Source organism: Pithys albifrons, chromosome Z, assembly GCF_047495875.1.
Source record: "Pithys albifrons albifrons isolate INPA30051 chromosome Z, PitAlb_v1, whole genome shotgun sequence".
Classification (NCBI taxonomy): domain Eukaryota; kingdom Metazoa; phylum Chordata; class Aves; order Passeriformes; family Thamnophilidae; genus Pithys; species Pithys albifrons.
This window is the reverse complement of record NC_092497.1, coordinates 43,817,625-43,961,803: the sequence shown is the minus strand read 5'-3', so window position 1 is coordinate 43,961,803 and position 144,179 is coordinate 43,817,625. Positions and strand designations below refer to the sequence as shown.

General features: G+C 38.5%; 5 protein-coding genes across 13 annotated transcripts in view; 3 read left to right on the top strand and 2 right to left on the bottom strand.

Annotated features, from left to right (window-relative positions):
- Positions 1–39,532, bottom strand: part of TEK (TEK receptor tyrosine kinase) — a 40,902-nt gene extending 1,370 nt beyond the window's left edge. Inside the window, exons 1-23 of one of the 2 annotated variants that reach the window (XM_071580475.1) lie at positions 39,335–39,532; positions 27,491–27,802; positions 21,872–21,982; positions 18,548–18,700; positions 17,586–17,717; positions 15,720–15,860; positions 15,385–15,513; positions 14,204–14,358; positions 13,813–13,954; positions 13,249–13,410; positions 12,317–12,451; positions 11,257–11,550; positions 9,700–9,999; positions 9,039–9,196; positions 7,863–8,073; positions 6,860–6,970; positions 6,350–6,540; positions 6,033–6,146; positions 5,034–5,104; positions 4,417–4,457; positions 3,223–3,319; positions 2,859–2,958; positions 1–2,747 (exon numbers count right to left, since the gene is read on the bottom strand). The exon at positions 1–2,747 is cut by the window's left edge and continues 1,370 nt beyond it. In XM_071580475.1, the coding sequence (XP_071436576.1) occupies positions 2,673–2,747; positions 2,859–2,958; positions 3,223–3,319; positions 4,417–4,457; positions 5,034–5,104; positions 6,033–6,146; positions 6,350–6,540; positions 6,860–6,970; positions 7,863–8,073; positions 9,039–9,196; positions 9,700–9,999; positions 11,257–11,550; positions 12,317–12,451; positions 13,249–13,410; positions 13,813–13,954; positions 14,204–14,358; positions 15,385–15,513; positions 15,720–15,860; positions 17,586–17,717; positions 18,548–18,700; positions 21,872–21,982; positions 27,491–27,802; positions 39,335–39,386 (3,387 nt within the window). In that variant the 5' untranslated portion in view covers positions 39,387–39,532 and the 3' untranslated portion in view covers positions 1–2,672. Of the gene's footprint in view, positions 2,748–2,858; positions 2,959–3,222; positions 3,320–4,416; positions 4,458–5,033; positions 5,105–6,032; positions 6,147–6,349; positions 6,541–6,859; positions 6,971–7,862; positions 8,074–9,038; positions 9,197–9,699; positions 10,000–11,256; positions 11,551–12,316; positions 12,452–13,248; positions 13,411–13,812; positions 13,955–14,203; positions 14,359–15,384; positions 15,514–15,719; positions 15,861–17,585; positions 17,718–18,547; positions 18,701–21,871; positions 21,983–27,490; positions 27,803–39,334 lie in introns of those variants that run through there. The other variant, XR_011699917.1, reaches the window with a different exon arrangement.
- A 10,996-nt stretch (positions 39,533–50,528) lies between these two features.
- On the bottom strand, positions 50,529–93,982 carry IFT74 (intraflagellar transport 74). 7 transcript variants are annotated; one of them, XM_071580847.1, is made up of 20 exons: positions 93,945–93,982; positions 93,026–93,166; positions 92,440–92,575; positions 91,914–91,962; positions 90,674–90,772; positions 90,451–90,511; positions 89,936–89,995; positions 88,919–88,980; positions 70,120–70,258; positions 69,055–69,117; positions 67,310–67,453; positions 66,166–66,206; positions 64,865–64,944; positions 63,217–63,270; positions 60,290–60,387; positions 59,270–59,396; positions 56,231–56,394; positions 55,546–55,671; positions 53,123–53,201; positions 50,529–51,341 (listed from the first exon to the last, which is right to left on the bottom strand). In XM_071580847.1, the coding sequence occupies exons 2-20, from the start codon at positions 93,140–93,142 to the stop codon at positions 51,226–51,228; spliced, it is 1,815 nt and encodes a 604-aa protein (XP_071436948.1). In that variant the 5' UTR covers positions 93,143–93,166; positions 93,945–93,982; the 3' UTR covers positions 50,529–51,225. The 7 variants fall into 7 exon arrangements, with proteins under 7 accessions (XP_071436948.1, XP_071436947.1, XP_071436950.1 ...); XM_071580846.1 differs by having other exon boundaries at positions 93,900–93,979; XM_071580849.1 differs by lacking the exon at positions 93,945–93,982 and adding an exon at positions 93,877–93,902.
- Positions 81,666–87,943, top strand: LRRC19 (leucine rich repeat containing 19). Of its 2 annotated transcripts, XM_071580854.1 has the most exons (6): positions 81,701–81,757; positions 82,624–82,831; positions 84,161–84,253; positions 85,166–85,676; positions 85,886–86,086; positions 87,332–87,943. In XM_071580854.1, exons 2-6 carry the CDS (start codon positions 82,817–82,819, stop codon positions 87,652–87,654), a joined length of 1,143 nt encoding a protein of 380 aa, XP_071436955.1. In that variant the 5' UTR covers positions 81,701–81,757; positions 82,624–82,816; the 3' UTR covers positions 87,655–87,943. The 2 variants fall into 2 exon arrangements, with proteins under 2 accessions (XP_071436954.1, XP_071436955.1); XM_071580853.1 differs by lacking the exon at positions 82,624–82,831 and having other exon boundaries at positions 81,666–81,757.
- A 154-nt stretch (positions 93,983–94,136) lies between the features above and the next one.
- PLAA (phospholipase A2 activating protein) lies at positions 94,137–112,761 on the top strand. Its single transcript, XM_071580771.1, has 14 exons — positions 94,137–94,316; positions 96,684–96,877; positions 98,543–98,643; positions 98,726–98,846; positions 99,156–99,323; positions 100,307–100,442; positions 100,932–101,101; positions 102,617–102,774; positions 104,289–104,508; positions 105,450–105,518; positions 106,963–107,034; positions 107,872–107,973; positions 110,418–110,582; positions 112,042–112,761. The coding sequence occupies exons 1-14, from the start codon at positions 94,168–94,170 to the stop codon at positions 112,602–112,604; spliced, it is 2,388 nt and encodes a 795-aa protein (XP_071436872.1). The 5' UTR covers positions 94,137–94,167; the 3' UTR covers positions 112,605–112,761.
- A 5,337-nt stretch (positions 112,762–118,098) lies between these two features.
- On the top strand, positions 118,099–132,894 carry CAAP1 (caspase activity and apoptosis inhibitor 1). Its single transcript, XM_071581268.1, has 6 exons — positions 118,099–118,274; positions 119,205–119,405; positions 120,904–120,988; positions 121,575–121,650; positions 127,437–127,510; positions 131,948–132,894. The coding sequence occupies exons 1-6, from the start codon at positions 118,143–118,145 to the stop codon at positions 132,289–132,291; spliced, it is 912 nt and encodes a 303-aa protein (XP_071437369.1). The 5' UTR covers positions 118,099–118,142; the 3' UTR covers positions 132,292–132,894.
- The last annotated feature ends 11,285 nt before the right edge of the window (positions 132,895–144,179 follow it).

The following is a 144,179-nucleotide window of genomic DNA, read 5'->3' as shown; positions in this document are numbered from 1 at the left end:
ATAACAGACTGTAGGGTCTAGCTCTTTAACCTAGGGTATGCAGTGCATGCTGCAAGTGTAGAAGCAATTTGTTTATCTGAGACTGACAGAACTGATAGATGTTTCTAATAGCTTCTGTTGCTTCTAATGTACTTCTGTGATGTATAGACTGAATAGAGACATCTCAAGCTGTGTATTTGAGTTACTGATTGTGTGTCTGTGTGTGTATTTTAAAATAACAATTAAAAAAATACTTCAGCAGATTAGAAAGTTAATGCATGCCACAATGTTAAATAAAGATATGAAGAATACTTGTAAGGACACTTCAATGTCCTTCAGGTAAATTTACAGTGAGATTTGAGCACTGAAAATGCAGACCATGAAAACCTATTGAGTTGATGAATGACTCTCTGATTCTTTACTTATGTGACATATTGGTCCATATAAAAATTTTCCACAGAAGAAGTTCACATTAAGCAGCAGAATGGTCAGTTGTGTCTGCTTGTTAGAAATGTGTGAGACAACAAGCTGTTTGGATATGTGAAAAATTCTATACAGAAAGTGGAACAGTTCCAGCAGAGGGCATTAGCCAGATTTGCCTGGAAACCTAGAAAACACCCAGTGGAATTTCGTTCTTAGTCATCTCACTGATCTGTAGGAATCCAGTTGAACTGCAAAACATAATGCCCATGCTTCAAAAAAACCCTGGCCAGGTAGGTATTTATGAAAAATATGTATTTGAATTTGTTTCTCTCTTTTTTTGCAGTTGTCCCTTGGTCCAGTGAATCCATGCACTCTTTTTAAATGTGAAAGAAGGGTTCGGACCCTAGGTTCTAAGGCAGAGTTGTTTATTTCACCTTGGGCTGGGTGCCACTGGAGAGGAACCCTGAAAAAAGAAACCCCTGGGCCTTTATACCCTTACAGTCTGTGCACACGATCTTCCCACACTCTTCATGTGCCCTGCACATGCCTCTTGGTCTAATGGTGATTTATAATCCAGAGTCTCCTCATTGGATGCTTTGTCCATGTCCATGTGCCATCAGCTGCTCTTATCTTCCAGCTTGGGGCAGTCTTGGGGCCCTCCAGGGTCTCAGCCCTTATCTGAAGATAACCAGTCTTTCTCTGTTTCCTCCCCTGCTTAGCAATTCATCCTAACAGAGTTCATTTAAAGTTCACCTATACTAAGTTTTCAGCAGGGCCCACTCATGCTAAGCTGTAAGCAAGTTACAATTAAACCTACACGATTAATATCTAACATTCTATAAGTAAACTTATTTTAATCCCCAACAATATACTCCTAGTTTATACCTAGCACCTGGCTTACAGTGCAAGTTCTGCCTATCTCAAGGCCACACAAGTCGTCTCAGCACCCTTGTTTGTTGAATTATTCACTTTTAATAAGGTCCTTGGTGCTTCTGTTTGAGTCAGCCTGGTGTATGTTGGTAATGTTACTCTGTATTCTGCTGTGGTAACCCTATCTTCTTACCAATCAAATACCCATTTACAAAGTATCAGAAGGGAAAATCTTTTACTCTCTCAAGCAACTTTCTCCAAGTCCTAGGAGATCCACACAGCTGGAAAGTCACTGTGGTTAATGGTCAGTTATGAGCTGGTGAGTCACAAGGGGATGAGAGGAACATATGGGTAAAACATGAGGTTAGCTGATACATGATTTGGATAGGGTAAGTCCATCAAATCCCTCTTGGTTGAGTTGACAGCAGAAGCTCAGGACAATCCTGCCTCTATTTGTCTTACCTAAGGTCTATAGACCTTTCTGGCATGTCAAATATCACTGTTTTGAAGCATTTTCAGTAAGTTATTTTTAAGAGGTCATACCACACTAAAGACTGTATAAGGGGGTAAAATGAACAAAAGTAAGTAAGCCCTGCTTATATATAGTAGGTAGTAATTTATAATTATGCAGTGAAATTATTACAAGAAATACAAATTGAATGTGTCACACATATCCAGGCTAGTTGCAAAAATGTGGTTGACAATATGTAGTATGATCCTCAATCCTATGCTTCATGATAGTTGCTGTATGGCTGCCTTTGAAAGCTTTAAACTCTTCAAAATATATGTATATTTTGCATATGTGCAAAAACTGATTGTCAAAGTGGGCGATGAAAGAGCAATAGCATGCCTTATATCTTACAGATGTGAATGGAATTTTTGAAGTAGATTATTTCTACTAGATGACTTTTGCATTCAAATGGGGGGCCGGTCTTAATTTTCCTTGGCGAGCACGCTGGATTACAACTTCCACTGTTGCACTGAGTTTAGGAATTTTGTTTGAAACACAATGAAATGTGTGTGAAATACTGCAATAAGTTACCACTTCAGTAGGTCTTGGAAAATATAAAAAAATCTAAGATGGCAATACCTAATGCATTACAATATGTATGTAGACATATATCTACATAACTAGGAAAAAAGAAAACCCTGTATACGGAACAACAGATTTCATTACTTCAGTCTATTCCTGCTCTGAACAGTATAGGCATTTTTACAACCCGTGAAGGCAGAGGTTACTGTGTGATATACACATTCATAACTGTAGTAAAACAGCATTGATGTATTATATACAGTTAGAGCTATACACAGTTCTACACAGCACATCACATTTTGGGCTCCAGCAGATCGAATTTTTCTTATCTTCAATACATCACTGATGAGTGAAGATTTCTCCCCTCTTAAGCAGCTTCTTCAGCAGAGCAATCAATGCCTGCATAAGTAAACTTCTCGTATAGAGTAGTATTGACATATGTCTGGAAAGGAAATCAACAGAAAAAGTGTGATATAATGTGCATTACCTCAAGAATCCCGAACAATATTGAAATTTTTCACAGCCTATTTATTTTCTGTCTGTTTACTCTTACCTTCCTTTCTTCTAACATCCTGTTCAGTGACACCAGTATCTGAGCAAATGATGGTCTTTCATATGGTTTCTCTCTCCAGCACTGTCTCATTAGGTCATACCTTTAAAAATGAAACACCAACATTTGATAGTTTAGACACATGGGCTAAAGCTGCAAAATCATGCGTATTTGAAAGATTGTGCACATTCAATTTGTTGGAGGAAAATGGATTTTTACATAGCTGAAGCTGCATTTTCCACAACTGGTTGCTTTCTGAAGAGAATTTTTTTTTCTTGGGAATAATCAAAGAGCTCTCTTCGAGCTGAAGCCCAGTGACACTGTGTAAAGAACATGATACCTAGTAGGAGCTGAGGATGTTACTTACACTTCATCATCACAGTTGAGAGGCTTTTCCAGTCTGTACCCTTGAGGCAGTTTTTCATATAGTTCTGCACATGTCATTCCACAATATGGTGTTCCACCTAAGGCAAAGTTTAACTGTTGTCATGAACAGGAGTTTTTAATAACAGGAAGTTTAATTTCATAGTAGGAATGGAAAAGTATGACTGACATAGAAACAGATATATTAATCCAATTTTAGGGAATATTTTCCTGTTACATTTTTGTTAATGCTTCCACACTGCTTCATGCACAATATTGAGGAGAAAAATAAAATTAAGTATCAGTTTTTATCATCTGTTGGGCTGGTCTAGATTTCTCTGCAAGTCTGAGAGCCTGCATTTGACTGTATTTGAACCTTTTTTCCAATAGCCTTCATGTCAATAGCCAAGTCACTCCTTCATTCTTACCATATTAATAAGATCAGGTATGGACTCATGGAGTTATTACTGTCAAGCTGTTTTTGTCCCTTTCTGCAAGTGTTTGGTAGTTTAGACTCTTGATTTTCCACACTGCAGTGTGTTAGTTCACATTCATATCTAGTGCAAACTCATTTAGTAAGGAAAGCTGGGAACAAATTAGAGAGGCAGAGCTCATGATTAGTCCAGTATGCAATGTGCACCGTCTGTGAGCACCTCTTGGCCAGCGCACATGTTCAGCGCAAATCATAAAGGAGGTGGAACACAGTTATTTTGAATTGTTTGAGGCTGTATCATAATCATGATGGACAGATGTGTGTGCAGAAATGAATCCTAAATTTTATTTGAAGATTAATGTTCACAAATTTTCTTTGATAATATTTGGAGTAGGAGAAGATTGCTCCTGTGCTTTGCAAGATCATTAAAATATAAGTCATGATTTAAAACTCAGGCTGAGGAAAAGCCACCCATAAGACTCAAAACATACTGGATTAAGGCTATATATCATGTGATATGCTGGAGTTTATATTTAGATATGGCCTGGAGTTTATAGTGCAGTGAAAACCTCATCATTATGGCTCTTTCTCATTTAAAATGAAAAATTGCTGTTCCAAGTATACTGAAGCTAAATAAAATTTAGTAGAAGGAAACAGAAAAAAAAATTAAACTTGTTGTGAAGCAATATTTTTTAAAAGACTGAGTGAATGTAGCTGCCTTGGGTCAGATTGTTTATTTGAGCAGGACAAAACTCATATACTTACCTAAACTAACAATTTCCCATAACAGGACACCATATGACCATCTGCAACAGAGGCATATTATGAAGGGCAACAAGAATGCAACAAGGTTTGATGTTTTGAAATGGTAGATAGTTTTGCTACTATTCAGGGAACACAGAGAAGAGTGATATATTTTTCTACATTTTTTATAAAGATTTATATAATGGTAGGGTTTGTAAAATCAGAAGGCAGAAAAATTAGCAAAATTAATCCCCTTTGAGTCAATACTGCTAGATCATGAGCTCTCAGCCAATACTGTAATTACAGAATTGCTTTGCCAAATATCATTTCCAATTTCCTAACTAAAATACCAACTTCCTTTGGGTCTTCCAAAGATTCATCTGGTTTCTGATTTCAAATGAAAGATATACCTCAAGTAGTGATCCAAATTTAGCCAGCTTGTGAACAGACAAATTGATCAGCCACTGATGAAGAATAAAAGAAACTTTTTTGGTTTGAGTTTTGGGGTTTTTTGCTTCCTTTTGCTGACTCAGACTGACAAGACTACTGAGTGGTTTGAGTTAACAGTGGCTGTCAATCTTTCCTTGATATTGAAAAATATTTCTCTATTTAAAATTGCCACTTGAACATATACTTACACATCACTATTTGTGGTGTAAACACTGTAATTCAAAGATTCGATTGCCATCCATCGCACTGGAAGACGTCCCTGGAAATTATTTCATGAAAGTTTATTTGCTGATAGTTGGAACAGCAATATTGCAATGTATATGCCAACAATTTTTCTGTGAAGTGAAAACTGACTTTATGCAAATAAATTTTATCAAATAAATAAACTTATTCAAGCTGTGCATTTTTATGGAAGAAATTCTTTACTGTGAGGGTGGTGGGGCACTGGCACAGGTTGCCTGGAGAAGCTGTGGATGCCCCATTCCGGGACTGTTCAAAGCCAGATTGGATGGGGCTCTGAGTAACTTGGTCTTATGGAAGATGTCCCTGCCTGTGAGAGGGGAGTTGGAACTAGATAATCTTTAAGGTCTCTTCCAAACACAAGCCATTCCATGATTCTATGATTTGCTCCCTGAAGGGACAGTTCACACTAAAGATAACAAAAAATTTATCCAACCAGCATCAAGATGAAACATAAATAATATCTAAGTTATGTCTTATTATGCCTCTGATCAATCCCTGTTGCCTTGACAACACAGTGTTATTTCTGGTTTATAACTGCGTGATACTTATTACATATGTCCTTCAGGTCTTACAAAACATTAGCTCTGGGCAGCTGTTTTTTCAGCTCACAGATCCTGACTTACCTCTAGTTCCTATCTTGCTAACTTTGGACTTGTTCAATAGAATTAGACCAGCTTGCTTCACCTTTTTTACTGTCATCCATATTTATGTAAATAATTTAAAATTACTTTTTATATGATAAACACAGTAGAGAATTTATTTGCAAGTAACACATATACATTAATAAGTATGATACATATACTCTACACGTTAATAAATAAATTTAAATAATCACTTCTGTAATACCTGTAAGTTTGTGGTTTTATTCATATGAAAACGCAAGTTAAAAGACAAGAAAACAAAAGTCAAGAAAACAGCCTGTATGAGTTTGTTTTGATCCTTACCATAGTCTTCTTAACGTAAACTTCTTGACCTCTGGATAAGCCAAAGTCAGCTATTTTTGCAACATAATTTTCTCCAACCAAGATGTTTCTTGCTGCCAAATCTCGATGAATAAACTAAAATAAATTTCAAAAAATAAAGTTACCTCAGTGTCTGTGAGTTTACTTGTATTACTATACTGCTATATTGAAAATGGCAAATCTCATTCAGTGGGTGCTATAGAAATTAAAATTAAAACCTTATTTATATTTCATTAAAAGGCATAGTTTCCAAAAAATTATTTACTTTGCTTTCATTGGGTAGAGAATTGAAGACTGACCTGTTTCTGGCTCAAGTAGTCCATCCCTCTGGCAACGTCTGCTGCAAAATGCAGAAGCTGCTGAGAGGAAAGTGTAGATGCAGTACTGTTGGCAATAGCAAATGCTGGGTCTGTCTCTAGTACTCTGCTTTTCCGAAGAAAGTCCAGTAAATTTCCATGGGGGGCATATTCAATAGCAAGGTAAAGATATCCTAATGAAATATCAGATAGTGAGCATATTGCAAACTAAAAGATGGTCAGTAATCTGGAAATTTACACTGCCTTGAGTGAATAAAGAAATAAAACAGACTGGAGGGGAAATGCCAAACAGCCTAATTTCTAGAAGTAGAGGGGAATTTAGAGCTGTTGCTGAACAAAATTTCTGAAGCATATCTCAAACATCCAAACACAAGTTTATTTGGCTTTTGAACAAATGTTGCAGACAGATCTGCTTAGCAGCTAGGGTTTCTATGTCCTGTATGGACTGTACTATGAGGGGGTTTAAAGTTCATGTATTCAAGAGTATCTTACCCCTATGTTCACATGCTCCCAAAAGATTTATGATATTGGGATGATGACCAAGTTTACAAAGAACTTCAAGTTCTCCAGCAAAGTCTCTGTGATCATCTTTTGAGGCATACTCTGAAAATCAAATAAGCATGCATTTGTATTTTCCTTTGCTCTAAATTTATAACCATATTGTTTTTAAATAAGAGAACTCTGAGCTGCCTGGGCCACTACTGCTTCAGCCCCAATAAAAGCTCTAGGAGAAACTAAGAGAAAAATTCCAAGGTACATTAGTATTTACTGAAAAAAGTAGGATTTCTCAATCAAAGGAAAAATGTCAGAACCTAAAGTCTGTAGCAGCTATCTAGAGAGAAAGGAAGCATCTTCTCTTTTTATTTGAGAATGTAAAATGTTGTAGCAGATCATATGAAAACTACCTGCTTTAAAATCTTTCCATATGTGTGCTGTTGATTATTTCTGCCATCATACAGGAGTATCTCACAATTTGCCTAGATAATGACCTAGTGAATTGCAATAAAATATGCACATTCTTGCAATATTATATGTATTGTAGTTCTGTCTGGAGCATAGCTGTTGTGCTTAATGATAACAAGAAAGTGAATGATCCTCATAGTGTGTGTACATAAAGATGCATAGATATAGTTGTCTCTGAATGGCTACAGTAAAGCAAGATGAGCAAATGCTCTGCACCTCGACAAGCTCTGTGCTTCACTCTATTAAATGCATGCCACTTTACAGATGAACTCACATGAAGTTCATACTGACTTATGAATCGAGAAGTCATGATAGTCAATGATATTAACCATTAAGGAGAAATAGAAACCAACCTGACCTTTCAGATATACAGTCTGACAGCTCTTGGCCTAGTAACTAGCAACTTTGAATATATCTTTTAGCTTTAGAAAAGGGCTACTAAGTATTTACTAAGTATTTCTTATGACAGAGGAACTCTTGAAATAAACAGTCAAGAACACTCTTAAGTCACAGAATCTCTGGTCTTTACTACCTTTCATCCTTTTTATTGCAGCATCCATGCGTAAGCCATCTTTCTTTATGCGTGCTTTCAGGACTTGCCCAAAGTTACCTTCCCCAATCACATCTTGAAATTTTATGTCATTCCACTCAAGAACTGGATAAATAGTGTGATCTGGACTGTTTTTAGCTTTTCTGCTCAGGGTGAGAGTACCTGAGTTAAACTGTACAGCTGGTTCTTCCCTCTGCAACAGAGTTAAGCAAATGACATTAAATGTGATTTCTATTTCACTGAGCAATGCTCTGATTATATTTCCCAAATACCTGTGTGCTCCCTCATGTACACATATATACAGAGCCCAGTCCATATCTTACTTACACGAGTAAGTACATTAGGCATTTACACCTGCTTTAACCTCTAACTGCAGTATTTCTGCCCAGATCCACAAAATTAGTCAGGCTCCTAATTTATGTGTAAGTACCTTTGTTGACACCTGGGTCACCTGAACAATTTTATAATCATCTTGGAGATGAAGGACATGCTTGGATGAGTGCCCCAGCTCCCTGTTTATGGAACAGTCTATTCAGATATGTATGAAGGAGCTCTTTGGCCCAGCTTCATTCTGCTTCACAAGTTCCTCTCTGATGTGAGAGAGAAACACCAGAAAGCAGAATGATAAACAGACTACAGCAGGATACAAATATGTACTTGTGTGTAAAGAGAGAGATATCTCCATGTGATGTTTCAACCTTCAACAATTTCCTCACAGCCAGAACGATGTCACCACTGACTGATCCCTGGTGTGCTGTCTCCAGGCAGAAAATGGGTGAACATTCACCAGCTGTCACTGATGCTCAAAAGTAACTTTAAATATGTGGTAGTTTTCAAAACCAGGCATGACTTGATAGAGGGAAAACAGGCTCCTCCATTCTGTCTGGCTTGGCACTTGCCATACACAGGTGCAACAAAGCAGAAAAGGAAGCTTGGCAAATGATGTGCAACTTTTTTCAAACCAACTCTTCTACCTCATAGCTTGTAGCTGTGATTGCTTTAGCTCTGGGGTCAGTAACAGAATAGCTGTACAACAACAGTACTAATTGCACACATGAAGAGAAAGTATGTGGGAAGGCCAAGGAAAAGAAATGGGAAAAATCCAGGAAAATATGAGTTAAAGTTAACCAAATTTACATGGGATAACTGGAAACCCACCACCACATTTTGGAAAGCCTGAGCCATTCGATGTTGGAAGTTGGCTCTCTTCAACTGCAGCATGATGAGAAAGGCCAGGAGAATTGTTACACAGGTCATCCCTGCAGACCCAAGGATAGCAATAAGCAGCATTTTGCCTCCTTTTGATTCATGGTGAGCTGTTGAGGAAGCACATAAGGAGCTCATCATTATTTCCAATTTATTCTGAATTTAGCTATACATTAGAAATGTATAGCTAAATACTCCTGTCTTGAAAACTATTTAAAGACATAAGAATACATCCCTTTGTTTTCAAAAAATGTCACATACATTCGATGCTCATTGAATTTCAGGTGTATAAGCACCTGCAGATTCTGTTGCATTCAGTCAAAGCCGAGCTGAGGTCACATTCAGTGATCTAATAGTCCTACTATGTGCAGATCCTTTAATTTATGAGCTGTTGGGTCCTTTCTATAGTGGATACACACAAATGATGCATGTTATCACTTCACGAATGCCATGGAGAGAACTAAGAACTGAATTCTGGTGATGCTGTGTTGTAAGTTAAAGTTAAGAGCAAAAGAAAACTAAGATTAAAAAATTAATTAGGACCCTTACTTATCTAATTAGTTTATATCACCAGACCTGGTTTGTGCAAGTCCAGCATGGTGGATGAACCAACCTTTAGCTTCTGGAAGAGTCTTCAGTTCAAACGATGTGTTTGGGTTGCTCAAGCCAATGTTGTTTTGAGCATTAATCTGAACCTGGTACACAGTATTTGGCTCAAGGCCCTTGAGGTGATAATGGGTAATGCTGGTGTTCTTTATGATAATATCAATGTGGTTGTACTCAGCCTTGCCGTAAATTTTGTAGCTGATGATGACGGAGGAGATGGAGTGACCCTCAGCAGCTGTCCAAGAGATGACTGAGGATGTGTCTGTGGTGTTAGAAAATCTGATGTTGTATGGTGCAGGAGGGATTCCTGAGAACAAACAGAAAGACACAGAGAATTGGAGTATACATCCATCTCTTTCTCCTTCCCACAGAGAGCAAAACACTTTCCTTGGTGCTTTTACTGTGCTAAACAGAAGCAGAATTTTGTTGATGAGTTATGGCAACTGAATGCAGAAGTTTTATGTTCTTGATGTGCTGCCACCCTTGTTTCAGTACTCCATACTTCCAGCAGAGGTTGGAGTGGCATTCAGTATACTGTCTTTGGATGAAGATATGCATTCTCTGAGCTGTATGGAAGCACACCACAATTGTTTTCAGACTAATGCAGAAAGGGTTAATTTCCTTCTATACTGAATCATCATACCCTTGTAATTCCCAGATCCCATATTCTCACTGCTGTAAGGAGCAATTACCTGTCAGGATACAGCCTGTTAGAAAGAAGGGAAATCAATACCAACATTTCCAAACATTTAATCAGAAAACCACCAGCAGGGGTGAGTGCTACACTTGTGGACACAGCCATGACTACCAAGCTAAGCGCTTTCTCCTGGTAAACAGTATCCTTATGCTTTTCTTAGTGCAGTTTGACATCAGAGCTCAGGAAACTGGAGTGACCCATGACAGCCCTTGATACTTCTGTTTATACATGTACGACCTCAGTGAGAGCATCCTCACATGACCTGTAAGAAGGAAGAAGCACACCTTTCCAGTGTGTGGTATGGGCAGTGGCACCCATCAGCCATTCAGATGGACAGCTGTTCAGATGGTACTTCATGTAGGTAGGGCATTTGTTGTGGTGCTATGGAAGCAAGCTGCTCACACTCAGGGAATTCAAGAGTGGTCTTCAGTGCAGCACACTTAACTACTCTTTGCTCACAGGGGTTTTACCTTGAATTGCATCTCCTCTTCTTTAATTGCTGACTATTTCTGTATTGTCATAGTTGAAATGAGTAACAAAAGAGCTTGGAGTAGTGAACTCTGATTGTTCATCATTCTGAGGAAAAGATGCTGTGTGTGTCAGAAGCACTGAAATGAAGATGTGGACTCTTAAGCCTTTTTTTTTCCATTTAAAAAAACAAGTCATAATTAGTTCCTGATAATTTCCAACCGACGAACCTCTTTGGACACTGAACTTTCAAAATAATAGCAATAACAAGCACAAGGGATCATCAGGAACTGTTACCAAAACAAGAGATTATATTTAACATAGTCATCAAGTGACTATTAGTCTGATCACTGGAGGAAAGATGAAGAATTAAACAGAAGGATTTGAATCAGCACTTACTGTCACTGAAAGTCCATGCATACAGATAGTTGCTCCATTCTCCTTGGGACCTGGTGTTCACCCGTACCCTGCACATGTATTGCTTTCTAGGTTCAAGATCTTTGATGATCAAGGTGGACATATTTCCTGGCACTTGAGTAATAACACTGCTTTCATCACCGTTGTCATTCACGCTCTTCCTTTCCACTTCAACACGAATGTCATCCTCTGTCCTCAGTGTTAAAGGATGCCATGACAAATTCAGTGATGTCATACTTTTTGGAAAGAGAGTGAGACCTTCTGGTGGAGGAAGACCTTGGAAAAGCCACAGTGAAACAGGGAACAACATTTCACGTCTGGATGTAAGCTAAAGGAGGAGTACCAGTTATTCCCAACTGCTTGCCCTAGCTTAGGGTGACATAGGGTAATTCTGCGACCCCACACAATTTAGTAGAAGTTACATCTAAGTGGTGGTGATAGTCCCATAGTATCTTATCAACAGTTGTGTCAACAAAAGGGTATCTTCAATGAGCTGATGTCACAGATGCACTTTTTAGATGTGAGAAGCCAACAGTGTTGTTGTCTTGTTAGATAGCTCCTGGTACTATCCTCATTTGTTTTGTATGTCTCTATTTAGATTGGGACCTATTCTCAGTGGGCTAAAAACTTTTCTGCATGTTCAAACATCTTCATTTTTAAAGCAAATTGATCCAGTACTAACAGGAAAGACTGCAAAAGAAACGATTTGTACCTCCAACTCTCCTGCCTAGCCAGACAAAATATATAAATTTTCCTTTCCCAGATGCCTCATCTCTAAAATAAGGGAAAATAATAGCTGCCTTTTTGTGGTTTTATTCACCTCAGTATTTTGGATTTGTATTTTTGTTTATTTGTTTGTTGTTTGGGGGTTTTGTTTTGTTTTTTTTCTTTTTATCTTTTTGCCAGAGATTATTTTGAAGGACTCTATTTCAGGTTTAGCCTTCTTTGCTCAAATGAAAGTTCTCTGGCAGAGATCAGGGAACAAACCATAGAGAAAAGGAGCTGGAAAATTCCATTTGTGAAGAGACAAGATGTGACTTACCAAGTGCAGCTGTTGTGAAGCTAGCCTGTGGTCCAGGATGGCCTTCCCCACCTTCCCCTTGTCGACTCAGCTGAACACAGAACTGATACTCGGTTTTTGGTTCCAGATTGTCCAGTCTTTTAGTTGTGCCTTTTACTGACAACAAAAGTAAAAAGAAAGTAAAGCCATAGGCTGTGTCGAAATATGTTAAGGAAGAAAATGTTTGGAAAATATAAAGTAAGATACTCAGGTTCCTCTTTCTGTTGTTTGTTTTTTTCTGATTCACTAAGATAAACTATTTACAAGTATAAAATAATATTTTTTAAGTTGAGTCCCAACCCAAACCAATAGTTTCTTCATTTGCCCTTCTTTCAGGAAAAAATAAGACTGGTTGCTTAGGCAGTGTGCATTGTGTATGCAGATCTCATGTCATACTGAATTGGTAACAGTTGTTTACTTGTTAAAGTTCCTGTAAAGTTTTCTACAGTATTTTAGGCTATGACAAAAATGTTTAAGCATAGTTGGAAAAGGTCATCTAACTCTTAAGCAGACTTCATTTTGCCCATACAAATCCTGATAAATATTTCGGTAAGTTAGTTACCTCACCAGGGGCACAATTGGCATGAAGCAAGATGGCAGACACCTCCATACTGCTCACTACTTTTGAAAACCTGCTGTTTACATTGTAGTTTTCAACAGCTGGGCCCAGCAGAGAGTACACTTAATCTTAAGGTAGGAGGGGAAAAACCCTTTGGTTCCTGTAAACTGAATATACAATTTTGACTACTGTTGGTGTCCCCATCCACGTGAACATTATGTGTAATGATACACAGTCACACAGCCAGTCATAAAAGATTAAACTTCTATGCACTGTAGAGTCTTTTGAGACCAGCACCCTATGGCATTTCAGATTGCAGATTTCTTTTTAAGGGAATTAAAGAACATTCTCTTACCTTCCACAAACATCCAGGACTGATAACGTTTTGCTGGCTTGTACAGAAGTTTAGTTGACACAACAGGTCCATCTCCAAGATGTGATGCAGCATTGATATCAATGATGAGAAAATTATGTCCACTGTCTGTCAGTCTTGGGGGATACTGTGGCACAGGAGGAACTGAACAAGAATGCAAGTATTAAACCAGACTTTTAAGCTCCCTATACCAATAATACTCTGGTATTTCCTAGATCTGCAGGAAAATGGGAGATGTTCTTTAAAACTCTCACAAAATAGATGGGGCTTTACACCCTAAAACCGACAGTTTAGATATATAAAATAAAAAAAAACCACAAACAACCAAATTTGAGTGTTCTTCTAAACCTTACCATCACACTTGTTTTTTTCAATATACATTATTAATGTGTTTCTTATAAAGAGTTTCTGTTCATATTCTGACTGTAGGTATTTATTCAGACATTATCCCACAGTGCAGAGAACAGAAAGCTCTGCCATATTAGACAATAAAGCTGTGCTTAAAATTAGAGAGACAAAGAGACTTGAAGAGATTTATGTTTTCACCTTTGACTGTAACTTGAAATGGTTTCTCTGCCATTCCTGCTACTGTCTGCACAGTGCACACCCAGGTTCCTGTATCACGGGGCTGGATTCTATTAATTGTAAACATAGCTTCAGAGCGATTACTGGTAAAAATTCGGGCAGGCTGAAATGAAAAAACATGTACAGGACCTGAAAAATGTGGGCATTTCAGAATATTCCAATGATAATTTCTCACATTTTAGAAACTCCTCTTAAGTTTAGTGATATCAATAAAAAGCACCCATAGTGTCCTATGTACTCAGGAGTTCATGAGGTAACATCAAAATATCAAAATTTCACATTATACTTGAAAACATTAGTGTACATTAACTACAGACAAAGTCAATATAAAGAGCAGAAATCAGGAGCCTACCCTTAGGACAGTTCCATCTTGCTTCAGAAGTTTGAATTCTTCAGATTTAGGAAGTGGCATCCCAGTTGCTATACAAAATGGCTTGAACTCCACACCAGAATTGAGTTCTATGGGATCTAGTAAGTTTTCTATCTGAGGTGAAAGATCTGCTGAACCTACAGAAGTTACATACTATTATGTCATACTTCAAACAGAGCTTAAAAAAGACAGAACCAAAGCAGGTTTAGGTGTACAATGAGCACAGGCAGTTGTGGGTGCCTAGTTTGCCTTCCCTCATGTGGGCATATGCAAGAATCACACTTACCAAGGTCAGCATTTTCCCATCAATGTAAACCCCATGTGAGAAGGAACAAGCGCTGTGTTCACTTTTCTTTCTTTTCCCCACCCATTTCCTCTCTTTCTCACTGACATTCAAATACAGACAGTCGAACCATGGCAAAATCATGGTACATTTTGTTCTCAATGTACTGTATCTACTTGCTCTCAATTTTGTCTGTTTATAACAGCAGTTAGATCACAATAGTATAGTTTGGCTGGTCAGATCACAGTCTTATTTCTCTATTTTTTTTCTTCTTGAAAGGTTTTACAAATTAGCAGTGGATTTTTTACTTTATTTATCCAGCAGAAAAAATAGATGTGAGTGTGTCTTACAGAATACATGTACAAACCTTGCCTGAATCCAAACAGATGACATATGTTGAGGTTTGTAAGCTAAACTTTCTTTCAGAGAAACAGAACTGTTCTAAACTCTGTGGTTGTATTGGTGTTTCAGTCATCAATTTCAGATCATGAAGCACATAGTATAGGAACGTATGAGGGCAGATACAAGGTAGGTAATGGTAAAATACCATAAGACTATCAAAAGCTGGATGGGATGTGCAACTTTGTCAGTGATTGATGTTAAGGTCAGTGTTTAATCCTATGGAGTAAAGTTTGAAAATCTACCTCTAATGAAAGGAAAATAAGATTAAATGATACCATGTCATCCTGGTAAGTGCAACATAGAGGTCAGAGGCTTAAAAACACTGTATTGCAATGAGGTTGAACAGAAGTGCCTGGGCCCCTGAGACACAATGGGCAGTGCAAGGATATCAGCCTGGAGTGGTAATTCTATACCAGCATTAGGATCTGTTTCAGTTACACTGGGAAAAGCCATTTACTACCGTGTTACCTTGCTTTACCTTCTTTTTCACATTGTAGACCATGCCATCCTAAGGAGCAGATGCAGCCTTTAAATCTGTCGCATGTCCCTCGATTGTGACAGTTACATTTGAGTTTGCAATCCGACCCATAAAAACCAGGCTTGCATTCTGCAAGTACAAATGTTCAGTTAGTACAAACGTACTAGGAAATGTCTTCCATTAATTTTCAGTCTTTTGATTGAAAAAAGCCTTTTCCATGACTGTAAAAAATCATGCCTATTCTTCTCTGTTATTTCCCTTCTGTATTTCCTCTATACAGAACACTAAGGACCCACCACGTTTTTTTTGTTTTTTGTTTTTTTTTTTTACTATACCTTTATCACACTCCAATCCCATCCATCCTGTGGCACAAGAACAACCATATGGATCTGGTAGACAGAACATATAGTTTCTACAGCCATAATTTTCTTTACAGCTCTCTTCACATGTTTTGCCAAATGTATTGGCTCCACAAGCTGTTAAAGGGAGAGAGGGAAATAATAATCCAACAGCACTGTCCATAAAAGAGCTAGTGCTTCTAAAGATACAGCTTTAGACAAGAGAAAACTCAAATTTAAATTAAAAATATCACTTTGACCATTCAGATACCAGATATATTAACAACCATAGCAACTTCAGTAGCATCAACAAACATAACTTTCTGACTGTGCAGATCTGTCAGCCAAGCACCCCTTGCTTTGGATATGTGGGGACAGAGCTTCAGCAATAAATCCTCTTTATAAGCCCTTTTAATATAACATGGACAAAGAATGCTATGAAAACCAAATATTCTTCTTAGAGTTCAGTACATACGAAGCTACTGATCTCAAGGTTTTGCTTTTATGATAAGAGCAGTGCTACACTAGAGTGGTTTGAGTGTCAGCTATTCCCATAGTTTAGCTCTATATTTGCAGCACTTCAGTTAAATATAAGGATACATATTTAGCAACAAACGCAAGAGTTGCTTGGAGAGGTCAAAGCAATGTGATGCCTGCTCTAATTCTTCCAGACTCCAAATAAATTGTCACAGACACAGATTTGCACAGACATATACTGTCGATATTCCCCTACACAGACAAAGCACCTTATGAGCACATTAGTGGCTTCTTCAGAAGCAGCTGGGGAATCTCAAACATATTTCCTGCCAGTGTGTCCTTAAGATCTCCTATTCTGTCATGCATTTAACAGTCAGTCAGCAGCACTGAGCATACTCATTTCAAGAAAAGCATAGGACAGCCGAGGTTGGAACTGACCTTGAAAGATCATCTGCTCCAGCCTTTTGTGAGTAAAGGAGCCTAGAAGATATTGTCTAGTATATTGTCATATTGATCAAGAAGTGTTGGAAACATTAATCTTCCCTAGCAAAATAATCTCTACCAGGAGAAGAAAGGGAGAATTTAAATCACAACTACAAGAACAGCCTTAGTAATTCAGGCTTCATCTCACCCAACACTGTCCTGTCTCCAGGACCAGATGTGAATGCCTTAGTTTTAAAGAGCAAAACAAGGCTACTTCATATGATACTTCCCTCAATAATATGTTGTGATAGTTTTGGCTTTAGTTTTAGCTAGGCCTTAGCAGGCCCAAAGGATGTGACATAGATCAGAAGGGACAGGCACCACCTGACTTAAGCAACTAAAGAGGTATTTCATATCATCTGACATCATCAAGAAGTGTCAAGAAATATAAAAAGCGAGGGAGGTGGAGCTTCTGCCTCTCTTGGTCTTTGTCTTAGTCCCAGAAGGACACACTGTGCTGTCCCAGGAGGGACAGGAGGCCCAGGCCTGGCACTGGCTCACCACCATGTTATCTTAGGGAAGTAAAATGTTTGTTCTTAGTCCTTCTCTCTGCTTAGGTCTGTCTCTGGGGAATTGAGTTCTCCACAGTGATTTGTAGTTTAAGAATAGTGAGATTTGTGTTTGATGGGGAGTGGGGATTTAATTTTTTGTTATTTCTAACTTGTGTAAGTCTGCGTTATATTGTAGTTTTCTCTTTATTTTCTCTTTTCTGTATAAATATATACAGTTAGTTTAAGTGTAAACCTGTTTTGAAGGATTTTTTTTTCTTTCTCCCTTTCCTCAGCAGGGGGAGGGAAGTGTTGACTCTGTATTGGGCAGTTGACATTTTGCCAGCTCAGCCCAAGAGATATGTCAACTTCTGTTACTCAGAATAAACTACCTTTGAAAATATTATTTACTTACCTTTCTCACATGTTTTTCCCATAAAACCTGGAGGACAGATGCATTCCCCAGTATCTTCATGGCAAATGCCATTGTTCATGCAGGAAGGGCAATGGGAGCTACAGGAAGGGCCCCATTTCTGAGCTTCACATCCTTTTTTGGAAAAATATGATATATTTGTTGTCTTCTTAGTCAGTAACCCATCAAGTTGTAAAATTATTTTTCAGACAAACAGTAAAATACATAAAAGTACAATCCATATGGAACCCCTATGCTCCAGCCAACTGGACCACTTTAGTTGGTAAAGAGGCAGTAGTTCCAAAATTCAAATTTGCTACATCACATTAATTCATTTGTAACTCCTGGAAGTATCCTGTGGATGTTCACAAGTGAAAAATATGTTATCATAAACATTTTCTCTGTACTGTGAGATATTTGAACAGCTATTTATTTTTCCATATCAATCTTATTTTTCTATCCAAGTTAATATAATATACTTTTCTTTGATGAAAATGGACACAGCAACATAAGCTACGAGACATGTAGAATACTTAATGGAAAATATCTAAACTCATCCTTTCATCCACTAGGAAGTGAATCTAAGGCTAGGGTATTTTGTGAAGATGATGATAAAATAAATCAGGTTTGGATATAGGCTATCATAGAGAACAGGGAGATAGTCAAGAATGACATCCTTCATTTATGCTTACTTGATTTGGAAAAGCTGAGATGCTGAGAAAAGAGCTAGCTGTCCTGGAAATAGCTAAGATAAATTGAACTTACATCTGATTTTTTTCCCTCTCTCTCATCTGTTTAAATCAATATCAGCTTGTACCAAATACCCTTGGGAAGAAACTTCTTCTGACATAATCTGATGTCAGTGTATGCCAAGAAAGATTTTAGCCCTTATTTGGGTGCAGTATATTTAATTTCAGATTCATTAGGACTTTAAACAATTATCAGCACACATCAATGAAACTTACGTCTTACAATAAGCCTTGTGTAAGCAGAAGTGAAGAGGTTTCCTCCTATATATCTGGCAGAGTAAACCCCTGCATCCTGTGGTTGAACTTGAGGATAGGAGACTTCCAGCTCCCCTGGCACTTCATGTCTGGGCACAGAGTGGATAAAGGAACCTAGGAAAGGAGCACATGGATGCCATAGACAGAAGTCATTCACCCTCTACATACAGACATGGGTTTGCATTGGTTACTGAAGAGAGACAGATGAGATAAGTAGCACAATCAATTTATTAGTTATGAATTTTCTGACAGCTCTTTAGCTGTCTTCATTTTTCATAGCTGAACAGGTGCAAATGAAAAGGAGGAAATTTAGTAAGTGAATGCAACAAGCAACTTTATATTCAGCATTGCAAAGATTCTAGTGGTTAAAAGTGTTCACTTTGTTTCTTGGTCTTTTCCAAAGTCAGGGGTAAGAATCCATAAGGAGTTTGGGGTGGCTGGAGTTGAATAGCAAATCCCAGCCAGGTCCAATTTTATCTGACCAGAACAAAGGCTTACTTGGGAGGCCAATGCAGGAAGAACTGAGCACAACTTTATCTTTTCTTCCCAGACTTAATATGTTTCTGTCTCTTCTGTGTTTTGGGTTTTTGGTTGTTTGGGGTTTGGTTTTTGTTTGTTTTTTTTTTTTTCACCAGTAAGCTTATCTGTGTTATTATAGTTTTGCTGCAGTTGGCCATAAATGTTTGCTAAACAAGGCAATAGCATTTGGTCTTCTCCCATCTCTCTGGATCACCAAGTAACATTTGAACATTGGTGGCGGTCAAAGAAAAGCTGCAGCTATTGAACTTCAGGACTTCTGGAAGTCCTTCCACTCCAGTCTGTTAGAGCAAGGCTGCTGCTGACAGCTAATGCCAGGTCCAGCCAGCTCTCACTGAAATATATGTGCACATGCTTATACACACTGTACAAACTAAACCAACCACCACCAAACTCACACAGCAGTGAGTTTATGGGTACTGCATGTCCACTCACTAAAGTGGCTTGCACTGGAAGGAATCTTGAAGATCATCTAATTGCTAACCCACTGCCATGGGCAGCTATAGCTTTCACTAAATCACTGTATTGAAAGCCTCATCCAGTTTGGCCTTGAACACTTTCATGGATGGGGCAAACAACACTTCTATGGGCAACCTGATCCAGTGACTTACTACACTCACATACAAGAATTTCTTTCTAGTATCTGATCTAAACCCAGCTTCTTTCAGATTAAAGCCATTTCCCCTTGTCCTGTCACTGCACACCCTTGTCAAAAGTCTCTCTCCAGCATTCAGCTACTTGAAGGCCACAATAAATTCTTCCTGGGAACTTTCCAGGCTGCACAACCAGCTTTCTCACAATGACAACCCAGACAGCCTGATCCTGTTCTGACTTGCTGACTGACCACTAAACAGATGTTACTCTCACAAATAAAATGTCCTTACCTTCTATATCCCCTTACAATTACACTGATAATGCAACAATTTCTTTTTTTTACTTTTTTCACTTTTCTGAAATAATTTAGGAGGTAAACAGCATTAGGCAGGATCTTTACTGTCTGTGATCATACTTGTCATATTTGACTATAGTCAAATTTCAGGCATCCAGAAACATAGAACTTTGCTGAGGATCATATCCAAAACAGCAGAAAGACTGTGGGTCATTTCAGTCCATAACAATACATGACAACAGTTCTCAAAGAAAATGGGGCCAAATTAAAAGAACAAATAATGAAAGGGATTTTTCTGGAGCTGTGAGGCATTTCCTACATAGCTTTTGAGTTACAAGCTACATAACAAACTTGACAGCAAAGCATTAAGAAAGCCCTATGCTCACTGTCTGTTAGCAAGGTTTAATTTTTCGTGGCTTGTTTTCCAAGGTGGCACATGTTAGGCTGACGTCTTAAAGAAACCCTGTTTAGCAGAATCATGTAGTTCTCTAGACAGCCTTCGTGAGGTTCTGTAAGGGGGAAATGACACTTTACATTACTTAATTGAAAGACTGCAACACCTAAATATAGCAGGAGAAATACTTTCTCTTCTTTGCCAGATGCTGTATCAGGAATTCTCAGGGATGTTTTTTCTACAGCAACCTCAGGTGAAAAACTTGATCTACTGTCTAAAGTCAGTTCTGGCCAAATTTCTAGATGAAATCTCAGCTAAGGGAGCACCATGATGTAAGCTCTTCTGCTCCAATATCTCATCTGATTCTTGTATGAGAAAATGCTGACAGGAAATTACAAATTTTTCCTAGAGACTCTGAAATGACAAGTGATGGCAAACTTCCTCCATTGTGCCCTGACTTAGCTGAATCTCTTAAGAGTGAAGAAATAGGTATTTAGGCAATTCTACTTTGCATATTACTTTTTTAAAAGATAACCTTTTCTATTTTTCTGTTCCAACCTGTAGAAAATTACTCAGTAACTGGGGTTGAGGCTGAACTACTGCACCATTCTTTTGCAGTGTATTGACACTTCCTTGCTTCATTCTACTGTATTTACACCCTGTTTCCTGGTATCTCACTGTATGCTAGACTATCAGACAAAGATGGATATGTGCTTTCCACAGCTATAATTTGTTGGGGTGTAACATTCTGATTAAATATGAAGGTGCTCTGAGTTTTAGTAACCTATATTTTCTTACATTTCTACAGGAGGGAGATACCAAACTGCACATATTTCCAAGTGTCAAGCAGGAGCAACACACAGCTGAACAGTGACTTAGATCTCATGTTAGATAAAAAGGTTGGTGTTACAAAATTTGCAACCTGACTAACTCTTGCAGTTGAATGAAATAAATGACAAAAATTTGTTTACAGATTTTTCTTTCTAATAGCAAACTACTAGTGATTGATTTCTTAACCTGAAGAGCATCGTGACCTCAAAAATGTCCTCGAACAGCCATTTAAAGAATAAAAGGTATGACTTGAGAAGCAGTAAAAATGCAAAGAAAAATACACCAACTTAAACTTTACAGTGGCACAGAAAAAAAACAAAAACAAAATGAAAATTAAAACTGAAGCTAAAACCAGGCAATGGTTTTATGATGAGATGTAGAAGGAAATAAAAAAGAACAAGACATATAGCAAAGGTATAAACAGAGGATTTGGTATTTTGGTGGAAGAGAAACAAGTCACATCAACAAACTGAGTATGGCAAATTGCTCCCTTAGGGACCATTAAATGAATGAGAAATTATGTCTGATCCAGTTGCACAGAATGGGCATCATCAGCGATAACTTTAAAGAAGTTACTCGGCATTTAGATAAGACAATGATAGCAGGAAGTGAAAAGATGAGAAAGATTGATTACCATTCTTGTAGATCACTGCATCTTCCTCCTTTGATGCCATTCTGATGAAGGAAATATTCACATGCTCTCCTTTATTCGCTGTAACAGTTAAAGCCACCGGGTAGAATGAGGCTGAAAACGGAAGTATGTGATAAATATCAGTTATTGTCTCTGTCTGGTCTCTGGACTGATAGCTAAGAATAGTTTATAGTATGACCCTGACTCAGATTTTGACATCTTAATTCCTTTAGAGCATAAACTGACTCCTTACCACCAGCAGGCTCAATCCTATGTTTGGCAAAGACAAAGGAATTGCCTACAATCTGAAACAACAGATTACCACTAGAACCTGGGGCATGAAAAAAGTAATTGGCTTTTGTCCGAAACACTTCATAACTAGGACATCCAACTGGCTGTAAAACACTTTCATGAATTTCTTTATCCCTTGAGACATATTTACGGCAGAGTGGATAAAGTACTGGAAATTGTATTGCAGGGAACAATACATTGTTTGTATTTGTCATTGGCAAAAAAAAATACCTAGAATGACTCAGTTATTTTCTATTTAAGCTTTATGATGCAACTGTCAAAATAATTCAGAAGACCACAAACATGCAGGGTCTGGAGGAGGTACGGTAAGGTAAGAGCAGATCTGTGCTTGTTCACCATGTTCTCTGAAAATACAGAGTGTTGGCTTCCACTAAGAACCAAAGGAAAAGAAATCATATAGACAGGCAGTGATATTTTCACCAAAATATTCTCACCTGAAAATGTGGCTTAATTTAAATAAAAATTCTATATGAAGGACTGTCTCTATTAGTGATATTTTTCAATTTTCCAATTGGAAAACTGAAATTCATTTTCCTGCTTAAACAGAAATGTACTTCTGTACATCTGTTTACAGTTCTCGGTTTAAAAAAAAAAGAAAACAAAAGATAGAAGAATTTTCACAGTATTTCTGCCTTTTCCTTATAATTACTAGTGGAAAAATCTTATCAGAAGATAATTGCGGAACAGATAGAAAAATCTCAAGAAACAGTCTTTTTGAAACCAGTGAAATGGTAGTTTTAATTACTACATTACTTTGAAACAAGTTAGAAATTAAAAGTTGTGAAGTGTTTTGAGGACAAATTCAGGTTTTCAGGCCATTTTTAGCTCTGAGTTTTTATGCTATACTGCTACTGATATGTCATATGGGGAAAAAGCTCTCCTAGGTGAAGTTAACTTCTAAACTATTCAGCTCTTTACCTGAATGAAAATGTTACACCTTTGTACTTCCCCTTTGAGAGCACTCAGGGGAGTGAGGCACTGATTTTTACCAGTCCCTTTGCTCTTTCTGTTTTTAAGGCTATTTAGCCTTCAGAGTTCCTCCTGCACAAGTTCTTCTTGGATAAGTCAATCTATCCCTGTTTTTCCTTCTGCTGCCACATGTCTCTCCAACAAGGTGAGTGAGACTTTTCCAACAGGAAGACCCACCTGAGCTTTGGCTAGAAGAAGAGCCATTCATGCTCCTAGTCAGCTCTGTGCTCTCACAGATTCCATTTCTATTAAAGTTGTATTTATTTCACAACAAATACTTTAAGGAACACATATACAACTTAATATGAACTGTTACACAACTTCTTAACAAAAATTGCCTTTTAGCTATAACCATGCCTCCTTTTTTTTGGTTCATTTTTACCAAGATGTTGATAAAGTATTCTTTGGCTCACAGAAATGGTTCCAGAACAAAAATTTGGAATCTGTGGCCAAAATTTGGTGGCAAAGACATCCATAGATGTAGGATCAGAAAGCAGAGAAAAAAATTGTGAACTTTCTGTCATAGGTTATATGCAATAGAGCTGTAAAAAATGAGCAGGTAGATGTTACATCAAAGTTTGTACTGTTAGAATTGGAGTTTTGCTGAAGCCAAAGGAACTGTATGGGTAAGGAGAAGAAAAAGACGAGAGGTGGTGTTTAAGTCTTAAACTCTGCTACTTAAAAAGGATTTTCAACCTTTTTTTTTACCTTTGGAGGGAGTAGGGGTCTTGGGCAAGGTAGGCAGAATGCGCTAGAATGTGAGTCTCCTAGTACTAGTCAATAGGACTGGAGACAGGGACCTCCCTGGCCAGAGAAAGGTATAAAAAGACTTGTTTCTTGCTGGCCTGTGTCTGTCTCTTGGGCTGGAGGGACACATAAGAATCAGCTGAATTCATTAAATAAAAGTTTAGCTTTTCTTCACCGACTTTGTCCTCTCTAAATTTTATTTGTAAGTGAGAGCATTTCTCACCATATGAGGCTGAAATTGTGTTAGTACCTCCAGAATATCATTTTGTAACATCTGAGGGCATAAAAAAGGTAATATTCTTGAAATATTTGAGGAAAGAACAATTTATTATTTCCATTATAGAACAGAATTTTAGTTAAAAATCAAAATGTTTGCGTTATGTGATGTAAAATGAAAGAAAGAAAATCTAAGCAAGCATGAGAACAGTTTTTTTCAGTGTAAGCCAGCTTTTCTCCTACAATATTACTTCCTTGAAATTTTTGATATTTTAGGGTTTTATTTATGATTAGAAATAAGATAACTATTGAAAACTCACATTTTTTTGCAGAATTTCCATCCCCTGTGTAGTTCTAGTGTTTATGCTCTGAGTCTCTGTCACATGTTTTCATTCCTTTGTAAATGATACACAATTTATTTCAGCAGGACTCTTTCTGCTTGATATTAAGTACACTCATGGGAATCTACTGAGCATTTGTCATTTTACCTAGACACTGGTATCTGCACTGATAGAAACAGAATTCTAATGAAGCATAATGAAATAAGATCTCTTTAGAAACAGGCAAACAAAATCTGCAAGCAATCTCAACTTACTGTCAGCTCTCATAAGTTATTTATTAATAACAAATGCATAGTGAAAATCATTAGTTACTTAAGAAAAAAATTAAACAGCTTTCTCAAAAATGAATTGTTAGTTGCAAATGATGCTAAGAGGCTTAGTTGCAGTGGTTTTTCGGCTAAATTTAGTGAGGCAATATTAATTGTTTTAACAATATATTACACTTTTGTGTTCCTATTTTCTTTTCTTTGCATTTCATTAGGCTTAACAGGATTTTTCTTCAGGGTATTGCTGTAATGGAAGGGAATGCACAGTGCCTGGTGGGCTGAGTTCCAACATATTTTTAGATTGTGACTTGTATTACATGATTTCACATCTTGAGTGTGCCAAAGCCTCATAGAGACATAACAAACTAAGCTGCAGGACAAGTGCCATAATTCTCTGTTGCTAGAATTTCCATCATTGTCTCATTGCCTACTTTATGACTGAGTTTCTGTAGGGGAAATTCAATCACACACATGACAATATACATTTATTTTGTAGAGAAATTGCATAAATTATATTTGACTAGATGGAGAACAGGCTATTCTCTATAGTGTTCTATTATTGATATGTGTACTGTGTACCTCACTCTCCATAAAAGGATAAAGCATAAACTGTTCCCTCTCATTGCATGTATGAAAATTACATGGATTCAGAAGAATGGACTTGTTACTTTCAGAATAGCAGATGTGTAGAAAAAATCAGGAAAACGAACCTCTTACCTTTACATATTATACAGCAAAAAATCTTTACTCTGTCTTCATAACTTGTAACAGGCATATAATCAGGCAGATGCCAGTTCCCACTAATTCAGTGGCACTACCCAAATGATTAATGCTTAGTGAGCGTTTCACCAACTTCTTGCCCTGAGGATCCAAAACAGTGGCTGGATTTTCAGAAGTGCTGCTGCTTCCCATGACTTGGTATCCCTAATAGTAAACTGCACATTTCAATTCTTGCTCAATTTTTGCTGTTGAAAAACACATTCTGCCTTTAAAAATTATACAGATGACAACAGTAAAGTGGAAAAAGGACTGTTTTCCCATTACCTATGCTTTGCCAAACTTCACAGTACTTCCTTGACTTCCTCTTTCTGTGCACTTTAATAGCTTTGAGGATTTCTGATGCACCTCTTTCTCACCCATCTAATCTGAGTAGATTATATATCTTCACTGAGGATTTGTTAGTTCAAAATGTGTTAGTGAAAGCTTTTGCAGATAAAATCTGAGAAATAGAGTCAAACCCAGAAATTAATCAAAGAAACCTGCCAGCTGCTGGTGTGAATGTTACTTATGGTTAGAACAACTTCTGTCACATAAGAAGCTCTCAAACTTTGATTACTTAAAATTCTCTACTCCTAGGTCCACAAATACCAAGTGCAAAGAACTGATTGATTCAGAAGAAATTTTTCCACCCATACGTGTTGTTCTACAACAGAACAGCCAGAAATGTGCTCTGCTCGCCGGCAGTCTGCCACAGGCAAAGTCACATTGACTTTCCATGCACCATTAACTTATTGTCTCCTCACTGCAGCCTCCTTTGAAACAATAGAGTTGTCAATCTGGATCTGCAGAGCTTTCTTGGTAACCAGCCCAACCCTTGAAAGACCACATTTGGTCAGAGAAAACTTAAGACAAAATAAACTCCATCTTTCTTCCAACATACCCATGTTCAAAGAAATAAAGAGACACTAGCTGCAGCTCTGACAAATGAAAGTACCTCCTTTTATAAATTTGCTACCTAATTTTGTAGGATATCAACAACAAAAAGTGGTTTTACTAAATCCTTACAAAGAAAGATTAGAAGTGTCAAGTCATCTGATGAACCAGCCGGCATGGCACAAAACATTAGCAGTACAATAAAATCAACTAAAAATCAGCCACAGTTTTGAGAATTTGATTTGCTGCAGAAAATTACCCAAAATTTCTTGTACTTTTCTGCAGTTTATGGTGATCTCTGTTTTGGAACTTGTCCCAGAAGTCTTATGAGGTCTACAAACAAGGGAAATTTTACACATTAAAAACATAATTTAATAGGCAGGGTGCTGGACCTTGGAAATCCCACCTTCTCATCCCAGTATCTCCCTTGCCACATTTGCTTTTTCTACTGTGCATAGCAATACAACTGAAACCCAGTTGAATAATGAAATCTGTGGTGGATTTTTCTGGATAATTCTCTTAGATTTTGTAATATTTCCCTGGAGTGTCTTTTCAGTGTTGAGATGGATCCTTTTTTTCGTTCACAGTGACACAGACTGTGCAGATCCAGTGTTGCTGATCTGTAGTTTTACTGAACCTTAGGCAAGGCAGTTATTTTCTAGGTTCAGATTGCCTTTTTATTTAGAAAAATATAATCGTGATGTTTAGTTATCTCCATCTCTCAGACCTGTCAAGATTTTAAAATTGAAGCACATTTAGAAATCAAGGGTCTGATATGAAGAACCCACTGCAAGAGCTGCCATCTGTTTTTCCATGGGGTCATTGAGACCTATACTTACTTTGCTGACTGCCTTCATGTTCCTGGGAGTAGTCAGGTGCAGGCAGAACACCTGTCATGTCTGACTAACCTCCACAAGGCAATGACTAGCTTCTACTATCAACCAGTTATCTCTGCAGTACAGAAAAAAACCCAACTTGAGCCAAATCTGTTTTTATTGAGTCAGGACTGCATTTTGCCTGCACTGGAGCCATGTTTGCGTCCACTCACATCAACCAGGAATAACTTCCAGTCTGCAAGCAGTGCCATGGTAAGGTCAGATCTGACCACCATACAGTACCTTGCAGTGGCATCTTCATGGTATGTATCCTTTTCACCTCATCTTTAAGTTTCCCTTCACAGTAATACGCTCCGATAGTTTCTCTGGCCTGTTCTCTCTTCCACACCACTGTTTTGGCTGCTGCTCTCTTTGAATCCTCATTAACTTCCAGTGGTTCCCAATGCTGGTTTGTCACATCCTCCTGGTCTCGGTCTATTATGATAGACTCACGGGAGCGCCATTTGGAAGTGATACATATCAGTGATGTCTCAGAGTTGCCCACCAGAGGGAATGAATTGATCAGTATGAGGTCCAGTGCTGCCTCCACTTTACCTAAAGAAAAAAGCATCAAACAAACAACCAAAAAAAATTAGTGCAGAATTCGAACATGTGGATGATCAAATCAGCAGATAAACTGTTTCAGCCAATATTGGGGTTTCTCTGGCTGGTATCTTCCACAGCTTTTGAACAAAATAAGAAGAACACAGATTAACTATTCTGCTACACTGATTATAGTATTTACTTTTTATGACACAGATAGATGGACTTTGTTCTTTTCAGAAAAGGTAGTAACTCTTGCAAACACATAGAATTTTTTTCAAGAGCTACTGCAGAAGCCCACAGAAAACCATGGTCTGCAGAAGCAGATCTGTTAGACATGCACATAAGTGCCTAAAGTATGGTGCTTTGCTGGTCAGTAGACGATAAGGTTGTCAGTTTAACTGTGTTTCTTTTATGTCTTTTACATGAATTTAATATGTATACATTGATGTAAAGCGGTAATGTCTTTCAGTTACAGGAGCTGGTATACTTTGAACACTTCAGGTATGTTTTTTTTCAACTGTTTTATGAATTCGGATTAATGATTTCATAGTCAATCATGTAGTAACCATTTGAAGTCCTAACAGATAGTGGCAAGAACCATAATACAAAGTAACTCGAAAACAAGGAGCAAATCAGCATTTAAGTGAGTTGAGGTTTAAATCACTCTAAATTGCTCCCTTTGACAGAACTGCCAGAAATTCATAGAGATGGAAGATGTTTAAAAATTATAGATACATGTATAATCAAAACAGTCTCTGGTAAAGTGCTACAGTTTTAGTTGTTCAAATGCAAATAGCTGGAGGGAAATACTATAATGAACAATTGGCAAATAATAGGTGTTTTCCTTTATTTTTGAAATTCAGGGTAAGGAGAAGGGAAACAGTAACCTTTTTTCCAGTAGGAAGAATAATTGGTTTCTTCTATTCATCACGCCTATTTTCCTGCTTTGGATACAAGTATATTTTGTATTTACACATAGAGACCTAATATTTAATGCTGTCCAGCTTCCAAATGTTCTCCGATGGGAAGGAAGTGGTACAGTCTTAGATAAGGGAAGCCAAAAGGTCTTAGCGCTGACTGCAGTCTTTGCGTGTGTCTCTGCAGTGCTCTGGGCCAAGGGAGGAGGTCCTCCACTGCTTTCAATGCTAGCAACCACTCTGGGGACTGAAGTATCTTGACAGCACATTGACACTCACCTCGCCCAACCAGTCTTTCACAGCCACCACCCTTTCATGTGCCAGCCCAGATAGCTTGCAGTTACATAATAGAGAAATGAAACTTTCTGGAAAGGATCCAATGGCCTCTGAAGTTAATATTGCATAAAAGTGCATGCCAGCAAAGTTAGTTCATCCTGCTGCACATTGCAAACATAAATCCTTTGAACAAAATTAGAGTTATTTTATAGAAATGAGGCCAGACTCATGCATTCATTTTATAGGGCATTTATCTCAAGGCTCTTAGTTTTATATGAGGAACATTTGCATTCTTACTATGGTTTTGATGCATCAGCTGAAGACAGATATAGTTCATTAATCACCAGCACTGAGACCAGCTGCAGTTTATATCATCAAGGATCACATGCCAGGTAGAGAAATTCCCAAAGTACTAAACTGCAAGATCCTGATTTCTGCAAATTTTAGTGAAACTCAAAATCAAATCTGGATCCAAGTAGCATGACTTGACATAGTTATCTGTGTTGACCTCAGGCAGAGAGAGATCAGAGCAGGAATATTTTTATGTTTCTGCCTAGTGTCCACAGGCCAGAGTGCCTTTCTAATTTGCCTTTCCCATGCAAAGGTATCAACTCAAGGGATTGAGGTCCTTCAGAGGACAGTTGCTCAACCAGAGCTCCAGATCCTTTTTTTCTGGCATTTCTCAGTTCCTCTGGCTTCCAACAAAGATTGAAATGTGGAAATAACACCTTTTTACTCCCCTGCATCTCAATCTTTTAATACACTTAGAGAAAGCAACAAGAGAAGCCTGAATTTTGAGGACTAGCTTTCATGTTGCCTTTGATCCATGCGCAAGACATAGCAAAGCAATATCTCATCAGATTCAGGCATGCCTCTTTCCTCATAGTAATACCAATCATGTAATAAAGGTGTAGAATAATCAAAAGTTAAACTCACTGCTTATCTATGCTTGTGAATATTCTGGATGAATCAAAATCTAGCCATTGGTGAATAGATAGTGTTTTGATTCATTGTCTAAATTAGGTGGGTTTTGTCATATTAAACCCTGTAAGGTAACTCAGCCACCTGAGTGAGGTTGGTGGAGCACAGATGGAGTTTCCTGTCTTCCCAGACAAGCACTAGAACGATTCTAAAATGGATTTGTATCTGTGTATAAGTATGGAATCACATGCCATGCATGATTTTGCAGCAAAGGCTTCACAGATGGAATATATTCCAATAAAAACTAAAATATTTGCAAGAGAAAGCTTTGCACTAAAAAATGCTGTACTTTAGGTATAATTTTGAAAAAGGAAACTCAAACTAACAAAACACCAAAAATACCCCAAAACCCCCCAGTATGCTAGCAGACCAAGGCCTTGCAGTTAATAGGCAGGCTTTATGGTAATGCAGCTTAAACTTACTCAACAGTACCTGCTATAAAGGCATTTACCTAGTCTTGCAAAAGTTAGGCAAATTGTGTCCTTGGTGCTAATGAAGACTTTGAGTATGTAAGAACCAAATAAGGACAACAGGATTTAGCTCTCTCAGAAAAGCACGAAAAATACAGACAGGAAACAGCCTGTCTCTGTAGTACAGACAATTTTCTGTGCTGTCTTGAACAAATCCTTTGACTCCTGCCCCGGTTTTTGAAGAACTGACCTTATCAGGAAAGCAATTTGCTGCGCTTGCAAATAGATTTTGAGAAGAGAAAGCACTTGCAGAAGGCTAATGCTGTAAATGGGAGATACCATGCAAGGAAGACTCATTGCTCAGTATTTATGACACACACTCATAGTGGTGCAGTGCTTTGAGCCTTTCCAGCACAGACAAACTGGCATCCTCATCTAAATAAGTTTAAATAACAACACACCTACTATATACCCCAGACAGCAAAATCAGTGAAGAGTTCCTCTCAGGCCATTCTTAATTACAAGATTGTACTCTGTCTTTCACTGTGTAATGCTCAGCTGTATCTTTCACAACTTCTTTAGTACAGATTTCTGTGCTTACACCTCAGAAAGCCAACCCTATCCTGGGCTGCATCAGAAGAAGCATAGCCAGCATATCAAGGGTGGTGATTCTGCCTCTCTGCTTTTGTGTTGACTCCACCTGGAGTGCTGCATCCAGCTCTGGGATTCCCAGCATAAGATGGACAGGGACCTGTAGAAGTGTGTCCAGAGGAGGGCAACGAAGATGATGGAGGGCTGAAGCGTTTCTGTGAGGAAAAGCTGAGAGGGTTGGTATTGTTCACCCAGAAGAAGAGAAGTCTCCAGGGAAATCTTATAGCAGTCTTCCAGTTCCTAAAGGAGGCTAATAGCTGGAGAGGGCCTTTTGTCCAGGGCATGTAGTGATAGGACAAAGGGTAATGGCTTGAAACAATAGAAGCATCAATTTATATTAGATATAAGAAAGAAATCTTTAACAGTGAAGGAGGTAAAACACTGGAACAAGTTATCTTGCCAAAATGCGGATGCCTCATCGCTGGAAATGCTCAAGGCCAGGCTGGCTGGAGCTTTGAGCAGTCTGGTCTAGGGGATGCATTTTGGCATATCCCATGGCAGTGGGATTGGAACTAGATGCTCTTTAAAACGTCTCTTCCAAATCAAATGCTATGATATTCACCTGGAGAAACTGTGCTGAACAGAGAATAAGTGTGTCAGGCTGTGCATGCAGTCCCTGTGTGTTCTCAACCCCTACCAAAATGCCATTCACACAGGCACAGTCATGTTTTTTGTGTTGCATTGCACCAGCAAAACTCAGCCAGGACCTTCTGGAAGAAACAGTTTTCAGAAATTCCCTGGGACACATCCCAAGACATAATTCTACTCAAAGAGCAAGAAAGTCTCTGATAGAGATTAAAATATTGCTCCACTATATCAGAATTGGTGCTAGACACTAGAGTGTGTGAGCAAATGTGGAAATTTCGAGCTGAGATAGTTTAATGACAGAGATGACTGCACACGGCAACTCTTACGAGAAAAGTGTTATGATTTGTTCTTTCATCTCAGAGTCCCTGCCTATACAATTCCAGATTGACAGTCAGCCCTTGTCATGTCCCCAAGAAAACATGAGAATATTCTAGGTGTTTTCTACCTAATGTGATGTCTCTGCAAAGTTCCCTGTTATTTGGAGAAATGTTCAGTACTGGAATGGCTAACACTCCTCTACCACAGGAAGCAGCCAGAGTAGTTAGCTCCATCATGGGATAACCATACTCCACTGCACTTGAAAACACATATAATGTGGACATAGGTCATATTTGCAAAGTATTTGAGAATGCAAAGTTCTGAGTAAAAGTTTTAGGTATTAATACTGAGTAGTAGTGAAAACACAGAAATTGTTTAGGCATTACATCTCTAATGAAGTATTTATTGTCGTCCTTATATTTCTAGAGCTTTATTATTAATTGCTTGAAGTGACTGTAAGATGGAAGTCCTTCTCTTGGCACTTGGAGCATAACAGAGGAAAAAGAAGGTCTGTTGTAAGAAGTAAGCAGAAAGATTAATATGTTAACATACTACTTAAGAGAAGATGAGAGGGCAGAAAATTCTAGTAAATTCTGCTCCCTTTTTCATCAGATGAGGAGACTAAAAGATGATGTAATAAGAAGTGTTTAGGTGGTTGGGTTTTGGCGGGTTTTTTAATGTTATTACTTGGAACACAAATTACTTTTGCTATTAAGTATCTGGGAATATGAATGTAAAATATATAGGCTACTATACTAGCAGAGAAAAAGTAGACTCTATGCTTAGTTTTGGTATTATGCTTAGTTTTGGTATTATGTTGAAAGGGGAACAGTTGTATATGACACTCACTGCAAGACTTAAAACTCATTTAGAGACAGTTGGGAACATATGTCCCAAGGAGTCCTTTTCCTTTAACTGTCTTAAACAACACCAAGCATTCCTTCTGCTTGAAAGAATAAGGTTTTGATTTAGAACAAAATCTAACCTGCTAAATAGTCTACACCTCAATATTTCTTACTATGTCTTGTTTTGTAGCTATAAATTCAACTGTACCCTTCTCAATTGCATTTTTTTGGATGAAACAACATACCAGATTAAAAAAATTTAATTAATCTATTTAAGAATACAAATGGAAATCATGCAAGCAATTTTGCTGAGAAATTATAGCATTTCATTAATTCTCAGTGAAGTACTGAATAAATTATCTTATTTAAAAATTAATTAGTCAATGTGGAAGATAATCAGGATGAAAATATAAAGAAAGTGAAATATAAAGAAATGAATGAAATAGAGACCAAATCTACATGTACCCTCTCTATAATTAAAAAAACCCAAAACAAACAAACAACCCAAAAAATAGAATACTGCTTACTTAATATTTAAGCTAGTCAGAAACTAACCCAAAACATTAGTTGTTTAGGCATATTTTTCATAGGGAGAGTGGAACATATACTGCACTAGAGTTTCGCAATCTTTGTTTCTTCTTTTTCTGTGCACTCAATGCTTCTCTTATCAATCTTTATTATTTTGTGTTTATTCTCTAATGAAGTAAATAAGTTGGGGGGCTTTCAAACCCCATATGGATTTTATGGGCTCAGTGGTCTTTTAGTGTCCTGGGAATTTAATCTGGAATACAAAGATAAATGCAGCTCAGGTAATTTCTGCCAGTGAGTCAGATTCCCCTCTGACAGCTCATTCCTTCACAGGAAAATAAGGGTGTGAAGTTATTATTTCCCAAAAAGAGTAAGATTCTCTGCCACACCACAGGATGAGCAGGAGAAAGAAAAAAAAAAGACAGAAATGCTACTGGAAAACATCTGATAAATGAGCAAACATAGGTTTTCCAATAAAACTTTTATTTTGTCTGTGTAAAGAATCTTACTGTTTGTATCTTATGTGATGCTACTGGGCAGCTGTGGAATGATTCACAGTTCAGATACAAAGACCTCTTGCCTTTAGAAATAGGGCCCTATTTGTGGAGGGAAGGTATTGTGAAACTAATAAGAGATGAAAAATTAGTGACAGAACATCACTTTTCTACTTAGTAGCAGTGTGAAGACCAGAGCACAAGTAAGAAAAATGAAATAGTTTGTCAAAGCTACTAGAGCTGCCTGTCTGGGTATCTGCTTATCTTCCTTACCATACATCTGAAGGAAATGCAACTTATTCTCTCTGCATGTCAGTTGTTCCATAACCCATCAAAGCAATATTTTAAGATGAAAAAGCTAGAAAAGAAACACTGCTGCAACTTAGCTGGGGTTTTTCTAGGGAGGATGCCTAAATGTTTGTGTGTATAAATAAACAAAATGAATGAAGATACTTTCTCATGATTTCTCCTTAGGCAGAGTTGACCACAAGTGAGGAAATTGGGGAAAAAAATCAGCAGAAATGGCTTGTTGAACAGCCAGCCAACAATATGGTAGGTAATGCTTAAGAGTGAGGAATGTGGAAAAGCTTGTGTAAGACAGGTTTGTAGTTCAGGTGCACCTGGTTGCATTTGCAGGCAGCCAAATATGAGTATTATAATCAAGAAAGTATTTGCACACTGAACTATATTTGTCCATAACACAGCTGGTCCTTGTAAGTTGCATTATGAAGCTACTATTTTTACTGGAGATCTGTAGTGTTTGTTGCATGTGGGCATGTGCTAAACTGGAGTATGCAAAATAACAGAGCTAAACAATTAGTCTTCATGGGTTATATCAGTGCATACAACATGCACAAGGTGAAATGTCTGGAAGTGTCTGTGTTGGTTGCTGGAAGGACATACTCTGATGCACTCTTGCCTGTACAGTAGTGTGCCCTCGCTTACTGATTTTTCTGAGTAAAGTAGTGGCAGACGGTTCTGGTGCTAAGCACACTTTGTGACTAAGGAGTCTAAGGTCCCTGACCAGTGACATGTCTTTAGTGCACAGCCAGGAAAGAACACAAGGGCAAACCATCAGCACAATCAAAAGTGCAGTTGGAACTGCATTGTCTAGGGAGATTTGTTGCACTCCAAAGGAGGAATTAACCAAGCCACTTCATTAAACAACCTGACAGTGCAAAAAGTAAATAAATAGCAGACAAGCAAAATACCAGTCTGGAAGCAAAAAGTTTACATTTCTGAAAACAGAAATGCCATTTTAATGTGTCTTTTAAAAGAATCTTAGTAAATGCCTAATATCTTCATAGCCCAAAGGGTATTAGCATTTCCTAGTGATGAATTACAAAATGAATTTTGATAGTTTTTCACTTCTTTATTATATGATTTTGTTTAACAGTTGGAGAATAGTTATCAAATCTGTACCTTAAGAAACAATCAGCATTTTAAAACTCTTGGTAGGAAAGTCTCTAGTTCAGACATGGCAGTTCTTGGCTGTATGCTTCCACTAAAGCTACAGTGGAACAGCATTCTAAATATGATCTACTAGCACAGAGTAGCGACTGTCTTTGGAGGGCAGTTCTTCATTACAATTTCTATAAGGTTTTCATCCCTCCAGTCCCAGATAGATCTTGCATCACAGTGAGATTTGATCATGGAACTCCATCCATCTCATACAAGTAGTAGGCACATCCATTTTTGGTTCATTTCACCTATGCCTACCTAATGCCCTCTGTAACATTATGACTTTTGAGTCTTCCATGGAAGGCTGAACAGGTTTTGTGTGTTAAGAGATGGGTATAGACCAAGCAGGCTCAAGTCTATGTGACTGATATAAATCAGGTTTCCAGCCCAGGCAACTGTGAGCACATGAAGGACCAATTTCATCTCCTCTGCCCTAAAGCCAGCTGATTGGTGGCAATCAGTTGCTCTGACTTCTCCGTTCCCTCTTGTACACTCAAGCCATCCAGATAAAAATCTTGTGGGTATTGGACAATCTCTTCAAAATATTACAAATTCATTTTCCCCCTGAAATGAATTTTCAGCAAAAAAAGTAATCCATCCAACCATCTTAATTATGACTAAACCAAACCAATATATGTATATATATAGATATGAAAATTTTATCTAAAACAATAGCATATGTTAACACTTATGAAAGCAGTGTGATTTCATTTCACCCTTTCAGATTTGATTCCTTCGGGTCTGATGTAATGCCTTTTCACTCCTGACTATTCCCAGCTGTTGAAATGACCTTTGGGAACACCAGCTTTTCGAGAGCTACTCTGCCTCTCACTAGATCTTAACTGGGCACAGTATGGCAGGCAGATGCAGTTGCTGGGTCTTACAAACCAAATACACTTCAGGAACAAAGAATGAGATTGGGTTTAAATTTCTCTTGTAATTTACATTAGTAATTTGATAATTTAGGTGTCAGAAAGGTTGTGCATCAGTGTAATATTTAGTCATATTATGAATACCTGATATTAAAACCTCATAGTTATATTTATGAAATACTTGAGATTAAAAGATGAAAAGCAGTTTGCCTCCATTGCTTTGGCAGTGGGAAGCTCAAAACTCCAGTCCTGCAATTGTAGAACAGAGTGAAGTTCAGGTACAAATTTGATCTGACAACAGCCTATTTGAAGATGCTCACACAAGCCTAATCCTTTTATTATGAGAATAATGACATTTATGTTCACTGTCACAGGCATGCTAGACATTAATACGGATTTTCTTTTGGTCAAGCTTCACAAGAGAAAAACAAATCCTGAAATAGAATTGTTAGAACTTTGCAGTCACACTGAAAATTTTGACTAGTTATTTTGAAAAGCCTGAAGCATTATAAAGGTAGTTGTCTGTCTGGTAATGTATATTAAAAGCTGTTCAACTTTCTAAATGTGAAAATGAGTCATACAATACTGGAAACAATTTAGGATTTTTTTCACAACACCTACTGATCCCAAAGAAAATCCAGTCATCAACAGGGTGATAGAGAGCTACCACTGAATGCCATGCACTGGCTTATTCCACTGTTACCTTTTCTTAAAAGGCTAATATAATCTTTTGAGTCTTTAACCATATATGGTTCCAAAGTTCAATCAGAAAAAAAAAAAACCAAAACAAAAAAACCAAACACAAAACCCCACAACAGTGTTTTTCTAAGCCCACTGGATCTAAGATTATTGGTAGAGCAAAGCAGAAGATTCTGTCTGGGAGAATGGAGACATTTGACAATATATTTGTTTCCTGACAGAAATAGTCAAAGAAATGTTCTTGAAACTGACTGTAGTTATTGCTGGTTTTTACAAATCCTTTATAGATGGTGGGCATCTTGCTAAAATAAGGCTCACACATGAACATTTCTGAGGGTTAGTTCACCGTGAGAAGCTGCAAACAGATTTCCAGATCATCTGAAGATGTCCAAGCCATTTCTGAGGCAAAAGACAAGTTGTTACACACCTTCCTTGGTTGCAGAGGAATAAGTGAGTCTGCAGCTGTTCTCAGGTCAGAACTTAACATAGCCACAACCTTGGCATTTGAACCCATATTTCAGGAGACATGTCAGGATGATTTTGCTACTCCAAAATATTGACTGGAACATAATCAAACAACAGAAGTATGTGTTGATACTCAGCCTAGTCTGAAGAATCCCAACAGGATTAAATTTAACTCCTATTCAGTTTAATTGAACATTGGCTATAGCGTATATATACAGTGCAAAACTGAGCATTTGTGTATATTTTGAATGCCACCTTCCAAATTGGATCATTAGCTCCAGCTGCAAATGGAGTACTGCTATTTAAAATAAAAAGGCATTAAATTGAAGTCCATTTCTCATAATGAGAGCCAAGTCAGTGCTTTTCACCTTGGAAAAGGGTGGAGTGGATTTTGTGCCTACCCAGCAACACACCCAGAGTAGCCCACAATCATCAGAGACAAGGTTAAGCCAGTTCACTATCCGTGCTGAGTGTAAAGCCTCGCCTGCTCAGGGAATGTCACTCCTGCTTTCCTGAACTCCGCCTGCAGTATCTAGAGGAAAACGGGCTCGCATTGTCTTCCATTGATCGCCCCAGGAAACATGATATCATTCTGAAACAAAAGCGGGAAAGCTGACAGATCTATTGAGATGGGTGTGACTACAGCACACACCTCTCTGGTCAGTCCCTGTGGAAAATGCAGTGACTGGCAGCTCTTTGGTGCTGTGCTGTCTGTGCTCTCCACGTTTTTGTAGCTAAACTCTGCAAATGGCTTTTGTTTCTCCTTTACTTGTGACTTCCTTGTTTTTTGTGTCAATTAGCTATGTGTCTCCATGCAGAGAAACAGAAGAGTCAAGGAAAGAGTTGGAATAACTGGACTTTCTTTTATTCTCCATCCATAATGCTTACAGCACCAGATATCTCCTAAAAATATAATGCTGGAAGTGATCTGTGGGCTAAATAGGTTGAATTGATGTGTAGGTAAACAATCAAGAAACCGAAGCCACAAAAGAGGAATTGGCAAACAGTATGTAGCCTATTACAGCAGCTGCCAGATAAGAGTATTTCCAAACATGATTTCAAGAGTTTACAAACACTTTTTTTTGTCTGCATTAATCCCTAGCCTTTTAAAGATGCCAAAAGTAACATCTCAGACTCATAATTTTAGTATTAACAGCTGTTAACATGCTGCTAATCAAGAAGATCTGGGAGGTGTAAAGCGAATGAAAAGAAAGTTATGCGGCAATGAGGACTTTCTTGCTACTTTCTTGTTTTCATTGCAGCACAATTTAAAGTTTTATAGCACCTTACATTTTTACTCTGAGATGGACTGGAACAACCTATGCATATCTCAATTAAATGGTTAGGAGTCTAAGGTTTTCCTAAATAGTATTTTGCTTTTTTACAGAAAGATGTTTACAGAAGAAACTGTCTAGAAAATTGAAATAAACATTGTAAAAGCAATAGTCAAATGCTGAGGAGCTACAAATCTGATGGCAAGAGCGCAGTCTTCCTCAGGACTCTGCATGTGATAGGTTCAGCAAAGTATCTCTAATATTAATGCTAATAATACTATAAACTAATTTTGCATTAATATAATCTTTCTGTATACCTTTCACAGATATCTCTTACAACTCAATTCTGACTTGCTGAACTAATGATGTTTGCTGCTAATATTGAATCAGTATTTAATTGTGTTTGAAGAAGTGTTCTTAATTGATCTTGTATAATACACATTTTGTAACTCTTTTGTCCACTGACTTTCATCTGAATTCCAGTTGTGAAATCTTGTCTAAAATCAGCTACTGAAACACCTAGACACATCAAATGCAAGGCTAGTTCATAAAGGCAGTCACAGAAAAAACCTGACATTTCATCTGCAGTGGGAGCTCTGCACAGTGAGAAGTGGGCTCACTGAAACACACACGAGTACTTAAATTAGTAAAGTTAAGTGCTGCAGTAAATGGCAGAGAATCAAGCATTTCATCTGTGGATTGTGTGAGAAACAAGAAAGGCATCATGACAGGTCCACTACAGCTACTAAAGCCAAGGCTTACCTGAAATCAACAGGCTGAATCCATAGAGAACTAGGTGTGCTAGAGGGTCCATGCTTTCCAAAATATATCCATCCAGTTCTTACAGTCACTCATGGAGTATCCTTTCCTTGGGGCAGCCCTTTACCAGGTACTCCTGTCCTGCATGGTACACTTTTTGCAAGTCACAGGCAAGAAATCAGAGCACTGGCGCAGGCTGGAACAGTGTCATTGCCGTCTGAGTACAGGGAGTTTAAGTTCCTTTTTCCTGTTTCCTTTGTAGATTAGGATGGGAAAGGCAGGATCTTAAAGGCATTTTTGTATCAGCAGGACTGCAGGGCAGTGCAAATCCCATCCATCCAGCAATACATCAAAACAAATATTTGGAGCTGCTAGAGAAGCAAGAGATTGCTGTTGGTCACAGTCAGCAGAATAGGAACAATGATGGCATCCTCCAGTAGGCGGGACAGTGCAAGTAAAAGGTCTTCCACCGAGGCAGAAAGTGTTATTATCCCCTTTTCAAAGTCTAGGCCTGCTAACTTCTCAGCATCTTTTCCCTTATTTATTTAATACACGTGTAAGCTGCTGGCTGCAATGCATTTATGCATAAAATAATGAAAATATGAAGTAAACAGTAACAAAGCAGCCATCTGAATCCAGTACAGACCAAAGCCATCCAATTCAGCAAACTACTCTGTTAGTTCACATGCTTTACTGGAAACAATTTCTCTTTATTGTCTTTACATTTCACAATTGTAAACAGATGAAAACTTGTTGCAATAACAAATCACACACTGAGTTATTATGACTTCAGTGGGATTAAAATGCCCACTTCACTTAGGGAGGTCTTGAAACTCCAAAGCTAAAAAAAACCATAAGGAAATAATACAAGGGAAAACACACACACCTTCCCCCACAAAAAAAAAAAAAAAAAACAAACCAAAAGTAAAGGCAGCACTCAGATATATAAAGTGAATTGCAAATGAAGAGTAACTTTATTTAGCACTTGACTAACCATGACATGTGACAGTATAGCGTTTGAAAGCCCTGTAGTTCTGCCAGGATGCTAACACACAGAATTACTTTCATGGAAGTATAGAAAAGGGGACATTCAGTACAACCTTGGAAATAGGGTACAGGTTGATACTACATTGATTTAACATCTTTCTAGACTTTGACAGTAGTGTAGATTTCACAAAGGAAGTCCTTTACACCCAAGATTTATTGCCATGTGAAGAAAAGGATTACAACCACAGCAAATGTCAAGGCAGTAACCCAGAGTTGTGCCCTACATGTGCCACCCCTGTTCTCCATATAACTGAAAGCCAAAGCAAGGAGGAACTTATACTAAAAATACTCTCTTGTGTGCAAAAAACCCAGTGTGAGATCCAAACACTATTAAAATTCCTTTTTGATGCTTAAAGAAGGCAAAATATAAGATATTCCTCTGGTCTGGTTAAGGATTAAAATACACATATAAATTTTGTCCATCTTAGATTCTGGAGAATACCTATGCTTCTTCTAGTCTTATATGTGAAGCAACAGTGATTACCTGTGCTACAATTGCACCTTAGCCTGTATAAGCCTGCTGGTATTGGCCCTTCCATCATCAGAATACTTGGTGTATTACCAGATACTAAGTATTGTCATATTTCCTATCTAGTGGATAACTCTGCTTTGTTGTTAATTTAACCTACGTATAAGTTGGCATATCCTTGGTTTGGTTTTTTGTGGGGTTTGTTTATTTGTTGTTGTCATTTTTTTTTCTAATGCCTTTGGATTTGCTGAGGAATAGGGAGCAGGAGAGGGGAGGAGAAGTAGTTAAACAACCTCAGTTGGTTCTCCAGCTGTGGTTCTCCAAATCACTTTTGTAAGCCCAGGGGAGGAGTTAAACTTCTCAGTTAAATCTCACATCCCTGGGCATAAAGAGGTCACCGAGGAGAAATGCATCATGTCTCCATTTGAAATGCACCTAGAGACAAAGCAATGCATACAGGCCACTGCTGATCCTGATTTTGTAGTTTGCATAATGGGTTAGTCAGCTGTTCATTCTTTTTTGAAGAACTAACTTGTATCTACTGATAATTTCATCTGCCATGAAAAGGTGGCTATTGATCTCAAGGAGAGAGTGGACACCCTAAATATGCAACACTCCACAAATACAAGAAGGTTGTAAAGAAGCCAGAAGAGAGGAAATATGTACTTACCCAAATCAAATTTGCTTGAGGTACTAGCATCAGCAGGCTTGTATATTTGTTTTGTGTTTCATTACAAAATTTCCTTTTCAAAGAAATAAAGAATAGAATCTATAATTCAGCAAACATTATTTATGTGTAATGTGTGTTAAAGCTTAGATCTGCTTCTACTTGTAAGGCTTTCAAGTGCCACAGGTTGATTCTTGCTCCCACTGATGTCAAAATTAATTGCATGATTAGCTTTTGCTAGACTGTAGAATGTAAAGGATTTCATTGTTCTGGATTATTCTCTCTCAAAATTAGGTGTCTGACCGCCATACCTTTCATATTTTCATTCTTATATTTCATGTGAATATGTTTTTCTTAAAGTAAGTCATACCAATTTTCTGTTCCTTGAGCTAAAAACTGTATGATCTGATCATCCCTCTGATTTGTGAGCAACACAAGTGCAGTAGAATTGTCTGCTCCTTCCACCAAGCAGCAGTGATATCATAGCAGGATCCCATGAAGAAGCCCATCTCTTGCTATCTAGTCCTCAGCCTACATTAGCGGATCTACAAACAAGACGATCCCAATTCCCAGCCTGCATTCATGACCAATGAACTGAAGAATTGCAAATAGCCCTTGGAAAACCAGATTGCTAGTAAAAGAAACTGTGCTGGAAGTGAGGATGGCACAGGGGTAGAATATGGCACTGAGTTACACAAACTTTTGTTGCATGAGGGGCTATTGACTACCAGGCTGGTCGACAAGCATGCTCATGGCACGTCCTCAGGTGGGTATGTAGCTGTATTTCAGCCTGATAGACCACATTCCTGTAATTTCTAAAAGCACTTGCAAAGACTCCAAAAGGTGTCTTGTGGTGGTTAACTGCTGATTCAAACATATCAATGTCTACATCTAACTTAACACTCATCACAAGGTCATACATGAGTTTTTATATTAAATTGCAGCAAGGAACCAAATTGTCTTTCAACATGTAAATATAACTCTAGCATTAAACATGGCTTTTCATAACTCTGTTTGATGAAGGCTAATTTTATGATATGTCAAGTGCCCTGAACTCCTGACACCAGGCTTTCCTCTTTAGATAAGCAGCACACTTGTCTCAAGGACAATCCATTCATACATGCTGTACTGCATGGAAATATGTGAGGAGGAAAAAGAAACAATGCCACTCTGCACTTCTTTAATCAAGTAGCAGAAATCGCATATCCTCTTGCAGTGTCTGGCTGTATTATGTTTCTTGGAACCAAGCCATTGCTTTGGCCTTGATATGATGTTAATATGTGTTAGTAGGAGACAGTAAAGTAACTTTAGGAATTATTACCACAATCAGCTAATGTGAAACCGTGGCTCACAAATGGTGGAGCTTAAGCTTTTTTCTTGAACCAATCCTGTTCTGCTCTGCAACACAGCCTATGTCACTGAGGCAAACCACAGTGCTTAAGCTATCTGTTTTGGATCACCTTGAAGTGAGAAGTAGCAGCCAGGTGATCATGGGAGTACATGTGCAATTGCTGGTCTAAGCAGTCAGGATGAGGACTACTCCTAGAAATTCCATAGCACTGTAGTAAATGCAAAGAGGTAAAGGTTTCTGGGGTACATGTCATGCAAATAGAGAAGGAACAGTGTGAAGTAATGGGTGGTTCTGAGAAACTTCAAGGTCTGCTTTTTGCTGCAGCACATTCTGAGAGAGTGCAGTTTCTTTATGCTTTTTCTACTGCCTCTCTTGCATATGTATAGTCAAAAGTCAACTCAGTATTGCAAATATAGCCATGATCAGCTTTATTTCTTCAGCATTTGTTTTCTTTTTGAAAAATAGATTCTCTCAGAATTCAGAAAAATATAGCCTGGAAAGTGGCTGAGTATTGAGCAGTCTACAGAACAGCCCCAGCCAAAGGGAGCTGTTGCCTTCCTGTCTTCCTTGATAGTGAAATGAAAGGGAATTTATTGTAATGGAATTAAGCACAGGATTTGATGGGAATCTCAGGTTTCTTTCAAGGGGAAAGTTCAGTCAATGAAACAAGAGTACTTTAGGGTCTCTATATCAGTAAAGTCATTGTGAAGGACACCAGGCTTTGTTTGTCTAACATCTATGCCCTGAAAATTTCCACTTTGTGAGTCACTCACCCTTTTTTGTAAAAGGCTTCACATAGATTTTACAGGACATGTAGATTTGTCAGCAGGACAAAAAAATTGTTTCTCTTTTCTACTACTGCTTTTCTATCTATTTTTTTACAATATATTTTGAAGGACCTATGAGTCTGTTTATGTATGTTTAATGGCAACAACTGTAAATCCAAGTATCTTTTAATTTATTAATATTGAATCACCCCAGATGATGCACAGCAATAAAAATATGACTGCCTAAAATAAAAGATCATTAATGAGGCAAATTTTGTATTTGTGCCATTTGGAGAAATAAAGAGTAATTTTGTAAGCTTCTTAATGCATGGGACATTTGAAGTTTGGACTACTGCTTCCAAGGACAGGAAATAGGTCATGCTAATTAACACTCAGGGGTAGTGTTTTCAGTCATTTAGGTTACAAAAATTCATTCTTAGTAGCTGTGGTATTTTTCTCTTTCTAGGACCCACTATCTTCTACTCAATTAATCTCACACTGTTAGTATGATTTAATGGTATTTTTTATTTGATGACTGCATATTTAATTTTGACTTTAAACAGGATTCAACAAATCCAACTTAGTGATAAATTTGCTATCTACCTGCATCTGCTTCCAAATTTGGAAATAGAAACTTTGATGAAATCTTGGAATTCTGAAGGCTTTATTTGGAATTTTGCTCTCACATGTAAATGTTAAGGTGACTGATGGTACTGATAAATTCTACTATAATCATTATTTTCTGTTTTTTCCAATTTTCAGAGGTGCCGAGTCCCCTCAGACCACCTGGAAGAGTATTTGTGTGCAAACTTGTTGGAGACAGAGGTGTTTCACCTTACTCATCCTTTGTTGCACAGCAGAAATTTTGGACCTGACACAAAGGTATCAATGCTCAGTGAATCAAACTTGGTCACTTTATATGAATGTAGCTTTCCAGGAATTAGGTTTACAAGAGGAAATGAGCATATAATTTTACAGTTCTGGCTCTTTTTATTTCTTTTTTTGAATGTTTCCCCCATTTCATGCATTTGGCATGTCATGATATTCCTCCTTCCTGAAAAAAGAAAATGCAAGTGTAGAGAGCAAGTCAGGCCAAGGAATATTTCTTCCTCTGCTCCAAAATTCTGTCAATCCCAACAAATGATTGATCAAACCTGGGATTTGAATTCAGATTATCTCTATAGTTATGAATGTTTAAAGGCTTCCTTCCTCTTTACTGATGAGGAAAAAGATGACTACTCTTTTGGGAACAATCCAGTTCCCCTTCTGAGTGACTGACCTGCATTTCACAGCCTTGCTCTTATCGATGGATGAATGTCTACCACCGATGCGGCGGAGAGAGGACAGCTCCCAGGAGTAGGGCTCGAAAAGCAAAGGCAAGTGCTCTTGAGAAACCAACTCCTTGGAAGCTAAGGGAAGGCTCCTCCCGCTCCCAACCCGGCGACAACCCGAAGGAAGAGGTCCACACGAGTCAGGAGTCAACGCAGAGAAGCACGGTTTATTGGAACGCACCGACTTATATAGCAGAGCATGGAACTTTCCAGAACATGGGTGGAGTTAGGGGTGGAGATAAGGAGGAGCGAGGCACAGGATTGGTGGGTATGCAAATGAAGGGGATGAACAAGGGAAGAACCAATCACACGCCCCAAGGTCAAGCAATTATAGAGAGAGCTCATTTAACACTAAAAAATATGTTGAAGAAACAAAATGATTCGACAGCAGGGCTCTCTCCTCAAGAAAAATTGAATAAGGCATTATATGTTTTGAATTTTTTGAATAGGATACATGATGATTGCTCCCCCATTGAACGACACTTTAGAGTTGAAAAACTAAAAAAGGGTGAAGCGAAAGTATGGTTTAGAGATGTTGCTACCGGGGAGTGGGAAGGCTCTGTCCCATTGCTGACATGGGGCAGAGGCCATGCATGTGTCTCCACAGGTTCCGGCCCCCGGTGGATTCCGTCAAGGTGTATCAGATTTCACCAAAAGGACACCTTGGCGGGATGGGCAACGGCAGAGGAAGAGGACGACTGGGGATTTTCTACACTGTTTGGATGATCATAATGTTGGGTAGTAAGATAGCAAAAGGACAAGTTAAACAGTCCTTGCGTGAGAGAACAACAACAGTATCGCAACAAGCTTTCTCGGTTAAGATATTAACACCTACCGTTAGAAAAATTCAAAATCCCGTAGTGCCTACATGGGCACTAGCGGCATCAGATAATATCTGGATTAAGTTAACTAAGGCCTTGAAGACTGACTCCATTTGTCTGTCGACAACGGACCCATCAAACCTGTTCAAGACTTGTTTGGTGGGGATTCCGGAGTCGCCAGCACAGTGGAGGCAGTTTGAGATTGCCCAAGAGGATAGACAAGAAGAATTGGAAATTTTAGGCACTCTACGATCACCTTGGTGCTTTTATTTCAAACCACAAAAAGTTTACAATAAACCGTATTTAAATGTTACCTCACCAGGAGCTTATTCCAACCTTAGCTTCTGGTGTGAGAGGGAGACTTCTTTCACTATGCCCTCTTTGCCGACTTCTTCCAAGTTAAATAAGGGCCTCTTTCTCCTTTGCGGAAAGAGAGCCTGGAAGGTGGTACCACCTCTGCCAATAGGTGGCCCATGCACCATTGGCAGACTCACTTTATATAATCCGGCAAAGTTCATCACTCAAAACGATACTCAGATTAAAGAAACAGTGGCGATTTCTAATTTACCTACACACGTGCATAAAAGATCGGTAGATGAGCACCCCCTTCAAAAGAAAGGACAATTGCATGAATTTTTAGAGGGCTGCGATTCCAATATGAAATTTTGGTCCCCGGGGAAAAATCTGGCTGGGAGTATTTTCCTCCCAGCCATAGGGACCAAGCACGTCTCACCAAAATGGGTTGCTGGCTGGCAAAAGAAGCCAACGCGACCAGTGAGGCATTGGAAGAGTTACTTGAGGACACTCAAATGAATAAGAAAGCCTTGCTTCAAAATCGAGCGGCGATTGACTTTCTTTTATTAGCTAACGGTCATGGATGTCAAGAATTCGAGGGTTTATGTTGTATGAATTTCTCGGATAATTCTCGTTCCGTTCATTCTCACATATCACAGTTATGGTCAATGGTTCAACAGCTGAAGGAAGAAAAAGGTTTTAGTTTTGATGATCTATTTAGTTGGCTTCCTTTTAAAGGATTGTCGCAAACGATCAAGAGTATAATTATTGGTGCTGTTATAATTTTGACTGTTATATTCAATATTAATAAATTAAAAGATACTTGGATTTATAGTTGTTGTCTCTTTTTTGTTTTGTTGTTGCTGGGCAGTGAAGGCTTGAGGGGATGAAGACGCTCTGCAGGAACGAGAACATTGAAGAAAACAAGGGATATATTGTTATGTGCGTTATCCCTTGTTTTCTTCAGTGTTCTCGTTCCTGCAGAGCTGTCCTCTCTCCGCCACATCGGTGGTAGACATTCATCCATCGATATGCTCTGGCTGGACTTACCACACACAATATGTATGTACTATTTGGTGTTCAGCTGGTGTTCACTATTGTGCATATGTTCAAGTGAACTCCAATTTTATGATTGCCTTCAAAATCTGAAGGTTATTTCAGAACTGCTAAATCCACCCCACCCAGATGACTTACCCCCATGAGACATGTTCCCAAGAATTCACTCAAAGCAGATACTTTAAACAATAAAGTAGGCATTTAACATCTTTCTTCTCAAACCAAGATGTTCTTATGGTTTGTGCCTCCTTGTGAGATCTGCCTTATGCCTCGTATTTTTGTTTTACCCTTGCCACAGAAAAATGGAAGTGTTAGACCTCACCACCACTTCACCTTGGAAATATGTCCCTCTGATAGTGAAACAGCAGGGATCAGCCCTCACATACATACTAAGAGTCATTACTGCCTTCAGGTGGAAGGAACTGAAAAAGAATCTCAGTGTTCTGCCTCCTTGTAATTGCTCACAGGAATATTGCATGTTCTCTTCTAAGCTCACTAAAAGAAAATAAAAAATAAACTCATTTTGAAAGTAAAATAAGCTTTTTTGATCACCATGAAAAGCAGTGAAGGTAAGATGAAGCAGGAAGGCCAACAACAGGATTAACTCTTGTGTGCAGCAAAAATACCTTTTGCCTGGAGATATTATGGGAAAAAGATTGGTGAAGTGTCACCAACTTGTTGCGCTGGCAACAATGGCAGTCATTCCTGTGCTAAAGCTCAAGTAAAACACAACATAGCAATAACAAACCCTTGGATTGAAGACTTTGAAACCGAAATGCTTATTTTCATGCAGTGTGCCAATGAAGTGGGATTTGGAGTGACAGACCCAGTCCAAATGAGTGCCCTAATGCCTCAGTGGCATCTTACTGAAGGTGGATCAGGTCAGGGAATTTTTAAGAAACTGGACACATGTATGTTCATGGGGCTTGTTGAGATCCACCCATGTGTGCAGAGGTAGCTGACTGATGGCATTGCAAGGTCAATCCTATTTACCTTTTTGTCGTGGTGATAGGGAGAGGCTTCTGAATACTGAAAGAAAATGTCCCTCCTACCTTCAGTAAGAGCAAGATTAGTGAGAGAGGAAATAATAGGCTGCTCAGCATGATCTCAATATCTGAGAAAGTGGTGGAGCAACTTATACCATATACCATTTCCAGACACATGAATGATGGGAAGGTGATCATGAGTAGAGAGCATGGATTTATGAAGGAGAAATTATGCTTAACCAATCTGAAAGACTTTCACACTGAGGTAACTAACTCAATGAGCAAGGAGAGAGGTGTGGATGTTGTTTACCTCAACATTAGCAAAGCGCTTGGCGCGGTTTTCCATTAAATCCTTACAGATAAACTGACAAAGTTCAGGCTTGGGCCTCAGTGAGTGATAAGTGGCCTGAAGTCCTGCTGGAGACCAGACAGTAGTGGAGTACCCTCGGCATGGATACTGGGGCCAATACTGTTTAACCTTTTCGCTAATGACCTGGATGGTGGGTCAGAGGGCATGCTAAGGAAGTTTGCAGATGACCCAAAGCTCAGAGGAGAGGCTGATACACCATATAGGTGCCCTGCTGTTCAGAAGGACCTAAAAAGGTGAAGCATTGGGCAGCCAGGAATGTCATGAAGTTCCACAAAACACACACACAATCCTGCCCTTACAGAAGAACAATCCAGACATCCATACACACTGTGGGAGTGACTGGAAAAGGCTTTGCTGAGAAGGACCTTGGGGCCCTTCCTGGTGTACACCAAGAACCAACAATGCATAGCAAAAAAGGCCAGCAATATGCTGTGGTGGGTTAACAAGAGCATTGCCAGGCAGGTTGAGGGAGGTCATCCTTACCTGCCCTTAGCCCTGGTGAGAAAGGTGAGCAGAAAAGGTATTAAGTATCTCCAACCCACAGAGGCTGCCAGTTAATTAATGTCCTCTCAGTCTGAAGTCAGAGTGCAAAATGAATAAAAGATTGCCTGGGTAAGGAGACCTGTGTTACTGAATTAGTGTCTTGATATACACACAGAAGCTTTGGTGAAAAAACACTGCGTGACTTGTCCTTAAATTGTATTTAGAATTTAAAAATTATAAAAAGAGTTAAAAAAAAGGTTATTTTCACTGAGACTTTAGTCTAGGTGACATGGGTACAATTTACTCAGCTTACCAATGGGAATGAGGTATTTAATCTCCCAGAAAGAGATAAATGCTTTCTGTGTAGTTCACCACTTAGAATCCATACAATTATTTTCAGCCATGTGTAATATGACCACAATTGAGGATCATAAGGATGAATAGTTAAAGGAAGTGAGTGATGAGATTCTCAAACAGAAACAGGCAATCTGAAGATCCTTCAACAGAATAAGGAAGAGAACAGCATGCTAGAGAAAGGGTTTTTATGATAGGAAACTCCCAGGGAACAGAACAAAACTCTATAAACTTTACTATGCTGTTATACAGAATGACTACAAGGAATAAAACCTTCTCTTATCCTGAGTGAAAGCAAATTCAAAGCAGTCTGTTTATTCAGTCTGCAGCTTTTTTCCATTGTTCATTACAATATGTTATTCTAGCACAAGTGGAATTCAGGAGGTGATCTCTCTGGCTGATGGCTGGGTTAGTGAGAATATTAGACTTCAACTTTATCTCAGCAAATAATGGGCTCTCTCTGGAATAGCTGAAACTCTGACAGGAAGGAAGAGAGATTAGTGGGAATTTCCCCTAGATAACAGTCCTTGGTTTATAGAAATCCTGTTCTATTATCTCTAGATGTTATACAGACATAAATATATAGAGCAACAGCATTCACTGTGCTGAATTTGCAAACACAGTGCTCTCTGCAAGAATCTTCAATATTTCCATTTTACGTATTTTTTTTATACTCCAAATGACAATGACAGATTTGAAGAAATTTACTGACAAAAATACAGAGCAATTTTAATGGTGCAGCACATCTAATTATTTCTCAGCTCCAGTTTTACGAAGTCAAGCAAACAGTCTACCTCTTTTTCAGAAAACTTCTGAGAGAGCAGAACAATGATAAATCCAGCTCCCACTGCTTTTTAGTACTTTCCTTTTTTTTTTTTTTTTGTAAAAGGCTAGATTACTGTCTAGCTAAGATTCCTATCTGTAGTCAGCTGTGCTTTTTTCTCTTTAACCAGGACTAGCTTACAACATATCAGGTAAAGGAAATTATCAATAGGTAGCTTACAAATACGTTACATGTGAGGGAAATATATAAATGGAAAATTTTGTTTTATGCAAACATTTTCTGAAATTTCTGTAGTATAAAGCACATTGTTATTTTCTTTATCAGTCCTGTTTTTGTTCTACATTGAAACTCTGTGTATTTCTGTCAGAGGTTGCATTTGTCACTGCTTGAAACAAGAGGAAAAAAAATTGCAGAAAATACAAGTAATTTTCCCTTTTATTTACTTTACTGGTGAATACCACAGTACTAAAATGCTCCACAAAATCTGTATTAGCTACATTTCCCTACTTTTTATCACAGTTCTCTCTTTATAATTACATTTTAAAAAATAAGGAAGTTCTCCATTAGGAAATGAAATCTTTTTGCCATTTGTTTCATGTAAGATTTTACACTGTGATGAAGTTCTGATTTTAAAAGATGCTTGTCTCATCCTCAGATGTTTTCCTTCCTTAGTGGATGGTATGCTGATATCACCATTTATCTTATACACTTAATTTAAGAGTGCACATGAGAGCTTGTCAGTCAGTGTTATTCAAGGAAAACTCCAGTTTGGCAGGGGTAGGACTACAAGATAATTAGAAATTTAATGTATAAAACAGACTGAAATTTCACATTTCAGATGCAATTTAGCAATGCGCTTCAGTAACTCATTGAGCAGTATTTCCTTTTTGTTTATTCAAGTTTCTAAAATTCGGAAGTTTATTTCTAAAAATTTGAAATAGTGCAAAAGGAAGGACACTATTAAAACCTTTAGCTTCTAAAAACCTGTAAAAATACTTTTAAGAGTATCTGTCACCATAGTGGTGAGTGAATCAGCTCAGTAGTCCAGCTTTCCATGCCGGCTGTGCACATCTCTCATTGTTGATCCATTGGGGCAGGAAGGAAATGCCTGTGTTCAGTTCTTGGTGTTCTGTAAAACTTCTATGAGAGCTTTGTTATATTCTCTGACCAGCATTCTCACGTTCTTCATTACTGGCTGGTAGTCACTCTCCTGACTTTTTGTTGCTATGACTGATTAAAAGAATTAAGGAAACAAACTGCCAGTATAAATATGAGCATAATTAGAGATCACAAGGGAACTACATTTCCTTCTGTGAAAACTGTCAAGTGTTGCAAGTAATAGAAAACTCAAATTGGGAATAAAGATTTACACTAATTTACTAGGGCTAGCTGCCATTTCATGCCAAGCACGGTAGGAAAAAAAGAGGTTACATGCCTGATTCACTTGTTTTTGAACATATAGGCAATAGGTCCCTTGTGAAAGACTCTGCCCATTGTTATATTGCAAGCAAACCTGTTTCAAAGCACTCACCTAATTACAGCCAAACAGTCTGGCACTTCAGACCTCTGGCTAAAAATGTCCCAGTCTAGGACGGCAGCCCCTCTCTTTCCAGTAGCCCAGGCAGACATTCTGTGAACAGGGGTCCGCACTTGGACAGGTAATACTGCACAGCAACTTACAAGATGCTTTACTATCCTGATGAACTTTTTCTCTTGGTTTGTTTTAGAGTTTTTTTCTGAGGAAAAAAATAGTATTTAAGAGTATTGCCTTAATGAAACATTCCTGTAGAGACTCCTTCATAGGGGAGGTAGCTCCAGTGAGATTACACTGTCCAACACTTTTTTCAGATATTTTTTCTAAGATTTAGAGTACTCAACAGATATAAGAAATGGGTTATTTGGTATATGAAAAAGATAGAACTATTATTACAAGTTATTATATACTTATGCTATTATATGTTATTATTGTCATTATCATCATTATTTCTCTGATGTTTAGGCTATCACATAATTGCCTGAAATATATTCTGAGATACATAACAATGTCCATTGTCCAAGACACTACACTGGATGGTGCAGTCTAGTTTTGATGTTATCTTTACCAAATAAATTTGCATTGTACTCACATAACAGTGATTTTGTGTATCTTAGAGATTTCAGATTTTTTGTTACCTAAATAATTTTAAAGAAGTAAATTTATTGTAGTGAATTCACTGTCCCTAGAATATAAAAGTGCAGCTTAGTCCTACTCAGATCTCTACCATAACTATGGAGAATAAAATAACACAAGATGAGAAATACCATCAAATCTGATTGAAATAAACTTTAGTGCTTTTGCTAATTTCAAAAACTATCTTATGAAAGTCATTTGCAAATAAGCAAATAATGCTTTTGCTGACGTTTTGTAAGGTCTTATATGATTTGAATCACACAATGAGAAAGCTACAAAACAGTTTCCCCAGTCCAGTCCATTTTTGCAGCTCAAGCATGTCCTTGTCATATCTTAACACATTTATCTGTTTTTTACCTCTACTATGCAATTGCTCTTTCATTTGGTCAGAAAAACATTAAACCTATACCATTTATTGTTTACTTTTTAATTATTGGTATTTTCAGAGGTTTGAATTGCAAAATACCATGCTAAGTCATGCTAGGTCACCATACTCTACAGGTTTTCAAACAGTGATACCCTTGTGGATTAATTTCATATAAGACTGGACAGATAAGATGAACTGTGCAGGAAACCTAATGGCAAAACTGAACCAGAAGGATTAACTCGAGACTGCAAGGCAAAGCTTGTGCTTTAGGATCCTATAAAATTATTTCAGACAACACATGCAAGTTGTGCTACGTATATTTATTAGCTAACCAGACTTTTGCAAAGGATTGCCGTTCCCTTCCTCCCGTCTCTTGCTCCCCATTCCGTCCTATCTTATTCTGCTGGAGGAAACAGACTTCTTCCTCAATTAATACAGTGAATGAATTTGACTCTATCTTAAAGAAAAGGATACATTCCTTCATCATAAAGTTATTTTGCTCATGGTACTGCCACTTCCTCTCCAAATTTGTAAGCTGAAAACACAAAAAGAGCTAAAAATGAAAATGGTAATTACTATACACATACTTCATACAAATAATCTCCCAAAAATGTTATATTAGTACCTTGTACTTAATCAGCTGATAAGATCAAAGTTATTTCACAAAAAACCACAGAAATGAGAAACAATGGCAAAATGTTTTTAAAGCTGCCAACAACAAACCCGCATATAATTTAGCACTTCATAATCCATCTGTCCAAAAGCACTGCATGCAACTGCAGTGACAGACAAAAAAATCAGATGAGAATTCAAGACTTGTCATATATGGAAGTATGTAGGCAAGTCAAAGTAAAAAGGAGAACACTGCAGGGAGATACTAATTTTCATTATGCTTCTTATCATTAAATGATCTCTTCTTAGAATCAGCAAGATCTAATATCACCAAAGATACAATATTTCCTGACACTGTCTTGGACTTTGAGCTACGCAGAAGAAACTTCCTTACTTCCATAGTTAAGTTTCCTGTCTGATGCCAGAAGCTGTGATAAGAACAGAGCTGCAGCAAGAAGATTGTAGGAGTGTGGGTTAAGTATTGGCACTTCTTCAATACTTTCAACATCAACAGGAAACTAATGTGGACATTATATTGATGGCTGCTTCCTTACAATACAACTTCATATTTGTTTTTCTGATGCTACTGTTCAAGGTTCTGCATTTCAAGATATGAAGTTGTTATTTTTAAATGCAAAACATGAAAATCATTCTGAGACTAAACTTTTAATGAAAATTAAGGTAATAAATTAGGAAAACACAGCGATATTTTACTGAAAAGCTTATTCTTAAGCTAGAAGATATGAAGAGGTGCTATATGACTCAAATCTTAACAGTGAAGAATCAGTAACCTAGTGTACTGATTCACAGCAAACATGGCAATCATTTATTTCCAAGATCAGATATTTATGACCAGTTAAAATTTTTATTGCTCCCTTTGCAGATGTTGCCAGTAAAGGAGCCTGGATTTGAAATACTTACTGTCTGATATATATAAAAGGAAACATTGCACATATTTTTATAAAAACTCCTTGGAGGCCAGTTGACTGCTTGCAAAATTGCTCAAGCCCTCAAAATACATGAACACTATTTGTACTTGAAAATGCTTGATGCATGTCAACCAATCAGCTGTTATAAGATGTACCTTAATTCACTCTCATGGTATTTACACTCATGATGTAAAAAGAAACAAAGCCTTTTTACAGACATTGAAATAGAATTGCTACAGTTTAATGAACCGAAGAAATGCCGTACAACTATATTTTATATAAAATTTTAAGCTTCATTATGGAAGTTTCTTAACTGACTATCCATTTCTGATTTACCTAAACTCTAGGAATACAAATCTGATCTTGGCATAAAAATATACAGTATCTGAAGTCTTGCAGAATTTGACATGTAGCTTTGTGGATTTATATCCCCATCTTAGAGTGATTATAATATTCCTATGCTACAAATGTATGGATGTACCTCAGTCAGAGCTACACCTTCTCATCTGCTCTGTGAAGTTCACTCCAGAAGAAAGTCAACTTAAACATGTATAAATATGACCTTCACCTTTTAACTGAATTAGAAGAAAAAAACCAGTTCTAAAGGAAAAGTATATCAACAACCTCAAGCAATAAAAACCAGTGAAATGCAAAGAAAATAATCAATTTCCATTTCCACCTTATTTTCTTCTGTGCATTCAAATCTATATGCCAGTAAAGCTCTATTGCCAAAATGACAGCAATATATGGGTGTTTATAATGGAAGAATCAAAACTGCTCAAGAGATCATAAACAACATCTTTCCTGATTCCCTTTTTAAATGTGACTATACACGTATACTAAAGTTCCTTATGTTTAAAGAAGACTAAACAAAGCCTGAAACTTTGGTGGTATGCAAGGAGTAGAACAATAAGCAAAAGGGAATGGAATTAATAGCACAGGTTGCAAGAGAAAACCACAATTTTAAAAGCAAAAGGGGTCTTAGCTAACTAGTAGTGATTTTTTTATTTCCCTGTACTTTCTTCTAAGTTGCTCCTCAAAACTACACAAGCAAAGAAAGAGCAGAAGGTGGAGAATTCTGAGAAAAATTAATATAAACACTTAAACAAAGGAGTCACATAATTTTTAAGCTCAGAAAGAGCTCTGCCTAGTAATCCAAAGCTTACAAGCAATTTATTGGCACAATGTTATGTTTTTTTGGAAAACTGAAAATATGACTACACATTTAAAAACATGACTTAGAAAATGCCCTGAGAAGGAATAAACAGATTGCATCCATACAATGCTTCATGTGTATAAGAAAACCAAAACTGAGAAAGAAACAACTACTGGGATAATATGTAATCTGAGCTGTACCTGAGAATGTGTTTCATTTTCTTGCAGCTCTCGCTTTAGCATCTCATACTTTGTATTCAAGTGTTCCATTACATTCTTGAAAGAATGGCTGCGCTTTGTTAATTTTTCTTTATCATCCTGGAGTCTCTTTTTAGAAAAAAACACAACACAAACTGATTAATGGATTACTTCAATTCACCTTTTGAAGTGCTATTTTTTTTCTTTCAAAACAAAACTATGTGCATAAAGAATTTATAGGCTTTTCTCTAGCAATGCATGCTCTGTCCTAAAAGTGATCCTCAATAATTATCACCAGGTCATGGGGTTAGACCATATTGTACACGCACAAGTGGGAATGATGATGTAAAAAATTTGTAAGAAATTCTCTTCTGTTTGTGTTCTCTGTTAGGTTGCTAAATTCAAAGTTATGGGTTGTCATAAAGGTCATCAGAAGAGTTTAGCTGAATCACTAAAATAAAATAGGGAGATTTTACAGAAGAAAGGCATCAAAAGGCATCCAGCTGATAGCTGGCTACATATACCCATTTAGTAAGTCACACATAAAAGCAGAGAAGCATTTGGATTCACTTGCACTGGTGTGCAAGCTCAGCTCTCAGCTATCAGGGAGGCCTCTCAATCTCAGAACAGGATTATCCCCTAGTAGTTGCTCAAAAGCACAAGTATTCTGTTTCATTCCTTTCGTTACCTTTTCCTTCTCTTCTCCTGATGCTTTCAGAGCTGGCAAATTACTGTAGACCTCCAATTCCGCTTTTGCCTGTTCAATTTTTTCTTTAAGAGAAGTCAGTTCACCAACCATCTTGCCCTCCAACAGTTCCATCTTCTGTAAGTCCATTTGCAGTTTTTGACTCTCTAGATCACCAGATACACAATATCTAATTAACAGTACTTTTTGTTTCATAATACATGGCCTAGTATATAAAGGTTTATATGAACAGTTTCTTTGTATCTTTCTGGTTTTGATATTCATGGGACTATTTATGTCAAGGAAAGAAAATAATTTGATCTTCATAACCACTCCACAAGTTAGACTAGTACAACTACTGTATTATACTCCCTAAGTGAAGAGTAATGAAAATGTGGTGAATTTTGAATCATAGTGTTCTTACCGTTATAGCATCGGATAATTTCAAGTCTTAAAGCAGTGGTGAGAACTTACAAAAGTTGACTGCAATAGCACAGACAATTTTAAAAAATTTCACCTGAACAAAACTTCTCATAGCAAGATTTTGGTAGTCATCTCTCTGCTTGTGTGTTTATGCCATATGCTTATTTTTTATATTTGCTTTAATCGACATTTTTGGCTTATTACAGACTGTTCTGATGATTTCTTTAGGAATCTCAAAATTAAAAAAAAGACAAGCCAAAATTTTTCAATACCATTTGTAATTATCCTGAGGAATGCTGAAGTAAAATTGAAAGGGTCCTAAAGGTGCTAAGTCCATTTATATAAATATGAAAAATTTCTGTGCCAGTAAAAAGAAGGGTTAAAAGTAAAATGCCTGGACTGCATTGAATGTTTGCAATTCAGTGTCTGCCTTCTACTGGAAAGTGCTTAAGTAAACACTTTCTCTGTGTCTACAAAATTTTCTAATTGCCAATAGTTTCACTACAGAGTTCCCAGTATTGGTCAATGACAGATTGCAAACAACAACTGAATACTGAACTGCTTTACTTCTCTGCAGCACTGTGGTTTAAAGACAGACAAATGCTTAGGATCCTCAGTAAATGAGATCAGAAACAATAAAAAAATAGAATTATAAAAGAAATTCAGATTGGAGAGAAATAGCAGAAAATAAATATAGATGTTCTTAAGGATTTATTTAGGCCTAATCACAGCACTTTCATTTTTTATATATTAGTTTAATATCTATATTTTGTTTCAAAATAATACATAGTTGACCAGTTGGAATTTATTTTACCTGTAAGGAACATTAACAACACAAATTCCAAAAAGGCAGAAAGAATTCTTAGGCTGTTCTATCTCTATACTGGCAGAAAGTATGATGAGACAGCAATGGGTATTCCTACCCATTCACACTTTCTGGAGAAAAGGGAAGAAACTGCAAGTGGTGAGTTTTATCCTTAACCAGCAGCAGCTTCAATGAAAAAAACCTCAAATCTGAAAAAACCTCAGAACTCCTCTAGGGGAAGAGACAGGAAGAGGATGCAGCCCAGTTCCTTCTGATACGCCATGAAGTTGCAGCTCTAGCATGCAGTGTGTATACAGCAGCAAATTCTGAGAACAAACTACAGTGACCCAGGGAAATGTTTTTGGGAAATTATGCCATCAGCGCTTTTGTTTACTCTTCATAGTTTCCTTCTCTTTTTTATTTTTTTAAGGGTTCTGCTGGTGGACTTTTTATATTTTTTTACAGCAAGAAAATATGGAAATCCAGATTTTAATCACAACAAAAGAATTATGAAGATTACTGTGCTATAATTTAAGGGTTAGGAAGAACTTCAACTGTGCAAACTAAAAATTCACTGTATTTCTGAAAGAATATGAAGTTGTTTACTACAGTATCTGTGACTTCTTGCAGTCAGACATTTACTTAAGAATCATTTAAATCATCTGCTGAAAATTATGTACTTTACCTTCCTTCTCTCCCCTTTTGGAGAAAGAAATATGTTTTTCAATAACGCCTCTATAGCACTGGGTGCTTCTGAAACATCTTTGTATTGTAAAGCAGTCAGAATTGATGCTTACATGAAAGAACAAAAAGTTACATTTGAAATTGTAATGTATGGCCCAGAATTTTAAACTACACTAGAAATGCAAAATGAGTATTTGTACACAAGTGAACACTAAATGTTCAAACACACAACAGAACAATCAAATTCTGTAACATTTTGTGCATAACGACTTCATATTCGCTTGTCACTACTCTGAAGTGACAATATGGGCTCCTATTTTGAAAATTACTACAAAGTACAGCACGTAATAGCCTTCTAACAAAATGATTTATGGTTCTTAATTCCTGCCCCTTCCTTTCAAACAAACATGGAAAAGTTTGCTGAACCAATAATGATATTGGCAAAGACTAGAATTGTGAGAACAATTCTACTATAAACAGTGCAAATAAAGAACTAAAAAGATACTTGTTACGGGAATGAAAGAAAAATACTGTCTGCTTTTTGAAATTACAGACAGGATCCTGCAGATGCTTACATTTAATTTTCAGTATTGGAGTATTTAGAAAATGAAATTGAAATGAATATTCAATTTGTAGAATCAAAGCCTCAATATTTGAGAGCTGTTCACTGTTGTCAGTTATTCTCCCATACTACATATGCTTTTGTAAAAGCACAAACCATAAGTAAGTGATACTAAGAACTACATTTACAAATAATGCATAGTGGAAGACCACTTCAAATTATTAAACACTATTTAAAAATTATGGAAGATATTTATTTTGAGGTATTAGTAAAAATCAAACCTCTAGCTCCAAAAACCTTGCACCCCTGTATTAAAATACATTTGTTCATCTTGTATCTGTGAAAGAAAAATGATTGTTTAGTGATAATGGTAAATGAAATACTCCTGAGGAATATAAATAACTGATTACTCATAAGAGTTTCAATTTGTCAGTTACCATTGTATTGTGATATTTAGATATCACTTGTTAGCCAATATTTTGAGATCTTTTACTTGTTATTAGTGTAACAATGTGGGTAATCTTAATGCTTTTAAGAAATGAATTTACAAATTCATGGCTGATCTCACCTGTAACCAGATTCTTAGCAGTACTCTGTGATTTCTGCATTTCATTTGATTTGAAAGTGAGGTCTTCCTGCATAATCTTCAGCTCTTGATTGGTAACAGATGTAATGTGTTTCATATGATTCAGATTCTGCGTGTTACCAATAACAATAATGAGAACATGCTGTATTTTTGAAAAAACAGGTGGTAACTGGACAATTAAAAACCACTTGCCCTATGACATTGTCTGTTATTTAGCTTTTCTACTGTGAAGACTTAAAATATTGGAAATATTCTGAGATGATTTAAATGGGAATGACTTTCATTCTGCCAACTTTTGACAAAAGATGTACTGACAGGTCAGCACAGCCGAAATAAAATGCAGCAAATATAAACTGTGCTGCCTTACAGATCTGTTCTAAAGTGACAGTGCCTAAAATATATGGTCTATCACATTGATTTAAAGACAAAGTAATCATAGAATCAAAATACTACTCAGCTGAAAGTTTTCTGTAACATAAAAAAATCAGGAAACCAAAAATATTAGAAGGAAACTTCAATCTGAAAAAAACCCGTCAGACTGCAAATTTGAACAATATCTAAAGTGTTACACTATTCATTTATATTATTTACATTAAATATTCCATAGGGAGGTATTCCAGACATGATTTTAGTAGATCAGAGGGACAACTGTAATATTTTTGTTACGTCACAGTATGACAGGATGCCCATAAACTCAGATTAGCAAACTTTGGGTAAACAACATACTGCAGTAGTTTTATTTGCAAGTATTTGGAAAAGTGTATCATTAATGGAATAATGTTCTTTATAGCAGTGGTGACAACTCTTTCCCAGAAATAAAGAGAAATTATACCAAACCTTTTTTTTAACTCCAACTGTACATGGTTTAATATTTAATCCTCTTAAAAGATTACTATGTAGATAAATTTAAATATACAAAGTCCACCACACCTTTTCATCCAGCCACTCACCTTTCTGTGCTTCTAAATTCCTATCTCGCCACAGGAAGAGGGAAACGCTTACCCTGCTTGAGTGCTCCAGAAGTGCAACAATGTTGGCTTCTATTTGGGTCTTTCTTTCAAATTCCTGATTCTTCACCTCTTCAAAAGTCTCAAGAAAATCTAGAGATCAACACAAAAAAGAAGGCTCTTACTAGCAAGGGTACCCCACATGCCTGTTGTTTCCAGTCAAAACTTTGTACTATGTTGATAAACCGTACAATTAAAGTTTAATTGTTTATTTCAGAGCCATGTGGTAGAGACCTTGAAACTTGTCAACTTATCAGCTGGAATGAAGAAGACAAATATTGGGCATGAGGTCACCACTTTCCTGTTTACTGTTTAGGTGAGGGTTGTTACCTGATAGGAAAGGAGTTTCTTTCTCATTATTTTTAACACCTTTCTAAAGGCTTGTCCCAGCACTCCTACTGAAACATGGCTGAAATACACACAGGAGCGCTCAGCAAACCTAAAAGTTTCTGTGTGGATGGAAAAGGGAACATGTCCTTGTTTGAGCAAGAAGGACTAGACAATGACAGAAACACATTTTCACACATTTATAAATATGAAACAATACAACTAATGTATGCAACATCCACAGTTATATATGTAATTCTATAAAACTGAGCCCCTTAGAATAGTACATGAATGATTTGATGTCTGTTTTTCTCCTTTCTGGACTTTTTAGGTGCTTTCTTTCAAACCTTTGAGTTAGTATCATTAAGCCATATTTACGTCTCATCTTATTGTTTTTCTACAAGCAACTCTCCCTTTCATCACAGTTGTCTGAATGACCTTGTTTAATTTGAGCACTAGGTGTTTCACAAACAACTGAATGGATGAGCTGCAAGAGCTGAGCTGATTAATTCAGTTGCTCCAGGTCAAAACCAACTGTATGTCAGCAATTTAGATGTTTGCCTATACTCTTCTCACACACAGCTCCTGATAGATACTCAGCAATTCTCCTGGACAGCCTATTTCAATGCTTGGTAAATGTTAATGTTAGAATGTTTTCCCTAAAATTCAGACTGAAATCTATTTGCAACTATTGATGAGTTACTCCTTTTCTCCTCTCCACATATATCCAGAGATATTCACTTGTTATTTGAAACAGCCTTTTTAGACATTTGACAACTTTCATAAATCTTCTAAAATAGAAGACTTGTTCTTTCGTATTTCCTTGCAGGTCATGCTTTCTGCATTGTCCATCAATTTCTCTTTAGGACTAGCACCCCTTTCTTTGTGCAGCACTTTGTGCAGACTCCATCTGCATTATTCAATGCACAGGGAAAGAGATTACTTCATCTGTCTGACAAATTACACTTCTATGGATACCTACTGGTGTTGTATTTTCTCTTCCATGTCAGCATGATACTGCTGAGTCATGTTCACTCTGTCTTCACCCTGACTCTGAGACATACCACAGAACTGAGCCCAATGAACTGCTCCCTGTTCTGCATTTTTGCTGTTGATTACTCTGCCCAAGTGTCGAAATTTACACTTAATTCCTTTTGAACATTTTAAAATTAATTTCTAATATGCCAAAAGTATATGAAATTATAACCCTGTCCTTCAACGTGATTTCAGCTTTTCTGATGGAGTATTTTCTGTGAACTGTTCTGTGAAACTTTCTCTTCTGTCATCCAACTGATTGATGTAAGTATTGACTAACCTAAATATCCAACACACTGCAAAATTCTACTCAATACATCCTTTCATTCTGGCATTGAATCCATAATTAATAATTTTTTAATGGAATGCAGGGTATAGGTGAATGACAATATTTGCCTAGCTTGCTTCTAAGAACATCATGAAACAGCAGATGTACTGAAGTTAAAGTACACCTCATCTGCTCTACCTCTTTATTCTACAGTATTTTCCTGTTAAAAAAGAAAACAGATCTTTGTACTTGACTTATCTACACTAGCATTATTCATATTCCTGTTTCTGTAACACTTACTTGGTTAGTTTTTCCACATTCTTTCTGGAAATTGATACTATGCTGACTGGCCTATATTTCCCTATCTCTTCTTCCCCTACACAGGGGACCACATTTGTTCTTTTCGCATCTTTAAGATTCCTGTATGTTCCCTCAGATCTCAAACAGGCCTCAAACTGCATCAATATCCTTGGATGAAGGGTAGAAACTGAGCCAAAATCCAAAAAGTCAGAAATCTTGCAAGGCTCCACTTTCACAGTGTGTATTCATACTGAAAATCCAGATCAAGTGAGCTTTTGCATTTTTGCTTCTCAGGAAATCTGATAATTTAAAACACAGAAACTCTCTAAATACGGTCTTCTATATCTTCCCTTATTGTCAGCTGAGACCTTTCTTTCAGTATCATGCTAACCACAAGTTATACAGAACAATTTTAGAGAATACTTTAAAAAAGGTATTATGCCCTTTTGGTCTTCATGGCATATTTATTCATCATTTTCCTCTTTTGCTGAGTAGCAGACCAACTTTTTTTGTAAGCTGTCTATTATAGTACACTAGCAATAAGGTATATTTTAAACTAGTTGTTTTCATCTTGTGTTAGTTGCTACCAAGGTCTCTACAACATTAGAATCTTTGAATATGTAACAAAATTTTAGTATCATTCGCCTTGAATAAATAGATACGAGCAGCCTTAGTTTTAAAGAATTACTTGATGTCTATACTTGTCCATTTTCTAGTTCTGCATTTAATTGTTTAATCAACTGATTTCAGCCTTGCTTTCATAATATAAAGCTGTGCTCTTAAGACCTTTAATGACTGGTGAAAAGCCTTGAAAGATGCTCCAAAAATCTGTGACTGTAAGTCCTAAGGTAACAATTGTCGTGTTCTGGGGCAGATCGCAGAGACTTGATGCAACAGTTCCTCGGAGCTCTAAATTAACTGTGTGTTGACAATACAAGAAAACCTGTATTTTACTGGAATTACATCTAATTAAATTGTATTAGACAACTTACTGTCTATGCTTTCTTCCTTCTTCTTCAGTTCCTTATATTTCGAATTTTCTTCTCCTGGAAGAGATGTAACATTGATTTAACTTTACATTGTCTCAGTCCTGAATTCCTTTATATAAACAAAATGTCAGTTTTAAATATAAAATTTCTGCCTGCCTAGAAAGTACAGGACTCACTGAATGTAGTCACTTCAACTGACTATGTCATTTGCACTTTTACCTTAAAAAAGAGATAATTAAATAAATCAGCCTCAATGCAATTTTTAGAACCTTTTTGAGGTTACAATTTCTGATAAAAAGGAGTGAGATAAATACTTGTTTTGAACCAAGGAAAATCATAGGGTTTTTCTGAAGTCTCTATTTCAATAATAGAGAACAAATGCTTCTGGGTATTTGGGCATCATGATTAGTTAAAACTTTCTGCAACTCTCTTTAATATATGACCCATTTCAACAGCACTTTCACACACATACAGTCCAGCAATGAATGATAGTGTGTGTAAACTGAACTTTAAAATGCGAGAACCAACTCACCTCTTACCTTCTGCATTTCTCCAAAGTTAAAATAAAAAAGGGTTGCAAGGCAAAGAAAAAATTAAATAACAATAAAGTTGGGAATGATATTACCTCAAAATACTAAAGCTAAAAACCAGTCTTAATAAGTAATTTGCACAAAAATAATGAAATATCTGTAGATATATGAAATATTGTAATGTAAAAGGTGAGAAAGAGATGAATCAAACGTTTGGAGGCAAATTTTGAAATATTTGTTCAGCTTGCAGACATTTAGAGATGGATTTTATGCTGATCATCTAAGAAAAGGCATGAAGTGAAAAGGGCTCATACAATTTCATTAGTCCTCTAGAAGTGAAAGAAGGTGTTACAAACTCTTTCAGAACTGAAGGGACATATTTGTATAATTCCTATCGGAACAAGATTTCTTACAATCAAAAGAAGGTTTTCCATTGCAACAATCTCTAAATTATGGGGAATCTTACACAGCTATAAAAAGCCTATGCTCAAACTAAAGTTAGTTTCTCTAGAACTTTAACTTCCAGTGCTTCAAGGACAAATCTCAACCTAATCTAGCCTAAGCACTACAGCATGTGTTTGTTTGAGGTAACTATAAGCTAAGGCCATTCTTAGGCAGCTCTCAAACTTTTCTTGCAAAGATCAACCCAGGAAGTTTCAAAGACAGATTAAAAGAATACTTAATTAGCATTAAAAGAATACTGTCTGCTTTACATGTTATTACTCAACATTCTCAATTCCACATTCATTGACAGTATAACAGATCATGTAAAAGGTAAAATTAGTGAAAACATTTTTAAATATGAGCTGGTTCTGCAGTAAGATAAACATCTGTTCATCAATTAGGCCTAAAAGTAAAATTGGGACAGAAAACCAGACAGTTGTACTATTATTTTATATGGTAATTTTCAATATGAACTTGATGAGTGTGCCACTAAAGGTGGGTAATCCTCATTTTTGTGTCTGAAAAGTCTGTATCTCTAGACACAAAACTTCTAATGTTGATGAGTTTTGGACATTTGCATAAGCCTAAAAGTTTCAAGCAACTAATGGGTTTAACAGGACCATACATCGTGCAAACAGATGCAGCTTTGCAGTCTGCTATAACTCCAGTCGTATTACCTCGATGATTCTCCACATCCATATCAAGTTGTTGAATGACCTTTTTAAAATGGTTTGTTTTTTCTTTTACTTCTGTCAGTCTGGCAAATACATAATGAAAGTCAAAGTTAAAAATATGTTGTAAAATACTTACATTACTTTAGACAAAAATGCAGAGAGAAATTGAGACTAAAAATACCAAACCTAAATTTATAAAAGCCAGAAGAATATCAAGAAGATTATTGTTGGCATAAAAAGTGTACGTAAATAATCTGCCACTTTAGTCTCAATAGCTATTAAATATAAGTACTGTTGCTCCTTTTTATTAAAAAATATTTTTTATTGAGTCATCAGTAATTCTCTAACTTACTCAACTAGTCCCTCTGCTGGTTGCTATTCAGTTGCAGAGGTCCAACATAATTCATAAACTGAAACAGTAACTGTATTCTTTAAAAAGTACTTATGTGTTCACTGAAATCCATTAAAAAATTGCCATGTAAAATTAAAACAGTCTGCTACATAATCAACTGAAGTGTGAAAGGAATTACCTTAAACACATTTCTATATAAAGTCTCAAATACAGTTTTTGTTATTGTATCTTTCAAAAAAAATCTTTTAAGCAACTTATTATCTAATCAAAGTATCAATGCATCAAAAATTAACCAATAATTATAGTTAGGAATAATGCTTAAAGAACTTAAATTGTTTCTGGGACATTTCATGAACTACCTCAATTTTTCTTCAAACAGAGGGAAATCAAAAGACTCAACATCACAAAAATTGTACTATTTTAACTACCCCCAAAACATAGTATTATTTACTATAAATTTTATTTGACTTTCTGGAAAATCTTCAAAATGGCCCAGCACCCAAGAATAAAGAAACAATGCCCTTTTGCTCCTTAGAAAGGAACTTTCTGTAAGTGCTTTGCAACTCTTAGGTTTTAAGAACACTAACAAACAAACTGCAAATGTGACTGCAGCATAATATAGGCTCAACTTCACAGAGGTCCTAGAGGAGTAGCTTTTATAGATGAACGTCTTCTTCAGCCTTAAACAATTGCCAATTTATACTCTCAAGGTGTATTCTCCATACTCATAAGGGATGGAAGTATCTCATTGTGTAGATCCAAATCTCCTATGACTATAAAAGTTGTTTATCTGAAATAGAAGAATGTATTCTATTCCCTGTGGAAAGCTAACACTAGTACAGGCTTGAAAATGAGGTGATGTTCTAAAATTCAATAGAAATACGTTATGGAACTCAACTGTCTTTAAGGTGCAGATGTAATTTACAGCAACAGTATAATAGGGGTTACTCACTGTCTTTCCATGCTTGCTATTTTTTGACTATCATCTTTAACCTATAAAAAAGTATAACAAATTTAACATAAGAAATAAAATCTACAAATGAAAAAAGAAAAAAAGAATTTCTGAATTCAAAATACAGGGAATAAAAATTCAGCATATGAAATCACACACTTGCTGTCACATTGTCCAAGAAGAAGAGATATAAGTGTTATGTGTTCCAAATGTTTAAAAAGTACGCACTTAAAAATCAGATACACTTACCATTGGTCATTCAGAGCAGTAATACATATAGTATAGATGGATAATTATATAACACAGCATAGGCCATTGCAAACTGATTAAATTGCTTCTGGATTAGTATACCTATTCAGTACCTCACATGAATACTATCTGGAGTTATGTTACAGCACTGTTCCATTGGATCACTTTTCCCAACCACCATGACACATGAATTGGAACAAGTCAAAGCTGAAAAGTTGACTGTGCCAATTTTGTTTTTAAAAAATCATAGTATCATTTGGATTGGAAGAGACTTCAAAGATCACCTATTTCCAACTCACTGTCATCCCACACTCAGCCCCACTATGGGCAGGGATGCCACGCACTAGATCAGGTTGCTCAGTGTCGCATCCGACCTGGTCTTCAACACTTGTGGACATGGGGATCCACATGTTGCAGTGCCTCACCAGCCTCAGAACAAAGAATTTATTCCTAACATTTAATCTAAATTTCTCATCTTCTAGTTTAAAACAGTTTGCCCCTTGTCCTATCACTATCTGCCATGCAAAAAGTCCCTCTCCCTTTTTTTATAAGCCCCCTTTAGGTACTGCTAGGCCACAATTAGGTCTCTGCAGAGCTTTCTCTTCTCCAGGCTGAACAGCCCTATCTCTCTCAGCCTGTCTTCCAAGGAGAGGTGGTCCAGCTCTCTGATCATCTTCATGGCCCTCTTCTGAACTCACTCTAACAGGTCCACAGCTTTTGGATGAACCTGAAATATCCCAACCTTCCAACTCCGTAATTGTTCTTAATCTCAGCTTATTTATGCTGCTTTGAGTGCAAATAATGGCAAGATTCAAACCTAGGGACTTTCAAATATCATCACCCCTAAAATACTGACTCAGAGAATCTTTTACATAGAAACATTTTATGTTCTTGCCTGTTTTAGTAATCTCTCTCTTTCCTTCCGTGGAGATTCCATGTTCTTATCCTCTGCAATCATTTGATCTCGATGCTCCTTGAGTGCATGGAGCTTTTCATACAGCTGCATAGCTTCCTGTTTTACTCCAGACTGGGCTATTTCCTGTTGGGAAAAGCAAACACCTACTAGCTATTTTCAGATGGCAAGAGAGCATTGTAGAACTTATGCTTTAGTTAAGGAACACTTACCTGTGCATTGCAAGTGCAGCTTATTTCTTACAAAAAGCACAGAGATAGTATAAAAATAAAATTTAAAATCCATATTGTCAATATTGCATTTTCTGGAATGGCATACTCCAATCAACTACTTCGTGCTTTATATGTTCACCTTCAGGCCAATTTTCTGAGTATATGTACTACTTCACCATTTCTAGGGCATTGCAAACCATATACAACATTCAAAAGGTCTGAAAATTGACTAGTAGTATTTGAAAATTATACTTTCTGGCTGTATGTTTCAGCTCATAGACCCTTTTACCCATGAAAGACGTAATATGAGAAAATTCTCTTCCATCTAGCAATATGATGGCATATTAGTAGTGAGCATTTATGTATGTATGTGGGATAAAAAATATCTTAGCTGGTACTACTCTGTGCTTCAAATGCCAATTGCTTTTGAACTGATATGAGGAACAAGCAAATCGTTCTCAGACATTCCATAAATTGAAAACATAGAAAAAAATTAGGTCACAGAAATCCTTAAGAAGGATGTGAATGATTGTTGTAGTTTGGAATTATTATGTAAATTCTCTCGCCTGCCACTAACTGCCCATGTCAGCAGTTAACAAAAAGAAGTAGTTAACTGCTGATCATTTGAGTGGGGGCAGGTTTGTCTCTTTTGTTCTTGGAGACCACACACGGTGGGGAGTTGGGTGTGTGTGGGGGGGGTGGGGGGGGGTGGGGGTGTTGAGGAGAAGCCAGCTCGCTGCTGCTGCCTGTCCCCAGGACTGTTTCTGGTTGCTACTGCTGCTGCCTGTCCCCGGGACTGCTTCTGGCTGCTCGTGTTTTCTTGCTTCTTGGACAAGGTACACAGGGGGAAGAGACAGAGTTCATCTGAGAGCTCACAACTCGTCTGTCTCGATGGAGGGGGACTGGAAACTCACTCCGCAGCCAGCCGGGCTGTGACATTGACACTGCCTAAGTATAATTTTCCTCCCGGAGGAAAACCTGCTGGGTTTTGTTGTTGGTTTTTTTTTTCTTTCTCTTGTGGTGTTGGGGAAGCGATTTGCACTAGTCTGTTTATATATAGCAGTTAAGAACAGTTATCCTTCTTGTATTAAAATTCCTTTTCTTAAATTTGACAAAGAGTGGCGTGATTATTGTGGAGAAGGCCCCCTCCCCCCGCTTGTGGGTAAACATTTTGGGTTTTCCCCTCAAACCAAGACAATGATAATTAACGGTTATTCTAAATCCATCAAATGCCACAGAAAACAGCTGAAACTGCATGAGTAGTTAAAGCTAGGAAAGCTCACTATTGCTATCAAAACTTTGTGCTAGGTAACTAGCAAAAAGAATTTTTACCTAAAACTGACTGAAAATTATTAGTGAAAAACAGAGAGGCAGCTTTGCTTTCCCATTCTAGGGTATGATCCTAAAATATCTGAAAATTTAAGGAAAAAAATTAGAGGTATTTTTCTACTGTATTATTTTTTACACTAGAATTCAGAGAAGATTGGTACAGAGACCACTTATTATCATACATACTGCTCTTAGACTCTCTTCTTTTACATTTAATACATCCAATTCCTGCTGTTGAACAACCAGTTCCTAAAGAGGAAACAAAATGCAACACTCAGATAAAAATTACTACTTGATTAATTATGTTTTTTGCTCTAAACGTTAGTATTTATAACCATCCTATTGCTGTTCTTAAGAATTTAGAAGTTAAGACTGTGTCCAGCTTCTTCAAGTAACTCAGATATAATAACCACTTACTTTCAGCATCCAACCTCTCCATTACTCTTACCATTGTTATTTGCAGTTGGGCTATAACCAAAAAACAGTCTGGCCTTTTTCTACTAATTTTTTCTTAAAATCAGTACTTATTATTTCCACTTTGGAAGTTTTGAGTCAGATTTTAAAATCTGAACTAGCCACCAGTTTCTTCACAGTCCAGAAAGAGAGAGGTAAGTCCTGACTACTCACTCAGGCCATCCTATGACAGCTGAGAAACACTGGTGTCATCTCTGCACAGATTACAAAGAGAAACTTTTTAAGACTGTATGGCTTAAGCTAGATCATCTCAGAAAGGCAAGAAATCTTGCACCTACTGTTAACGTTAGGGTTAATGAAGTCACAAAAAATTTATAAATCTTACTTCTTTTTTTCTGATACATTCGGACATACAATAATAACAATAGAAAAAACCTAGTCAGATTCACTTTTGTACACAAGAATAAAACTTTCTGCTCAAGTGAACTACAAAAATAATTGGGGTTGTTTTTCTCTTTTGCTTGCTTTTTCCACATGATGAAACATCTAAGTATTTTAGAAGCCACTCTTTTGAAATCTCCTTGTTGGTCCCCAAAGTTAAAAGGAAAATTAGGAACATTATTTGTTCTTAAAAAATAGAAATACAGAATGATTTTTGTCTTAATCAATTGCTTTATTTATTTTCAGGCACTTCTAAAGCTGATTAAGATACCAGCAAGTTTTTTATTGTCAAGCTGTTTAAAACTGTTGTCAGGGTCTTTAGTACCCAAATTGTATGTAGAGCCCCTGAAGTCTGTTTACGAAATATTTTAGGTAAATACAATGGAACAAGCCAACCTGGGAGAGTTTTTCATTCGCAGTCTTCATTTCCATATATTTAGCTTGATTTTCCTGTGACATGTCTTTCATTATGTCATCTGCTACAACCTTTTCACGTTCAGTATCTTCTTCTATAGCTTGAATCAACTTTTCTGTGCTGTAAAAATATAATGTTTTTGTAAATTTTGATGTTTCTTGTAAGCAATGATTTCAAATTCCAGTATTCCTTCGGCTTCACTGAAATGGTCCTTTAGCACAAAAACCCCATACTCTAATAAAAGGAGATACCCACTTAGATCTAATTTTCTTGGAGCTTGATTAGCTATACAAACATTCACACCATGAAACACAGAAGCAGAAGAATTCTCTCCCCTTATAATATCCACACAGTGTTTTCAATCTCTCCCACACCCCGTCTAACTGCATAGGCCTCACACTGGTAAAAGTAGACTACTGTCTCTCAGTGGCTCTTAATCAGTGAATTTCTGGAGTAACAACAAGCAGTTTGAAATAAAGAATTTGGTATGCGATTTGTGAATGCACATAAAGAAAACATTATACAGACATCAGGACTTGGTGGTACCAGATGACGATGAAAAGTTTATTTTCTTTTTGCAATGAATTTTTCGAGTTCTTAAGAATGAAGAGTGAGTTCACTGTCTTAAGCAGTGTAGAGTTTTTTAACCATGAAAAAACTAAAAAAATAGATATTTCTGACATTCTTGGCTCATGAATTTAATCTTGTCAAAAATCAATAGGTTGCAAACATAAACACTTTACCACTGCAGCTACAGTGAGCTACAAGCAACTGTCTTAGCAGATTCAAGGAAGACATAAAGAATTGTTCTCACTGTTTCATAGTAAGTCTAGTAGTTTCTATGAAATTCCTGAATGCTAGAGAGTCAATTTGAGAACACAGCTAAAGAAAACTAACAAAAACTCCAGAGAACCTGAGGAGTATACCTTCCTTCCCTTCACTGTTCATGAAGGATTGCTTAAATGGTTTCTTGTTTCTAGAATGAATTCTGCTCTTAAGAATGACAAAATCAGCTGAATACCTTCCTTCAGGATTTTTGGTTTTCTCTTTTTCATTAACTCTTCCTGAGTTGCAAGATGCCAAAAGTTTCAAATCAAAGATCAAAGATTGCAGACAAGAATGCCCTCAGGCTTAAGAGATGATGCAAAACAGTCAAAACTGCACAATGATAATCTCAAGAGTAGACTTGATGTTGGAATAGACTTCTGAAGGTTGTCTGGTCCAGATTGTGCACTACTCAAAGCATGGTCACCTAGAGCAGGTTTCAGTATCTCACTCAGGCAAGTTTTCAGTATCTTGAAGAATGAAGACCCTACAATCTGTTTAGGCAGTGATTTCATGTTTGTCGATTCTTAGAGTAAAAAGAGTTTTTCCATATGATTAAGTGGAGTTTCTTGTACTCCAATTTGTGGACATTGTCTCTTTTCCTGCTCTTAGGCAGCATCACTGAGAGCAGTTCCATTGTCTTTACACCTGCCCATCAGGTATTTATTTTGACAAAATACTCAGCAAGCCTTCTCTTCCAAATATTAAACAATGCCAATTCCCTCAGCCTTTCCTCCTAGTTCTCACCACTTAAGAGAAATTCTTAAAAGAGATTCAAAAGTATAATCACTTGCAAGTGGTTTCAAGAAAGATCTATAATCTTCAGTAATCTGAAGATATTAAGTAGAAATCTGTCACCTGAGCAGCCTGTACTGCAACAAAGGTGCTTTGGACCTTGATAGTGATGAAACAAATCAAAGTGATGATCTCCCAATTTCTGCAGCAAATTTGGAGTGCATTTGGACTGTCCAAGAAATACTGGATGGCTGTACTGTTAAATTAAACACTCTCTTGAGAGTGACTTGTTCAGACTCAGTTCAAAGAATGAAGCCCTCACTGCAAATAAACCTGTTTGTGAATGTATAAATATGTTACATGTGGAAGAGGAGAGGAGTTATTTTTAAGCTACAAGAGTAGTTTGATTCAAGACCCTCTGGAAAGCATGGAACTAAGAGCTGGCAGACAGGTTTCATGTAACTTCCCTACTGGATACTCCCCATGCCTCAGTCTGGGCCTACGAAAGCTGTTGTAAGGTCTCAGCAGTGACAGTTTCTCTCAGATCAAGCCCAGCTGAGGACATGGGAGAACAAACACAGAGAAAGTGCAGTGAAGAATTCAAGAAAACATGAAGGCTGTTGATTTCCTGAAGAAATTTCCACACTAGATGTAATTCTCCTGGAGAGACTGCAGTACTGATCAGAGAGAGTATTTAAGTATAAACATGGTGCTGTAATAGTTTGATCCATGGCTTATTGGAGCTTCTACCGAGATATTGACCTTGGATTGTTTTGTAAATAGCTCTCTGTTTAGAGAACAGTGTCCAGGAGGACTGCCAACTGAAGTGGTATTATCAAAACAATCACTGTGAAGGCAGCCAAGAGTACCTTGTTGATATAAACAAGGTCTTTTGTTTGGGAACAGAGGACTCAGGCGTAAGGTAAACAATAGAAAGAATGGTTTTCACCCTTTTTAGCAAATACCTGAGAGGTACCAGAGGAGGTCACTCCAACCATGCTGGCATGGCCTGGCAGTCTCTTGTAGTGAAAGGCCTCCTGTTAAGTGTCTTTCTATTCTTTTACATACTGATGGTACTAACGCTTCCTCCCACTCTGAGAGGTCTCCTAGGGACATACCTAGGTCTGCCTGATAATTGTCATCCATGTAAGACCCTCCTGAATCTTGGCATTAAAGACCTGTTGACATGTGACATTAAAGGCCTGTTAAATTATGACATTAACGGACTATTAAGAGAGATCCCTACTGTTACAATTGGACCCAGTTATTACCTAAATTGTATTGTGACAGCACTAGTGTTTATGAAGGTAATGAAACTGTTGTATAAAATTGGAAGAATGCTGGCACTTCGGTGCTTCCCTTGTTTCAGACCTAAGAAAAGCTATGCCTCTGGGGGACTGGCTGGAACTTTGGAAGGGGCTTTGGACAGGCCAGTCCCGGGGTGGGATGGGGCTTGGTTGGATCTCAGTAAAGTGCTAGGGCGTATCTCACCCCCCGTTTATTGGAAGTTCACATCAGAACAAGTGTGTGACTCTGTTGAGGTGGCCCGCTGTTTATCAGAAGAGTGTTTTTCCTACAAGGACCGGTATACGCGAGTCTCTGCTTTGTGTTGGGGCCTGGCTAGTGCTTATCGCTCTGCCATGGACTACTGTCAATGGCTTGAGGACAGGATAGAAAATGGAACTATGACGTCCAAGACCCGTGAAGTCCCCGTTCAGACTACCGAAAGCGGAGTCTGAACACAGCATGAGGTCAATGCTGTTTCTGTAGAGACCCAAACTCCAGTAGCTGAAACTAATACAGCCTCCGTCCGCTCTGTAGAAACCCAAACTCAAGCTGCAGACCCAGACATGGCTATCTCCGCTGTCCCAGCTAAAACTACAGTTGAAACTCAGACTCAAGCCAAGGCCAACAAAGCCCCCGTTCACTCTGTAGAGACTCAAACTCAGGTAGCTGAAACTCATACAGCCTCCGTCCGCTCTGTAGAAACCCAAACTCAAGTTGCTGATGCTAATACAGCCTCAGTTTGCTCAGTAGAAACCCAAACTCAGCCTTCAAATCAGGATAAGGCTATTTCTGCTGTCCCTGCTACAACCACAGCTGAAACTCTGACGTGGGCAGAAGCAAATACAGTCTCTGTTTGCTCGACAGAAACCCAAACTCAGGCTGTAAATCTGGACAAGGCTATTTTTGCTGTCCCCGCTACAACCATGGCTGAAACCCAGACGCAAGCTGAAGCTAATACAGCTTCAGGTTGCTCCGTAGAAATTCAGAGTCAAGCCGTAGATCTGGAGGTTGCCATCTCTATTAAGCCTGCTAAGACCACAGTCGAAGCTCAGACTCAAGCCGATGCGGATACAGTTCCTATTCGCTCTGTGGGAACTCATACTGACGTTACGGACCGGAAGATTATCATTGCCCCCATAAAGAAGAAAACAACGAGGACGAAGGAGACTACAAAACCCAGCAACTGGAACGTGATGAACAAGAAGAAGGAGAAGGAGAAGGAGAAGGAGAAGGAGAAGAAAAGAAGAAGAAGAAGAAGTAGTAGAAGAGGAAAGAAGAAGAAGAAGAAGAAGAAGAAGAAGAAGAAGAAGAAGAAGAAGAAGAAGAAGAAGAAGAAGAAGAAGAAGAAGAAGAAGAAGAAGAAGATGATGAAGCAGCAGCTGCGAGAGAGGAAGAAACTGCTGTGACGATGAAAGGAGCGACGGCACGAGAGGAAAGAATAGTCACAGTAGAAGAGGGTGCAGCCGCCAGAGAGGGAGGAGTGGTCACAAGGGATGGGGCACACCTAATGGGACTGGGGGCACGTCCAAAAGAGACCAGAGGCATGCCTGGAGAAAGGAAAGGGACGGTGCGAGCATCCTGGGATAGGATAACATTCGACGATTGGTGCTCTGACTACATACGCAAGTACCCAATGGAGGAAGAAAGGAGGTCAACGCGTTTCCGTCAGCCTGAGGAAGGACCGTTTCAGCTTCTCCAAAGGCAACCCTCCTTTGGAGGTGTGATTCCAACCTCCCCATACTAGACCTACATTTGAGGGAATAGATGACCAGGGAAGGCCCTTACCCCGGCCTTCCAAGGACTATGTGCTACCTCCATTCATCGGACCTGATGAACAACACAGGAGCTCCCTTTCACGGGGTGCATGAGCTAGGAGTCTTTCCCCATGGCTCAAACGAAGTAGAAGTCTCTCTCCACAGCGTGGGCGACGTAGGAGCCCATCCTCCCGGAGTGAACACCATAGAAGCTTGTCCTCATGGCGCGAACAATCCCCACCTTCGCGTGAGAGGGTCAGAAAGGAAGTGAGAGAGGTTCCACGAAGGAGTGGAAGAGTAAAAACACAGGTAGAGAGAATAGTACGTGGGAGAGATGGACAGGAAATAATGAGGGAAAGTGAAATTGTACGATCATTGACCCCAAAGGAGATTCGAGATATAAGAAGGGATTACAGTTGGTGGCCCGATGAACGCATCCTCCATCCACCAGATGGCTGGTGCGATGTTGGGACCAGGGGGCCAGTAGTCATGTGCTGGAAGGTCATGAAGCACAACAATTGGAATCTCTTGCCTGAGACTGTGAAATAGAACAGGAAATGGGACAGGGGGAGATGGCATCCAGTCTCTGGACCCGAATCCACCATGCCATGAGGGCAAGATACCCATTTAAAGAGTATTTGGTGAGTGTTCCAAGAGAGTGGAATACTGCAGAAGATGGCATCCAGTATCTGCGGGAACTGGCCATGCTGGAGATTATATACTCTGATTCAAATTACTATGACATCTTGGTCCTAGAGAAGATGCCATGCACACAGCCGATATGGGATAAGGTGATGGATGGGGCCCCTAAGTCTTATATGCCGTGTCTGATATTTGCATACCCTCTAAGTATGGACGAGAATGAGATACACGTTGACAGAATGTGTCACTGGATACGGAGAATATCAGAAACCATGAGAGTCCCCTCTAAATTCCAGCATTCTTCCCTCTACAGTGGGGAAAGGGTAGAGAGGAATGCTAGACGCTCTGTGTATGAAGAAGAACCTAGAGGCAAAGGTTCTAGAGGTTGCAAAGAAAGGTCTTGTTCTCATTCTCGTTCAAGTTCCCATTCCGGTTCTCAGTCCCGTTCCCGTTCTCGGTCACCTCATGCAGCACGAGGGAAAACTAGAGGCCACCAGAGGAATACTAGACGCTCTGTGTATGAAGAAGAACCTAGACGCAGAAGTTCTAGAGGTCGCAAAGGAAGGTCTCGTTCTTATTCTCGTTCCAGTTCTCGTTCTCATTCCCGTTCCCATTCTCGGTCATCTCATGCAGCACGAGAGAAAACTGGAAGCCCGAGGAGTAAGACACAGAGTGAGCGTAGTGTCTTATGGACTACTCTGTGCGAACTAGGGGAAAACATGAAAAAATGGCACAGTGAACCCATCTCTAAACTTAAAGCCCGAGTGCAAGAATTAAAACGGAAAGTAGCTGGCAAGAAAGCTGTCCACATAGTTGAAGCAAAGAGCCCGGAAAAGAAACATCGATCTCCGAGATGCAAAAGAAGCAACTTCCCCAATTCTGATGAAGGAGCCTCTGACAGAGCATCGCACACGTCAGATGGAGAGTGCTCCGACCAGGAACAACAATAGAGGGGCCCTGCCTCCTGCCAGGAGGAGGAGAGGGATGAGGATGATAATCCGGTTTACTGGGCTGTGTGGGTTCGATGGCCTGGCACATCGGATCCTCACAAGTACTGAGCTTCGGTAGATACTGGTGACCAATGTACATTAATGCCATCGTAACATGAGAGTACAGAGACTGTGTTTATTTCTGGAGTTACCGGAGGGTCTCAGGACCTGTCTGTGGTAGAGGCCGACATGAGCCTAACAGAAGACCAATGGGAAAAGCATTCCATTGTGACAGGCCCAGAAGCCCCTAGCATCCTTGGTATGCACTATTTAAAAAGAGGACACTTTAAGGACCTGAAGGGGTACCGGTGGACTTTTGGTGTAGCCACAGTGATTGAAGGAGAGTCCAAACAGTTGTCTACTCTTCCTGGTCTCTCAGAAGACCCTTCTGCTGTGGGATTACTCCGAGTCAAAGATCAAGAAGTACCGATAGCCACTGGAACTGTACATAGGCGACAGTATTGTACAAACCGAGATGCTGTGATTCCCATCCATAAAATGATCAGGAAGCTGGAGAGCCAAGGGGTGGTCAGCAGAACACACTCACCCTTCAACAGCCCTATCTGGCCTGTACGTAAATTAGATGGAGAATGGAGATTGACTGTGGACTATCGTGGCCTGAATGAAGTTACACCACTGCTGAGTGCTGCTGTGCCAGATATGTTGGAGCTCGTATGAGCTGGAGTCCAAAGCAGCAAAGTGGTATGCCATTATTGACATTGCTAATGCGTTCTTCTCCATTCCTCTGGCACCAGAGTGCAGGCCACAGTTTGCTTTCACCTGGAGGGGCGTGCAGTACACCTGGAACCGATTGCCCCAGGGGTGGAAACACAGTACAACCATTTGTCATGGGCTGATCCAGTCCACACTGGAGAAGGGTGAGGCCCCAGAACACATCCAGTATATTGATGATGTCATTGTATGGGGAGACACAGCAGAAGAAGTCTTCGAAAAAGGACGAAAGATTATTCAGATTCTCCTCAAAGCTGGCTTTGCTATCAAAAAGAGCAAAGTCAAGGGACCTGCCAGAGAGATTCAGTTGCTTGGGGTGAAATGGCAAGATGGACGTCGCCAGATTCCAACCGACGTCATGAATAAGACTGTAGCAATGGCTCCACCGACTAACAAGAAAGAGACCCAAGCGTTTCTGGGAGCCATAGGCTTCTGGCAAATGCACATCCCAGAGTACAGCCAGATCGTGAGCCCTCTCTATTTTGTAACCCGTAAAAAGAACATTTTCCAATGGGGTCCTGAACAACAACACGCTTTCAAGCAGATCAAGCAAGAAATCGCACATGCCGTGGCTCTTGGACCAGTCAGGACGGGACCAGATGTGAAGAAGGTACTTTATTCCACAGCTGGAGATAAAGGTCCCTCCTGGAGCCTCTGGCAAAAGGTGCCTGGTGAGACACGAGGGCGACCACTTGGTTTCTGGAGCCGAAGTCACAAAGGCTCAGAGGCCAATTACACCCCTATGGAGAAGGAAATCCTAGTGGCATATGAAGGCATATGAGCAGCCTCAGAGGTAATTGGTACTGAAGCCCAGCTTTTCCTTGCACCTTGACTACCAGTGTTAAGCTGGATGTTTAAGGGAAAAGGGCCCCCTACACACCATGCCACCGATGCCACGTGGAGCAAGTGGATTGCTTTGATTACACAACGTGTTCGAATTGGGAGCTCGAATCGCCCTGGAATTCTAGAAATTATAACCAATTGGCCTGAAGGTGGGAACTTCAGCCTGGCAGATGAAGAAGAGGAAGAGTCAGTGAGTCGAGCTGAAGAAGCTCCACCATATAATCAGCTGCCAGATGAAGAGACGCGCTACGCCCTTTCCACTGATGGTTCTTGCCGTATCGTAGGGAGGAGCCGGAAGTGGAGAGCAGCTGTGTGGAATCCCACCCAACGGGTGGCAGAAGCCACTAAGGGGAAAGGCGAATCAAGCCAGTTCGCAGAACTCAAAGCTGTCCAATTGGCCCTAGACATTGCAGAAAGAGAAGGATGGCCAAGGCTCTACTTGTACACCGACTCATGGATGATAACAAATGCTCTCTGGGGATGGCTAGACCGGTGGGAGAAGATGAATTGGAGGCGTAGTAGAGGGAAGCCCATCTGGGCTGCAGATCTGTGGCAAGACATTGCTGCCAGAGTAAGGAAATTGAACGTGAGAGTCCGCCATGTAGATGCCCATGTGCCCAAAGGTCGAGCTAATGAGGAACAAGATAATAACAGACAGGCAGACCAAGCTGCACAGATTGAGGTGTCGCAAGTAGACCTCGATTGGCAGCAAAAGGGAGAATTGTTCCTAGCTCAATGGGCCCATGATGCTTCAGGTCATCAAGGCTGGAACGCAACCTATAAATGGGCATGAGACTGAGGGGTGGATTTAACCATGGACACTTATTTCCCAGGTTATCCGCGATTGTGAAACCTGTGCTGCCATTAAGCAGGCAAAAAGGTTGAAGCCCCTTTGGTGTGGTGAACACTGTGACAAGTATAAATACGGAGATGCCTGGTAGGTTGACTACATCACATTGCCACAGACTAGCCAAGGTAAGCGCTATGTGCTTACCATGGTTGAAGCGACCACCGGCTGGTTAGAGACATATTCGGTACCACATGCAATGGCCCACAATACTATCTTGGGCCTTGAGAAACAGGTTCTGTGGAGGCATGGCACTCCAGATCGCATTGAGTCAGATAATGGGACTCATTTCAAGAACAATCGAGAGGCCACTTGGGCACGGGAGCATGGTATTGAATGGTATATCACATTCCATATCATGCACCTGCTGCTGGAAAGGTTGAAAGGTGCAATGGACTGTTAAAAACAACTCTGAAGGCACTAGGTGGAGGAACCTTCAAGAACTGGAATAAGCATTTAGCCAAGGCCACCTGGTTGGTTAACACCAGAGGCTTTGTCAATCGAGCTGGTCCTGCCCAAGCAGAATCCCTCCACACGGTAGATGGAGACAAAGTTCCAGCGATTCACTTGAGAGGCATGTTAGGGAAATCTGTCTGGATTACTCCTCCCTCGGGCCAAGATAAACCCATTCGTGGGATTGTTTTTGCCCAAGGGTTCGGAAACACCTGGTGGGTAATGAGGAAAGATGGTGAGATCCAGTGTGTGCCCCAAGGCAATCTAGCCTTGGGGAAAAACTAATTATGTGCTTTGAGTTGTGTTTTGCAGGAAACCAGACACGAGATGAGAAAGACCCAAACAAACCGGTACTGGTATCCCATGGTGTCCAACAATATGGTAGCCCTAAAGTGTGAACCAGGCCTAAACTTGGAACTGTGACTTCAACCAAAAGGCAAAGGACCAAAGCTGAACTGATGCTGGCGTTGATCCTTGATGTCAAGACATATGCCTCGAAGGACCGCACATGGACTATATATATATATATGTATGTGCGGGATACAAGGAAATACAAGAATACAAGGATTGCGTGGAAAGACCAGTGTGGAATAAGGGGTGGGGAATGTAATAGTTTGATCCATGGCTTCCTCAGTAACCATTGTATCTAAGGAAGTAACAAGTATTCCACACGTGTCTTCTACGTAGCAGGGGAGGGAGTGGTTTTGTTCCTCCCTGCCCTTGGCTTCCTTGGATGAGGTGCTGGTGGGAGGTGGTTGGAGCCTGGTCCCTCGGGTTGTTCATGGTTCTCCTGTCCTGGGTGAGATTGTTTCATATTTGTTCCCCTTCCTTGAGGTTTTTAATTGTGTTTGTTTTGATTCATTTGGTTTCTTTAGGTTGGGTTGGTGTCTTCCCTATTTTCCGGCTAAACAATCCCTTTTTCTCCCCTCCCCTCTCCCCTGGGGGTGGGATCCTATGTATTGTGTATACAGTGTGGTTTGTAAATGTTAGAAAATATAATTTATTCTTTTTATTCAGTTCAGTTTCTTTAGAGTGCGTTTCTTTTCAGTGTTTTTTTTCCCTTTCCTTTGCTGGGAAGGTTCTGGGAGGGGAAAGGGGGGCCAGTCCAGGGTTGGCAACAGCTAGGCCAAACCTGCGACAGGTGCCTATTCCTGGAGATCACCAGAACATTTAGGATGGGAGAGAAGAATACAGCTTGTCACATTTCTCCTGTCTTCCAAAATACATTGTGGAAGCAGAGGCATGGCAGCAATACCACTCTTGAGAGAAGTGCTGTCTCCAAGCCCTACAGGATTTTTCTCCTCTCTGCATGAGACTGCAAGTACGCATGGCAGGGTAAGGAGAGAAACCTGGTTTTCCAGCCCCATCTATTTAAACTGTGTGTGGGCACTTTTACAGAGTGGCCTCTTTACCTGAGGTAACTCTCTTTTCTTATGTAATATGAACTCCTGGCTAAATACTTCAAGTTGATCCAACATGTTCTCAAGACTAGAAATGTCTGACTTAGCTGTGATGCGTGTTCTCTGGTAGAAAACTTCTGAGAGAAGGTTGAAACTCTGTGATTTTCCAAGAGGCAATAAAAATGCCAGCAATGGGTGTCACAGAAACACAACTTACAAATACTTTCAAGACTACAGATGAAGCTGAATCAGGGATAAGGCTTGGAAAAACTGTAGAATGTTCAGAGATGTTAAGAAAAAAAACCAAAGTGGCAATAACATCAAAAGAGGGGTAGCAAAGTAAAATTATTTCTACAGCCACATGTTTGAGAGGAATTGAGACAGAAAGGAGACTGAACTGTTCCATAGCTTGACAACGTGCATTGGACAGAATGAGCAAGTAAAAATTTATTTGACACAGGGTTTGTGTATCAATATAAACCCTTTTTCAACCTGTATACAGATATGCTCTCAAATCAGAGCAAGTATCATTTGTTTTTAGAACTTCTTCCTGAAATAGAGCCCTTACAACTCATGTCCTTATGGTGCTTGCAATTCTTTATAAATAAGCTTTATGCATCACACCCTGCAGAATTAACACAGATTTAACTAAGTACTAGGGAGCTTTACTTAAGTATGCAAATATCTTGACATTTTTCTCAACTGATGAGTGATCTCATAAAAAATGCAAGTCTTTCTCTCTCACAAGTCTTTTTCTGTCTCCAGCATTTCCTGACTTGATTGTACTCAACTTGCTTGTATATTACCTGTTGCATTTGAACTCAGTGCTTCCTCTATGATCTGGAACCTGTCACTTCAGCACACTACTACTATTAGAATTTCCTATTGGCTGCAGATCCAATTAAATCCAAGATGATTATAAGAAGTTGCTCAACTTAGTCAATCTTTTGCTAAGGATTTTCTAGGTTTATTATTTTTTTACACTGCCTGGTTATTCATCAGGTACAAAGGTTGAAGAAAAACAAAGTGCTGTTTCACCATGTTATTCCTTGTCAGTGCACTGAAAAACCCACATATGTGTACATATGCTGCCTTTAAGAAGCAACAGAAAGGTAAGACACTTGGCACATCTAATTAAAAATGCAGGCAAAGATTTATTAGTATAACTTTGTTGCTAGTCTGGAAACAAATACTTCTAAAGGTACAGTAAAACTGCAGGAATTACTATGAACCTTGGACATGCCAAGTTGTTCAGTAAATTGTACTTCATTAGAAAGCTGGGGAACAGTCTCGGAACAGTCTCTGAACAGACTACCTGATTATATGAACTCCATTATCTCCCCAGAAAAATACAAGGAATTATATTTATATTGTATTACTATTAAAAGACAAAATCTTCAAAATTCTCAGAGAAGAAAAATAAGAAAGCACATTTAATAAAAAGGAAATGTCAAAATATTACCTATAAATTTTCAGGCTGAGTTTCTTTCCAAACAAATTAGTTTAAACAGCAAGTCTCGAAGTCTGGTTCTAGTAAAAAGCTAAAGTGCAACTAAAATTACATATGTTTTCCTGTTCTTCTACCGATTATACAGGTTCACATACACAACATGCAGAAAATCACTTTTGTAAAAAAAACTCCTAACTTTTCCGTAGAAACCGAGGTAAAAACTAGGAGCAGTTTCTGAATAAGACATATGTACAAGTGAAATTTTCAATTTGATTGTTACTAACTTATGGATTAACTTTAAAAATAATATTTAATATATTTTCCCTACTCTACTACAGACAGTTCCTCTTCTGCAATCTGCAAACTACAACATTAGTATTAATCTGTACTTCCACATTACCAGGTTAAGACCTGCACTGTTTCTGAACACCTTAGAAGCAGTGTCTTTAAGATCCAAATATGACTCAAGATCCAACTGTTAAAATAGTCAGTTCAGGAGTACTAAAAGTGCATCATGTTTTCCACCAGCAATACAAAAACTGGCTCCAAAAGTATGCAGGCCACCAGAACCATCATTGACAAGAGCAATACCTATTGCAGAACATAATTCCACAGTGGCTGCTGCTACGACACCCTGCTCCTGATAATGGCTAAAAGGCAGAAAAGTTTATGAACTCTTTTTGTATTTAATGTACTTTTCCAACAGAAGTAGAAATACAAAATGAATCAGAGCAAAGTAAGTGGCATTTATTTTCCTTTTCTTTCCTAGAAGTTATTAGGTTTCCAGGCTGATTCAGTTAGCTGAATGAGGCCAATCCTCAGACATGCATATATATAGAAGCTATTAAGTAGACTGGACCAATTTGTTCTATGACCTTATCTAGTCCATTCTGATCAGCAAAGGCCTCCTGGCACCTTCCTTAAGGACTGGTGGAGATTTTTTAAATCTGACTGGCTGCCTATATGTAGCATTTTTCATACAGTTAAGCTTCCTCATTTAATTTCCCCTCCTTTGTTAAATTCAGTGAATACTCTGAACAGCTCAAGATATAACAGGCACTTGAAGCAAGTATCCTTACCCTCTAGCTTTTGGGTCTGTTTCACCCTGGATGACAGAAATCATGGCAGGAGATACTGAGATTCACTTAACCCACTATCTTTTTAGAAGCTTAAGAAAAGGTGTAAAAATTAAAGGTTAATCTACCTTTTACATAACATTTTCATTCAAGTGTGGCACAAACAAGGACTAATTTAACATCTGACAGACATGGTTTAATATTCTTATTCAAAATTAATAGATCCTGCAAATAATGCCTGATTCAAGAGGAATAAATGAGTGACACTTTCTTTGAGAGCTGTTATTGTTAACAGTGAAACTATGTAGAAAATTTCTAGGAACTCTGCTGGCTTTCAAAAAATAAAGCTCAAACCTGTACAAGAACTCTATCATAAGAGACTGAACAAAGTTTACTTAGTTCAAAAGATGAAAGCAACAACTATACCTTCTGAGGTCCAGATTTATGTAATATGATATATTATGGACAATAAAGAGATTAAAAGATCAATCTATTACTTACAAATTCACAAAAAATATTTAATATCTTACATAAGAACACAAAAGAAATCTGACTGGACAAGCCAACAATCCACCTACTACAGTATTCTGTCTCTCTTTGTGGAAACAAGAAAACATGTTTAGGGAAAGCACTGCTTTCTCCAGTTTATTCCTGTCATAGTCTTCCAGTACCTGCAATTGCTTTATCAGGGAGATTAATGAGTACAGTCCTGGCAATTTGTTTTACACATTTATGAAACTTTTGTCTATTAACTTTTCTAAATAATCCCTTTTCTGTTTGCTGATACAGTCTGCTCATTGGCTTTTAGGTCCGGTTCAATTACGGGAAAGCTGATCTCATTAATTCTGATAGCCTCTAGTTTTCCATTTAATTTTCCATTGCAAAGTATTTATGTAAAAAAAAAATACTGTATTATCATTGAAATAACTACCACTATGGAAGACATTGGTATTCTGCTCTTGGTACACTGAAGTGTTGTTTTTCACTAGGATCTAATCATGAAACTCTCTTGGCTTGTGATCTGGGCTGGAGCACTGTGTTTGAATCTTGTCACTGCTGACTGCAACATTACTTCCCAAACTGTAAGTTTTATATGGATGTGAACTACCCTTATTTTTGAAAGATAGACTTAAAGCAGAAGGCACTTTAGAAGTCGTTTAATGAACATGCAGTTCCTGAAGAAAGAACAACAAAAGGCCAAATAAGAAATGGTTTTCTGAGAAATGGACAATTAGCTGACGACAGTCATTTTAAGGGGATGAATTAACACTGAAACATATTTGAGATAGTTTTATGTCTCAGTCAGTAATGCCTCCTGTACTTATGTAAATAAATATATTTTTTCAGAAAACAAAACTGTTTTAAGGTATTGAGAGTAAACACTCCAATCTGAAAAGACTGCAGCTATACTAAACTTCAGCACAGAAAACCAAAATGAATTTAAGCGATATAACAAAAACATATAATGTTTTGCTGAGAGTCTGCTCTAAAGATGTTTTAAAGACTAAACAAAGGTGTTTTTAAAACAAGACATTTTGAAAGGCATATTTAAATTTATTTGCAGTCTTGAATAAACTTCCTCTATGACACCTTCTTTCCAGATTATGAGGGAAAGGAATCCTTCTTCTAACCAACCAATCTTCCCTTTGAACTTTAAAACAGACACTTCCATTAATTCCAAAATAGCATGCCAATCTTACTCTATTTTGAATTAGCAACATATAAAGAACCTTTCATCTCAGAGTTAACGCACTATGTGTTCAGGGACTTCAGGTCTCCATAAACCAGGAGGATTCATTTTCCTGCATCACCAGACCATGAGTTAATTAATAAAGACAAAAATACAAACACATGAAGAGCAGTAGAACTTTTCTTCTGAAGTGCCAACATTAAAAAGATAGTCATGACTATTAAAGGCAATAGAAAACTGAGACACCTTCATTACCAGACTTTTCTACAGTATTTAATTGTCATCATTCTCTTTTTTTCAACAGGTTGATTGTGAGGAGTCTGGAAAGAACCTCTCTAATATCCCCACCAACCTTTTTCAAAACGTTACTAAGTTAAGCCTCAAAAAAAATAAAATCACTTTGAAAGATAGTGACAAAAAGATTCTTGGACATTTTATTAACCTCACTGAACTTCATCTACATGAAAATAGGATTACTGAACTGCCTGAGAACAGCTTCTGTAATCTGAAAAAACTCATGAATCTGGATATCAGCAACAATCATATTAGCACAGTTCATAAAGCAGCATTTGCAGGATTAAATCAGCTCTCAGTGTTGAATCTATCGTATAACATGATTGCTCAACTAGATTCAGATGCATTTACTTCTCTAAAAAGCCTGACAGTTTTAAATCTAGAGTATAACTTACTGAAATATTTTCATATAAAATCACCTCTTAAATTGATTAAAATTGTTTTAGCTGGAAACCCATGGAACTGCTCCTGTGACCTCCTTGACTTACATACATGGCTAACTGCCTCCAATGTTACGTTGGGTAAGTTTTGGTAAGGCCAGCATTTCAACATTTGTTTACAACAAACAGGTTTACATTTCTTTTTTTTCTGATGTGGATTTTATCTACCATCAACTTAACTGTATTTTGCAGTAATGCAATAGCTATCCATGAGGTTTTTTAGATTAGAGCGCTAAAATATTCAAAATATTAACAATATCTCATAGCCTTTTCACTGCTCACCCTCACAGAAAATGAAAGCAACACCACATGTACAATGCCAACCAAGGAAAGAATCCCCATCAAGATGGCTATCCAACCAGCTGAATGCAAAACTGAAAAAACCTCTGTAGAAAATACTGTAGCTTCCACTGCCGACATTAGCCTTAGAAGCATTGCCTTAGTAACAGCTCTGGCTTCAAACATCACTGGAAACAATGGAACACATGCAGGTAATACGGGGATATTTCACTTTACTCCTTTTGAGCTGTTTGATTTGCTGTTCCATGACTGTACACTATTTTGTATTCCTAGAACACTCTCATTTTTCCATAAAAAGCCAGGGCTACAGAGCAAGAGTACCTCCAGGTTCCGGCAGTCACACACATTATGATATATGTTGAGCTCTGTTGAGTAAGTGTTCAAAGCCAAACCTACACAATGCCAAAAATTATGATTAAATTTCAAAGCTCTGAAATTCAAATAATTGTCTACATCTCCACCTAACCGAAGTAGGTAAGCAGTTTAAAAAAAAAATTAAAATCCCACCTTTTTCCAAATTAACTGCTTGCAAGATGTAGTTGTTTTGCTAAAATGTGAAAGTGTGAACCTACAGATTTTATGCCTGTCCTCAGCTGTTTTTGTCATAAAGAACATGGATGTGCCCATTGCATATTATTTGGAAATTTCAGTGATAGTCTCCTCACCTTTCTATGTTAATTCCATCTTTATTCTACAATACTTTAGTTGGGATTTTGACAAAGTCAATTTTTATTTTCTTACATGCATGTTAGTATTCTCCTCCACTCTTTCATATTGAAATGCTTTTCTTCTTGCTTCTGGCTAAATCAGAAGTATCAATCTACAGACATATACACAAATTATAAGCCACCACTGCCACACATTTGTTTAGCTGTACCAGCCTATAATCTATTTTCGGACAGTGGCCAGCACACAAAACCAGTTTCTAAATAAAAACTACTGGCAAGTACAGTTTACTGAAATTTTTACTGTAAAAGAAACACAACTGAAAGGATATGCCAAACAAAAGACATAGTGTTTTAAGGTGCAGACATCACCACCATACAGAAAATTACGCCTAGGAATTAGAACTTGAAGTCAATTACTGGTTATTTTTTTCAATACCTAATTTTTGAATTTAAATTTTGAAAAAAAACTGTTATCTTTTATATGTCCCCAGAACTTTACCTAACTTTGAAACTATTATTTTTTATAAATATGCACCATAGATGTATATTACTAGGAAACAGGAGATGTACATACATTTTTGATCTGTGTGATGTTACTGATTCCTTACTAACAGTGACAACTTTATACTACTAAAGCTCTGGAGACTCAGTAACTCCCTATGGTTGTTTATTTTGTGAATTCTCAATTTAACTATTAAAGGAAATCATACTAGAGCCCTTGCTTGTATTCCTCATCAATACTTGTCTTTTTTCCTGTTTGTTTTAAAGAGTTACCACTTCTTGGAAAAAGTTGGACCTTCCTAGCGGGTGTCCTGGGGTTTGTTCTAGGCACTACACTCCTGATTTTTAGTGCTGCAAAATGCCCAACATGGTATCATTATGTGATCAGCTACCGTCACCGTCGTCTGGAGGAAAATGAACCAGAGATGTTTGAACAGGAGTTCTCTGCTGATATAAGTTCTTCTTCAGTACCACGTACAAACAGTGAAGAACCCATTGTAATCTTTGAGAAAATTCATGCATTTGGGGATGGAGAAGATGGATTTATTGAGGATAAATACATAGATTCTTATGTAAATGAGGAGAGTTAATGTCTTAAACAACAGATGACAAACCTACTTTTCAAAAATGTAGAACACTTGTACTTGTCTACTCATGTACAATACAACATGGAAGTTATGCAGTCTGTCTCCTTTCATCTCATCAAATCCGTAACAAGGTTTTGCTGCATCAATCATGAAGTCAAAAGAGTGATGTGCATGCATTACTGGCATAACAAATATTTCAAAGCACAAAAAATACTTATAATCCACTTTTTATGAAAATCTACGTGGCTACTTATGTTGCAAGGTGGCGAGAGCTTACTGTATACTGTTTAATATGAGCAAGTCTTTAAAAAGTAGCATGTGAAGTTGGCATAATCACTAATGCTTTAACTGTGAAGAGATCTGGAAAAGAAAAATAATTTCTCTAAAATGTTGAAGTAGACTGCAGCCAGAATGGGGACTGAATCCAAATCAATGCTGTCACAGCTCAGCAGTCCATTAGGCAAAACCAGCAAAATCAGAGAACACAGCATTCGGATAACTTTTTTACTCAAATTAGCAGAGTAAGAAAGGCTGTATTCCCTTAAATGTGTACATACAGTACAAAGATAAATATCTAATGCCTTTATGCCATAGTTTGCTACTGAATCAAGTATTTTCTCTTCATATTTGTGTAGGAAGAATAGATACATTTCCAAGCTGTTCCGAACTGAGGTACTGTCGAGATAGGACCTACTATTAACTGGTAAATTGTTTACTCAAAGTGCTTATGAGACATAAAATCTCACTCTTGGGATTGTTTTCAGTGGAAACAAGCAGAATCATGTATCTTTCTCCTGCACATCTCCTGTCCCTAAATCAAACATCTCAGAAACTCACCACCTCAGCCAGTTACTGCTACACAAGCCATTCTCCTGGCTTACAAATTCTTACTGGAAAAAGTCTCACTGTCCTCATCTTTCCCTCTACACAACCCTACCTTACCACACACGTAATGGTCTAGTTCCCAATTCTGCTTGCTTTCTCCAGTCTGTTACTCCACAACAGAACTCCCAAAACTGAGGACCTTGAGAGCAAGGTGCTGAAAGACAGTAGTCTCCACTGCCACCTAACTCCTCCTTGGAAGATATGGTAAGTATCTCCAGGGCAGTCACTAGAGCTTAAAGTCAGGAACTCCAGTTGCAACTTGGCACTAATTTATCACCTTGAAATTGTTCAGCTATCATTTGTGATATACCTCTCACTCTATTTGCTGGAGTTCAGTTATGAATTTAATAGCTTTGGAGAAGCACATACTTAGTGTACTTACACTTGTCTTTCTGTGAAAATTTTATCCATACTCTGAGCATCTTGGTCATTCTGAACCTTTAACTTAAAAGAAAAAGATACAGTAATGACATATGATCAGATTTGTAATTTAGGTTGGAAAAGATGTCTAAGATCATCAAGTCCAACCCTTAACCCACACTGGCAAGTTAACTATTAAGGCACAGTCCCTACGTACCATACCCATGAATCTTTTAAACATTCCCAGAGAAAACAATTCACTTACTATTACTGTGGGACCTATTGCTGGAACACTTAGTAAAATACTGTTTAAGCCTCCAGACAGAATGAAAATTTAACACTTGTGAAAGTATTTTTCACTTCATGTGTCTTTATTTTTCAGTCAGATGTAGGGAACAAAGAAGTTGTTTTGACCAAGAAACATTCAGATAATTTTTCAAATTTCAGAAACAACCTTTTCTGAAACTAGGTTCTTTTATTTATGGACAAGGTGATCATAATAAATGAAATATGCTTAATGCCATTCACACCTTAACACTTAGGGGAACACTACCTCTGTGTTAGAAAATAAAGAATGAAAGTAAAGGAAGAACAGAAGTAATTGATTTCGTGGTTGGCTATGTCAGAGACCTATTTAATATTGATTACACTGGAGACATTTAAAAGGGTGAAGACAAAGAGAACTAAATGTTCAAGAGACCAGGCAGCTTTATGAGGCAGTGCAGTCTACTTGAATTTACCTTCCTAAGGCTAATGTTCTGTTCTCTCAAGAAAATAAAGAAGATATTTTAACACTCATAATTTTTGTTGGAATGGCACCCTTCTTAAATCGAAACCACAGGAAACTATTATGGGGCTTTTAATATAATACTTAAGACAATTTTCTAACTACAAACATGTTGCCAACATTATGAATAATTTAAATGCAAAAAATGAATAAGTTCTAAATTACTGCTATGCTTTTGAAAATATGTCATACACTCAAAGCAGTAAGAATGTAACACACATCATTTCACTGTTAAAACATCATAATCCTTACCATATTGCAATCACGAATCACTTCTGCCATATCTATACTGGTGTTAAGTATATCCACAACCTGAAAAGAGACAGAATTCCAGCCCATTATTGCCCTCTTTTTTTTAATTGAAAAAAAAATCAGACAAACTGTTCATGAAAACACAGCAACTTTCAGTTCTTGCAAATGGAAAAAACACATGATTTGGGAATCTAAATAGATTATATGTCATTTTCAAAACTAATCATCATTATATGTAGCTGTTCTAAACCCTGAAATATTACACATTAATTTCTTAAATCCATATGCAGTCATTTCTCCTAATGTATACTACACTTCCCTTTTTTAATGTTTTCTTTAGTTTCCATTTCATTCCTTTCCAATGACAGAACAAAGGCAGTATTGGTCAGTATATTTTTGAGGAGAAATGTCAATAAAAAAAGATGCTGAAGTAAATCAAAAACAGTACAAAGTAAATGAGAGAACAAATGAGAGAAGGGAGTGCATTCAGTATCAAAATTTTGACAGCAGCCTACCATATTGAAGTCTGCTAGTTGCCCTTGAAATTCCTTGATTTCACCAGCTAAAGCCTCTGCCCTACAGAATAAGAAGTCAAAATTGAGGTGGGAAGATTTGTAAGTGTAAAACTAAAATAATGAAAAAAATAATTATTTAATGGTTCCTTGAAGTCTGTCCAATACTCAAGTATAGTCTTGTGACTGAGAAAGTTAGCACTCCACTAGCTGCAATACTTCTTACCGTTTTTCATAGGACAAATAGACAGATTTCTCTTGCTTGTACATTTCTACTTCTTCCTGCAGCCTGTTAATTTCTGTTGTGAGTTCATTTGTTTTGCTTCTGAAAAAAATGGATAAAAAAGAATCATTAACATTTGGATGTACAACTAAAACAAACCTAGAACAGGAAATATATTTTACTATAAGAGATTTGCAATTAGTAACTCACTGACTGTGTTTCTTATCAGTATTTCAAAGAAGAGCTGAGTAAGTGAGGAAAAATCAAAGTGGCTGTGTCAGATAAAATCATAAGCAGTTGCTAGAAAACCTTGATGTCAAATAAAATGTTTTAACCAGCTTCTTGTCCCTGCTGGTTAAAACAGATGTTCCCTGAAGGGAAGTTCTAGCCAGGTGGGGGTTGGTCTCTTCTCCCAGGCACTCAGCAACAGGACAAGGAGGCACGGGCTTAAGCTCTGCCAGGGAAAATTTAAGTTGGAGATCAGAAAAAAATTCTTTATAGAGAGAGTAATCAGGCATTGGAATGGCCTGCCCAGAGAGGTGGTGGATTCATCGTCCCTGAAGGTTTTTAAACTGAGATTGGACATGGCACTGAGTGCCATGATCTGGTAAATGGACTGGAATTGGACCAAGGGTTGGACTTGATGATCTCGGAGGTCTTTTCCAACCCAATCAATTCTATGATTCTATGAACTATTCTCAAATGGACAGAAGAACCCCACAGTATAACTTCACAGAATGTGGATATCACCCATATTTAAAATGACAACTTTTAAGGCTGATTATTCAAACCTGCAATAAAGTCACCTGAAAAATGCCACATGCAAGTTTCCACAAGGTCTTATCATTGTCATTGTTAGCTCAATATATAATTCAAATAACTCATCTGAAATGTTCACTAGAAAGTGTTTAGTTTGTGATGCTACTTCTTACAAATGGAGCTATCAGACCTATTGAGCATTACAAGTGGAAGCTCACAATCACTGACTCTCCTCTTTCTAATGCCGTTGGAGGGCAATTAACTTAGCAAGCCTAACAACTAAAACATTAAAGGAATCTACTTGTTCTTGGACTAAAGTATGAAGTTTCTTTCCTCACACAAACTATATGTAAAATAACCTTAACTCTTACAGCAGGACTGTAAGTGATCACCACTTACCTCATGCTATTGTTAAAATTAAACTCTGTCTGAAAGGCACAAAGCATTAAACCTGCTGCAGCTTGAATGTATTGCAAAAACGTACCTCAGCACCCCAAGGTAATACGTTTTATCCATTATCTGTCTCTGAGGACCTGATAAAAGAGACCAATATGACATTTTGTTAGAAAAAACTCATTTTTATGAACAGTAAATTGTGAAAGCAATTTGCAAAATTGACAGGCATAAAACTGGTAGCTTTTAGTGCTCTTAAATAGATATCTCATTTAAAAAAGGAAAGCATTTTAGACTGTTGTGAAGATAAACATTACTATTACAATATAGGAGTATTTTAATTATTCTGCAGTGATAAAGAAGACACAATCTTGTTCTATTCTTTTGAATGAATTTTAAAGACGGCCCAGGTACAGAAAAACCTTGATCTTCTCTGACTGCCAAGACCAATGACAATAGAAGGGATGCTGTCATCTTCCTTTTATTTCTCCTGCTCTTTTTGAACACAGCTATTCACTCTGCAATTTATACAGCAGTGAAAAATTTCTTTTTCAACACGTAAATATTCCTTTAAAATATTTGCAGGTATCTTGACAGCTATTTTCAGTATAAAATACCTTTCACTGCAGTTTTTATTCCACTTAATCCCTGTTGAGTCACTGGACGGTCTGCAATTTTAATCTGAGATGACAAAACTCCTCCAGTAGTCGAAGAGCCACCACGAGAACCAGGTCTTGCTGTACTAGGAGGCATCTACAAAATAAAAAAGCCAAACAACACATCTCCCAAGTCTGAATTATGAATTTATTATCCTCATGCAATTGCCAAAGCAATCAAAAATTTAAATTAGTCTCTATACTCTTCCTATAAGAATCTTTTATCATTTACAACTCTTCATGGAAACAAAGCTTTGGTCAAATGTCTGCTGTAGAAGGGTAAGGGATTACCTTTGAGGAACTGTTCATAGTTCCGTCTGTCTGCAATAATGCTAAAAGGTCTCCCAGGTGAACTTTTGATGCTGGACCTCTGTGACCCCTCTCTTTCAGACAAAATTGGAAACCAAAACTTTCCATAAAATTGAAATCTAAATGTTCTTCATAAAAAAAATTCCAACAAACCATGACTGCAGTAAAGGTACTAAACAAAAAAAATAGCAAAACTCAAAAGGATAAAAATCTAAAAATTAATATGTTTTTAACATACTGCTGTTCCTATTCTGGTTGCTGATGGAGTCCGTGATGAAGAGGCAGGCCTTGAGGTCAGTCCTATTCCTGCTCTCGAAGAGGGACGAGGTACTGGAGGTCTGTGACTGCTGGACATACTTGCTCGTTTTTTACCTTCTCTCTGGAAAAAGAGAAACCGTCCTTTGCTTTGCACAGGGTCCTTAACACTGTCCGAGACCAACTCTTTGAAACTTAACTCTTATCCTTATTAAAATAAGTTTAGAGGTTTGGCGGGGTCTTTTTTTAGGGCTCTGCAAAGCAGTTCCGTACTGGGTGGCACAAGGGAGTGACAGGGCTCAGGAAGGACCACCAAGCTCCGTAAGTAAGTTGAGGCAGCAGTCCCTTTTCAGGGCTCAGTCACCCCTCAGCTTATTCGTGTGGCATTACTTGTTTCAGTATCTACCCACAGAACGCAGGTTTTTTATGGAACAAACGACGCGAGCCGCTGTTGCGAACAGCCACTGGAGTTATCTGGAGACGGTCGAGAAGCCGCCGCCACTCACCAAGGCGATTCCAGACTGCGCTACCCGCTATGGACTGTACCTGTTCTACCTGCAATACAGCCCTGATTCTCAGGGCCTGGCAGCCGTGACCGCCGCCCCCGCACCCCGCCGGTCCCGAACCCCGCACCCCGCCCGCTCACCCGGACCGCGTCCCACACACCCCGCCGATCCCGCACCGCGCATCCCGCCGGGCCAGCACCCCGCATTGCGCACCCCGGCCGCGGTCCCCGTACCGCGCCGGTGCCGCACCGCACACCCCGCCGGTCCTTCACCCCGTATCCCGCCGGGCCCGCACCTCGCATCCCGCCCGTGCACCCGCACCGCGTACCCCGCCGGGCCCGCACTCCGCACCTCCCACCCCGCACGGCGCCGCCGTATCGCGGCAACCGACCGCACCCTATCGCGAGCTCCGCAAATCCCACTCGGGCCGGCCGCCGCCGCGGCGAAGACTACAACTCCCAGAGGGTGTCGCGAGAGAACTATGGAGAGAACCCAGCTTTGGGGCGCAGTGCCTCCCGGAACATGTAGTCTCAGGGTGCTCTAGCGCGCGTCGGGTGACGGCACTTCCGGCGCGCGTTCGGGCGGCGCGGCGCTGCTGTGTCAGGCGGGCGCTACCGCCATGGCGGGCGAGGGTGGCGCGTTCCGGCTTCGCTGTTCCCTCCTGGGGCACGGCCAGGACGTGCGGGGCCTCACTTGCGGCCTCTTCCCGCAGGGCGGCTTCGTGTCCGTCTCGCGGGACCGGACCGCGCGGCTCTGGGCCCCGGACGGGTGAGTGCTGGGCCGCGGCGCTGGGCGGGCCCGAGCGGCCGCTCTGGCCGGCGCCCCGCGGGCAGGAGGGCGCGGAGGTGGCGCCGTCGCGGCCTCGCCCGTGCCTTGCCGGGGTGGTCACCGCGGCCGTGTCCTCCTCAGGGGCTGGCGTCTGAATCGGCGGGGCCGGGGGAGGTGGCGGGCGGTGGAAGCCTGTTCTGGAGGCGTTCATGAGTGGTATTGTCGCTTGCATGGGATCATGGAATGAGAAGGGGTGGGAAAGGGCCTTAAAAACTATCTGGTCCCAGCTCCCGTGACATCCGCAGGAACACCTTCCATTAGACCAGGTTGCTCGGAGCCCCATCCAGAGTGGCAGCCTGGCCTTGAACTCTTCAGGAATGGGGCATCCACAGCTTCTATGGTCATCTTGTTCCAGTGTCTCACCACCCTCACAGTAAAGAATTTATCTTGTATTACTAACCTAAATTTCCCCTCTTTCAATTTTTACCCCTGCCCTCTTGTCCTATCACTACAATTCCTGATGAAGATCCCCTTCCCCCGATCCCTGTAGGCTTCCTTAAGGTACTGGAAGGTTTCAGTGAGGTCGCCACACCACTTTCTCCAGGCTGAACAGCCCTAACTTTGGCGTGCCTGCTTTTGAGGAGGTCCTGTGTGTTTAAGCAGTTAGCTGTATGTCGATACTCCAGCGTGCTTTGCAGATGCTAACGATGTCAATAAATCTAGGTGGTTTTTTCTAGCTGATGTTAATAATGTTGTTTGTGCCTCATGGTATTCAAGGCCACAGTAACACTGCCAAGTTTTGCCAGTAAGGCAGTATGCTTTCATTGTTTATAAAACACATCTTGTCTCGTGCTTGGTGAGCAAGCTTCTTTGAACATGAAATGAAATATGAACAAAAAATACACAGAATTTAAATACGCAAAGGCATTGAAAAATGATGAAAACAAAAAAAACCCCAACACTGGGTTTTTGGATATTCATGTTGCGCAGGTTGTCTCCTACTGAATTTGTCTTGTTGAAGTCACAAAGTTCAGCTTATCACTATGACCAGAAACAATACTGCTAAGCAATGTGAATAATACACGGCAGAGGTGCAGCTGTTGCTGGAAGCAACAGGATATACCTTATCCCTTGTCTATAGTTTAAAATTGTGAACTGCCTTCCGAAGCTGCTTGGCACGAGTATCTTTCCACTGCCTTCCAGTAAAACAGATGATTGGCAAATTTCAGGGAAACTTACATGTGTCCTTATATTGATCTCTGTAGCTCTGCAATTGAAGTGAAGGAAGACTAATCTCGTTAAGTGTGTCTTGTTAAATGTGTCATCACAAAGGAAAGAAATTGTTAAATTGCACAGAAATTTGCAGCAGGAAAGGAAGTTTAATTCTACCCATAATTTTTGAGGACTCTGTGAGGAAGACATAAATAACTTAGATGGAGTCACAGTATGTTGGTAATGATTATCTGTCTGCCCTGAAGACTCAGGGATTGCAGTAGCCAAGGTGCAGTGGGTGAGCACACTGCTGTGTGATGCTTTTGTTATTTAGATTTGCCAGAAAAGTATGTTACCTTCATTTCTTGTTTGTACCTTCAGCAGAGAAGATATTTTAGAATTTAGAATATCTTGATTTTGTTACATATTTCAAGCTCTCCAAGCATTAGAGTATAAAGGATGACAGTATGGTATATATGATATGATATCACATATGAGATATGATATGATATGATATATGATATGTTTTTTGAGGGTTGGGTAACAATCACAGAAAAGAAAAAAGTAAAACCAAAATAAACCAAGGACACAGCACCACAACCTATACGTTGATACTGTGGGAACAAGTAGCTTCTTTGAGTTAGTGCTGTAACCATTGAGGTTCACTCAGGATGAAGAATCAGGGTGCTACTTGAGTCACTTATGGTCTATTTAATTATTAAACCTTTACAGTGCTCCTGAAGAAGAGGCAATGAATAGATTTGGGAGGCAGTAAACCTTTTCATTGATGTGATCTGTTACTTTAGTATATACTGGCATACATATTTGAATCTTAAGACACCAAAAGATTTCATAAAGGCAAACTATAACTTTCTGATCACATTGGCACAGTGTTTGCCAATGAGCAAGGAAAACAAAACCTTAACTCCTTTAAGGCCTACCATTTCTGAAAAATAAGTGTAAAGCTTTAAGTAAGTATTGTGTACTGGGTAGGAATGCTGGGATGTAATATTTCTCTTAAGTTTTTCATTCTTTTTAGGCCATCCTTAGTTTTCATTCAGCACAATGCAAGTATAGTTATTAATTCAAGAGTTGTAATTTACTCAAGTAAAATTCTGTTTCTGTTATGACTCTGACTGATTGTCTCATGTTTAGTCTTAACAGGGGTTTTACTGAAATTCACTGTATGAGTGGCCACTCCAATTTTGTATCCTGTGTGTGCATCATACCTCCAAGTGACCTCTATCCTCGTGGACTAATTGCAACTGGTGGCAATGATCATAATATTTGCATTTTTACCATTGACAACACAGCTCCTCTCTACATCCTTAAGGGTCATAAAAACACAGGTATGTAATTTTATTTCAGAGGTTTTTGCATAAAAGCTAGAGTGATTTATTAGGGAGGAAATTAAGCTGAATTTATACAACTCTATTTATTTGGTACATAATGCAGCATACTACTTAAAGTAAACAGTAAATAACACAGAGAAGTGCGGACACCACACACAGACCAGTGTGATCAAGTGAATGCCGCCTATTACACACTACACACGGTTTATGTAGGGTTAAGGCTACGTTCAGTTGACTAAATTGAACATCACACTACTTAACTGCAAACTCTAATAGGTTATAATCCATATCCCACAAGTCCAGTGTTTTTGTGAACTCATCCTGACTGTTTTCAAGGACACCTCCAGAGTCCTGTGGGAGACTTGGGGAGTTCCCATGAGAAGCCTGTGGGGAGTGATTTCTCATTTACCGGACACCAGCAGCTGTAGCCTTGAATATTCTTAGCTGCTTTCAGTCTCACAGGGGCTTATATAGATCTGAATTGCTCACCTGTGATTTTTCTGTACCTACAAGTACTTAATTATGGTCTCTGCAAGTAGTAGTTTATAATCTTAATTCTTGCAGTGGCCATTCATTACAAGGACTTCTAAGTGTACCCTGATGAATGTTTGGACTTTCACTATATACATGAACTCATGGCAATTTACAGGATGATTACTCTTTTGCCAAGAGCTGTATTTTCAAGAAGCAGTTGGTTCTTCATGTATTAAACTTAATTTTTATGTCAAAACTGATAGAAGCAGAGAAAGTCAGCTTCCTAAATAAACTTTCTCTGCCCATTTTGTTACTTTGGTGGGGATTTTGTATTAATTGGTGCTTTAAATACACAGTTTTATAATGTGTTAATGGAGCATTTGCAGGTTATCTTTCTACTGACTCTTGGTTTCTTGGTGGTCATAGTTTGCCTTCCAAGAAGATAAGCTCAGTATTCTTTTTTTTATGAAACCTTGCTTCTTGGGTACACAATAACACTTGGTAAAAACTTAGCTTTTTCTTACTTCTTAAAGTCTAAACCTTTGCATTAATTCTGTGTCTTGACTAGTTGTCTAACCTGTTTGTCATCATATTCTAACAAGGCAGTTAAATGCCTCCCTGACATCCGATCCCGTCAGATCTCGGAAGCTAAGCAGGGTCAGCCCCGGATTAGTACTTGGATGGGAGACCTCCTAGGAAATGCCAGGTGCTGTAGGTTCTAGTCCTGAGAACTTCCCTGTCACTGTCCAAGCTTGCTCGACCGTGGCAGATGAACCTCAGGACTGAAACGGTGGGGCCAGTTCTGTGCACGCTGAGCCTCACCTAAAATCCACTGCGCAGGCTGGAAGGGCACAGCCACGTGGGGACAGCCCTTCCCAAATCTTCGTTTGCAAAGCCGAGCCAGACACACACACACACACACACATCATATTCTACTCTGAAGAGAAGAGATCTGGTACTAAGAGAAATTTAAAAATATGAATGGCAAAAGTATTTCAAATTGTGTAACCTAAAATCAAGAGATTTTGAAGCAGCTTCTTGCTAGGTCACAGTGCAACTATAGGTCCCCAGACTGCTCAACACACACTACATATGCTACTGATACCAACTAAATCTCTTTAAATTACTGGCATAAAGATTGTGGCAGTGCAGGACACGTGTCAGTTCTGACTTGAATGTTCATTCTAGTTTGCAGCCTTTCATCTGGGAAATTTGGCACATTATTAAGTGGATCATGGGATACAACAGCCAAGGTGTGGTTGAATGACAGATGTATGATGACATTACAGGTATGAAGTTCCCCTACATGAATATAAAATACGTACTCTGAATTTGATTCTGGCAAGTTTAACATTGTTGGGTTTTTTGCAGGGTCACACAGCTGCAATATGGGCAGTGAAAATACTTCCTGAACAGGGATTAATGTTGACTGGTTCAGCTGACAAAACTATAAAACTCTGGAAGGCAGGCAGATGTGAAAGAACATTCACTGGTAAATGTTGCTGCATTTGATAATTTCATTAGGATAATATGTTCTTTTGGAAAGAATTTAAAACCCTTAAAACCTTGGATAAATTGAAAAATATTTAGACAGGATTTTTAAAGTCTCTGAAGTTGTGCAACTGAAGTTGCGCATGTAAGTCACATGATTTTTAAAAGAATAAGATTTCAGAGAATTGCGAGCAGTTGATTGTTTTTTAACTGCTCCCATAATGGTTTGTTACCTGAGCTAAGTAGAAGTTGTGCACTGCTGCTAATAGTGAAAAAAACTGCATTAAAATTTTACCTTTCTTTTATGAAGGGCATGAAGATTGTGTGAGAGGTTTAGCTATTCTCAGTGAAATGGAATTCCTTTCCTGTGCTAATGATGCCAGTGTTCGAAGATGGCAGATCTCTGGCGAGTGTCTGCAGGTGTATTATGGCCATACAAATTACATTTACAGCATCTCTGTCTTCCCTCGATGTAACGGTAGGATTATTTTTGAGACTATTGCTCAACGTGAAAGGAAATGGCAGGGTGGGTGTTCTGTAGTTTCGTGCCCCTGCCACAACTGAAGAACTCAGCATTTAATTTACTTAGTACATCTGGTGTAAATAGTTAAAAAAAAAGCTATGATTGACTCACATCTCTGTCAGAGTCACTCTGGCAGCATGTGGGATAAAAGGTCCTGGGTTAGAGCTTATTGAAGTCTCAAGTGAAACTTTGGTGAATAGGCAGGACTATTGTCTGAGTTGCCATCTGTGTTTCATCATTGTTGCAGAGTGGTAAAATAGTAACATGTGGGTTACCAGTTTGAGATAATGTAAATTCAGATAGTTCCATGATATGCATTATAAATTGTTTAAGAATATTATGTGTCAGGCTAAACTACATTTGTTTTCAGAGTTAGAGGTTTAGAACCAACTGTTGCAGACAGTTGTAGAAGAACTTCCAAGTCAGTGACCTTTGTGTGGTGTATGGAACACTTGCACATTGGTTCAACAGGTGAAGTGCATGTATGTAAGTGGATGTGTATATTGTAAATCTCCTGAGCCTTAGAATTCCTCACTGAAGAGTTTATAGACTTTTGAGACTTCTTTTTGTATGTTCTGTGATAAAGCAGGATTATCATCCAAAACTCAATTTAAAACAAGTGTGAAACTGTGCAAGTATAGTGTGAGATGAAACAGTGATGATTACAATATTGTTTAAACTCTTGAAAGGACGACGAGATCTTAGTTTGTCTCGGGCATAATTTCATTCCCTGCCTGGCTGCTTAGTCTGCTATTTATGCAGTTGACAAATGAAAAGTGACTTTCTTTATGCTCTCTTCTTGCAGCTGAGAGAAGTACTAAGTTGTAGAAAGCTTCTTTTACTGTTCTAATTTTTAGATACCCCATTGCAGAATGGCATCTAGTATCACAGTGTGCTAAAAATATACTTTACAAGTTTTTTTATTTTTTCATTTTCAGATTTTGTAACTACTGGAGAGGATAGATCTCTTAGAATCTGGAAACAAGGGGAATGTGCTCAAACAATCAGACTCCCAGCTCAGTCTGTGTGGTGCTGCTGTATATTAGACAATGGTGACATCGTAGTTGGTGCGAGGTATCCAAGTTTTACTCTAAATACATTTGTAAATCCAAATCTACAAATCCTTGATGAAATTACAAACATCACTTTGGATATCAGTTTCATCTGTATTTAAAAATACAGCCATCAAAATAAGTGTTGTGTGTGTGCGTGTGTTAAATTTAAAGATGTGCTATGCTTTATGTCATGGAGGTAGAATGAATTCTATGGGAATGTGGTAAACCATGAATAGACTGAGAATAAATTTACATGTACTGAATAAAGAATCCTTTTGACAAACATAGTCTATCTTGACTTCAAAATTACACTGAAAGCAGGGTTACTTGCTTGATTCCTTCTCTGGTTGGTTTTAGCATGAGAGTGAATTCCATCCATAAGAGTGATTGAGAAGGGTAGTTAGAAATAGTGATGGTTTTTTACAATGGAGAAATCACTATTAGAATTTATGTAATCATCATGATGTTTAGAATTGTATTTCTGTTTGAATGTTTTCTCTCCATTCAGTGATGGAATTATAAGAGTGTTTACAGAGTCTTTGGAACGTACAGCAAGTGCTGAGGAGATTCAGGCTTTTGAAAATGAGCTTTCCCAAGCATCCATTGACCCTAAAACTGGTGATTTAGGAGATATTAATGCTGATGACCTTCCTGGAAGAGAACATCTTAAGGATCCTGGTAAGTTTTTGTACTTCTCTCATGGTAGAGATGCCTCCAGGTCTTGTTTCTGAGGTATTGAAACTTTTAATAGTTTCCAAAATTGAGACTTTGTTCAGACTTTCAATAGGGTTGCTGAAGAAAACAGCTTAATTTTTCTCTACTACCCTCACTGATTCTTTTGGAGGCAGAACACTTTTGGTTGGTTGGTTAGGTTTTTTTGATAGACTGAAATGGTCAAAAATATGGGATAACATAGAAAGAGGTGGATTCAGGATACTACCGTGTGTTGGAGATGTTTTGGATCTCTTCCACCAGCTGTACCAGCAGTATATGAGACAGTTAAGTAATTTGCAAAAGGACTAAAATAAGTAAAGGATGCAAATTTTTTGCTTAGATTTTGGCTTTAAAGGTAGTTCTGATCGACTTAGTTCACACTTTCCAGGTACTCAGGAGATTCCTGAGAATGCAGTGGAAGCAATAGTAAACGTTACTCTAAAACAAATATTTTTTCCAAAGGTGAAGTAACCAGTGATTTCAGCCCTTGACTGATCACCCGGTAGAAATCTTATAACCACGTGGAACTTTGCATCTTATTAAGACTGTGGGGAGAGTATCACCTTTCTTGATTGTCATCTCACTGGGGAAATTACAAACTTTTGAAGTATTTGACCTAAGGATTGGTTTTGCCACTCAGTCTTGTGGCAGATACTGTTACCATAATTATAAAATGCTGTTGTCAAGATATCTGCTATCCTGTCATGAGATGTAGTATTGTTCTGGCTCTGACAGGGATAGTTAATTGTGTCTAATAGTAGTTAGTATGGGACTGTGTTTTGGATTTGTGCTTAAAATGGTGTAGATAACACAGGGATGTTTTCATTCCTGCTTGAAACGATGTAGATAGCACAGGGACGTTTCCATGCCTGCTGAGCAGTGCTTGCACAGAGCCAAGGCCTTTGCTCTTCCTCACCGCACCCCACCAGTGAGGGAGCTGGATGTGCACTAGGAGCTGAGATGGGTCACAGCCAGGACAGCTGACCCCAGATGATCCAACAGATATCCCATACTATATGTCATCATCCTCATGATACAGACTTAGAGGGAAGGGGGGATTTTGGTGATGCCATTTGTCTTTCCAAGTGACTGTTAAGTGTGATGGAGCCCTGCTTCCCTGGAGACAGCTGAACTCCTGCCTGCCTGTGGGAAGTGGTGAATGAATTCCTTGTTTTACATTGTTTGTTGCATGTGGCTTTTGCTTTACCCATTAAATTGTATCTGAACTCACAATTTTTTTTCATTTATACTCTCCCAGTTTTATTCTGCATCCCAACCAGGGAGGACTGAGCTAGGGGCTGAGTGCTGCTTAGTTTCCATCTGTGGTTAAACTGTGACATGTATCTACTTACTTCCTGAGCTTTGAGTTTAAATATTGTTGAACTATTCATTTTCTATGCTGAACACTATTCAAAGACTTGTCTCCTAAAGTAAATCATATTCTTGACATTGTTCAAACTTTTATAAACCTGTCTACAGGAACAAGAGATGGACAGACACGGCTTATTAAAGATGATGGGAAAGTAGAAGCATATCAATGGAGTGTTAGTGAAGGAAGATGGATAAAGATTGGTGATGTTGTTGGTTCTTCTGATGCCACAAAACAAACATCTGGAAGAGTTTTATTTGAAGGAAAGGTATATGGAAGCTTAGTTTTATTCCTACCTAAGTAAAATATTTAATTTCCCAATAAAATGTATTCCAGTCTTTACTCAGATGAAATATAATTTAGAAAAATAGGTATTTGTTTGCGCTTTTGTCATCTTTGATCTCAAGGCAGAAATGTAAGTACTAAGTGCAAGTGTAAGTAAGTGTATACTACTGTGCTTCATTACTTTTGAAACACATTTTGTAAAGGGAACAAGCCAATAGACACAAATTATTTTGGAAAAACTATTAGTAGCAAAATGATCAAATTCTATTATATTTATTATTAATACCTTGAGAAATTTATTTCCTTTCCAAAGAAAGTGAACCATACAAGTTACAGTGCAAGGCCTACCTAAAGTATTAGGTACTGGACCTTATGTACCCCTTCTCTACAGTAGCTATCGAACCTAAAGGCAGATAAGCGGAAGTGTTTCTTTCACACACGCACATGGACACACGCACACATGCACACACACGCACACACACATATACACACGCATGCACACACATGCACACGCGCACACGTACACGCATGCACACACCCACATGCATGCACACGCACACATGCACACATGCACACACGTGCACAGACACATACACATGCACACACATGTGCACACGCACACATACACATGCACACACACATGCACACGCACACATACACATGCACACGTACACACATACACACATACAGACACACATGTACACACACACATACACTCACACGTACAGACACACCTGCACACACACACATACACTCACACATACACACACAAATACTGCACATATACATACACAAATACATATGCACACACATACACACACACATACACACAAGACACACGCATACACTCACATGCCTACACACACACACACATACACACACACAAATGCACACATACACACACACATAACACATACAAGTCTGACTGGGGCCACCACATAAATAACGCCTCAAAGATACTAATTTTCTCACTTGCATGTTTTAAAAGAAATATTAGAAAATTATTCTCTAGTATTAGAGATGTGCATTTAAGACTGAAGTTTTTTGAGGCATAGCTTTGCAGGCATCCAGAGCTGCCCATGAGAGTTATGATGCTTCTGTTATTTTGCAACATCACATCACAATCTGTTGTTTTTCTGTGCTCTTCATGAGGCAAGGAATTCTGGAAACTACAGATTTTAAGTCTGTCGTGGTTCTGGCTGAGACAGAATTCTTCTTAGCAGCTGGTACAGTGCTATGTGTTTTGGCTGTAGTGTAACAACAGTATCGATAACACACTGGTGTTTTGGTTGTTGCTAAGTATTGTTTCACCTAAGTCGGCAAATGTTTCCTTGCAGTCTCTGTAGGAGAGTATTGATAGATTCTGCAGTATCACTGCTATTTGATACATAGCAGTGTTGCTTATCCCTGGGCCTTTATTAGTTTACATTTGATACATCTTTTTGTAAAAATTGCTGGCAAACTTCTAATTTGCTTTTATTTTTATTCTGCTTAAAGGAATATGACTATGTTTTTACTATTGATGTAAATGAAAATGGGCCTTCCTACAAACTGCCATATAACATCACTGATGATCCTTGGCTGACTGCATACAACTTCCTGCAAAAGAATGATCTGAATCCTATGTTTCTGGATCAGGTGGCCAAGTTTATTATGGACAACACTAAGGGGCAAACACTGTTGAGTACAAGTGCTCAGTTTTCAGATCCGTTTACAGGTAAAAGTTTTAAACTTAAATAACAACATCAGGCACTCCTCCCAGTTTTGTGTCTTCAGCAAACTCGCTGAGGGTGCACTCTGATCTTCCAGATTGTTAAAGAAGATGTGGAACAGGATTGGATGCAGTACTGACCATGGGGTCGTGGCTGTCTTCCAACTATGTTGCACCACAGATCACCACCCTCTGGGCCTGATGGTTCAGTCAGTTTTCAGTCACCTCACTGTCACAGAATCAGAGAATCGTTAAGGTTGGAAAAGACCTCAAAGAATATTAAGTCCAACCATTAACTTAGTACTACTATGTTCACCCATACAGCATATCCCCAGGTGCCATATCCACATGTTTTTTGGACACTTCCAGGATGATGATTCCACCACTTTCCTGGGCAACCTATTCCCATTCCTGACCACCCTTCCAACATAAAAAAATTTTCTTCATATCTAATCTAAACCTCCCCTGGTGCAGCTTGAGGCCATTTCCTTTCATCCTGCCACTTGTTATTTAAGAGACCAACCCCCCACCTTGCTACCATCTACTTTCAGGTAGTTGTAGAGAGCAGTAAGGTCCACCCTGAGCCTCCTTTGCTTCAGGCTAAACTCCCTCAGCTCTCCAAGCTCCTCACAGGATATGTGATCCAGACCCCTCAGCAGCTTTGTTGCCCTTCTCTGGACTTGCTCGAGTTTGGCTTTTGATTTGTATGTGTCCAAGTGTGTAGTGTAATATGTACGCCCCAGAAAACAAATTTCTGATCCTCAAATAATACAGAGGAATTTGTTCACAGCAGGGGTTAGGATCAGATTTCCTATAATGCCACAATAAACAATAAGTCATATTTGATGTTTGGCTTTATTTATTTATTTAACATTTATTTATTATTTAACATTTTAATAACATCAAGCTGTGTTTAATAGTTGCTGCTTTTCCTGCTGTTTCTCTAGGTGCTGGACGTTATGTTCCAGGATCTTCATCTGGACCGAGTACAATGCCTGCAGCAGATCCATTTACAGGTAATGTAAAATTCATAACATGTCTGGCTAGCATGTAAAATGCATATTTTAATCGTGTTCAGTTTCATTCTACATTTGGCTCTAGATGACTATTTTTGGCAGTTCTCTTTAAGGCAGTAATGTGGGACAGGCTGGTAAGGTGGGCTCTGCCACTGTCAGTGCCTTGAGATCTGTTCAGTAGAGGCAAGCCCTCTGTTGACTGCTCTGCCTCATGTCACTCTACCTTCTACAGCAAAAGGATAAGGACTTCAGCCTTTTGTTTGGCAAAAATTCATGTGCTTGAACAACACAGGAATGAATATATCCATAAAGGTAGTTTTATATTGTCACTCATTTTTTCTTACTACATGATCTTTATTGTCACCATACACTCTAGATCCTCACTGGGATACCTATTGTAAAGGCCTCTTCACTAGTTTAGAAAGCTTGTTTGTAGAGACATTCTCAGTTCTAGCCCTCGTTTTTTAGTCTTACCCCATCCCCGATAAGTAGCTCTTGCTCCTCAAAGAGGGTCCTGTAGTCAATAGGTGCCAAAGTTCTGCCAGCAAAACCAGCCATTTAGTGTGTTGCTGACCTACTTCATGAGTCTTTTCAAGCATTTTTGATTTCTTGAGAGCATCAAAAAAATGCCAGTTAGGCCTTGCTTCCAGAGCTCTCTAATTACCATTGATACTCTCCAGGACTTTCTTGGCAATAGCATTGCTGACCATGTGGAAGAGTAGCAGATTAAGTCTGAAGGTCAGGCAAGGCTTGGCAGTGTCTCTGTGGCTTCCTGGATCCTAGCCTCCCAAGATACCAGGAGATGTACTCCTGTGTCCATAGGCAGGTGCCTCCATATGCTGCAGGAGAATACTCTGTCTACTGTCACTGCTGCTTGCCTTTCCCCTTTTTGCATCTGTGAGGTGCAGTCTGATGTGGCTCTTAGGCATCCACTACTGAGTGTTTTTCCTGGCCCATGCCAGGAAACTGCCTGTTCTGCAATTGTAGATCTACAGGTAGAGCAGAAGCCTTGCTTGGTGTGGCTCTGTGATCTCTGAAGATGGAGGCTTCACCTGAGGCCTCAGTGCCAGAAAGGAGAGTCCACTTCCCACAGGAGAGGCATAGTGGGCAGGCCTCATGCACACAGGAAGCATATCTCAGCAATGCTCTCCCGCTGGACCTTGTCATGGATAAGTATCTGGTGTGTTGAGGGCCTTTTTACACTGCTGAGTGCCAGAGGTCATGCCAGTGTCTCCCAGCTGTAACTCACTTAACTTGCGAATGTCATCATCACCAACACTCTTACACATAGGCATAGATTCAATCCTTAAAGAAGAGTTGAGGGCTTCTTTTTAATGCCTTTAATTCCTTTAGTGACCCCTTAATAGTGATTGAACTCTAGTCTAATTACAGGTATACATGACCTCTTTACCAGTGGTGGTGTTTAAAAACCGTCTTTGTTTAGGTGCTGGTCGCTATGTTCCTGGTTCAGCATCCACTGCAGCAGCGCCAGTGGGTGGGGTTGATCCGTATACAGGTAAGAGGTGATGTCTGCCAACAAAAAACATTCCTGACTTTTTGTTTTGTTTTTCCCTCTGACATTGAATTCTGCATGAATTCTGCATTGATGCAAATTTATACTTGATTGAAAATAAGGACCAGATTGAAGCTGCTTGTACGCTGGAAATTATTCAGAAAATAGGGATAACAGAGCCTTCTTTTACATGCAGGAATCATGCACACAGGCTTTAAAGTATCTGATAGAAATCTGCTCTTGAGAAGATTTTTGTTCTGCTAGTAATTAGGTCAGTAGTTAGTAGTAGATCAGAGAAGCTGATGGGCATTACACAATATTCAGCCCCTACATGACCTGTAAGTTTAGGAGATCATTATTGATCATGATTAAAATTTTTTGTTACTTTTTAGAAAAAGAGATTTCACGCTACTATTGCATGTGACATCGCTTGGTCATATCTGCAGATCTTTGCCCCTTGATTATGAAAATAATAAAAACATAAGATTTCAGGAGCAGGAGGGATCTTTGTTCTAAAATGACCTTTGTCATTTTTCATGTCTTAACTGCAATACTCATGAATGACTGTGTATTTAGTTCACCTCATAAAGAAATCACTGTTAATAATTTAAACTTCTAAGTTTTTGAATGAGGGGAGGACAGTTTGTAAAGTTACTGCTTTAAGTTTTAACCCTTGAATTTGAAAATAATATAAGGAAAGGCTTGTATTTCCATAAATATTCTATTTTTTCCAGGCGATATTCTCTGAGTAATGTCCAGCAGTAGAGACTCACTGCTAGGATGTTGTTCTCTGTCAGACCTTCGATATGCTGTTGAACACTCTGTATTGTCTTTCTTTAGGAATGGATGCCTATCAATCAGCTGTAGCTAAAGCTGAAAACATTTACTTTCCAAAGAAGGATGCTGTCACCTTTGACCAGGCCAATCCTACACAGATACTGGGTCAGTGTTTTAATAAAGATGTATTTTTTCATTTGTTTGAAGTAACTTGACTTTTGAGCTTTTGATAAAACTGAGCCAATTCCCATTGCTTTCCTAATGTTTCTTGGTTTTGACCTTCTAAAATTGCATTCATCACTTCATTGATGCATATATTTGAAGGTTTAGGAATAGGAGTACTTCATAGGAACTCTAATCTAATACAAAATATCGTTTTTTTTCCTTTCCATTGGCTTGATCTGCTGTTTCCACAGAATTGCTACTTTTTGGTCACCAGTTCATTTCAGTATATTTCTGTAGAGTGCCTTAGTACATTTAAAAGTTTTATTAAAATAATTTGTGTTCACAATGTATCTGCCTTGAAACTATTAAAATTCTCAATTCTTTCCCTTCCTTTTATAAACAGACCTTGGAAATGTTGCAGCTGTCTGGCTAGTCTGTTGACAAAATGTATTAAACAGAGAAACTTTTTAGAAAAAGTATATGTCAACCATTATCCAACATCTTGAAGAAGGCAAGCTCCTGGCTTTACAGTTACGGAATCATAGAATGATTTGATTTGGAAGGGACCTTTAAAGATCATGTAGTCCTATCTCCCAAGTCTGCACAGGCATTCCTTTAACTAGACCAAAGCCCCATCCAGCCTGATCTGAAGCACTTTCAGGGATAGGGCATTATGCATATCTTCTCTGGGCAACTTGTTCCACTGTCTCTTTCAATTCAAAAGCATTAACCCTTGTCCTGTCACTACAGGCCCTGATAACATGTCTCCCTCTATCTTTCTTATAAGCCCCCTTTAAGAATTGGAAGGCTGCTGTTGGGTCTCCCTGGAACTTTCTCTTCTGCAGGCTGGCTGAAGAATCCCAACTCTCAGCCTTTCCTTGTAGTAGAACTCTTTCACCCCTGTGATCATTTTTGGTGTCCCTCCTCTGGGCCCACTCCAAGAAGTTCACCTCTTATGCTGAATCCAGAGGTGGATGCAGGATTACAGGTGAGGTCTCATGGGTGGCAGAGTAGAGGGGCAGAATCATCTCCCTTGCAATACTGGACACCATTTTTTATGCAGCCTCGAATGCAGTTGACTTTTTGGACTGTGAGTGCTTATTGCTGGCTCATGTCCATTTTTAGTAAACTAGTACCAAGTCTTTCTTTTCAGGACTGCTCCCAGTCCCTTTTTAGCCCAGTCCATATTCATGTGTGAGTTTACCCTGAAACAGGTGCAGGACCTTCCACTTGCCCTTGTTGTTGAACTTCATGAGGCTCACATGACTCCATTGCTCTATGACTCCTGTCCAGATCTCTCTAGAGTCTTCTGTCTGTGGTATTGCTTTTCCACATACTGTTCAGGTTTTATTTTCTGTTTAAATTAAGTCAGAATCTTCAGTCAGCCTTGTGCTCTTGCCCTGAATTATGTTGTTTTCTGATGTTTATTGTTTAGGGACAAGATAAGGGATTCAAACTAGTTTTTTTTCCTGTAGGTTTTGGCCAGGAAATAGATTTAGCCTCTTAATTTTCCACAAATTTACAGTAAAATTTTACAGCAAGACTGTCTGACATTCACATTATAGTAAAGCAGAAACTTTCACTTAATCTCTAAAACATACTGCATCAGTTTATTTTTATTCAATATTCTTCAAGATAACAGTATTAGCCACAGGCTTGTGGGCTATGTGGTTTTTTGAAGTTTAGAATCTGAAAATTAGGTTTTACTAAATTTCCCCTCAGTTTCATAACAGTGCATGCTTAAATACACTTGTAAATATTATGGCTGGACCGGGATAGATTTAAGAGCTGAATATTTGTATTTTTTTTATAAGGCCCATGGTTTGGGGGTTTTTTGGTGCATACTATAAAACTACTAAGGATGTAGTAATGTAATGTTGTCTGCTTGCATATTTTTTGGCATGGCCTTCATTAATTCTGGAAGAACCATAATTGACAGGTCCTTAATGCTAGACCCATTACACTAAAATAGTTTTCCCAGTATTCAGACTTTTAAATCACATTAAAGTGTGATCACAAAACTTAAATAAGAAAAAAATGCAAAAACTATGATCACAATAGGCACATAATTCTTTTTAATTTTTTCTACTGCCTAATAATAGCAAAGAGCAAAAAATAAACCATTTTTCAACTACAGAAGCTGTAATGGTCTTGTGATTCTTTTCTACATTTTTCTCTTTGTGTAGAGATTTTCTGAAATTTTCTATGAATTTTGAATCTTTGTGTTGTACTAATAAATAGTAGCAATCATTGTGGTAACTGAAAGCTTTAAATTAGAAAATTACTAAATTGGGAAAAGTGTTGAAAAATCCATCACCTCCCAAAAAACCCCAATTACAATAGTTGTTACGTGTTTGTAAAGTGCCTTTGAATTGTTCCTTTCAAGATCTTGATTTGTGAATTTCTGTTTTTAGAAAGCTATGCCTCTTTCATTGGTCTTACAGGCAAATTAAAGGAACTTAATGGCACTGCATCTGAAGAACATAAGCTTACAGAAGATGACTTGATAATCCTAGAAAAGTTGTTGTCTGTAACATGCAACACCTCTGCAGAAACACCTACAGCACAGCAACTTCAGACTTTATGGAGAGCAGTAAACTGGCCAGAAGGTACACATTTCCAATTATATTTTGTACCATCGTCTCATCAATTCTTCACAATGAAGCATTCTTAACAATGCTTGTTATGCTGTTTGTTACACAGAGTCTGTCCTAAAGACTTGATAACCTGAGTAAAAAACAGAAGATGATAAACAGGTGCTAACAGCAGTGATCAGCAGCAGGGGCGAAACTGGTAGTTGTTTGTCAGGTTTTGTTGTTGGCACAGGAGGACACATAAAAGAGAAACTTGATATGAACATTAGTCATGGTTATTTCATTAGCAGGGGCATCCTCAAAAAAACGGTGAGACTTGTTTGGAAATAGAGCAAGGAGTGTGAGCTTGGGATCATAATTTGCTACCAAATGAGAGATGAAATTTTGGAGATAAATTGCCAAAAAAAAAAATATCAAAAGTAGCTCGTGTTTATTGTGGTAGAAAAGAAGAAGTTACAGAAGCTCTAGGCCATGTGGTCAAAATGGCATTGTTGAAATGACATTCTGATGAATACAAGATGAGGTGATACAATTACATTTAATAATGTATCGACACGGATGGATTGGAAAGGCTATTTTGGTTTTTAAGGCACAGTCTGGAAAGAATGCATATATTGCATATACAAGTATCTAAACATGGTTAAAATTAACTGCTTTCTCGAAGATGCAGTTAATGATTTATTAACTGGAAGAACATTTTAGTTTTAAAAATTCGTGGTTATTATATAACATCACTTAATCAAACTATGTTTTTCATAGCTGGAAGCTGCTGATAGCCAATGTTGTCACACCTTCCAGACTCTTTGTATTGTACAAAGCATTAATTCTGAAGATTGTGTGTATTTGCAGGAAAAACCTCAGTAAGTAGCTAAGCAGGTCCAGCTTTGATTTGGTTGTAAGCATGGAATAGCAATAGTGAATCAAGGAGACATGTATTTGAAATTTGGGAAAGGGACGCCACTGCTGAACCAACTTTCAGTTCAAATTCCTTTCAATGATTTCCAGCTCATTAGTTGAGGACCTTTTTTTATTTTCTTTGCAAATTATGTCTCAGAAATGAAGGTAATCTAAAATACTTTTTTTGCCCTTTTTTTTCCTGAAAGCAGTTTTGTAGTGATGCTGTCTATGTAGTCACCAAGAAGCTTTCACAGGTGTTTATCTTCAGTGTTATCAATCAGAGTTTTTAGGAAGAATTTTAAAATTTTCTGCAAAGCACTGTATTTATGCTAAATTAAGGATTATGGGTGTTTTTATTGTAACTGAAGTGTTACTAGGATGAACTTGTCAATATTTGACTTCGTGAATTTCAAACAACTTGTGCTTTACCCGAGTCTTTTTCTGCATGAAACTGTTACTGTCTTTTGCCAAAGCTACAGGGCTAGGAGGGTCTGTATTGGAAAGAAACTCACTGGCACATTTGCACGTAATGCAATATTAATACTAAAATTCTGTTTTGTTTTGTTTCATTTCTTAGATATTGTCTTTCCAGCCCTAGACATTCTTAGATTGTCTGTCAGGCATCCCACTGTGAATGAGAACTTCTGCAGTGAAAAGGAGCATGTAGAATTTATTGTCCTTCTCCTTAAATTTCTGAACCCTAAAGGAAAGCAAGCAAATCAGCTGTTGGCACTTAGAGCTCTCTGCAATTGTTTTGTCAGCCATGCAGGCCAGAAGCTCATGATGGAACAGAGGGATGAAATAATGACGCAAGCAATAGAAACAAAATTGGGCAATAAGAACATCCACATTGCACTGGCTACACTGACATTGAACTACGCTGTATGTTTACATAAAGTCAACAATGTTGAGGGCAAAGCTCAATGTTTATCAGTAATCAGCACAGTTATGGAAGTTGTTCAAGATCTTGAAGCCATTTTTAGACTGCTTGTGGCTCTTGGGACACTTATCAGTGATGATATAAATGCTGTGCAATTAGCTAAGTCTCTTGGAGTTGACTCTCAAATAAAAAAGTATGCCTCTGTATCGGAACCGGCTAAAGTAAAAGAATGCTGTAGGTTTGTTCTTAATCTGCTATAGTAATTTTTCTTAGCACTTGAGAGACACAGTGTATGCAGAAAAATGATGCTTTTGTTCATATTTTGTGACAGATTATACTTGAGAAAATACTGGGGATTACTTACACTTGATTTGTTGCAAGACACAGAGCAAATAAAATTTTTTTCATTGTTTGTCATTTGACTGCTTTTCTGAAGAGTATAGTGCACAAGATCTTTTCAATGAGTCCTGTCATTGCTCAGATCAAAATAGATCACCAAGACCAAACCATCTCAGTATTTAAAGGTCATCTAGATGAAAAGGTAGGAAATGGCTGTTTTTTAGTGACTGTCTACTCTGACACCCACTCCAACCACATTTCTTTGTTTCAGAATGATGAATATGTTTCTTGACTTGCTTTTTGTCAACACAGAAGAAGCCCTGAAAACTGTTAAATTCAATAGTACATTTCACAAGCTTATTAGTTAGCATTGGTTAGTATTAACACTCATCACCTAGCCTGGTAAGGAAATTTTTCATCAGCTTTTCTCCACTTTCCTTTGAAAGCTATCTGTTTGTGGCTCTTACTGATTTTTAACCCAGAACTAGGTGACTTTTTGAGGGGTAGAATCTCTGATTGCCATATGGATATTGTGCTTCACTCACAAGTTTGTATCTTGCAGCTTGTAAAATGGCATGAACTTGTGCAGAAGCTTTTACCCAACTTTTTAACTTTTAGGGACAGGAATACCTCACCAGTTCATAGCAAGTGTCTTCCTTTATAAAATGTGTTGTAAAATACTAGGTGATTAAAAAGAAAATTCATCTTGAAGAATGGGAGAGAAATTTAGGGGCAGAGAACAGACAAAGGAGCAGAATCTTGAAGAGGCTTCGTAGAGCTGGTTAGTGCCCCGTCTGTCAGTGTTTAAGAGGCATTTGGGCAATGTCCTTAACAAGTTACTTTTGGTGAGCCCAAAAGTGATCAGGCAGTTGGTCTAGGTCTCTACAGGTCCTTTGCAACTGAAATATTCTGTTCTAAATTGTACGAATATGAAGTCAAGTCTCATGAAGTAACTTTAACTTCATAACTATGGTGACTGAAGAGGGAAAATAATATTCTACTGTTTATTTCAGCAAATCTAAGATGTTCAGGGAAATACTATCTTCTAGTACCTGTGCAAGTGGTACCTTTGGATTTAGAATTAAAATGAACTAAAGACAGTCAATATTCAAGTTACATTTTTCGTTAGACTAATAGAATGGAAAACATTAAAAAAAATGGGCAAGCTTCTCTGGCACATGAGTTCTGGCTCATACCTGCCTGCGTTGTCTGTGTCAGATGTGAAGGCTTTTTTGACCAAGAGCTCTAACTTTTTTTTTCTGTATCTACCTGAACCGTCTGAATTACTACATTACTTTCAGCAAATCTTGCTTCTCAGATTCCTTAGTTGCACACTTACACTCTTACACTTTTCATGGATTTCCAGATACATACCCTCACAAACAATCTTGATCATGGTCTTAGTCACAGGTTTTCTCGTTTGATCCATTGCAAGTTCATGTATTAGGCAGTCCAAGGGATTATTCAGGATTTACAGTGTTCAACAGATTAACCGCTTCCTGGGAACGCATTTAAGAAATTACTATTAGGAAACATGTCTGTGAAATCATGTGCCTGTCTGTTGAATTTTGATTGCCTACTATACAATTGTTCTTGAAACTTAAGATTTTTAATGTTGTGCTCTTTAACTGTGTTTGTATATGTGCTATTTTAAGAAATCTATACTTGTCTTAACTTTTTGATTTTATTATTGTGGGATTGCTCTGTTACAGGTTATCTCTTTACGTGAAAATTGTCATGAATTTCTTAGACCAAAAATTAATGTTTATGTTAATAAACATACTCTGGCAACTCCTAGAAGTGGTATATTAAGAGATATAAAATTTGCTTAAATTTGCAGTGAAAAGATGAGGCTCAGCAGAAAAATCCTTCTAAGGACTGCAGCATTGTATGTTAGGCAAGGTAAACAAAGTAGGCCAGGAATATTTGGAGAGAACGACATCTGCTGCTACAGGGTACTTGTGATAGCCAACCATTCCATAATCTAGCATTGTCTGAGAGGACAGAGAGAATGGGGAATTGTTTGCTATTTCTTTTGTTTTAAATGAGACTGTTTAAAACTCCTTTGGGATTCATGTCCGCATGCATGTATATAAACACACAAGTACATGTAAGTGTACTACTCAATCTGCTGCTGAGATCACAAACAAATAGAACACCTTAAGGATGTCACCAGGATGAAGTTTCTGTTTCAGTGAAAGCATGTTAAATCTATACTGAGAAAACATGCATGGCTCAAGGTCCCTGGTGTACAATCTCTTGAGACCAAAGGACACTGAAAACAGTAACAGGCTTATCACACAGACCTGGCTTGCTATCCACAGCAGTAAACTTAAGATGAGTTGATCTGTGTGATCTGCGTGTTCCTAATTTGATTCAGCAGGGTGATAGTGGAAGTATTTTTGAGAGTTTCAAGAGCCCATTGAAGAGACTTCAAAATGCTCAGTAGATTACACAATTCTCTTGGCATCTTGTTCTAAGCTAGAATGGAAGCTCTTAGAACAGGAAACAGCACATAGTAGCACCTCACGTTAAAGCTTTGTTGTTAGGCATGCCTTGGGTTTTAAAAAGTGGAAGTACCTGGGATCTACTTAGACAAGAACTCAGGACATTGTATAAAATAACTTTCTAGGGAACAGATTGAGGAATCAAAACCTACATGAGTCAGCACTAACTGCTGTACTTGCCAAGACAAATGGAAACTACACTCACACAAATTGGAATACTTGCATCAGAAAGTTTCTGTGATGTCTAAATCATTATTAAGATGGGCCTTGCTCTCATCAGGACCTAACTAACCAGACTTCTAGCTAGTCAGTTGTTCAGGCTACAGACTAACTTCAGTGTGCAAACCTACTTCATAAAAAGCACTGTACATTGAATTACTCATGAATCATTGGATGCGGTAATTTCTTTATAATGTAATATGCTCAAATAATCTATAGAAGAGTAGTACCATAGATCAGTAATACAGAGGCAACTCTAAAAGCTTTAGGAAATGTTATAACCTGCTGGTTCCAATTGTGTGAAGTTTTTTTTTGTTTAAAAATATTTAGTTAAGCTGTCTTAGCTGGATGTGATCCATTACTATATACTGTGACTACTTTCCTCTTTTTGTCTCTTTCTCTTTAAACTATCAACAAATCCAGAGACTAGGAACAGTAGATATTTCCCAACTTTCCAAAAGTAGACTGTGAAATAAAATGTTCACCAACAAGATGCAGACATTGACAGCCTGAAGAGTATCTGAGTGTTTTCAAATGTCCTGTTTTTCCAGTGAATTTTTGATGTTTATTCACTGTAGAGATTGAGCTTTTAATTTTGGTGGGAAATTTTGTTTCTGGACTTTCCAATTGCAAAGATAAATTTGCAAATGTGGGCCACATCACTGTTGATGTGTATCAAACACATTGGAAAAAAAAAGTATGAACTGCTCCTTTTTGACAGTAGAAATTGAAGCCTGTGATCATTTAAATTCCAGTATTATTAGAAATCTTTTTATCAACATGCCTGGTTAGCTTTTGTATTCTGTGTGAGTAGATGCTGCATTTATTGAAACAGTTTGCATTCCTAAGCATACACTGCTTAACCTTTTATTTTCCTTGTGGTTTCTCAAGGGATCCCACTCACATATCCCTCATATATGTCTCCTAATTGCATTAGCTGTGCCATGACACTGAGGCAGTAATTTTTTAATGATAAATATGATGATCTATTCCCACCCATCCAGGTAATATAACAATATGAACTAATCAGGGTCGACTGACACTATCCAGCTCTGCAGGGACTCACTGAAAAAGGACAGATGGTACTTAATAAATTCTTCTAATCCTTTTGAAAACAGTGTAAGCCCATGTGTTATATATCATCTGATGACAGCACTTTTGATCACCACTAACTTTGTATGACTTGCATTTAGGAGACCTCTACCTAAAAGGGCCAGTACCACCCATTTCAAGATTCAGCACAGTATAGATAGTAAACAAACTGAAAAGTAATGTGTTTGGATCTGGGAAACAAAAGAGAAACAGAAGAAAGAATGGACACTGGATTTAATAAAGAAGATCATTGCGTATCTGCACAGAAAAGAAGGTTCTTAATACAATTCTGTGTAATGATGGATATTTTTCTACCCTGGTCTTCTGACTATCCTCTCTAGTATAACAGACTGAATTCCCTCCACAGCCAATCTCGTTCGTGGCAGAAGGCTGATTAGTGTGTTACTAAATTGCACAGTTGTCATCTGTCTTTAACAGGCTTCTCTGGTGTGATTCCTAATTTTTTGCGTCTCATGAAAAAAATAGTGTCACACTTCTCCAATACTCATGAAGTATCGCAGTAAGACTAAAGTTATTCATTGTTTCAATGTTACTGGCAATACCAAAGAGGTGGCAAGGGAAGGGTCTGCAGGTCCTTGCACCACTGAAGGTCAGGATGAAACAGTAGTTACAGAGGATAGAATCACAGAATCACCACAGGATCATCAAGGTTTGGGAGAGACTTTTAAGATCATCCAGTCCAACACCCAGCACTGTAACTCCTGAACCACTAAACCAAATTACCCAGTGCCAGATCCAGATGCCTCTTGAACACCTCCAGGAATGGTGGCTCAACCACCTGCCTGGGCAACTTATTCCCATGCCTGACCACCCCAATAGTGATTTTTTTTTCTAATATCTAACCTGAATTTCCCGTGTCTCAGTTTAAAGCCATTTCCTCTAGTCCTCTCACTGCAGGTATGGCAGAAGAGATTGGCCCCAACCTTTCTAAAACCTCCTTTCAGGTGGTTGTAAAGAGTGATGAGTTTCCCCCAAGCCTTCTTGAAACTAAACAACCCCAGCTCCCCTCAGCTGCCCCTGAGGAGACATGTTTCCTAGACCCTAGATCAAAGATCTTTGTGTGAATGGGTGGATTGCTCACGTTTGGAAATAGCTTTATTCTCACCACGCTAACCCCCAAAAGTCACCAACCAAGCAAACAAAGCATACCCAAGCTACTCCGGGGGATGCGGAGATGCGGGGGATGACGACAATGTGGGGGATGCGGAGATGTGGGAGTTGTGGCGGAAACGGGGATGAGGGGATGCGAGGGACACGGGGCATGCGAGGATGAGGGGATGCGAAGGATGCAGGGGTTAAGGAGGATGTAGGGGATGCGGGGGATGAGGGGATAAGGGGATACGGGGGATGTGGGGGATGCGGGGGACACTGGGGATGCGGAGAGGCGGGGATGTGGGGAATGAGGAGGGTGCGCAAGATGCGGGGGATGCGGAAGATGCGGAGAGGCGTGGATGCGGAGAGGCGGGGATGCGGAGAGGCGGGGATGCGGGGGATGCGGGATGCTGCGGGGACGATCCCGCCTCGCCGGCGGGGGCGCTGCCCGCGCTGCTGTGCCGGAAGCGCCCCCTCTTCCCGCCCCGCTGGGGGTGGCGGCCCCGGGCGCGCCGAGCGGCTGCGGCGATGCCGGGCAGGAAGACTTCAAAGGAGAAGAAGCGGCGCCGCTCGCGTTCCTGCTGCCCGGAGGGAGCGCCGGGGCCGGACGGCAGCGAGAGGAAGCGGCGGAGCACCGAGGCCAGCCACGGTGCCCTGGAGGTAGCGCGGACGGGCGGGCGCTTCGCGGGTGCGGACAGTGCCGTCTCTCCCGCGCCTTCCCGGGCGCAACCCGCCCCGCCCTGACCCGCCGGGCTGTTGCCCCTCCAGGGCCGACGCGGTGCCGCTGCCACAAGACCGGGCCGGGACGGCCGCGAAGGGCGGGCGGAGCGGAGCGGTGCGGCTCCCGCACCCATGGCCGGGCCGGGCCGCGTCGCCCCCGGGACACTGTGTGGCTGCACGGGCGATAGCGATGTGCGGCACGGGCGATAGCGATGTGCGGCGCAGGCTCGGGGGCGGCTCTCACGCTTGAGCATTGTGAGTCTGCTCACGGAGGTGTTGAGTGCGAGTACAAAAATGCCTGTGGCATGTACGTCTTGAGTGAATTCTGAAGCTGTCAAATACATTTCTAGCTTGGTATTGTTATTTTTTTGTCTTTATTGTAGAAGTAATCCATTGATGTATAGTATGGAACGTATATTTTCTAATATTGAGTCGACTTTTTTTCTCCAAAGACTGTGTCACGCAGCACCAATTTCTGTCTTAGCAGGGTAGTTTTAAATGATGGATTCTAGTGATTTAATTGCACAGCAAATCAGAGGGTTGGATTTCTTCTGCTTTAAACCATGCTTTCATGTGTAAGCAGCAGCTAAATATTTACAGGTAATATTTACCAGTTAATATTTGCAAGTACTTTTTGCCTCTTAAAGCTCTAAAAAAGTCTCTCTAGCATAAAAATGGTTTCAGTAATCAAAAATGTAGCTTCTGCAATGCACTTGCTTTGCAATATGAAACACTGTTTGGAATCTGAGAAGTCCACATTAGGATGTACCTTGCAGTTATGAAGGGAAAACTATCACAAGTGAAGCTGTAAGTTTTTTTCTCTAATTCATTAAAAAATGTGAAAGCTATACTTGCCCTCCTTGATTTTAGGAAGCAAAATGCAATGTATCTTCTGGAGAAAAAGTGGAAGAAACTGAACAACCCAGTGATGTAGAAGAAGGAGGATTAGATCTCACTGTGTCACTCAAACCCGTCAGTTTCTACATTGCTGACAAAAAGGAAATGCTTCAACAGTGTTTCTGTGTCATAGGGGAGAAGAAGCTACAGCGGATGCTGCCTGATACTTTGAAGGTACAGAAAGAAACTTAACATTGATATACTTTCTATGGTCTTGAAATGCTTGTGTAACAAAGCACACTTATTTCTCAAGTCTAGTAGATTTACAGTTTAAAAGCTGCCTGTATATTTCCTAAGTAAAGAAGTGTCTATAACGTCAAGTACTCTTCTTAAGTAGTCTCCCTATCATGTATTTGGAAGTGAGACTTTTTAAAGATTTGCTGTAATTGTTCCAGATTACTCTTTCTACTGCTCAGCCTGAACTGCAGGCTTCATTTTGTAGTATCTCCCTATATTGGTTAGTTAAATGCAAAAGGAGTTTCATAATTGCAAGGAGTAAATTAGCAATGTCCACTAATTAATGTGCTAATTTGTTAATAAAAGGTTGATTTCTCTTTGTGTCAGCTGATTTGCTTTTTATGATATTAAAGCAGTATCTGAGATAAGAAAATAAAACCCCTCCTTGATAAACTGCTTCTGAAGCTGTACTTTTATGGAGTAAAGTTAGAATTTTCCTGTCTTGGAACATACACATTTTGAGTCTTGTGAGCAGCGGTACGTAGAAAAAATAAACTAGGCTAGTAGTCTGTACAGAAGAAGAGGCTGCAGGTGAAATTCCATTTGTGTGGTGTTAATAGTTTTAAAATTTTTGTTTCTAGTTTTTAACTTAATGAGTTGTATTGTTAATATAAGTGAGGCAGGATTTCTTCATTTTTGAGCATACAAGTTTATCCATTTGTCATGTCTGGGAGAATGAAAGAGATCAAGCAGCGGAAAGCAAAGACGTTACTGAGTTTGTTAGGAAATTGCCTGATAGCGTAGAACCAAACCTACAGTAGGATTGTGAGTGTTACAACATGTTCAGCACTCCCTAGTTTTGGTGCTTTTATGTGGTATAACTCATCTGAAAGTGTCAAATTACCACTTTATGTCAACAAGAAGTATGACAGATACAAAGGTAACTGGAATACCTGTGAAATCTGTGGCAGCATGTGGTGGGTATTAAGCATAAGAAATGGATCACAGTTTACATATTTCTGTTACTTTCTGTGTTGTGATATGCAACTGCTGGGGTGTTGTCACTAGCAGTATTTGCTTCAGTTTGTGAACTTGGGTTCAACAGTTCGCTGTGGTCTTTGCAAGTTTTACTATGTCATCCACCTCCTCCTAAGTGATGGAGAACTAGGAATAATCAGGTCTGCAGTTGTTTGCTGTCCCATGCCTTGCACATATGGTCAGGTATTTATAATGCTCAGTGTTGCAGCTGCAGTGGAAACTCCAAGCCATACATCAACTAACTGAGACTGTGTACTTGCTTTAATTTTTCAGAGAACACTACACCTACACTATTCTGGTAGTTGTCAATACTGGAACACCCAGTTTTCTACAGCAGTCACATCAATGCAGATCAAAATATGGGAGGGGCTTGCAATCCAAGTTAACTCTTCATTCATTACAGAAATTTTCTCAGAAATTTTTAGTAGTTTGTGGTCTGTCTTATCTGTCTTCTTAGAACTGTTCCATGGATGAAATCAAAAGGCTTTGCATGGAGCAGTTGGAGCTGTTATCTGAAAAAAACCTGTTGAAGATACTTGAAGGTATGAGTGAAACTCTTAGGCTTCACTGTACAGCTGACAATAGTCTGCCTCAAATGAATTTGCTACTTTATATATGTATCTACACACACCATTAAGTATACATTAGTGTGTACATAATCCCTCTATTCAGCTGAGACACATGGTTCATGTACTTTGATTAAGAACATGACATTCCAGCTTTTCACTATCTTATGAACTTCCACTTCATGTTTAAGGGCTGTAGAACTTACTTGTAAATGCATTGCTGTCTTTTCAATGAAGTGGAGCTCTAGGAATCTTGAATGCTGTGGATTATCATGCTGTTAATTCCATCTCCTGTGCTTAAACCTATAGTATTGTACTAGGAATAGCTAATAATTTTTTTCTTAATACAGTATAAATGAAAAATGTCAACCATTTGGCTAGCAGAAAGCTCACAATAAGCTTTGTTTTGACTAGGTCTAATTTTAAAACTTCTGCTTTAACTGAGGAAAAAAATCCTCTCATGCTGATTGTAATAGAGTTAATAATTAAGAGTAAACCTAATTATGTAGTATTAATTTTATTACCTGCCTAAATTTTCATGTTTGAAACTGTGTATATCTAGGCAGGATTGGAGCTGATTCTGATACTGACGAGGAGGCAGATGGAGGAGACAAGACTGGAGATGATTCAGTCAGTCAGTGAGTAAAAGACAAAACACTTAACTTATTTAAGAAGGCTGAACAGTACAGAGATTTTTTGGGAGAAATGATCAAGTATATAATTGAAAATCCTAAGTGCTGTATCTTTAATGAAGTATTACTTCAGTTGAATGTTAGTGAGCTGTGACTACTAGCAAGCACTAAACTTACAAACATGACATTGTCACTTTATAACATTAAATGTGTCTTAAGCACATGTGGCATACCACCCATTAGTTGAGTTGTGGTAATTAAACAGTCACATTTGTAGCCTGCAATAGAAGACTGTGGTTTAGGTTAACTTTGTGTGAGCTAAAACAGGCTAAGTAAGCTGTTCCCCCTTAGGTCAGTAAATTGTGTAAGTGTGTTTTCATTTCACCTGAGATTTATCCCTTCTCTTCAATTTTTTTCTGATCCTTCATTCCTGCCCCTGTTGAAGCAGCACTGACTCTTACCTGTTCAATGTACTCTGTTAGGGCTGATACAGAACGTAACATTTCAAGAACAGAGGGTTCACAAGAGTACAGGCTTCTGGTTTCTTATTCTTACATTGGCATCTGTCTGTTTTGTAAAGGTCAACATTTTTTAACCTTTTCTTGAAATGCTTGTCTACTTTTTAAGACCATTTCTTTGTCAGAAAGAGTTCACCTGTGTGATAGTTTCTATGGAAGTAGTAGTGAAGGGGAAAAGAAGTCACTAGTTTTCACCCACTAAACATCAAATTTTATGGGCCTAACTTGCTTCTAGAAGACTAATAAAGCTTTTATATTTTCAGTACTGACCTGCTTACAGCTGGTCCACAGATCTAATGCATGCTTAATAAACCTCTGAGACAGTACAAGGCAATGCACCAGTGGTGGGCAGATTAAAGTACCTCTCAGCTGCTGTTTCTGTTGGTTTATCTAAACCTAATGAATAGGAATGAATGGATGGGAAAAGCAGTAACAGTGATCCAAATGTCACAGTCTGGCCAGTATTTTTATTTAACAGAAATCTGGTTTCTGATTCTGTCGTTGATTCAGAACAAACTATGAATTTCTTTGATCATATCTCATTATAGAAATGTACTAGAAAACGGAGTGATACTAAATTATGTTTCATTCTTGTGATACAATTTTAATACCCTCTGACGCTATTTTTTCTAAGGTTCTGTTTGGAGCCCATTTTTCACTGTATTCCTCTTTGCTATTTGTTGTCCACCAGAGCCCACCTGATTGTGAATGTGTTCAGTATTAGGCCACATAAGGATTAGTTTTCTTATTTTGGACATTTCCCTCTGCTGGCTGTTTAAAAAAACAAATAGAAAAATTCAAAAACTACAAAATATGGTAAATAGATTGTCTCTAAATGTAAAGGAGTCTCTGTTAAGTGATTGATGTTTTGCCAGTGAACTTCCAAATTTGTAGGCTTTTTCCTGCTTTGCAGTCATAAGTGCAGTTTTTGCTTGTTTTCTTTGTGCTCCTGGGTGCTGGGTTGTTTTCAGGCACACACTTGCCATCTGGTATTTACCCCTGTGGGACATTTTGGTTATCTTCATCATTTGGAATCACTGAAACAACAAGCTACATAAGTCACTGAACAGATACATTAGCATTTGGCTACTTTGGTTCACTGTCTTCTGTTCTTGTGGTCTCCTCAAACTTCACCTGTAACAGGACTGATGGAGTTTTCATAGCTCATTAAACTATTTGATTAACATCTGTCATTTGAGATACTTTTCTTAAGGAACACCATAAGGACTTTTTTCCTCTTTTTCAGTTGCTTGTGTTAATTATTTTAGTTCTCATTTGTTATTGAAAACTATCCTTGGAACAAAATTGGTGGCAAGACTCTGACAAGGATTTGAGACTTGTAGAGATGTTTTTTAGACTTGGAAATAAGTGTAAAGGCAAATTTTAATTCAGGAAGGTTTGTCATCTTTATGTCAAGAATAGCAGAGATACTGATCTTATGCCTTACTCAGAAGACATAGGTGAATGTTTCTTAGTGATAATTAAAGTGCCTGTAAGGAAAGTTATCTGCATGGCTGTCTGTCATGTTTTGGACTCTCTTCTAAGTCCACTTCATTGAGGTATTTTTTCCCCTCACAAAACTTTTTCCTCATGCTCTTCAACCTCATTTACCACATAAACTTTTTATCCCAGCCACCAGTATTGCTGTGCTACCATTTTAGTCCTTAGCCATCCACTTCTATGGCCAGTAGTCCCTTTCCTGACCCGTGCTGCTGTCTTACCTCACTTTGCATAATCTACTGGAGTTGTGGTATCAATTCACGCTCAAACCCAAGTGTCTTTAACAGCTGTGCAAATTCCTGTAACAAATTGTGTACAGAATCCACATGTCTGAACCCAGGTAAGCATTGCACAAGTGTGGAGCATACCAATATGAAATGCTCGGTCTACATAAAATAAGGTAAATTTAAATTTACAACATTTGTCATCAACAAACTGTGATTGTAGTTAACTTTTTTCTGCTGAAAAGATGATATTGTGAAATCGCTGTTCTGTTTAAAAAAATTAATTAAAAATGCTTTATGTATTGCTCGGTAGAGGGACTTTGAACTTCCTGAAAAAGAAGTATCTTCAAAAACTGATAAAAAGAGGGAACTCCAAATTACTGTTGTCACTTACGAGCATAGCATGAAAGAAGAGTGCGTTAAATTTGTATACTGTCCCTTGATTTTAGATTAACATATCTTCTGCTCCTATTGTTTGAAGACATGATATTGTGCTACCTCTTCTTAAATCTTAACCACAGTATAGATAATTACGGAAAAATATTTTTCACTAGCATACAAATAAAACAACTTAAATTTAAAGAGAAGCTGAACTGTGAACTGAAATGTGTCTAGTGGGCCAGTAGATGGAGCAAAATGCCTGCCCGTGAATGGAAGTCCTGAAGGTTCACCAGCAGTATTGCCCAATCTTGTCAATTCTGAGAGTAAAACCTGCTGTTAAAGTATTTTCAGGTTCTAAAAGTTCTTTTGCTGACAGTAGGTAGTCTTTAAAGGAATGTTTTACTGTAATGATTGATAGAGTCAAGGCAACAGAAAGAAATTTTATGATGAGTTTCAATGTATGAATTTTTTCAGGTGAAAATTTCTTTTTACATGATTGTTGAAATAGGTGTAGGTAATTTGGCAGCTATTGGGGTCACCTTTTATTGGGGTAATGTAGATTAAATTAGCAGTGGTCAGAGAAGGCAGAGACAACTCAGGCTGCAGTGTGATCAGAAGGCTCACCAAAGAGAAAGGACTTTATTTTTAGTAACAGCTTCACTTTTATCTACTCCTGCATATAACATGCCAGTACACTATTGATCAGCAGTTCACCTAACATACATGGAAAGATTCTACTGGCTACAAGGCATTCACATTCTACAGGTGGTTCTCTGGTCCTTAAGGATGCACTCATCAATCACCTCAGACCTTAAAGAGATCCACACAAACACTGTCACTCCCACAGACAGCCATTGTTTGAACTGTAGAAATCACTGAGTTTTCTGTCAAAGAGGTGATTATAATTCCTCAAGGTAGTACTAAAGATGTGAAATTTATTGCCTGATACTACTAGGGCAAGATCAGCCTTTTTCAAGTGACACATTGCTGTCCAGTGCAGGGATGAATTTGCCTACTTGCAGAACCTTGTCTATTTAGGAATTCAGCATTGGGTTTTACAGTCCATTTGACACCGTACTCCCAGACCTCTTGTCCTACTTGTTGACTAGACTAGCCGGAGGTTTGCTCATGAATAACAAGCATTTGCATACTCATGCATGACATGAAAATTCTAGAAGTAGTGTGCATTTTTCATTCTTTGTAGTTTCCAGCAGCACAGTCTTGCAGGCCTTTAGGACCTGTGGTCCCCCTTGCATTTGCTGGCACTTAAACATACATGTATGTGCATAGAGAGATTAGTATCATCTTATTTGGAAAAAGAGTTGGTACAGCCATATAGTCAGTTCAATGAGAAGGCAGGACAGATTGTGGTGTTCAAGTCCAGGGCTTCACTAGATAAGTGTACTGACCTGTTCATTCTCTGCTGGCCCTTAATCTTTTTTTCACTCTGTTTCCCCATGCTTGTTTTTTTATAATCTATCTCCTTCTGTCCCTTTTCCTGTCTTTGTTTTTTCCTCAAAATATCCCATTGCCTTACACATTCTTACTGTCCCCTTGAAAACATACGTCAGTACATTTTGTGCAGTCCTGAAATGTTCTTCTCCGGCATCCAAAACTTGATCCCCTTGCTCTTTGTAGACAGTAACACCTTTCAGCCTATAAGGTGGTTTTCTAGCTTTGCTGGGTTTCATTACCATGAAATGGGCTGATTGCTGTCCTTTCACAACCTTAGAAGCAGCTCAGGCAGGGTGATCCCTCTGCACTGACGAAGGTACTAGGGTTCCTCTGCTCGCTGTTTTCCCTCTGCTCCTCCTTGGGACTGTGCGCTCATTGTGACTCTCTGTTACGTGCATAACCTAATGGATAGGACAATATAACAGAGAATTGTGTGTGATGAACCTTAGCAAGTGACTGGAGAACAAAACCTGAAATTTTTGGGAAGGTCTGCTGGCAGCATCATGAACAGATTTAGCTGGTGGTCTGTGCTGGCATCTGGCCTACCCCCACCTGGTAATAGAGTTGAGTGGGGGAAATGGTGCTACTCAGGAGTCTGGTCCTGTCTCAAAGAACAGGACCAGTTCAGTTGCCTTTGGTCCTAAACTAGGCTGTGCAGGCTCAGTGTAGTGGTAACTGGTGTGAGTCTCAGTTACCACTGACTGTGACTTAGAGCTTTATGGCTGTTTGCAACCCACTTAACAAATTGAACATGGTAATATATGTTGTCTGGTGTTCCTGTTCCCCCATGACAGCAGGAAAATTGAGTCTCTGAGGAACATATCTAAACCATCTCAGATCTAATTTTATTTGTTGAACTCCTGGGCTTATTTTACATCTAACAGAAGAGAGTTGTGATCCATCTTACGACATCTTGTAGTGAAAGACTACTGGAACAGAAAATAAGTGAGCAACTCTCACTTGAGAAGGTGGCAAAGTTCAAATAATTATCTGAATGAGTTAGCCATATATAAAGAAATTCCTGCACAGCATAGCTATTTGAACATCTACTTTGTATCCATTCCTTCTCTTTATTCCCTTCTTGGAAATGGAAAGTCCAACAGAAATTAAAAGGTTTGGAGAATACATCTTGAGTTGACCAAGCAGGAAAACAAGCTGAAAGAATATCACTGAGTTTGGGTTAAAAATCACAGTAAATAGCCTGTTCTCAGTTTATTGTAATGGCACAGGGCAGTACATTTCTCTTTCCGTAATGAAGGTGCATAGCATTAAAAATATTTCTAGAGGTGCTCTGTGCATATGAAAACATACAAACATATGAAAACAGTAAGTAGTATTTGAATGCAGCAGAAACTATAGTTTTTCTAGATCATTTAACTATGTGACAATTTATTTTGAGTTTTAGAGAAAAGCCCCTAAGGTGAGGAGCTTTTTCTATATAATCATTCAGCTGTGGTTCCTCAGCTATAACCTCTGAGGATGGTTACTCTGAAAGGTTAGGGTGTAGTGGAAATAATTGCTTTATACTTGTGTATTACTAGGCAGAATAAATAAAGCTTGTTCTCAAGTGCTCAGATTAGGACTCTGTATGTTCCTTCTGCCTTTATTCCTACTGTAGTGGTCTTATTGGCTTACCATCTCATAATTTCTTTAGTTTCTAAAAAAATTTTAATTTTAATTATGCTGATTAAAATGTGTTCTTAATTTTTTCCAGACAGGACAACAGTATAGACTCAACTTCTTCTCTGAGAGAAGACAGCAAGCTGGAAGGTCAGGAATCAAAACAAGGTATGTGGTAGAGAAAGTTAAAATTTTGTTTTCCCAGTGTTGGTTAGTGACTGACTCCAGATTTATGCACAGCTCTGTTGTGAACAGTAGCTGCAATCATGAAGAAGTATCCGCTTAGAAATCTTCTCTGGGCACAATTCCGGAAAAGGTGATGGGAACATTGAAGAAGGCATTGTAGGCTTCTTAATTCTGTAGGAATGAAGAGGTTTTTGTGGCTAGAAGCAAACTGCAGCTCTTCCAAGTTTGCGAGTTTAGCTTTTGAAACATGACTAAAGTTCTTGCAAGGCTCATTTGGGTCTTCATATGTAGTTTTTCAGCTGAAGAGGAACTTTGGTCATTTTGTTTCTTGATATGTAGGTGATTGCTAATACTGCTATTACTATTCCCAGCATTCTTTGAGTGTCAGTTTTACTCTGCACTGAGATGATTGCATTCATTGAAATCCACTATAATAATTGTTTGCCAAAGGACTGCTTGTAATTTAGTTAGTTCTTTCAGTCTTGATATATGATACCTTGCCTTTTTTATTGTGCAGTGGTGAGGTCCAGCAACATGGTGCTTGACACCCACCGTTGCTGTTAACTAGCATATTTTACCTGAAGTCAGGGCTGGTGGAAGTACACTCAAATCTTTGAATCACTGAGGATGAACATTATGTCTTGTATACTTTCTCTTTTTAAATGCAGAAATATAGTGGGTGAGACATTCAGGTACTACAGTGATTGGCAGAATAAAAGATGCAAAGTCAACTAAGCTATTGGTGTGCATTCAAGTACTTCATACACAAAGAATTAGTATTTTTAACCTGCAGCAATATTTGTTTTATTCCACTCATTAAATCAGCACTGTGTAACAACTGCCAGTATTAGTCTGTGCATGAAGCACTAGAACAGAAGATGTTTCCGTCTCTCAGTCTGTTTATTTTCATTTGTAGCTGTATGCAAAAGCATCAGAAATAGCTTTTCCAATCAAAGAATGTTGCAAATTCTTCTAAGTTTCATTTCTCTTCTGCAAGGATCCAACATTATTTGAATTTTGTAATAACTTTGTGCAACCTTTTCTGAAGTAGTTAGTGATAGCAGTTAAATGGAGAATGAAAGAGCTGTAATAAAAGCATCAAAACATTTAGGAGTAATTTGCTTTGACTTTGTCAGGAATCCTTAAAATGTTGGTTTCTGTACTAAATGGAGGAATCTTAGAACTGACAGATTTCCTGTGGTTTTCTTTCACTTTTGTTTTGTCAAAGGGAATTGATCACTGTTGCAGGTGATGGAATTTTTGTTTTTTATTACTTTATGAACCAGAGTATCCTGATGGCTTTGGACTGTAACAGTGGCTCCACTCACGATGTTAGCTTTAAAGAGCTTTAGAGAATATCAATATAAGTTAAAAAGTGTAACTTCTGTTATTCTTCTGTGCTGCAGCCTGAGATGCTATGGGAAGAAAAGGAGAGAATGAGAGGATAATGGCAAGTGGATAAAATAAAATTTAAAAATGGAATTAGGGGTATTAAAGTGAATTTTGCAACTCTACATGAAGGGAAAAGTGGAAGTTATCAAAATTAAAAAGATAATGAGAAATTCCAGCCATGATATTTACTACTGTATAAAAATACAGCTGCAAAAGAGTGAAATAAAGGTCATTAGTTCATTCACCATCTGTAGGCCAATAAGCTTTTAGGAGCACTGTATTATACAGTGCTGGAGTTTCCAAACTCTGAATAGGACCCAGGGCTGTTCTGTCCATTTTCCTCACCCTTATGAAGTCTGGGACAGACATCAATGACTTAATATTTTGTTTCTTCTTAATGAGGCCATTTAGTTCCAGAAGGAGTCCTATGGTGGGCTGAGCCCAGCCAGTAGTAGGCACATACCAGTCCCTCAATTACTTATCCCGCAGTGGGTTAGAGGAGATAATCAGGAAAGCAAAATTAGAAGAACTTAAGAAGACAGATTAACAAGTGAAGCAAGAGCTGTGCACTGAAACAAAACAAAATTAAGTATTTATTCACAACCTCCCACTGACAGATTTTTAGCCGTTTCCTGGAAAGCAGAGCCTCAACATGCATAACAGTCACTTGGGAAGACAAATGCCATAACTGTCAACATATCTCTTTCCTCTTTATTTCCTCAAAAGCACAATGTTGTACGGTAGAGCACATCTCTTTGGTCAGTTTGACTCAGCTTTTCTGGCTCTGTATCCTTACCAGCCTCTTGCACATCCCCAGTCTACTCTCTATGGGGTCAGAGTCAGAAAAAGAGAAAGCCCTGAGGTGGTGCAAGCACTGTTCCACACTAGCCAAACTGGTGTGTTATCAACACTGCTTCAGAAACAATCTAAAAGCAGCATCATGCAGTCTGCTGTGAAGAAACTTAACTCTGTCCCAGGCAGCCTCAGCATGAAATCAGTTTAACTTTGGCAGTGAATTAAGGTGAGTATGTTGAGAAGTTAACTTTCAGGCTTTTGAAGTATGATCCATTGATGCACCCATTTTTTTGATCCCTGGAAGTGCTGCTTGGTTGATGAGCATGTTAGGTAAATGCTGACAAGAATTTCCATTTCTTAATCCTGTTGGTTCCCATTGCTTCTAACCTTTGATTTACTTTGTGTCTCGCAAGGTAAAGTTGAAAAGATAGTGTTCAAAGTTGACTCGATACAATGAGAAATAGGTAAACCTGCATCTAAAACTGAAATATTGATCTTGAGGTTACTGTGACAGTAGGAATAGGGCAAGACTACTTAGGATCAAAGAAGACTGGTATGTTCATCTAATGAGTACTTTCTATATACACTGCTCTGAGGAGGATTTTTTTGTAATCTTGTTTATATTTTAGGGTTTCAGATTTTGTTCCTTAAAAATTGTGATTTATCTTGCAAAAAACAAGGACTAAAAATTATCTGTAAACTACCACATACTATCTGTATGTCTTACCACATTTTCATGAGCTGAATTTGCTTTCTCCTTAGCATTGACTGGAATGTAGGAGGTGCCTCATACATTAGCTGTGTATTTTACCAAATATGCTGTATTTACCAATATTATAACCAGTTTTTGCAATCCTGTAAACCAGTGTTATGAGGTACTGGATTAATTACTATTTAAGAGCCTAAGTCAGAAGTGCATTCTCAGGGCAAATGTGCAGTATTCTTAAGTCTGAACTTAAATGCTGTGGCAAATCATAGACTGATATGGAGTGATCAGAAGTGAGTATCTGACTATCTCTTTTAAAATGTCTGTAGTACAAAAATTCTTCATTCTTGAATCAGTAATACCCTCAGACTAATGTTTTAAAATATTAGTATTGTTTATAAAACCATTTTGAAATATTTTGATCCTCCATTCCTCCTTCCCTTTGTTTTTTAAGCAGAGAAATGCTTTTATAGCTTTCTAAATAAACAGTATTTACTTTTTTTTCCAGGATGGGAGGAATGTTGTAAACTCCAAGAAAAATAGATATTTCCTAAGGTTTTGGGGCAGTTACTGTGAATTTAAACCAAATGCATATGGATACCAAAAGGCATATTAAAATGTTTAAAAAGAGAACGTTTTTCTAAAGCCTTTTTTTTTCGTGTGCACATGGTAAAAATATTGCAAAAAGGAATTATAAAGTCTTTAGAATCAGAAATTTTACCATCATCTGAATAAACATTATTCATATTAAGAAGGAACCAATCCTACTGTAAGTTTCCACAGATACAAAGGTTGGTGAAGAGTAATTACTTTTGAGGCCAGTGTGTCAAAACCAGTAGTCTCTCTATAGCCAAATTGTGAGAACATTTACTCAGGTTCTTGTAGAGCTTTGCTTTTATTTTAGTGCCGTCTTTCTTTCTTTAAGTACATTTTTAAAAATAGACTCCAGATTTTAGCCACCGTTGAAAGCCAAAGCCATAAATTTCTCATGTTTTTATTGAGTTAAATACATCTGGAATACTTAAGATAAATTCTGAATAGTTGTACCATAAATGGGATTTTTATTAATTTTTAATGCTGTGTCTGACTACAATGTCCCAGCCCTCTTAAAATAAATAAAATCGTTGAGAGTAATTTTTTCAGTTGTATTTTGAAAATTGAGTTTACTTAATAGATAATAAACAATAATCAATTTCACACTGAAGAAGCTTTCTTCCAATATAAAATCTTACAGCATCATAGTTAGGCACATAGGTCATGTAACTTCATAAGAGGGCATAAACCTTTCTGGTACTGCTGTTTTGTTACTTGGCATGTTCTTTTAAACTGACATGAAAAAGCATTAACAATTCAATGAATTATATTAAAAGTTGGAGGGAAAAAAAGGAATTGGTTGTCTTAGAATTATAGGTCTTTTTGCCACTCTCTTAATCTGTAGAATAACACTTTAAGCTGAAATGATTGTGTAAGTTGAAATAAAAACAGTTCTGCTAGGCAACTATATGATTGCTGTGCTTGTGTTACAGGCAAGGGAGAAGATAGTGATGTTCTCAGCATAAATGCAGATGCATATGATAGCGACATAGAAGGCCCATGCAATGAAGAAGATGGCTCAGATGTGCAAGAAAACACTGCCAGAAGTGGAGCTGGTCAGATAGATGACCTTCAGAAAGACATTGAGAAAAGTGTGAATGAGATATTGGGGTTGGCAGAGTCCACCCCAAAGGAGCCCAAAGGAGCGACCTTATCTGTTTCTCCAACAGAAGATGTTCAGCCATCAGCACAACAGCTCGAGCTTCTGGAGCTTGAGATGAGGGCCAGAGCTATTAAGGCTCTGATGAAAGCTGGTGATGGAAACAAACAGCCCTGAGATTGCTTAGATTTAATTTTCAATATATGTTTTGAAGAAGATGTTCTCTTCAGTGCTGAAGTGTATTTGATTGGGTATGCCATTCCTCACTCAGACTGTGTTGTATATCTTGACCTGTGGTTCATTGGTTTCATTGCCTTTAGTGTGCTGCTTCCATGACATGCACAAACAGAGGTTGGTGCTTCCCTGAGATCAGGTGTCCTTGTGCTGGGTCACCTCCCCAAGGAGTCACACAATGTAGAGGGCTATGGTAGGAATGTGGTGCCTTCTGGAAAGGTTGTAGTAACTTGGAATCATAGAATGGTTAGGTTTGGAAGGGATATGAGACTGATTGTTTCTCCTTGGGGCCTGTCTTGTCATAGTGCAGGTATTCTCATTAAAATGAGTGGTAATATTTAAAAGAATACTTAATTTTTTGAAATTTGAATTCCTAAAGGGAAGGACTTTTACCTTTCAAATAAATAGTTGAACATGTTATTTTCAGTTACGAAAGTGCCTGAAAGAGACAGAGCTGAGTTTTTTACACTGTCATGTGGTTTTGTTATTCTTGTCCACTGTTTCTTCTGTATTATAACTGAAATAAAGAAAACATTTTTTTCCTGACTGTAAAGCTTTTCTTTTGAATATTTGTCATAATGTTTAGCAAATCAAACAATTGAGATGACCTTGAGGTTTTATCATTCAATGGATGTAGCCATTTCATGTACCCTGTAACGAGGAGAATCCACTTGATTTCAGTATAAATGTTGTTTTTAGAAAATGCATTTAATTTATTTATGAGGTTTTAAAAAATTCTATTTTTATCCATTTCAAAGGCATTCTTTATAAATAAATTGAATTTTAGGATTAATTTTCATGCTATTATATCTTATGCTGCTGGTTTTGTATCTGACTGCTAACCAAATGCATATTAAAATATTTGTGCGGTACTTTACACATACACACATCAATTTTTTTTTTTTAAAGGTACAAAGTTTACAAATGTAGTCTTTGTTAAGTAAAATTATATAGTATGATATACCTTTGCTTGGTTGATTCTTAAAAAGGAAATTGCATACTTTACAATGGTAGTATAGGTAATTTCCACATGCTATTTTGTAGTATTACTGCAGATCATGTTCTATTCAAATATTATGCCTTCAATTCTCTTTTGAGGTTTCCAGTTCTTTCTTCCTCCTTTTTATCCCTTTCCTTCTTTCGCTTTATTCTCTATTTTCCCTTTTTCCCCCCTATTTTCTACCCTTTTCCTTTTCTCTGGAAAGTCAAGTGCATTGTCTTCAGTAGCAAGTTTCTTGTATATTTTTTAAAGTATGATTGATTTCCTTTAGAGTCAAAAGTATTGTAAAAAGTTAGTTCAGTGAAAATTTTTATTATAACTTAAAGCCTTCATTACACCTGAGAAAATTTAAGTGTGCATTCACTAAGGGATGACAGTGACCCAAGTAAGGTATACCTGACTCTTAAGTTATCTGTGGCAACAAAATTTTCCTATTATTTTTTAGCAAGTGGAGGGTGTAAGTTAGAATATATACATACAATTCAAAAGGTAACTTCACTGTCTCAGAATCTGTGTATGTTGTTTTTGGTTAATTTCATTTAGCTGTTTGGTGAACTTGCATTTTATTTGAGTCCAGAGAGACATAAACTACTCCCAGAACAAGAGCTGGCAAAACCTAGATATGCTGTCTTGATATTTGTAAAGTCATAGGCTGGTGCAGCTGTGTTATACTTCAAAAATATGTTTTACTGCTGCTATACTTAGATCCTTAAGACACTGAATACCTCACTTTGCCTGCTGTGGAAATGAAAAAACTTGCGTGACAGGGCATTTCCTGTGTTACCTTAGGATTTTTATATTTGTAGATTTAAATATTTTATTTATTTGAAGATTTTTATATGGCTCATTGTTTCTCACATTTGAGGTAGCAGCTAACAGTTTCTCAGAGTTTGTCACAATTTCTCACAGTTCGTGCCACATTCCTGAATTTTGTTTAACTGTCTTTTCAATGGACAAGAAGCAGCAAGGACATCGTGTTTGGAACACATGCACCTGGACCAGAATAACAAGGCAAAACAGGGTAGACGGCCCAGAACCCTTGGAGAGGCTCCAATGGGGCAGTTCTGAGCATGGTACCAAGGGCAAAAGGTTCTCAGGTTGGATTTATCCGTTAGATACGATAATTAAATAGTGTTACAAATTTGTAAGAACCCTACACTGGATGTGCATATCTATATACTTCATGCACCAGGAGGCTTTCACTAAAGAAATGCTCTCTACTTTCCCTATATTGTCTCAGAAGGTTTTTTTCCTAGATTTTAGACAAGACCATCACTTTTCTACACTTTGAGCTGCCTCTTCACTACAACGTTTTCAGACTGGAAGTTTGGTCTGGAGAGGGAGTTGCCCCGTCTGTGTGGTGCATAAGTTCCAGGAGCCTGGGTCCTGTCATCTGCATTCTGGTTTGGCATTGAGGGCTGGCAGGTCCATCAGGCTGGTGTGACACTTCCACAAATGGGAGGGAACAGTGGCAGGTGACTTTTAAAAGCTGAGTCATTTAGGTGCTGTGTGCTGTGTGTTATTTGTTCAGCCCAGCCCCAGACTTAGGGATCAGACCTAGGTACTGCTGCTACTCTCACTGAAGTCAGCAAAGTGTTTGTGGTTGATTTCCATGACAGCAGAACTGGTCACTTAAGGAGCGGGTGCTAATAGTGCCCTGAGTTCCGGGGCTGGAGAGTTCCCTCTGCTGTGTGAATGGGAGGGACTGTCTCTTGTCATTCTCTGTCATGCAAAGCTGTGCCCATCAGAAGTGTGTCAACACAGGAATCAGGGAGTGCGTGAGTCTCTTCCATCTGTGCTGAGATTTTTTACCTTTGAGTTTCAGGGGCACAGATGAAATTGCTTTTGGTCCCTCTGTGTGTCTCCATGTTTAACAATGGTGCTAAATTTGTTACAGCACAGCAGAAGGGGCAAAAGCATCTCAGCTCAGGTGTGTCAAGCTGCCATTGATCCTCAGCACTGTGAGGGACAGAAAAACTGCTTTCAAAGCAAGAGGTGGGGGAAGGATACTTCCAAATGTTGGAACAATTGTGATTTTTCTATTTTCTTAAACCCGTCTTCTTGTGGCCTGTCCAGCACCTGATCTATTTGGTCTCTGCCCCGCAGCTCCCATTTTTGAAGGCACTGTTCCATTTTGAAACACTGATTTCCTGCTAGCACCACAACTTTTTGGAAGTTTCTTTCCATTCTTTCTCAGCATCAGTAATAGGCAGTTCTCTGTGGTTCACAGATGTGCCCAGGGAAGCTGCCAAGTGGGTGCCACAGGCCCAAAAGTCTTCTTGGAGATGCCAGAGCGTTACAGCAGCAGTCTATGTGCAGGTGATTTGTTCCTTGGCTTTGCCCACTTTTTTTTCATCAATCTTGAACTTTGGAGATCCATGTCCCACCTTGTTTTGTGGAAAACTTGTGGGGAAGAAGCTATATGGATGTGTTTCCTGAGCTTTTGTCCCCTAAATGTCATTGAAGCAGTGACTTTCCTTTGTTTTGGAACTAAGGAAAATCCTAGGTGGAACAAGCATTCTCCTTTTTAGTCAAATGCATGATTAGCCAAGGTCCTGTCTCCTTTGGTTTCCTTGCATACTGGTTACTTCTCAGTGTTCACCTTCCTGTAAGGGTTATATGAGCTTGGTGTGTTGTCTGAGTTACTCTTGGATCCTTTGAGCAATAGGTTATGGACTAGACAGGCTTTGTCTGGCTTTGTGACAGAGGAGAACCTTCCAGCCTGGTTTTTTTGGCATTAGCTGTAGAGAAGGTTGGATTGCTATGCATAAGTTCACAAACCAACCTGGAGTGGCTGCTATTGTGATGTCAGGGGGATGTTGCCGTGTCACAACATTGTCAAAGGGAAGTGGCCCTGGTGCGTGGAAGGCGTCCGTGTGTACAGCAGCTCTTTGGCTGGCTCAGTGCAGAAGGATCCTCCTGATTGAGGCATCTCAGCCAACCATTTGCACCCTGACAGGGGTGTCCTTTTGGTTTTCTCTTGGTGCTGTACAGTCTACAGACTTGTGCAGCACTGCTCTAATGATGGAACTACTCTGTGGAGCAGCTTGCATTGCTTTTTCTTTGGCCTATTCTATCTATTATTTTACTCACCTGGCACATAAGTAGAGGGTTTTCCTAGGTATAGCATCTGGAAACAAAAATGCCACAAAGATGGCATTAGTTTGATAAAGCTCCTGTTGAGAGCTTCAGGTAAACAGGGGGTGTCTCTAACTAGTGGGATGTGGGCAGCATTTGGAGTGCCACCTGCAGGGGTTCCGTTTGCTCCACAGGATGGCAGTGAAGTCTCTAATTTCCTCAGTTTGCTGGTTCAACTAAGAACACTTCCCAAATGTAGACTGGGGGAGCTTTGCGGGAGTCCTAAAACCTGTGCAGTTCTTTCCAGACTTGAGAGAAAGCACCTTTTTTTCTGCCTTCCATCGTTCAAGGATCTGACTTTGTAACTTGACACTTGCTGCATGATAAAATAATGATTCCCTTTGTGATGAAGTCCCAGAATCGCAGAATCCATTGGTTTGGAAAAGACCTCTCAGATACAAACTTCAGAGGGGTAACTGTATGCTCCTAAATGCAGGAGCTGTTCCTGTGCTGTGTCAGAATAGAACTGTCATGGCAAAGGGGATCTTGGGGAAGTTTTTCTTGTGGGAAACATTTTCATAAAGCTCATGGGAATTCTTGCATGCACTTTATTAAAAAATAAAGGACAGAGAGGAGAAAAAAATGGGATTTAGCTCCTGCTGGGTAGATCAGGAGCACTGCCTGTGAAAGAACAACTTTAATTTTCCTGACCAAGTTTTTATATATGGAGTGGCAGAAGCGGACAAAAGGTAGACACAGCTTAGTATTTTGTCCTGTTGTCTTGGTTGCTATGTTACAGAAGAGTTTCTCTTGGGGCCATATTGTGAAAGGAAAATGCTCCAGTTTTGAGTTGACCTTTTGGTGGGATTCCCCACCATTAGGCAGTGTTTTAACAATGTCTGATTCCTTTTCCCTTGCCTGTTGCAGATCTCATTGCCCATGAGTGGGAGAGCAATCTTTGAGGTTTGTAGCGTTTGGGAATTGTGGAGCAAGCTGTGAGCTTGGCCTGTTGCATCAGAGTGCCAGCCTGTTAGGCTGAAGGAAAGTCCATTTCCATGTCTCTGCAGCAGCAGCAGAAGCAGCAGCTGCAGCAAAAGGATCTCTGGCTGTGTCCTACTTTTCCATATTGGAGTTTTGAAAGAGATGAAAGTCAGGTTTTGCAGGTGGAAGTTGCTTTTGCTTTTCACCATGGTGGAATTTCTAATACATAAGAACATGCAGTACTGTCTAAATGAGCCCATTTTGATTTAGTTTTAACAATTTAGAATCCCATTTCTCTCAAATGTTACGATTTTTCCTTAGTGCAGCTGCATCTAGTGCTGACTCTAAACGAAGCTCCCCGTCCATCACACTGCTGTCTGTGTGAAGAGCACAAGAACATCAGAAGCTCCTCTGGCTCCCTGTCTTCCTGAAGAACAGGCTAAAGAGGAGGGAGATGCCAATGTTGTCACCCCATAGCCTGAGCAGCCTGCATCAGTAGGTGGCAGCTTTGGTTAGCACTGTCTGCCCATTGAGTTTGAGAAGTGGGCAGGAAAATGAGACAGGTTAAGAGCCCTGAATGTGGGCACCAGTGTCTCCCAAAGGGCTTGCATATGAAAGGTGATCTCAGGGGCATCTCTGCCAGCCACCCTTCTGACACAACTTTATTTCTTGTGCCAGAGCTCTGGACATCAATGACTCAGCACAAAGTGTCAGCTGCTACCTTAAGCGTGAGAAACTATACAGCTATATGAAAGTCTACAAATATATAAAATATTAAAATCTAAAAATACATAAAAATTCTAAGTCATCATTATGTCACCAGAAGAACTGATACAGTCATGTACATGCAGTCACTTCAGTGATGCCACAGAACACAGCTAAATTACATGGGTTCTTGCATTGATCAGTATCATTGAACAGTTGAAAAATACACTGTATTTAAAATATTTATTATATAGCTGATCTGTTTTTCAGTTTTAAATATGTCTGTGATTTTTTCCCTGAAAAATAAATTTATTATTTCCCTTTATAGAAGAGCCAATTTGTATGTAAAATAAAGTAATGAATTATTTATGAAACCTTAAAATAATGTTACTGGGTTTTGATGAATGGCTTTGTCAGGAAAAAGTTATATACTGTGTATTGGTCAGCATGAAAAAGATCTTGATTAGATTCTGGACTTCAACAACAATATTTTCTAATTAATTTTGTCTGTCCTCTGATGAAATACAGTGCTTTTTAGAGGAGTAGGAGAAGGGTTGATTATGTTTACATTAGGTAAATAAAAAGACATGATTCCACAGACCTCCAAAGTTCTTACTTCTGTTTAGAGGCTTTGCTGTTATGGTGATTTCATAGAGAGTAATAATTAGACTTCATGATGCTAGTTTTGAGAGATAAATCACAAGCATTACCTCAGAATATAATTAGCTCCATTTTTAGCACTCTTTTCATTATAGTATTTGGTCTCAAAAATATTTTCCCTAAGAGAGTTGTGCTGTATTTTTTTTAAGCTATATTCTTTGCTGTTTAAAATAGTAATTATTAGTTGTAGTAAATGAAAGTTTTGATCACTGATCAATTTTAGGTTGCTTCTAAGTGTAAAGAAAAGATAGCACATAGGGGAATCAGGCACTCTGTGTAGGTGATGTAGGTTGCTGCTCTTTTAAGTGTACATTGTCAAAATGCCACAATAAACACGAGCAGTTTGGCACTGAATTGTGAATCGACAAACACATCAACTGGGTAGCACTTTCCGGCAGCCCTGTCTGTATGTGAGGAAGCATGACTTCAAAAATAACAGCGACTTTGGGGGAACCCTGTGTCACGTGAAAGGGAGGAGGGAGACAGAAATACAAAGATTTCTAGTCTTAACTGTATTAATTAAAAGATATTAGCTGTAAGCACTTCCAGACAATCAAATCCTTATGCCCCCAACACTGTCTTTCTTTTAACTGACAGCACACAGGTTGGAAGGGGGTTCTGACACTTCAGCCAGGGAGAAATAGCTATAAGCATCCTCGGAGTAATCAAAATTTTATGAACCCAGCACTGCTCGCCGAATTCTGGACAGAACACAGGCTGGAATGATTGACTCCCCTATGAGGACCACACTTAATAACAAGAGAAAAGAACCTTTCTCACGATAGCTCCCGAAATAACATTTATTAATACAAATATGTGACAATAACTATATGGGGTTACTTGGTGATAACATTTAGCTGCAGGATTGTACAAAATACTCCTCCAAAGACATCGGCCTGACACACATTTCAAGGACCACCCCAGCAGTATATCACTCCCATAGCAAACTTAACTAACAGAAGATTGCTAAACAGAAACACAACAGTTCAACACCACTAGTAAACACACTCAATAACCCAAAAGGAAAGCAACAGGAAAAATATATCATTAACCCGCATACACCCAGTGAGCTATATAAAATTACAACTAATAAGGTATAAGAAAAATAAAGTAAGAATTCAGTTGCTTACCCCTGCAATATTGATGGAATGGGGAAGACAGGGTAGCTCTTAGGTTGCCCTCCCAGAGGTGGAAAGTTTTTCTCCCCAGTTGCAGTTAAACTGCACTTCTTTTATATCTTTTTTTCTTCTCCAGGTGTTTGTGTGACTGATAGTCAATCTATTGGGAGGGGGATAAGGATTCCCTGAGGTGAGGTAGGCCTTTGAGCAGTCATAGAAGATATCACAAAAGAAGGCTGTGCTATTTCTTAACACTCCATCCTTTGTTAATCTTATCAGTTGGCCTTGCTCTTGTCTTCTGCGGGAGCAACCCCACAGGGTGGCTGAGGTGTCTCCCTCAACCCATCAGGCCTTATCAGCTCATCACCCCACACCCTGTAAAGGGACAAAACAACTTTTCACCAGCTGATTGTGTACAAGATCAGAGCTTCAGATTGTAAATGGGTGCTTGGTTATTACTATTATTTTTAAAATATTAGTTTACAAAAGAAGTTACCTTAAGTAATCTTTTTTTTTTCATTTGTGGATAAAGCATGCCAATGGTTTTCTAAAAACAGCAACTAAGAAAAGCTTTCGTGCACATGAGTGCATAGTAAATTGTTGTATGGCATTTTACATGCCTGTCTGAAAATTATAAGCACTGATTTAGCTTTATGAGATCACTGATGCTGGTAAATATGCCCTTTTCACAGAATATAATTGAAGATTAATTGTGAAATAAGCCCATTAGTCAGGAAGGGAGATGAGGTGGTTAATTAAGGCAGAAATATAAAGAAGAGCAGCATAACTTTGGGGGCATAAACACCAAAGTAAAAACTGATTATGAAGTCCTGCACTTTAGTCCCAGTAATATAAACCTTCATGTTTATTGCTAAATCAGTCTGCAACATATAAAGATTAAAAAAAGTTTTTTGTCTTATCTATGGCCAAATATAAATGTTAAAATTCTAGGAGGTTCTGGGGGGTGAAGAGAGGTTAAGTCTCATGTTTCATGGGTCTTTCTTATTGTTAATATTAAAATATGTGAACAGAATACATAAAAGATGAAGAAAATTGATGCTTTTATGAAGGTTTAGCTGCATAACACTTAATCTATCTGACTCTTTAGTCAGGGAAAGACTCCAAAAGTTTAAATTTTTTGTGTTTTCTCTCTGATGGTTCTACAGAGTTGTTCTAGATGAGTATGTTACGCCATAAATTAACTAATCTGTGGTCTTGTATCTCATCTTCCATTTTAAGACTCCGGTCAATCTTGCTTTACTTAAAAATTCTCAGCTTTACTTCACGGAAGTACTGGGTGTAGCTTTGCATGACCGTATTGAAGGCATATCTGTTGGGAGTGGAACAGCTGCAGACGAAGTCTTCTAAGATCACCAGAGGATTATAGGACATGAGACAAGACTATAAAAGCTTGTTTAGTCTAAGCATGTTGAAACCAGACTTAAAGGCAGGCAGAAATAAAATGCTGGAAAAGACATTTAAGCTAAATATCAATGCCGGTGAGGAACTAACCATACTATGCATGGGTTGCTGCTTTGCCTTCTCCCTCTTGTACCACTGTTGTGCAGCTAGTGCTTAGCTGGATATATTGAGAGACACATGAGGATAAGCAGAGAACTGCATCATTTGAGGAGGGAATCCTGCCCATTTGCTTTTCCTAACCTGGAGCACCATCATGATTGAATTTGTTATGTTGGCACAAGAGAATGAGTAGTGAAAATCCAACTGCTGAAAATGGCACTGGATTATTTTATATAAGTGATCCCTAGGCTCTTCTAGTCCTCAAGAAAGAAGGCATCAGAATTAAGGTCCATAATTTAATTTCCTCTTTTTGAAATGATGTACAGCTTCAAATGGTAGCTGAACTGCTCCAAATATAAATTATTTTAGCTACTAAATTTTCCAACCTACATAGTTGATTATTGACTTTTTTTGTGGTTTTGTTTTTTGTTGTTGTTGCTGGTTGACTGGTATTTTTAAGTGAAGTCAGTGTAATTGTTACCATGTATAGTCTGGTTAAAGTTAGTGCCTCATAATTGTATGTGGACTAAACTTTTGGATTGCATCCACACTAGGGGGCTGTGTTGCTCTAACAATGTCTATTTCAAAGAGTGATCCACTAAGAGTAGAGCTCAAACTGTATAAAAAACTTCTAAGCAGTACTTGTCCCTACTTTAAAAAAGAGGTTGAGAGCAGAAAGTAAAGGGAAATGACTTGCAATTTAGCAAATATAGGAGGAAGGAAATTTTATTATCTGTGTACTTAGATGAAAGTTGAAAATTTGAAGGATGAAGCAATGCTGTCATTGTCATGAGATGAGTGCAAAGGCTGAGACTGAAATTCTCTCCTTCAGTCCTAATGTGGTGCTTCAGATGTAGAATGCATAACCCAGTTTGCTGGAACTGGGGACAAGTAGTTTGGCCTTCATCAAGATTTAGCAACTGTAGCATTGTCTTCTTTGTAGGAGGAATTTTCTATACACTGCATATCCCAGTGCTTCTGCTTTAATCTTCTGTTTCTTTGATTGAACCAGTTGCAGTATAAGTACAGGTTATAATTGTTTTGTTACAAATACAGGTACTCCTTAAACTATCTTTTCAGGAAGCCATCTGCTCTGTATCCCAAGCAAAACTAAGTTTAATTATTTTATATATTCTCCAACTTGCTTTTCAGGCCTCATATTGAGATAGAAGTATACTGGAACTTGAATAAATGCTGTATTGGAAAAGTAACTGAAGTGAATTCCTGCTGTTGTAAAAGCAGGTAATATCTTTTGTATCCTCGATTTCTACTAACCCTTTTAAATACTTAGTGGATCTAAACAATTCTATTTATGTATTGCCTTATTTAATTGTGAAAAAGTGGTATTTTGAAGAAACGGTTTCTTACGGCATTTATCTTTGTACTGAAATCTATACAGCTAAATATATTGTTCCAAGGGAGTTGAAAGAGGCAGCATCTACCATAGTGAAACCCTATTTAGGCAATATAATTTCCCTTTAAATTACTAAGCTTACTTTTTTGCAATGTTTGGAACACCTCTGAAGAACTAGAAAGAATTAGGATTTAAGTAGAATTTAGGCCATTCTTACCAATTATTTGTGTTAGGTCACATAATACTAGAGTTTCCTCAGTAGTTTCACTAACTAATCTGCATATTCTTTTCAAAAATACAAAAGTAATATCTGCTTTGCAGGAGAGCCCATTGTGAAATTTTCTGTGCTTTTGTTGTTTGTAGAGTACATCTCCATATGTGTATTGGAGAAATGATATTTATCATTAATACATTATTCTCATTTGGTGGAATAAGGTACAGGAATTGGTAGATCATGGTTTTACTAAATCTCCAGTTGGTGACTCTTGGTCTTGTAGCACGAATAATGAATCTCTGCAGGCATCTGTGCCTCTTTGCAGGTTAAGATAATTCCAGTCTGGTTAATCCTCTGTTCCTTGCAATTTGCTAAACTGGGATATTGTAATGAAAACATTAGGTGTCTGAGAACTGAGAAATGATGTTAACTAAGATTTTTATCTCATGAAAAGTATGACATGTCAAAGATGTGAATGCTTGAAACACTTTTTTAGTGGACCATTTCACTGAAAAATACATAGGCCTAAATTAACACTGAGATATGTATTGGGAAGCCAAACCATAAACAACAGAGAGGGGAGACTAGGGAACCCCTGAACCTCTCCACTTGCTGCAGAAAAAACGTAGTGTTTCCAGTATTTTTCACTAAATATCAGCTCCTCAAAAGGAATGAACTTATCCAAAGTGATAGCTATGGCCAGTGAAAAACGGCAGCTCCTAAAGCTGTTAGGGTATCATTGAAAACTGGAATCAAGAATCAGTGTTTGACAGAGTTGACATATAACCCTAGTTAGAACTGCAATTCAGACTATTCCTTTAACCTTGGGAAACAGTCTTGGGTACAGTAACTTTAATTTATTGTTACTTCATCAATGGCCTATTAAGCAGGCCTCCAAATGCCAAATTTTCTATAGACCAATGCATTTTACATTATTTGTTATTATAAATAATTAATATTTATTTAATTATTATTGTTTTTAATTTCTATTTATGATATTCATGAAAAAGTATTTCCATGTTAATTATATCATCAAGCAAAAAACAGAAAAATCTCTAATGAGGAACAAAATTTCTGTTACCTGCCCTATTATGTGTGAAACACAGGATATATATATATAGGAGGAAAGAGAGTACTGAACTACTTGGGTTTGTTTTTGTACCTCTGTGATTATATTGTGAGATAGCAGATACATTTACT

Excerpts from the sequence above, each read along its gene's own strand:
- LRRC19 (XM_071580853.1), top strand. The coding sequence starts at position 81,731 with ATGCTGCCTTTAAGAAGCAACAGAAAG. Across the intron at positions 81,758-84,160 it reads CTTTAAGAAGCAACAGAAAG|GATCTAATCATGAAACTCTC; the intron begins GTAAGACACTTG and ends GTTTTTCACTAG. Across the intron at positions 86,087-87,331 it reads AAACAATGGAACACATGCAG|AGTTACCACTTCTTGGAAAA; the intron begins GTAATACGGGGA and ends TTTGTTTTAAAG.
- IFT74 (XM_071580847.1), bottom strand. The coding sequence starts at position 93,142 with ATGTCCAGCAGTCACAGACCTCCAGTACCTCGTCCCTCTTCGAGAGCA. Across the intron at positions 70,259-88,918 it reads ATTTTCACAGAAAGACAAGT|CACAGAAAAGTTGATTCAAG; the intron begins GTAAGTACACTA and ends ATATTTTTACAG. Across the intron at positions 67,454-69,054 it reads AAGAAGAGAGTCTAAGAGCA|GAAATAGCCCAGTCTGGAGT; the intron begins GTATGTATGATA and ends TTTTCCCAACAG.
- PLAA (XM_071580771.1), top strand. The coding sequence starts at position 94,168 with ATGGCGGGCGAGGGTGGCGCGTTCCGGCTTCGCTGTTCCCTCCTGGGG. Across the intron at positions 98,847-99,155 it reads ATGTGAAAGAACATTCACTG|GGCATGAAGATTGTGTGAGA; the intron begins GTAAATGTTGCT and ends TCTTTTATGAAG. Across the intron at positions 107,974-110,417 it reads CAATCCTACACAGATACTGG|GCAAATTAAAGGAACTTAAT; the intron begins GTCAGTGTTTTA and ends TTGGTCTTACAG.
- CAAP1 (XM_071581268.1), top strand. The coding sequence starts at position 118,143 with ATGCCGGGCAGGAAGACTTCAAAGGAGAAGAAGCGGCGCCGCTCGCGT. Across the intron at positions 120,989-121,574 it reads CCTGTTGAAGATACTTGAAG|GCAGGATTGGAGCTGATTCT; the intron begins GTATGAGTGAAA and ends GTGTATATCTAG. Across the intron at positions 127,511-131,947 it reads AGGTCAGGAATCAAAACAAG|GCAAGGGAGAAGATAGTGAT; the intron begins GTATGTGGTAGA and ends CTTGTGTTACAG.